We start from the raw sequence: 144179 nt of genomic DNA, 5'->3' as shown, positions 1-144179 counted from the left end.
ATCAGACATTATATACAGAGGGGGAGGACATCATCAGACACTATATACAGAGGGGGAGGACATCATCAGACATTATATACAGAGGGGGAGGACATCATCAGACACTATATACAGAGGGGGAGAATATCATCAGACATTATATACAGAGGGAGAGGATATCATCAGACACTATATACAGAGGGGGAAGACATCATCAGACACTATATACAGAGGGGAGGACATCATCAGGCACTATATACCGAGGGGCAGGACATCATCAGACACTATATACAGAGGGGAGGACATCATCAGACACTATAAACAGAGGGGAGGACATCATCAGACACTATATACAGAGGTGGAGGACATAATCAGAAACTATATACAGAGGAAGAGGACATCATCAGACACTATATACAGAGGGAGAGGACATCAACAGACACTATATATAGAGGGGAGGACATCATCAGACACTATATACAGAGGGGAGGACATCATCAGACACTATATACAGAGGGAGAGGACACCTTCCGACACTATATACAGAGGGGGAGCAGATCATCAGACACTATATACAGAGGGGAGGACATCATCAGACACTATATACAGAGGGAGAGGACATCATCAGACACTATATATAGAGGGGATAGGACATCATCAGACACTATATACAGAGGGGAGGACATCATCATACACTATATACAGAGAGAGAGGACACCTTCAGACACTATATACAGAGGGGAGGACATCATCAAACACTATATACAGAGGGGAGGACATCATCAGACACTATATACAGAGGTGGAGGACATCATCAGACACTATATAAAGAGTGAGAGGACATCAACAGACACTATATATAGAGGGCAGGACATCATCAGACACTATATACAGAGGGGAGGACATCATCAGACACTATATACAGAGGGAGAGGACACCTTCCGACACTATATACAGAGGGGGAGCAGATCATCAGAAACTATATACAGAGGGGAGGACATCATCAGACACTATATACAGAGGGAGAGGACATCATCAGACACTATATATAGAGGGGAGAGGACATCATCAGACACTATATACAGAGGGGAGGACATCATCATACACTATATACAGAGGGAGAGGACACCTTCAGACACTATATACAGAGGGGGAGGAGATCATCAGACACTATATACAGAGGGGAGGACATCATCAGACACTATATACAGAGGAGGAGAACATCATCAGACACTATATACAGAGGGGGAGGACATCATCAGACACCATATACAGAGGGGGAGGACATCATCAGACACTACATAAAGAGGGAGAGGACATCATCAGACATTATATACAGAGGGGGAGGATATCATCAGACATTATATACAGAGGGGGAGGATATCATCAGACACTATATACAGAAGGGGAGGACATCATCAGACACTATATACAGAGGGGGACGACATCATCAGACACTATATACAGAGGAGGACATCATCAGACACTATTTACAGAGGGGGAGGACTTTATCAGACACTATATACAGAGAGGAGGACATAATCAGACACTATATACAGAGGGGGAGGACATCATCAGACATTATATACAGAGTGAGAGGACATCATCAGACATTATATACAGAGGGGGAGGACATCATCAGACACCATATACAGAGGGGGAGGACATCATCAGACACTACATACAGAGGGAGAGGACATCATCAGACATTATATACAGAGGGGGAGGATATCATCAGACATTATATACAGAGGGGGAGGATATAATCAGACACTATATACAGAAGGGGAGGACATCATCAGACACTATATACAGAGGGGGAGGACATCATCAGACACTATATACAGAGGGGGAGGACATCATCAGACACTATATACAGAGGGGGAGGACATCATCAGACACCATATACAGAGGGGGAGGACATCATCAGACACTACATACAGAGGGAGAGGACATCATCAGACACTATATACAGAGGGGGAGGACATCATCAGACACCATATACAGAGGGAAAGGACATCATCAGACACTATATACAGCGGGAGAGGACATCATCAGACATTATATACAGAGGGGGAGGATATCATCAGACATTATATACAGAGGGGGAGGATATCATCAGACACTATATACAGAAGGGGAGGACATCATCCGATACTATATACAGAGGGAGAGGACATCATCAGACATTATATACAGAGGGGGAGGATATCATCAGACACTATATACAGAGGGGAAGACATCATCAGACACTATATACAGAGGGGGACGACATCATCAGACACTATATACAGAGGAGGACATCATCAGACACTATATACAGAGGGGGAGGACTTTATCAGACACTATATACAGAGGGGAGGACATCATCAGACACTATATACAGAGAGGGGGGGACATCAGAAGACATTATATACAGAGTGAGAGGACATCATCAGACACTACATACAGAGGGGGAGGACATCATCAGACATTATATACAGAGGGGGAGGATATCATCAGACACTATATACAGAGGGGGAGGACATCATCAGTCAATATATACAGAGGAGGAGGACATCATCAGACACTATATACAGGGGGGAGGACATCATCAGACACTATATACAGAGAGATGACATAATCAGACACTATATACAGAGGGGAGGACATCATCAGGCACTATATACCGAGGGGCAGGACATCATCAGACACTATATACAGAGGGGGAGGACTGCATCAGACACTATATACAGAAGGGGAGGATATAAACAGACACTATATACAGAGGGGGAGGACATCATCAGACACCATATACAGAGGGGGAGGACATCATCAGACACTACATACAGAGGGAGAGGACATCATCAGACATTATATACAGAGGGGGAGGATATCATCAGACATTATATACAGAGGGGGAGGATATCATCATACACTATATACAGAAAGGGAAGGACATCATCAGACACTATATACAGAGGGGAGGACATCATCAGACACTATATACAGAGGGGGACGACATCATCAGACACTATATACAGAGGGGGAGGACATCATCATACACTATATACAGAGGGGGAGGACATCATCAGACACTATATACAGAGGGGAGGACATCATCAGACTCTATATACAGAGGGGGAGGACATCATCAGACATTATATACAGAGGGGGAGGATATCATCAGAAATTATATACAGAGGGGGAGGATATCATCAGACACTATATACAGAGGGGGAAGACATCATCAGACACTATATACCGAGGGGGAGGACATCATCAGACAATATATACTGAGGGGAGAGGACATCATCAGACACTATATACAGAGAGATGACATCATCAGACACTATATACAGAGGGGAGGAAATCATCAGGCACTATATACCGAGGGTCAGGACATCATCAGACATTATATACAGAGGGGGAGGATATCATCAGAAATTATATACAGAGGGGGAGGATATCATCAGACATTATATACAGAGGGGGAGGATATCATCAGAAATTATATACAGAGGGGGAGGATATCATCAGACACTATATACAGAGGGGGAAGACATCATCAGACACTATATACCGAGGGGGAGGACATCATCAGACACTATATACAGAGGGGGAAGACATCATCAGACACTATATACCGAGGGGGAGGACATCATCAGACAATATATACTGAGGGGAGAGGACATCATCAGACACTATATACAGAGAGATGACATCATCAGACACTATATACAGAGGGGAGGAAATCATCAGGCACTATATACCGAGGGTCAGGACATCATCAGACACTATATACAGAGGGGAGGACATCATCAGACACTATATACAGAGGGGAGGACATCATCAGACACTATATACAGAGGTGGAGGATATCATCAGAAATTATATACAGAGGGGGAGGACATCATCAGACATTATATACAGAGGGGGAGGATATCATCAGACATTATATACAGAGGGGGAGGATATCATCAGAAATTATATACAGAGGGGGAGGACATCATCAGACATTATATACAGAGGGGGAGGATATCATCAGAAATTATATACAGAGGGGGAGGATATCATCAGACACTATATACAGAGGGGGAAGACATCATCAGACACTATATACCGAGGGGGAGGACATCATCAGACACTATATACAGAGGGGGAAGACATCATCAGACACTATATACCGAGGGGGAGGACATCATCAGACAATATATACTGAGGGGAGAGGACATCATCAGACACTATATACAGAGAGATGACATCATCAGACACTATATACAGAGGGGAGGAAATCATCAGGCACTATATACCGAGGGTCAGGACATCATCAGACACTATATACAGAGGGGAGGACATCATCAGACACTATATACAGAGGGGAGGACATCATCAGACACTATATACAGAGGTGGAGGACATCATCAGAAACTATATACAGAGGGAGAGGACATCATCAGACACTATATACAGAGGTGGAGGACATCATCAGACACTATATACAGAGGAGAGGACATCATCAGACACTCTATACAGAGGGGAGGACATCATCAAACACTATATACAGAGGGGAGGACATCATCAGACACTATATGCAGAGGTGGAGGACATCATCAGACACTATATACAGAGGGAGAGGACATCAACAGAAACTATATACAGAGGGAGAGGACACCTTCCGACACTATATACAGAGGGGGAGCAGATCATCAGACACTATATACATAGGGGAGTACATTATCAGACACTATATACAGAGGGAGAGGACATCATCAGACGCTATATGTAGAGGGGAGAGGACATCATCAGACACTATATACAGAGGGGAGGACATCATCATACACTATATACAGAGGGAGAGGACACCTTCAGACACTATATACAGAGGGGGAGGAGATCATCATACACTATATACAGAGGGGGAGGAGATCATCAGACACTATTTACAGAGGGGGAGGACATCATCAAACACTATATACAGAGGGGGAGGACATCATCAAACACTATATACAGAGGGGAGGACATCATCAGACACTATATACAGAGGGGGACGACATCATCAGACACTATATACAGAGGGGGACGACATCATCAGACACTATATACAGAGGGGGAGGACATCATCAGACACTATATAAAGAAGGGGAGGATATAATCAGACACTATATACAGAGGGGGAGGATATAATCAGACACTATATACAGAGGGGAAGTACATCATCAGACACTATATACAGAGGGCGAGGACATCATCAGACACTATATACAGAGGGCAAGGACATCAACAGACACTATATACAGAGGGGAGGACATCATCAGACTCTATATACAGAGGGGGAGGACATCATCAGACACTATATACAGAGGGGGAGGATATCATCAGACATTATATAAAGAGGGGGAGGATATCATCAGACACTATATACAGAGGGGGAAGACATCATCAGACACTATATACCGAGGGGGAGGACATCATCAGACAATATATACTGAGGGGGAGGACATCATCAGACACTATATACAGAGAGATGACATCATCAGACACTATATACAGAGGGGAGTAAATCATCAGGCACTATATACCGAGAGGCAGGACATCATCAGACACTATATACAGAGGGGGAGGACATCATCAGACACTATATACAGAGGGGGAGGACATCATCAGACACTATATACAGAGGGGAGGACATCATCAGACACTATATACAGAGGTGAAGGACATCATCAGACACTATATACAGAGGGGAGGACATCATCATACACTATATACAGAGGGAGAGGACACCTTCAGACACTATATACAGAGGGGGAGGAGATCATCAGACACTATATACAGAGGGGAGGACATCATCAGACACTATATACAGAGGAGGAGAACATCATCAGAAACTTTATACTGGGGGGAAGACATCATCAGACACTTTATACTGGGGGGAAGACATAATCAGACACTATTTACAGAGGGGGAGGACATCATCAAACACTATATACAGAGGGGGAGGACATCATCAAACACTATATACAGAGGGGAGGACATCATCAGACACTATATACAGAGGGGGAGGACTGCATCAGACACTATATACAGAAGGGGAGGATATAATCAGACACTATATACAGAGGGGGAGGACATCATCAGACACCATATACAGAGGGGGAGGACATCATCAGACACTATATATAGAGGGGGAGGATATCATCAGACATTATATACAGAGGGGGAGGATATCATCAGACATATACAGAGGGGGAGGATATCATCAGACATTATATACAGAGGGGGAGGATATCATCAGACACTATATACAGAAGGGGAGGACATCATCAGACACTATATACAGAGGGGGACGACATCATCAGACACTATATACAGAGGAGGACATCATCAGACACTATATACAGAGGGGGAGGACTTTATCAGACACTATATACAGAGGGGAGGACATCATCAGACACTATATACAGAGGGGGAGGACATCATCAGACATTATATACAGAGTGAGAGGACATCATCAGACACTATATACAGAGGGGGAGGACATCATCAGACATTATATGCAGAGGGGGAGGACATCATCAGACACTATATACAGAGGGGGAGGACATCGTCAGACACTATATACAGAGGGAGAGGACATCATCAGACACTATATACAGAGGAGTAGGATATCATCAGACACTATAAACAGAGGAGGAGGATATCATCAGACACTATATACAGAGGGAGAGGACATCATCAGACACTATATACAGAGGGAGAGGACATCATCAGACACTATATACAGAGGGAGAGGACATCATCAGACACTATATACAGAGGGAGAGGTCATCATCAGATATTATATACAGAGGGAGACAACATCATCAGACACTATATACAGAGGGAGAGAACATCATCAGCCACTATATACAGAGGGAGAGAACATCATCAGACACTATATACATAGGGAGAGGACATCATCAGATACTATATACAGAGGGAGACGACATCATCAGACACTATATACAGAGGGAGAGGACATCATCAGATACTGTATACAGAGGGAGACGACATCATCAGACACTATATACAGAGGGGGAGGACATCATCAGACACTATATACAGAGGGGGTGGACATCATCAGACACTATATACAGAGGGTGAGGACATCATCAGACACTATATACAGAGGGAGAGGACATCATTTACCTCTATATACAGAGGGGAAGAACATCATCAGACACTATATACAGAGGGAGAGGACATCATCAGACACTATATACAGAGGGTGAGGACATCATCAGACACTAAATACAGAGGGAGAGGACATCATCAGATACTATATATAGAGGTAGACGACATCATCAGACACTATATACAGAGGGAGAGGACATCATCAGATACTGTATACAGAGGGAGACGACATCATCAGACACTATATACAGAGGGAGTTGACATCATCAGACACTATATACCGAGGGCAGGACATCATCAGACACTATATACAGAGGGGGAGGACTGCATCAGACACTATATACAGAAGGGGAGGATATAATCAGACACTATATACAGAGGGGGAGGACATCATCAGACACCATATACAGAGGGGGAGGACATCATCAGACACTACATACAGAGGGAGAGGACATCATCAGACAATATATACAGAGGGGGAGGATATCATCAGACATTATATACAGAGGGGGAGGATATCATCAGACACTATATACAGAAGGGGAGGACATCATCAGACACTATATACAGAGGGGGAGGACATCATCAGAAAATTTATACAGAGGGGGAGGACATCATCAGACACTATATACATAGGGGAAGGACTTTATCAGACACTATATATAGAGGGGAGGACATCATCAGACATTATATACAGAGTTAGAGGACATCATCAGACACTATATACAGAGGGGGAGGACATCATCAGACACTATATACAGAGGGGGAGGACATCATCAGACACTATATACAGAGGGAGAGGACATAATCAGACACTATATACAGAGGGGGAGGATATCATCAGACACTATATACAGAGGGGGAGAACATCATCAGTCAATATATACAGAGGAGGAGGACATCATCAGACACTATATACAGGGGGGAGGACATCATCAGACACTATATACAGAGAGATGACATAATCAGACACTATATACAGAGGGGAGGACATCATCAGGCACTATATACCGAGGGGCAGGACATCATCAGACACTATGTACAGAGGGGAGGACATCATCAGACACTATATACAGAGGAGGAGAACATCATCAGACACTATATACAGAGGAGGAGGACATCATCAGACACTATATACAGAGGGGGAGGACATCATCAGACACTATATACAGAGAGATGACATAATCAGACACTATATACAGAGGGGAGGACATCATCAGGCACTATATACAGAGAGATGACATAATCAGACACTATATACAGAGGGGAGGACATCATCAGGCACTATATACCGAGGGGCAGGACATCATCAGACACTATATACAGAGGGGAGGACATCATCAGACACTATATACAGAGGAGGAGAACATCATCAGACACTATATACAGAGGGGAGGACATAATCAGACACTATATACAAAGGTGGAGGACATCATCAGACACTATATACAGAGGGGCAGGACATCATCAGACACTATAAACAGAGGGAGAGGACATCATCAGACCCTATATATAGAGGGGAGAGGAAATCATCAGACACTATATACAGAGGGGAGGACATCATCAGACACTATATACAGAGGGAGAGGATACCTTCAGACACTATATACAGAGGGGGAGGAGATCATCAGACACGATATACAGAGGAGGAGAACATCATCAGACACTATATACAGAGGGGAGGACATAATCAGACACTATATACAAAGGTGGAGGACATCATCAGACACTATATACAGAGGGGGAGGACATCATCAGACACTATATACAGAGGGGGAGGACATCATCAGACACTATATACAGAGGGTGAGGACATCATCAGACACTATATACAGAGGGAGAGGACATCATTTACCTCTATATACAGAGGGGAAGAACATCATCAGACACTATATACAGAGGGAGAGGACATCATCAGACACTATATACAGAGGGTGAGGACATCATCAGACACTATATACAGAGGGAGAGGACATCATCAGATACTATATACAGAGGGAGAGGACATCATCAGACACTATATACAGAGGGAGAGGACATCATCAGATACTGTATACAGAGGGAGACGACATCATCAGACACTATATACAGAAGGAGACGATATCATCAGACACTTTATACAGAGGGGGAGGACATCTTCAGTCACTATATACAGAGGGGGAGGACATCATCAGACACTATATACAGAGGGAGAGGACATCCTCAGACCCTATTTACAGAGGGAGAGGACATCATCAGACACTATATACAGAGGGAGAGGACATCATCAGACACTATATACAGAGGGGTGGACATCATCAGACACTATAAACAGAGGGAGAGGACATCATCAGACACTATATACAGAGGGAGAGGACATCATCAGATACTATATACAGAGTGAGAGGACATCATCAGATACTATATAAAGAGGGGGAGAACATCATCAGACACTATATACAGAGGGGGAGGACATCATCAGACACTATATACAGAGGGGAAGGACATCGTCAGACACTATATACAGAGGGAGAGGACATCATCAGACACTATATACAGAGGAGTAGGATATCATCAGACACTATATACAGAGGAGGAGGATATCATCAGACACTATATACAGAGGGAGAGGACATCATCAGACACTATATATAGAGGGAGAGGACATCATCAGACACTATATACAGAGGGAGAGGACATCATCAGACACTATATACAGAGGGAGAGGACATCATCAGATACTATATACAGAGGGAGACGACATCATCAGACACTATATACAGAGGGAGAGAACATCATCAGACACTATATACAGAGGGAGAGAACATCATCAGACACTATATACAGAGGGAGAGGACATCATCAGATACTATATACAGAGGGAGACGACATCATCAGACACTATATACAGAGGGAGAGGACATCATCAGATACTGTATACAGAGGGAGACGACATCATCAGACACTATATACAGAGGGGAGGACATCATCAGACACTATATAAAGAGGGGGAGGACATCATCAGACACTATATACAGAGGGGGTGGACATCATGAGACACTATATACAGAGGGTGAGGACATCATCAGACACTATATACAGAGGGAGAGGACATCATTTACCTCTATATACAGAGGGGAAGAACATCATCAGACACTATATACAGAGGGAGAGGACATCATCAGCCACTATATACAGAGGGTGAGGACATCATCAGACACTATATACAGAGGGAGAGGACATCATCAGATACTATATACAGAGGGAGACGACATCATCAGACACTATATACAGAGGGAGAGGACATCATCAGATACTGTATACAGAGGGAGACGACATCATCAGACACTATATACAGAAGGAGACGACATCATCAGACACTTTATACAGCGGGGGTGGACATCTTTAGACACTATATACAGAGGGGGAGGACATCATCAGACACTATATACAGAGGGGGAGGACATCATCAGACACTATATACAGAGGGAGAGGACATCCTCAGACCCTATTTACAGAGGCAGAGGACATCATCAGACACTATATACAGAGGGAGAGGACATCATCAGACACTATATACAGAGGGGTGGACATCATCAGACACTATAAACAGAGGGAGAGGACATCATCAGGCACTATATACAGAGGGAGAGGACATCATCAGATACTATATACAGAGGGAGAGGACATCATCAGATACTATATACAGAGGGGGAGGACATCATCAGACACTATATACAGAGGGGGAGGACATCATCAGACACTATATACAGAGGGGGAGGACATCGTCAGACACTATATACAGAGGGAGAGGACATCATCAGACACTATATACAGAGGAGTAGGATATCATCAGACACTATAAACAGAGGAGGAGGATATCATCAGACACTATATACAGAGGGAGAGGACATCATCAGACACTATATACAGAGGGAGAGGACATCATCAGACACTATATACAGAGGGAGAGGACATCATCAGACACTATATACAGAGGGAGACAACATCATCAGACACTATATACAGAGGGAGAGAACATCATCAGCAACTATATACAGAGGGAGAGAACATCATCAGACACTATATACAGAGGGAGAGGACATCATCAGATACTATATACAGAGGGAGACGACATCATCAGACACTATATACAGAGGGAGAGGACATCATCAGATACTGTATACAGAGGGAGACGACATCATCAGACACTATATACAGAGGGGGAGGACATCATCAGACACTATATACAGAGGGGGTGGACATCATCAGACACTATATACAGAGGGTGAGGACATCATCAGACACTATATACAGAGGGAGAGGACATCATTTACCTCTATATACAGAGGGGAAGAACATCATCAGACACTATATACAGAGGGAGAGGACATCATCAGACACTATATACAGAGGGTGAGGACATCATCAGACACTATATACAGAGGGAGAGGACATCATCAGATACTATATATAGAGGGAGACGACATCATCAGACACTATATACAGAGGGAGAGGACATCATCAGACACTATATACAGAGGGAGACGACATCATCAGACACTATATACAGAGGGAGACGACATCATCAGACACTATATACAGAGGGGGAGGACATCTTCAGACACTATATACAGAGGGGGAGGACATCATCAGACACTATATACAGAGGGGGAGGACATCATCAGACACTATATACAGAGGGAGAGGACATCCTCAGACCCTATTTACAGAGGGAGAGGACATCATCAGACACTATATACAGAGGGAGAGGACATCATCAGACACTATATACAGAGGGGTGGACATCATCAGACACTATAAACAGAGGGAGAGGACATCATCAGACACTATATACAGAGGGAGAGGATATCATCAGATACTATATACAGAGGGAGAGGACATCATCAGATACTATATACAGAGGGGGAGGACATCATCAGACACTATATACAGAGGGGGAGGACATCATCAGACACTATATACAGAGGGGGAGGACATTGTCAGACACTATATACAGAGGGAGAGGACATCATCAGACACTATATACAGAGGGAGAGGACATCATCAGACACTATATACAGAGGAGGAGGACATCATCAGACACTATATACAGAGGAGGAGGATATCATCAGACACTATATACAGAGGAGGAGGATATCATCAGACACTATATACAGAGGGAGAGGACATCATCAGACACTATATACAGAGGGAGAGGACATCATCAGACACTATATACAGAGGGAGAGGACATCATCAGACACTATATACAGAGGGAGAGGACATCATCAGATACTATATACAGAGGGAGACGACATCATCAGACACTATATACAGAGGGAGAGAACATCATCAGCCACTATATACAGAGGGAGAGAACATCATCAGACACTATATACAGAGGGAGAGGACATCATCAGATACTATATACAGAGGGAGACGACATCATCAGACACTATATACAGAGGGAGAGGACATCATCAGATACTATATACAGAGGGGGAGGACATCATCAGACACTATATACAGAGGGGGAGGACATCATCAGACACTATATACAGAGGGGGAGGACATCGTCAGACACTATATACAGAGGGAGAGGACATCATCAGACACTATATACAGAGGAGGAGGATATCATCAGACACTATATACAGAGGAGGAGGATATCATCAGACACTATATACAGAGGGAGAGGACATCATCAGACACTATATACAGAGGGAGAGGACATCATCAGACACTATATACAGAGGGAGAGGACATCATCAGACACTATATACAGAGGGAGAGGACATCATCAGATACTATATACAGAGGGAGACGACAGCATCAGACACTATATACAGAGGGAGAGAACATCATCAGCCACTATATACAGAGGGAGAGAACATCATCAGACACTATATACAGAGGGAGAGGACATCATCAGATACTATATACAGAGGGAGACGACATCATCAGACACTATATACATAGGGAGAGGACATCATCAGATACTGTATACAGAGGGAGACGACATCATCAGACACTATATACAGAGGGAGACGACATCATCAGACACTATATACAGAGGGAGACGACATCATCAGACACTATATAATGTTCAGGTTTATATATTTTAATTTCTCTTTTTTGGATTAGAAGAGGGTGATACACATCATGTAAAATGGTTAAAAATAGCCTAAAAATAACATTTGTTTTGCCCAGAGGTTTCCATTACACTATATCCGGCCCTGAATCCTGTCATGTGTGATACTGTGTGTTATGCTGTGTATCTCATCCAATCATGTGTGATACTTTGTGTTATGGTGTGTATCTAATCCAATTATGTGTGATACTGTGTGTTATGCTGTGTATCTCATCCAATCATATGTGATACCCTCTGTTATGCTTTGTATCTCATCCAATCATATGTGATAATCTGTGTTATGCTTTGTATCTAATCCAATCATGTGTGATACTTTGTGTTATGCTGTGTATCTAATCCAATCATGTGTGATACTTTGTGTTATGGTGTGTATCTAATCCAATTATGTGTGATACTGTGTGTTATGCTGTGTATCTCATCCAATCATATGTGATACCCTCTGTTATGCTTTGTATCTCATCCAATCATATGTGATAATCTGTGTTATGCTTTGTATCTAATCCAATCATGTGTGATACTGTGTGTTATGCTGTGTATCTCATCCAATCATATGTGATACTGTGTGTTATGCTGTGTATCTCATCCAATCATATGTGATACTTTGTGTTATGCTGTGTATCTAATCCAATCATGTGTGATACTTTGTGTTATGCTGTGTATCTCATCCAATCATATGTGATACTCTGTGTTATGCTTTGTATCTCATCCAATCATATGTGATACTCTGTGTTATGCTTTGTATCTCATCCAATCATATGTGATACTCTGTGTTATGCTTTGTATCTAATCCAATCATATGTGATACTCTTTGTTATGCTTTGTATCTCATCCAATCATATGTGATACTGTGTGTTATGCTGTGTATCTCATCCAATCATGTGTGATACTGTGTTTTATGCTGTGTATCTCCTCCAATCATGTGTGATACTCTGTGTTATGCTGTGTATCTCATCCAATCATGTCTGATTCTGTTTCCAGCTGTGTAACATATAATACTATGCGCCCGGCTGTGTATCTCATCAGATATTTTATAGTCTGAAGAATTGAAGCTCCTTTGCTCATGTAGTCTGGATTTTTGGGGGTTGCAGTTTTTGGACTAATCATAATCTCGGTATAAACAAGCAATATAAGATCCCATGTAACAAGGATGGCACCATAGCAGGGGGCAGCCTGTACCACTGCTTTGGCTATTTTCCCCCTTTCTCCCCTTTCTTCCCCTGTCCCTTCTTGGCTGCACTCGCTGGGATCAAATCCAGCAGGGATAACACAGAGACGGCACATCGGGGAGCGAGAGGCACATGTCTGAACCCAGCCTACACCATCACTGCTGTACGGACCCCAAGCCTGCACCGCCGCCCAGCCTGGCACCAAAGCCTGCACCGCCGCCCAACCTGGCACCAAAGCCTGCACCGCCGCCCAGCCTGGCACCAAAGCCTGCACCGCCGCCCAGCCTGGCACCAAAGCCTGCACCGCCGCCCAGCCTGGCACCAAAGCATGCACCGCCGCCCAACCTGGCACCAAAGCCTGCATCGCCGCCCAGCCTGGCACCAAAGCCTGCACCGCCGCCCAACCTGGCACCAAAGCCTGCACCGCCGCCCAACCTGGCACCAAAGCCTGCACTGCCGCCCAACCTGGCACCAAAGCCTGCACCGCGGCCCAACCTGACACCAAAGCCTGCACCGCCGCCCAGCCTGGCACCAAAGCCTGCACCACCGCCCAACCTGGCACCAAAGTCTGCACTGCCGCCCAGCCTGGCACCACAGCCTGCACTGCCGCCCAGCCTCGCACCAAAGCCTGCACCGCCGCCCAACCTGGCGCCAAAGTCTGCACTGCCTCCCAGCCTGGCACCAAAGCCTGCACTGCTGCCCAACCTGGCACCAGTTAGTCATCAGTCTAGTATAAACACTACCACCAGTCAGTCCTCAGTCTAGTATAATCACTACCACCAGTCAGTCTTCAGTCTAGTATAAACACTACCACCAGTCAGTCCTCAGTCTAGTATAATCACTGTCACCAGTCAGTCCTCAGTCTAGTATAATCACTGCCACCTATCAGTCCTCAGTCTAGTATAATCACTGCCACCAGTCAGTCCTCAGTCTAGTATAATCACTACCACCAGTCAGTGCTCAGTCTAGTATAATCACTGCCACCAGTCAGTCCTCAGTCTAGTATAATCACTGCCACCAGTCAGTCCTCAGTCTAGTATAATCACTGCCACCTGTCAGTCCTCAGTCTAGTATAATCACTGCCACCAGTCAGTCCTCAGTCTAGTATAATCACTACCACCAGTCAGTCCTCATTCTAGCACAATCAATGACACCAGTCAGTCCGCACCTCCTGACACCAAGCACCTCCTGACTCCACGCACCTCCTGACACCAAGCACCTCCTGACACCACTCACCTCCTGACAACAAGCACCTCCTGACACCACGCACCTCCTGACACCACTCACCTCCTGACACCAAGCACCTCCTGACACCATGCACCTCCTGACACCACGCACCTCCTGATACCACGCACCTCCTGACACCAAGCACATCCTGACACCAAGCACCTCCTGACACCACGCACGTCCTGACACCAAGCACCTCCTGACACCAAGCACCTCCTGAAACCATGTACCTCGTGACACTACACACCTCCTGACACCAAGCACCACCTGACACCACACACCTCCTGACACCAAGCAGCTCCTGACACCAAGCACCTCCTGACACCACGCACCTCCTGACACCAAGCACCTCCTGACACCACGCACCTCCTGATACCACGCACCTCCTGACACCAAGCACATCCTGACACCAAGCACCTCCTAACACCAAGCACCTCCTGAAACAAAGAACCTCCTGAAACCATGCACCTCCTGACACCAAGCACCTCCTGAAACCATGTACCTCGTGACACTACACACCTCCTGACACCACGCACCTCCTGACACCAAGCACCTCCTGACACCACGCACCTCCTGATACCACGCACCTCCTGACACCAAGCACATCCTGACACCAAGCACCTCCTAACACCAAGCACCTCCTGAAACCAAGAACCTCCTGAAACCATGCACCTCCTGACACCAAGCACCTCCTGAAACCATGTACCTCGTGACACCACTACATCTCCTGACACCACGCACCACCTGACACCACGCACCTCCTGACACCAAGCAGCTCCTGACACCAAGCACCTCCTGACACCACGCAGGTCCTGACACCAAGCACCTCCTGACACCAAGCACCTCCTGACACCACGCACCTCCTGACACCACGCACCTCCTGACACCAAGCACCTCCTGACACCACGCACCTCCTGACACCACGCACGTCCTGACACCAAGCACCTCCTGACACCAAGCACCTCCTGACACCACGCACCTCCTGACACCACGCACCTCCTGACACCAAGCACCTCCTGACACCACGCAGGTCCTGACACCAAGCACCTCCTGACACCACGCACCTCCTGACACCACGCACGTCCTGACACCAAGCACCTCCTGACACCAAGCACCTCCTGACACCACGCACCTCCTGACACCACGCACCTCCTGATACCACGCACCTCCTGACACCAAGCACATCCTGACACCAAGCACCTCCTAACACCAAGCACCTCCTGAAACCAAGAACCTCCTGAAACCATGCACCTCCTGACACCAAGCACCTCCTGAAACCATGTACCTCGTGACACTACACACCTCCTGACACCACGCACCACCTGACACCAAGCAGCTCCTGACACCAAGCACCTCCTGACACCAAGCACCTCCTGACACCACGCAGGTCCTGACACCAAGCACCTCCTGACACCACGCACCTCCTGACACCAAGCACCTCCAGACACCACGCACCTCCTGACACCACGCACGTCCTGACACCAAGCACCTCCTGACACCAAGCGCCTCCTGACACCACGCACCTCCTGACACCACGCACCTCCTGACACCAAGCACCTCCTGACACCACGCAGGTCCTGACTCCAAGCACCTCCTGACACCACGCACCTCCTGACACCAAGCACCTCCTGACACCACGCACCTCCTGACACCACGCACCTCCTGACACCAAGCACCTCCTGACACCAAGCACCTCCTGACACCACGCACCTCCTGACACCACGCACGTCCTGACACCAAGCACCTCCTGACACCAAGCACCTCCTGACACCACGCACCTCCTGACACCAAGCAGCTCCTGACACCAAGCACCTCCTGACACCACGCAGGTCCTGACACCAAGCACCTCCTGACACCAAGCACCTCCTGACACCAAGCACCTCCTGACACCACGCACCTCCTGACACCACGCACGTCCTGACACCAAGCACCTCCTGACACCAAGCACCTCCTGACACCACGCAGGTCCTGACACCACGCACCTCCTGACACCAAGCACCTCCTGACACCAAGCACCTCCTGACACCAAGCACCTCCTGACACCACGCACCTCCTGACACCACGCACCTCCTGACACCACGCACCTCCTGACACCACGCACCTCCTGACACCAAGCACCTCCTGACACCAAGCGCCTCCTGACACCACGCACCTCCTGACACCACGCACCTCCTGACACCAAGCACCTCCTGACACCACGCAGGTCCTTACTCCAAGCACCTCCTGACACCACGCACCTCCTGACACCAAGCACCTCCTGACACCACGCACCTCCTGACACCACGCACCTCCTGACACCAAGCACCTCCTGACACCAAGCACCTCCTGACACCACGCACCTCCTGACACCACGCACGTCCTGACACCAAGCACCTCCTGACACCAAGCACCTCCTGACACCACGCACCTCCTGACACCAAGCAGCTCCTGACACCAAGCACCTCCTGACACCACGCAGGTCCTGACACCAAGCACCTCCTGACACCAAGCACCTCCTGACACCAAGCACCTCCTGACACCACGCACCTCCTGACACCACGCACGTCCTGACACCAAGCACCTCCTGACACCAAGCACCTCCTGACACCACGCAGGTCCTGACACCACGCACCTCCTGACACCAAGCACCTCCTGACACCAAGCACCTCCTGACACCACGCACCTCCTGACACCACGCACCTCCTGACACCACGCACCTCCTGACACCACGCACCTCCTGACACCACGCACCTCCTGACACCAAGCACCTCCTGACACCAAGCACCTCGTGACACCAAGCACCTCCTGACACCACGCACCTCCTGACACCAAGCACCTCCTGACACCAAGCACCTCCTGACACCAAGCACCTCCTGACACCACGCACCTCCTGACACCAAGCACGTCCTGACACCAAGCACCTCCTGACACCAAGCACCTCCTGACACCACGCACCTCCTGACACCACGCACCTCCTGACACCAAGCACGTCCTGACACCAAGCACCTCCTGACACCAAGCACCTCCTGACACCACGCACCTCCTGACACCACGCACCTCCTGACACCAAGCACGTCCTGACACCAAGCACCTCCTGACACCAAGCACCTCCTGACACCACGCACCTCCTGACACCACGCACCTCCTGACACCAAGCACCTCCTGACACCAAGCACCTCCTGACACCACGCACCTCCTGACACCACGCACCTCCTGACACCACGCACCTCCTGACACCACGCACCTCCTGACACCAACTGTCAATATTTAAATCCTCCTCACTCCACCTGACATCTTATTATCAGCTGTCATCATTGTACTTAGAGTTTTTGGTGACAGCGGAGACTCTCTGATCCCAGCTCTACAGGCACAGCAGTGATAAGGCCAAAGGTGAGTTCTCAATTTTTCTATTCCATCAGTAGTCCTGAAAGGCTGTCTTATTTACAGGGACTGTTTACATATCTAGGGTTTTGCTGTAGCATTTTCTGGCACTGTTTAACCACTTCCACCGAGTCAGACCTCAATCTACTTTATACTCCATCACCAGTCAGTCCTCAGTCTAGTATAATCACTATTACCAGTCAGTCCTCAGTCTAGTATAATCACTGCCACCAGTCAGTCCTCAGTCTACTGTAATCACTGCCACCAGTCAGACCTCAGTCTACTGTAATCACTGCCACCAGTCAGTCATCAGTCTAGTATTATCACTACCACCGGTCACTCCTCAGTCTAGTATAATCACTAACACCAGTCAGTCCTCAGTCTAGTATAATCACTACCACCAGTCAGTCCTCAGTCTAGTATAATCACTGCCACCAGTCAGTCCTCAGTCTACTGTAATCACTGCCACCAGTTATTCATCAGTCTAGTATAATCACTACCACCAGTCAGTCCTAAGTCTAGTATAATCACTGCCACCAATCAGTCCTCAGTCCAGTATAATCACTGCCACCAGTCAGTCCTCAGTCTAGTATGTCAGTCCTCAGTCTAGTATAATCACTGCCACCAGTCAGTCCTCAGTCTAGTATAATCACTACCTCCAGTCAGTCCTCAGTCTAGTATAATCACTGCCACCAGTCAGTCCTCAGTCTAGTATAATCACTACCACCAGTCAGTCCTCATTCTAGCATAATCACTGCCACCAGTCAGTCCTCAGTCTAGTATAATCACTACCTCCAGTCAGTCCTCAGTCTAGTATAATCACTGCCACCAGTCAGTCCTCAGTCTAGTATAATCACTGCCACCAGTCAGTCCTCAGTCTAGTATAATCACTGCCACCAGTCAGTCCTCATTCTAGCATAATCACTGACACCAGTCAGTCCGCACCTCCTGACACCAAGCACCTCCTGACTCCACGCACCTCCTGACACCAAGCACCTCCTGACACCACTCACCTCCTGACAACAAGCACCTCCTGACACCACGCACCTCCTGACTCCACTCAGCTCCTGACACCAAGCACCTCCTGACACCATGCACCTCCTGACACCACGCACCTCCTGATACCACGCACCTCCTGACACCAAGCACATCCTGACACCAAGCACCTCCTGAAACCAAGAACCTCCTGAAACCATGCACCTTCTGACACCAAGCACCTCCTGAAACCATGTACCTCGTGACACTACACACCTCCTGACACCACGCACCACCTGACACCACGCACCTCCTGACACCAAGCAGCTCCTGACACCAAGCACCTCCTGACACCACGCACCTCCTGACACCAAGCACCTCCTGACACCACGCACCTCCTGATACCACGCACCTCCTGACACCAAGCACATCCTGACACCAAGCACCTCCTGACACCAAGCACCTCCTGACACCAAGCACCTCCTGACACCAAGCACCTCCTGACACCACGCACCTCCTGACACCAAGCACCTCCTGACACCAAGCACCTCCTGACACCACGCACCTCCTGACACCACGCACGTCCTGACACCAAGCACCTCCTGACACCAAGCACCTCCTGACACCACGCACCTCCTGACACCACGCACCTCCTGACACCAAGCACCTCCTGACACCACGCAGGTCCTGACACCAAGCACCTCCTGACACCACGCACCTCCTGACACCAAGCACCTCCTGACACCAAGCACCTCCTGACACCACGCACCTCCTGACACCAAGCACCTCCTGACACCAAGCACCTCCTGACACCAAGCACCTCCTGACACCACGCACCTCCTGACACCACGCACGTCCTGACACCAAGCACCTCCTGACACCAAGCACCTCCTGACACCACGCACCTCCTGACACCAAGCAGCTCCTGACACCAAGCACCTCCTGACACCACGCAGGTCCTGACACCAAGCACCTCCTGACACCAAGCACCTCCTGACACCAAGCACCTCCTGACACCACGCACCTCCTGACACCACGCACGTCCTGACACCAAGCACCTCCTGACACCAAGCACCTCCTGACACCAAGCACCTCCTGACACCACGCACCTCCTGACACCAAGCACCTCCTGACACCAAGCACCTCCTGACACCAAGCACCTCCTGACACCACGCACCTCCTGACACCACGCACCTCCTGACACCACGCACCTCCTGACACCAAGCACCTCCTGACACCACGCACCTCCTGACACCAAGCACCTCCTAACACCAAGCACCTCCTGAAACCAAGAACCTCCTGAAACCATGCACCTCCTGACAACAAGCACCTCCTGAAACCATGTACCTCGTGACACTACGCACCTCCTGCAACCACGCACCACCTGACACCACGCACCTCCTGACACCACGCAGGTCCTGACACCAAGCACCTCCTGACACCACGCACCTCCTGACACCAAGCACCTCCTAACACCAAGCACCTCCTGAAACCAAGAACCTCCTGAAACCATGCACCTCCTGACAACAAGCACCTCCTGAAACCATGTACCTCGTGACACTACGCACCTCCTGCAACCACGCACCACCTGACACCACGCACCTCCTGACACCAAGCAGCTCCTGACACCAAGCACCTCCTGACACCAAGCACCTCCTGACACCAAGCACCTCCTGACACCATGCAGGTCCTGACACCACGCAGGTCCTGACACCAAGCACCTCCTGACACCACGCACCTCCTGACACCAAGCACCTCCTGACACCAAGCACCTCCTGACACCAAGCACCTCCTGACACCACGCACCTCCTGACACCACGCACGTCCTGACACCAAGCACCTCCTGACACCAAGCACCTCCTGACACCACGCACCTCCTGACACCACGCACCTCCTGACACCAAGCACCTCCTGACACCACGCAGGTCCTGACACCAAGCACCTCCTGACACCAAGCACCTCCTGACACCAAGCACCTCCTGACACCAAGCACGTCCTGACACCAAGCACCTCCTGACACCAAGCACCTCCTGACACCACGCACCTACTGACACCACGCACCTCCTGATACCACGCACCTCCTGACACCAAGCACATCCTGACACCAAGTACCTCCTAACACCAAGCACCTCCTGAAACCAAGAACCTCCTGAAACCATGTACCTCCTGACACCAAGCACCTCCTGAAACCATGTACCTCGTGACACTACACACCTCCTGACACCACGCACCACCTGACACCACGCACCTCCTGACACCAAGCAGCTCCTGACACCAAGCACCTCCTGACACCAAGCACCTCCTGACACCAAGCACCTCCTGACACCAAGCACCTCCTGACACCACGCACCTCATGACACCAAGCACCTCCTGACACCAAGCACCTCCTGACACCACGCACCTCCTGACACCACGCACGTCCTGACACCAAGCACCTCCTGACTCCAAGCACCTCCTGACACCACGCACCTCCTGACACCACGCACCTCCTGACACCAAGCACCTCCTGACACCACGCAGGTCCTGACACCAAGCACCTCCTTACACCACGCACCTCCTGACACCAAGCACCTCCTGACACCAAGCACCTCCTGACACCAAGCACCTCCTGACACCACGCACCTCCTGACACCACGCACGTCCTGACACCAAGCACCTCCTGACACCAAGCACCTCCTGACACCACGCACCTCCTGACACCAAGCAGCTCCTGACACCAAGCACCTCCTGACACCACGCAGGTCCTGACACCAAGCACCTCCTGACACCAAGCACCTCCTGACACCAAGCACCTCCTGACACCACGCACCTCCTGACACCACGCACGTCCTGACACCAAGCACCTCCTGACACCAAGCACCTCCTGACACCACGCACCTCCTGACACCACGCACCTCCTGACAGCAAGCACCTCCTGACACCAAGCACCTCCTGACACCAAGCACCTCCTGACACCACGCACCTCCTGACACCACGCACGTCCTGACACCAAGCACCTCCTGACACCAAGCACCTCCTGACACCACGCAGGTCCTGACACCACGCACCTCCTGACACCAAGCTTCTCCTGACACCAAGCACCTCCTGACACCACGCACCTCCTGACACCACGCACCTCCTGACACCACGCACCTCCTGACACCAACTGTCAGTATTTAAATCCTCCTCACTCCACCTGACATCTTATTATCAGCTGTCATCATTGTACTTAGAGTTTTTGGTGACAGCGGAGACTCTCTGATCCCAGCTCTACAGGCACAGCAGTGATAAGGCCAAAGGTGAGTTCTCAATTTTTCTATTCCATCAGTAGTCCTGAAAGGCTGTCTTATTTACAGGGACTGTTTACATATCTAGGGTTTTGCTGTAGCATTTTCTGGCACTGTTTAACCACTTCCACTGAGTCAGACCTCAATCTACTTTATCCTCCATCACCAGTCAGTCCTCAGTCTGGTATAATCACTATTACCAGTCAGTCCTCAGTCTAGTATAATCACTGCCACCAGTCAGTCCTCAGTCTACTGTAATCACTGCCACCAGTCAGACCTCAGTCTACTGTAATCACTGCCACCAGTCAGTCATCAGTCTAGTATTATCACTACCACCGGTCACTCCTCAGTCTAGTATAATCACTACCTCCAGTCAGTCCTCAGTCTAGTATAATCATTATCACCAGTTATTCATCAGTCTAGTATAATCACTACCACCAGTCAGTCCTAAGTCTAGTATAATCACTGCCACCAATCAGTCCTCAGTCCAGTATAATCACTGCCACCAGTCAGTCCTCAGTCTAGTATGTCAGTCCTCAGTCTAGTATAATCACTGCCACCAGTCAGTCCTCAGTCTAGTATAATCACTACCTCCAGTCAGTCCTCAGTCTAGTATAATAACTGCCACCAGTCAGTCCTCAGTCTAGTATAATCACTACCACCAGTCAGTCCTCATTCTAGCATAATCACTGACACCAGTCAGTCCGCACCTCCTGACACCAAGCACCTCCTGACACCACTCACCTCCTGACAACAAGCACCTCCTGACACCACGCACCTCCTGACACCACTCACCTCCTGACACCAAGCACCTCCTGACACCATGCACCTCCTGACACCACGCACCTCCTGATACCACGCACCTCCTGACACCAAGCACATCCTGACACCAAGCACCTCCTGAAACCAAGAACCTCCTGAAACCATGCACCTTCTGACACCAAGCACCTCCTGAAACCATGTACCTCGTGACACTACACACCTCCTGACACCACGCACCACCTGACACCACGCACCTCCTGACACCAAGCAGCTCCTGACACCAAGCACCTCCTGACACCACGCACCTCCTGACACCAAGCACCTCCTGACACCACGCACCTCCTGATACCACGCACCTCCTGACACCAAGCACATCCTGACACCAAGCACCTCCTAACACCAAGCACCTCCTGAAACCAAGAACCTCCTGAAACCATGCACCTCCTGACACCAAGCACCTCCTGAAACCATGTACCTCGTGACACTACACACCTCCTGACACCACGCACCACCTGACACCACGCACCTCCTGACACCAAGCAGCTCCTGACACCAAGCACCTCCTGACACCAAGCACCTCCTGACACCAAGCACCTCCTGACACCACGCACCTCCTGACACCAAGCACCTCCTGACACCAAGCACCTCCTGACACCACGCACCTCCTGACACCAAGCACCTCCTGACACCACGCACCTCCTGACACCAAGCACCTCCTGACACCAAGCACCTCCTGACACCAAGCACCTCCTGACACCACGCACCTCCTGACACCACGCACGTCCTGACACCACGCACCTCCTGACACCAAGCACCTCCTGACACCACGCACCTCCTGACACCAAGCAGCTCCTGACACCAAGCACCTCCTGACACCACGCAGGTCCTGACACCAAGCACCTCCTGACACCAAGCACCTCCTGACACCAAGCACCTCCTGACACCACGCACCTCCTGACACCACGCACCTCCTGACACCAAGCACCTCCTGACACCAAGCACTTCCTGACACCAAGCACCTCCTGACACCACGCACCTCCTGACACCAAGCACCTCCTGACACCAAGCACCTCCTGACACCAAGCACCTCCTGACACCACGCACCTCCTGACACCACGCACCTCCTGACACCACGCACCTCCTGACACCAAGCACCTCCTGACACCATGCAGGTCCTGACACCAAGCACCTCCTGACACCAAGCACCTCCTGACACCACGCACCTCCTGACACCACGCACCTCCTGACACCAAGCACCTCCTGACACCAAGCACCTCCTAACACCAAGCACCTCCTGAAACCAAGAACCTCCTGAAACCATGCACCTCCTGACAACAAGCACCTCCTGAAACCATGTACCTCGTTACACTACGCACCTCCTGCAACCACGCACCACCTGACACCACGCACCTCCTGACACCAAGCAGCTCCTGACACCAAGCACCTCCTGACACCAAGCACCTCCTGACACCAAGCACCTCCTGACACCACGCAGGTCCTGACACCACGCAGGTCCTGACACCAAGCACCTCCTGACACCACGCACCTCCTGACACCAAGCACCTCCTGACACCAAGCACCTCCTGACACCACGCACCTCCTGACACCACGCACGTCCTGACACCAAGCACCTCCTGACACCAAGCACCTCCTGACACCACGCACCTCCTGACACCACGCACCTCCTGACACCAAGCACCTCCTGACACCACGCAGGTCCTGACACCAAGCACCTCCTGACACAAAGCACCTCCTGACACCAAGCACCTCCTGACACCAAGCACGTCCTGACACCAAGCACCTCCTGACACCAAGCACCTCCTGACACCACGCACCTACTGACACCACGCACCTCCTGATACCACGCACCTCCTGACACCAAGCACATCCTGACACCAAGTACCTCCTAACACCAAGCACCTCCTGAAACCAAGAACCTCCTGAAACCATGCACCTCCTGACACCAAGCACCTCCTGAAACCATGTACCTCGTGACACTACACACCTCCTGACACCACGCACCACCTGACACCACGCACCTCCTGACACCAAGCAGCTCCTGACACCAAGCACCTCCTGACACCAAGCACCTCCTGACACCAAGCACCTCCTGACACCACGCACCTCCTGACACCAAGCACCTCCTGACACCAAGCACCTCCTGACACCACGCACCTCCTGACACCACGCACGTCCTGACACCAAGCACCTCCTGACACCAAGCACCTCCTGACACCACGCACCTCCTGACACCACGCACCTCCTGACACCAAGCACCTCCTGACACCACGCAGGTCCTGACACCAAGCACCTCCTGACACCACGCACCTCCTGACACCAAGCACCTCCTGACACCAAGCACCTCCTGACACCAAGCACCTCCTGACACCACGCACCTCCTGACACCACGCACCTCCTGACACCACGCACGTCCTGACACCAAGCACCTCCTGACACCAAGCACCTCCTGACACCAAGCACCTCCTGACACCAAGCACCTCCTGACACCACGCACGTCCTGACACCAAGCACCTCCTGACACCAAGCACCTCCTGACACCACGCACCTCCTGACACCACGCACCTCCTGACACCACGCACCTCCTGACACCAAGCACCTCCTGACACCACGCAGGTCCTGACACCAAGCACCTCCTGACACCACGCACCTCCTGACACCAAGCACCTCCTGACACCAAGCACCTCCTGACACCACGCACCTCCTGACACCAAGCACCTCCTGACACCAAGCACCTCCTGACACCAAGCACCTCCTGACACCACGCACCTCCTGACACCACGCACGTCCTGACACCAAGCACCTCCTGACACCAAGCACCTCCTGACACCAAGCACCTCCTGACACCACGCACCTCCTGACACCAAGCAGCTCCTGACACCAAGCACCTCCTGACACCACGCAGGTCCTGACACCAAGCACCTCCTGACACCAAGCACCTCCTGACACCAAGCACCTCCTGACACCACGCACCTCCTGACACCACGCACGTCCTGACACCAAGCACCTCCTGACACCAAGCACCTCCTGACACCAAGCACCTCCTGACACCACGCACCTCCTGACACCAAGCACCTCCTGACACCAAGCACCTCCTGACACCAAGCACCTCCTGACACCACGCACCTCCTGACACCACGCACCTCCTGACACCAAGCACCTCCTGACACCACGCAGGTCCTGACAACAAGCACCTCCTGACACCACGCACCTCCTGACACCAAGCACCTCCTGACACCACGCACCTCCTGACACCACGCACCTCCTGACACCAAGCACCTCCTGACACCAAGCACCTCCTGACACCAAGCACCTCCTGACACCACGCACCTCCTGACACCACGCACCTCCTGACACCAAGCACCTCCTGACACCAAGCACCTCCTGACACCACGCACCTCCTGACACCAAGCAGCTCCTGACACCAAGCACCTCCTGACACCACGCAGGTCCTGACACCAAGCACCTCCTGACACCAAGCACCTCCTGACACCAAGCACCTCCTGACACCACGCACCTCCTGACACCACGCACGTCCTGACACCAAGCACCTCCTGACACCAAGCACCTCCTGACACCAAGCACCTCCTGACACCACGCACCTCCTGACACCAAGCACCTCCTGACACCAAGCACCTCCTGACACCAAGCACCTCCTGACACCACGCACCTCCTGACACCACGCACGTCCTGACACCAAGCACCTCCTGACACCAAGCACCTCCTGACACCACGCACCTCCTGACACCAAGCAGCTCCTGACACCAAGCACCTCCTGACACCACGCAGGTCCTGACACCAAGCACCTCCTGACACCAAGCACCTCCTGACACCAAGCACCTCCTGACACCACGCACCTCCTGACACCACGCACGTCCTGACACCAAGCACCTCCTGACACCAAGCACCTCCTGACACCAAGCACCTCCTGACACCACGCACCTCCTGACACCAAGCACCTCCTGACACCAAGCACCTCCTGACACCACGCACCTCCTGACACCACGCACCTCCTGACACCAAGCACCTCCTGACACCACGCAGGTCCTGACAACAAGCACCTCCTGACACCACGCACCTCCTGACACCAAGCACCTCCTGACACCAAGCACCTCCTGACACCACGCACCTCCTGACACCAAGCACCTCCTGACACCAAGCACCTCCTAACACCAAGCACCTCCTGAAACCAAGAACCTCCTGAAACCATGCACCTCCTGACAACAAGCACCTCCTGAAACCATGTACCTCGTGACACTACGCACCTCCTGCAACCACGCACCACCTGACACCACGCACCTCCTGACACCAAGCAGCTCCTGACACCAAGCACCTCCTGACACCAAGCACCTCCTGACACCAAGCACCTCCTGACACCACGCAGGTCCTGACACCACGCAGGTCCTGACACCAAGCACCTCCTGACACAACGCACCTCCTGACACCAAGCACCTCCTGACACCAAGCACCTCCTGACACCAAGCACCTCCTGACACCACGCACCTCCTGACACCACGCACGTCCTGACACCAAGCACCTCCTGACACCAAGCACCTCCTGACACCAAGCACGTCCTGACACCAAGCACCTCCTGACACCAAGCACCTCCTGACACCACGCACCTACTGACACCAAGCACCTCCTGACACCAAGCACGTCCTGACACCAAGCACCTCCTGACACCAAGCAGCTCCTGACACCACGCACCTACTGACACCACGCACCTCCTGATACCACGCACCTCCTGACACCAAGCACATCCTGACACCAAGTACCTCCTAACACCAAGCACCTCCTGAAACCAAGAACCTCCTGAAACCATGCACCTCCTGACACCAAGCACCTCCTGAAACCATGTACCTCGTGACACTACACACCTCCTGACACCACGCACCACCTGACACCACGCACCTCCTGACACCAAGCACCTCCTGACACCAAGCACCTCCTGACACCAAGCACCTCCTGACACCAAGCACCTCCTGACACCAAGCACCTCCTGACACCACGCACCTCCTGACACCAAGCAGCTCCTGACACCAAGCACCTCCTGACACCACGCAGGTCCTGACACCAAGCACCTCCTGACACCAAGCACCTCCTGACACCAAGCACCTCCTGACACCACGCACCTCCTGACACCACGCACGTCCTGACACCAAGCACCTCCTGACACCAAGCACCTCCTGACACCACGCAGGTCCTGACACCACGCACCTCCTGACACCAAGCACCTCCTGACACCAAGCACCTCCTGACACCAAGCACCTCCTGACACCACGCACCTCCTGACACCACGCACCTCCTGACACCACGCACCTCCTGACACCACGCACCTCCTGACACCAAGCACCTCCTGACACCAAGCGCCTCCTGACACCACGCACCTCCTGACACCACGCACCTCCTGACACCAAGCACCTCCTGACACCACGCAGGTCCTTACTCCAAGCACCTCCTGACACCACGCACCTCCTGACACCAAGCACCTCCTGACACCACGCACCTCCTGACACCACGCACCTCCTGACACCAAGCACCTCCTGACACCAAGCACCTCCTGACACCACGCACCTCCTGACACCACGCACGTCCTGACACCAAGCACCTCCTGACACCAAGCACCTCCTGACACCACGCACCTCCTGACACCAAGCAGCTCCTGACACCAAGCACCTCCTGACACCACGCAGGTCCTGACACCAAGCACCTCCTGACACCAAGCACCTCCTGACACCAAGCACCTCCTGACACCACGCACCTCCTGACACCACGCACGTCCTGACACCAAGCACCTCCTGACACCAAGCACCTCCTGACACCACGCAGGTCCTGACACCACGCACCTCCTGACACCAAGCACCTCCTGACACCAAGCACCTCCTGACACCACGCACCTCCTGACACCACGCACCTCCTGACACCACGCACCTCCTGACACCACGCACCTCCTGACACCACGCACCTCCTGACACCAAGCACCTCCTGACACCAAGCACCTCGTGACACCAAGCACCTCCTGACACCACGCACCTCCTGACACCAAGCACCTCCTGACACCAAGCACCTCCTGACACCAAGCACCTCCTGACACCACGCACCTCCTGACACCAAGCACGTCCTGACACCAAGCACCTCCTGACACCAAGCACCTCCTGACACCACGCACCTCCTGACACCACGCACCTCCTGACACCAAGCACGTCCTGACACCAAGCACCTCCTGACACCAAGCACCTCCTGACACCACGCACCTCCTGACACCACGCACCTCCTGACACCAAGCACGTCCTGACACCAAGCACCTCCTGACACCAAGCACCTCCTGACACCACGCACCTCCTGACACCACGCACCTCCTGACACCAAGCACCTCCTGACACCAAGCACCTCCTGACACCACGCACCTCCTGACACCACGCACCTCCTGACACCACGCACCTCCTGACACCACGCACCTCCTGACACCAACTGTCAATATTTAAATCCTCCTCACTCCACCTGACATCTTATTATCAGCTGTCATCATTGTACTTAGAGTTTTTGGTGACAGCGGAGACTCTCTGATCCCAGCTCTACAGGCACAGCAGTGATAAGGCCAAAGGTGAGTTCTCAATTTTTCTATTCCATCAGTAGTCCTGAAAGGCTGTCTTATTTACAGGGACTGTTTACATATCTAGGGTTTTGCTGTAGCATTTTCTGGCACTGTTTAACCACTTCCACCGAGTCAGACCTCAATCTACTTTATACTCCATCACCAGTCAGTCCTCAGTCTAGTATAATCACTATTACCAGTCAGTCCTCAGTCTAGTATAATCACTGCCACCAGTCAGTCCTCAGTCTACTGTAATCACTGCCACCAGTCAGACCTCAGTCTACTGTAATCACTGCCACCAGTCAGTCATCAGTCTAGTATTATCACTACCACCGGTCACTCCTCAGTCTAGTATAATCACTAACACCAGTCAGTCCTCAGTCTAGTATAATCACTACCACCAGTCAGTCCTCAGTCTAGTATAATCACTGCCACCAGTCAGTCCTCAGTCTACTGTAATCACTGCCACCAGTTATTCATCAGTCTAGTATAATCACTACCACCAGTCAGTCCTAAGTCTAGTATAATCACTGCCACCAATCAGTCCTCAGTCCAGTATAATCACTGCCACCAGTCAGTCCTCAGTCTAGTATGTCAGTCCTCAGTCTAGTATAATCACTGCCACCAGTCAGTCCTCAGTCTAGTATAATCACTACCTCCAGTCAGTCCTCAGTCTAGTATAATCACTGCCACCAGTCAGTCCTCAGTCTAGTATAATCACTACCACCAGTCAGTCCTCATTCTAGCATAATCACTGCCACCAGTCAGTCCTCAGTCTAGTATAATCACTACCTCCAGTCAGTCCTCAGTCTAGTATAATCACTGCCACCAGTCAGTCCTCAGTCTAGTATAATCACTGCCACCAGTCAGTCCTCAGTCTAGTATAATCACTGCCACCAGTCAGTCCTCATTCTAGCATAATCACTGACACCAGTCAGTCCGCACCTCCTGACACCAAGCACCTCCTGACTCCACGCACCTCCTGACACCAAGCACCTCCTGACACCACTCACCTCCTGACAACAAGCACCTCCTGACACCACGCACCTCCTGACTCCACTCAGCTCCTGACACCAAGCACCTCCTGACACCATGCACCTCCTGACACCACGCACCTCCTGATACCACGCACCTCCTGACACCAAGCACATCCTGACACCAAGAACCTCCTGAAACCATGCACCTTCTGACACCAAGCACCTCCTGAAACCATGTACCTCGTGACACTACACACCTCCTGACACCACGCACCACCTGACACCACGCACCTCCTGACACCAAGCAGCTCCTGACACCAAGCACCTCCTGACACCACGCACCTCCTGACACCAAGCACCTCCTGACACCACGCACCTCCTGATACCACGCACCTCCTGACACCAAGCACATCCTGACACCAAGCACCTCCTGACACCAAGCACCTCCTGACACCAAGCACCTCCTGACACCAAGCACCTCCTGACACCACGCACCTCCTGACACCAAGCACCTCCTGACACCAAGCACCTCCTGACACCACGCACCTCCTGACACCACGCACGTCCTGACACCAAGCACCTCCTGACACCAAGCACCTCCTGACACCACGCACCTCCTGACACCAAGCACCTCCTGACACCACGCAGGTCCTGACACCAAGCACCTCCTGACACCACGCACCTCCTGACACCAAGCACCTCCTGACACCAAGCACCTCCTGACACCACGCACCTCCTGACACCAAGCACCTCCTGACACCAAGCACCTCCTGACACCAAGCACCTCCTGACACCACGCACCTCCTGACACCACGCACGTCCTGACACCAAGCACCTCCTGACACCAAGCACCTCCTGACACCACGCACCTCCTGACACCAAGCAGCTCCTGACACCAAGCACCTCCTGACACCACGCAGGTCCTGACACCAAGCACCTCCTGACACCAAGCACCTCCTGACACCAAGCACCTCCTGACACCACGCACCTCCTGACACCACGCACGTCCTGACACCAAGCACCTCCTGACACCAAGCACCTCCTGACACCAAGCACCTCCTGACACCACGCACCTCCTGACACCAAGCACCTCCTGACACCAAGCACCTCCTGACACCAAGCACCTCCTGACACCACGCACCTCCTGACACCACGCACCTCCTGACACCACGCACCTCCTGACACCAAGCACCTCCTGACACCACGCACCTCCTGACACCAAGCACCTCCTAACACCAAGCACCTCCTGAAACCAAGAACCTCCTGAAACCATGCACCTCCTGACAACAAGCACCTCCTGAAACCATGTACCTCGTGACACTACGCACCTCCTGCAACCACGCACCACCTGACACCACGCACCTCCTGACACCACGCAGGTCCTGACACCAAGCACCTCCTGACACCACGCACCTCCTGACACCAAGCACCTCCTAACACCAAGCACCTCCTGAAACCAAGAACCTCCTGAAACCATGCACCTCCTGACAACAAGCACCTCCTGAAACCATGTACCTCGTGACACTACGCACCTCCTGCAACCACGCACCACCTGACACCACGCACCTCCTGACACCAAGCAGCTCCTGACACCAAGCACCTCCTGACACCAAGCACCTCCTGACACCAAGCACCTCCTGACACCATGCAGGTCCTGACACCACGCAGGTCCTGACACCAAGCACCTCCTGACACCACGCACCTCCTGACACCAAGCACCTCCTGACACCAAGCACCTCCTGACACCAAGCACCTCCTGACACCACGCACCTCCTGACACCACGCACGTCCTGACACCAAGCACCTCCTGACACCAAGCACCTCCTGACACCACGCACCTCCTGACACCACGCACCTCCTGACACCAAGCACCTCCTGACACCACGCAGGTCCTGACACCAAGCACCTCCTGACACCAAGCACCTCCTGACACCAAGCACCTCCTGACACCAAGCACGTCCTGACACCAAGCACCTCCTGACACCAAGCACCTCCTGACACCACGCACCTACTGACACCACGCACCTCCTGATACCACGCACCTCCTGACACCAAGCACATCCTGACACCAAGTACCTCCTAACACCAAGCACCTCCTGAAACCAAGAACCTCCTGAAACCATGTACCTCCTGACACCAAGCACCTCCTGAAACCATGTACCTCGTGACACTACACACCTCCTGACACCACGCACCACCTGACACCACGCACCTCCTGACACCAAGCAGCTCCTGACACCAAGCACCTCCTGACACCAAGCACCTCCTGACACCAAGCACCTCCTGACACCAAGCACCTCCTGACACCACGCACCTCATGACACCAAGCACCTCCTGACACCAAGCACCTCCTGACACCACGCACCTCCTGACACCACGCACGTCCTGACACCAAGCACCTCCTGACTCCAAGCACCTCCTGACACCACGCACCTCCTGACACCACGCACCTCCTGACACCAAGCACCTCCTGACACCACGCAGGTCCTGACACCAAGCACCTCCTTACACCACGCACCTCCTGACACCAAGCACCTCCTGACACCAAGCACCTCCTGACACCAAGCACCTCCTGACACCACGCACCTCCTGACACCACGCACGTCCTGACACCAAGCACCTCCTGACACCAAGCACCTCCTGACACCACGCACCTCCTGACACCAAGCAGCTCCTGACACCAAGCACCTCCTGACACCACGCAGGTCCTGACACCAAGCACCTCCTGACACCAAGCACCTCCTGACACCAAGCACCTCCTGACACCACGCACCTCCTGACACCACGCACGTCCTGACACCAAGCACCTCCTGACACCAAGCACCTCCTGACACCACGCACCTCCTGACACCACGCACCTCCTGACAGCAAGCACCTCCTGACACCAAGCACCTCCTGACACCAAGCACCTCCTGACACCACGCACCTCCTGACACCACGCACGTCCTGACACCAAGCACCTCCTGACACCAAGCACCTCCTGACACCACGCAGGTCCTGACACCACGCACCTCCTGACACCAAGCACCTCCTGACACCAAGCACCTCCTGACACCACGCACCTCCTGACACCACGCACCTCCTGACACCACGCACCTCCTGACACCAACTGTCAGTATTTAAATCCTCCTCACTCCACCTGACATCTTATTATCAGCTGTCATCATTGTACTTAGAGTTTTTGGTGACAGCGGAGACTCTCTGATCCCAGCTCTACAGGCACAGCAGTGATAAGGCCAAAGGTGAGTTCTCAATTTTTCTATTCCATCAGTAGTCCTGAAAGGCTGTCTTATTTACAGGGACTGTTTACATATCTAGGGTTTTGCTGTAGCATTTTCTGGCACTGTTTAACCACTTCCACTGAGTCAGACCTCAATCTACTTTATCCTCCATCACCAGTCAGTCCTCAGTCTGGTATAATCACTATTACCAGTCAGTCCTCAGTCTAGTATAATCACTGCCACCAGTCAGTCCTCAGTCTACTGTAATCACTGCCACCAGTCAGACCTCAGTCTACTGTAATCACTGCCACCAGTCAGTCATCAGTCTAGTATTATCACTACCACCGGTCACTCCTCAGTCTAGTATAATCACTACCTCCAGTCAGTCCTCAGTCTAGTATAATCATTATCACCAGTTATTCATCAGTCTAGTATAATCACTACCACCAGTCAGTCCTAAGTCTAGTATAATCACTGCCACCAATCAGTCCTCAGTCCAGTATAATCACTGCCACCAGTCAGTCCTCAGTCTAGTATGTCAGTCCTCAGTCTAGTATAATCACTGCCACCAGTCAGTCCTCAGTCTAGTATAATCACTACCTCCAGTCAGTCCTCAGTCTAGTATAATAACTGCCACCAGTCAGTCCTCAGTCTAGTATAATCACTACCACCAGTCAGTCCTCATTCTAGCATAATCACTGACACCAGTCAGTCCGCACCTCCTGACACCAAGCACCTCCTGACACCACTCACCTCCTGACAACAAGCACCTCCTGACACCACGCACCTCCTGACACCACTCACCTCCTGACACCAAGCACCTCCTGACACCATGCACCTCCTGACACCACGCACCTCCTGATACCACGCACCTCCTGACACCAAGCACATCCTGACACCAAGCACCTCCTGAAACCAAGAACCTCCTGAAACCATGCACCTTCTGACACCAAGCACCTCCTGAAACCATGTACCTCGTGACACTACACACCTCCTGACACCACGCACCACCTGACACCACGCACCTCCTGACACCAAGCAGCTCCTGACACCAAGCACCTCCTGACACCACGCACCTCCTGACACCAAGCACCTCCTGACACCACGCACCTCCTGATACCACGCACCTCCTGACACCAAGCACATCCTGACACCAAGCACCTCCTAACACCAAGCACCTCCTGAAACCAAGAACCTCCTGAAACCATGCACCTCCTGACACCAAGCACCTCCTGAAACCATGTACCTCGTGACACTACACACCTCCTGACACCACGCACCACCTGACACCACGCACCTCCTGACACCAAGCAGCTCCTGACACCAAGCACCTCCTGACACCAAGCACCTCCTGACACCAAGCACCTCCTGACACCACGCACCTCCTGACACCAAGCACCTCCTGACACCAAGCACCTCCTGACACCACGCACCTCCTGACACCAAGCACCTCCTGACACCACGCACCTCCTGACACCAAGCACCTCCTGACACCAAGCACCTCCTGACACCAAGCACCTCCTGACACCACGCACCTCCTGACACCACGCACGTCCTGACACCACGCACCTCCTGACACCAAGCACCTCCTGACACCACGCACCTCCTGACACCAAGCAGCTCCTGACACCAAGCACCTCCTGACACCACGCAGGTCCTGACACCAAGCACCTCCTGACACCAAGCACCTCCTGACACCAAGCACCTCCTGACACCACGCACCTCCTGACACCACGCACCTCCTGACACCAAGCACCTCCTGACACCAAGCACTTCCTGACACCAAGCACCTCCTGACACCACGCACCTCCTGACACCAAGCACCTCCTGACACCAAGCACCTCCTGACACCAAGCACCTCCTGACACCACGCACCTCCTGACACCACGCACCTCCTGACACCACGCACCTCCTGACACCAAGCACCTCCTGACACCATGCAGGTCCTGACACCAAGCACCTCCTGACACCAAGCACCTCCTGACACCACGCACCTCCTGACACCACGCACCTCCTGACACCAAGCACCTCCTGACACCAAGCACCTCCTAACACCAAGCACCTCCTGAAACCAAGAACCTCCTGAAACCATGCACCTCCTGACAACAAGCACCTCCTGAAACCATGTACCTCGTTACACTACGCACCTCCTGCAACCACGCACCACCTGACACCACGCACCTCCTGACACCAAGCAGCTCCTGACACCAAGCACCTCCTGACACCAAGCACCTCCTGACACCAAGCACCTCCTGACACCACGCAGGTCCTGACACCACGCAGGTCCTGACACCAAGCACCTCCTGACACCACGCACCTCCTGACACCAAGCACCTCCTGACACCAAGCACCTCCTGACACCACGCACCTCCTGACACCACGCACGTCCTGACACCAAGCACCTCCTGACACCAAGCACCTCCTGACACCACGCACCTCCTGACACCACGCACCTCCTGACACCAAGCACCTCCTGACACCACGCAGGTCCTGACACCAAGCACCTCCTGACACAAAGCACCTCCTGACACCAAGCACCTCCTGACACCAAGCACGTCCTGACACCAAGCACCTCCTGACACCAAGCACCTCCTGACACCACGCACCTACTGACACCACGCACCTCCTGATACCACGCACCTCCTGACACCAAGCACATCCTGACACCAAGTACCTCCTAACACCAAGCACCTCCTGAAACCAAGAACCTCCTGAAACCATGCACCTCCTGACACCAAGCACCTCCTGAAACCATGTACCTCGTGACACTACACACCTCCTGACACCACGCACCACCTGACACCACGCACCTCCTGACACCAAGCAGCTCCTGACACCAAGCACCTCCTGACACCAAGCACCTCCTGACACCAAGCACCTCCTGACACCACGCACCTCCTGACACCAAGCACCTCCTGACACCAAGCACCTCCTGACACCACGCACCTCCTGACACCACGCACGTCCTGACACCAAGCACCTCCTGACACCAAGCACCTCCTGACACCACGCACCTCCTGACACCACGCACCTCCTGACACCAAGCACCTCCTGACACCACGCAGGTCCTGACACCAAGCACCTCCTGACACCACGCACCTCCTGACACCAAGCACCTCCTGACACCAAGCACCTCCTGACACCAAGCACCTCCTGACACCACGCACCTCCTGACACCACGCACCTCCTGACACCACGCACGTCCTGACACCAAGCACCTCCTGACACCAAGCACCTCCTGACACCAAGCACCTCCTGACACCAAGCACCTCCTGACACCACGCACCTCCTGACACCACGCACGTCCTGACACCAAGCACCTCCTGACACCAAGCACCTCCTGACACCACGCACCTCCTGACACCACGCACCTCCTGACACCACGCACCTCCTGACACCAAGCACCTCCTGACACCACGCAGGTCCTGACACCAAGCACCTCCTGACACCACGCACCTCCGGACACCAAGCACCTCCTGACACCAAGCACCTCCTGACACCACGCACCTCCTGACACCAAGCACCTCCTGACACCAAGCACCTCCTGACACCAAGCACCTCCTGACACCACGCACCTCCTGACACCACGCACGTCCTGACACCAAGCACCTCCTGACACCAAGCACCTCCTGACACCAAGCACCTCCTGACACCACGCACCTCCTGACACCAAGCAGCTCCTGACACCAAGCACCTCCTGACACCACGCAGGTCCTGACACCAAGCACCTCCTGACACCAAGCACCTCCTGACACCAAGCACCTCCTGACACCACGCACCTCCTGACACCACGCACGTCCTGACACCAAGCACCTCCTGACACCAAGCACCTCCTGACACCAAGCACCTCCTGACACCACGCACCTCCTGACACCAAGCACCTCCTGACACCAAGCACCTCCTGACACCAAGCACCTCCTGACACCACGCACCTCCTGACACCACGCACCTCCTGACACCAAGCACCTCCTGACACCACGCAGGTCCTGACAACAAGCACCTCCTGACACCACGCACCTCCTGACACCAAGCACCTCCTGACACCACGCACCTCCTGACACCACGCACCTCCTGACACCAAGCACCTCCTGACACCAAGCACCTCCTGACACCAAGCACCTCCTGACACCACGCACCTCCTGACACCACGCACCTCCTGACACCAAGCACCTCCTGACACCAAGCACCTCCTGACACCACGCACCTCCTGACACCAAGCAGCTCCTGACACCAAGCACCTCCTGACACCACGCAGGTCCTGACACCAAGCACCTCCTGACACCAAGCACCTCCTGACACCAAGCACCTCCTGACACCACGCACCTCCTGACACCACGCACGTCCTGACACCAAGCACCTCCTGACACCAAGCACCTCCTGACACCAAGCACCTCCTGACACCACGCACCTCCTGACACCAAGCACCTCCTGACACCAAGCACCTCCTGACACCAAGCACCTCCTGACACCACGCACCTCCTGACACCACGCACGTCCTGACACCAAGCACCTCCTGACACCAAGCACCTCCTGACACCACGCACCTCCTGACACCAAGCAGCTCCTGACACCAAGCACCTCCTGACACCACGCAGGTCCTGACACCAAGCACCTCCTGACACCAAGCACCTCCTGACACCAAGCACCTCCTGACACCACGCACCTCCTGACACCACGCACGTCCTGACACCAAGCACCTCCTGACACCAAGCACCTCCTGACACCAAGCACCTCCTGACACCACGCACCTCCTGACACCAAGCACCTCCTGACACCAAGCACCTCCTGACACCACGCACCTCCTGACACCACGCACCTCCTGACACCAAGCACCTCCTGACACCACGCAGGTCCTGACAACAAGCACCTCCTGACACCACGCACCTCCTGACACCAAGCACCTCCTGACACCAAGCACCTCCTGACACCACGCACCTCCTGACACCAAGCACCTCCTGACACCAAGCACCTCCTAACACCAAGCACCTCCTGAAACCAAGAACCTCCTGAAACCATGCACCTCCTGACAACAAGCACCTCCTGAAACCATGTACCTCGTGACACTACGCACCTCCTGCAACCACGCACCACCTGACACCACGCACCTCCTGACACCAAGCAGCTCCTGACACCAAGCACCTCCTGACACCAAGCACCTCCTGACACCAAGCACCTCCTGACACCACGCAGGTCCTGACACCACGCAGGTCCTGACACCAAGCACCTCCTGACACAACGCACCTCCTGACACCAAGCACCTCCTGACACCAAGCACCTCCTGACACCAAGCACCTCCTGACACCACGCACCTCCTGACACCACGCACGTCCTGACACCAAGCACCTCCTGACACCAAGCACCTCCTGACACCAAGCACGTCCTGACACCAAGCACCTCCTGACACCAAGCACCTCCTGACACCACGCACCTACTGACACCAAGCACCTCCTGACACCAAGCACGTCCTGACACCAAGCACCTCCTGACACCAAGCAGCTCCTGACACCACGCACCTACTGACACCACGCACCTCCTGATACCACGCACCTCCTGACACCAAGCACATCCTGACACCAAGTACCTCCTAACACCAAGCACCTCCTGAAACCAAGAACCTCCTGAAACCATGCACCTCCTGACACCAAGCACCTCCTGAAACCATGTACCTCGTGACACTACACACCTCCTGACACCACGCACCACCTGACACCACGCACCTCCTGACACCAAGCACCTCCTGACACCAAGCACCTCCTGACACCAAGCACCTCCTGACACCAAGCACCTCCTGACACCAAGCACCTCCTGACACCACGCACCTCCTGACACCAAGCAGCTCCTGACACCAAGCACCTCCTGACACCACGCAGGTCCTGACACCAAGCACCTCCTGACACCAAGCACCTCCTGACACCAAGCACCTCCTGACACCACGCACCTCCTGACACCACGCACGTCCTGACACCAAGCACCTCCTGACACCAAGCACCTCCTGACACCAAGCACCTCCTGACACCACGCACCTCCTGACACCAAGCACCTCCTGACACCAAGCACCTCCTGACACCAAGCACCTCCTGACACCACGCACCTCCTGACACCACGCACGTCCTGACACCAAGCACCTCCTGACACCAAGCACCTCCTGACACCACGCACCTCCTGACACCAAGCAGCTCCTGACACCAAGCACCTCCTGACACCACGCAGGTCCTGACACCAAGCACCTCCTGACACCAAGCACCTCCTGACACCAAGCACCTCCTGACACCACGCACCTCCTGACACCACGCACGTCCTGACACCAAGCACCTCCTGACACCAAGCACCTCCTGACACCAAGCACCTCCTGACACCACGCACCTCCTGACACCAAGCACCTCCTGACACCAAGCACCTCCTGACACCAAGCACCTCCTGACACCACGCACCTCCTGACACCACGCACCTCCTGACACCAAGCACCTCCTGACACCACGCAGGTCCTGACAACAAGCACCTCCTGACACCACGCACCTCCTGACACCAAGCACCTCCTGACACCAAGCACCTCCTGACACCACGCACCTCCTGACACCAAGCACCTCCTGACACCAAGCACCTCCTAACACCAAGCACCTCCTGAAACCAAGAACCTCCTGAAACCATGCACCTCCTGACAACAAGCACCTCCTGAAACCATGTACCTCGTGACACTACGCACCTCCTGCAACCACGCACCACCTGACACCACGCACCTCCTGACACCAAGCAGCTCCTGACACCAAGCACCTCCTGACACCAAGCACCTCCTGACACCAAGCACCTCCTGACACCACGCAGGTCCTGACACCACGCAGGTCCTGACACCAAGCACCTCCTGACACAACGCACCTCCTGACACCAAGCACCTCCTGACACCAAGCACCTCCTGACACCAAGCACCTCCTGACACCACGCACCTCCTGACACCACGCACGTCCTGACACCAAGCACCTCCTGACACCAAGCACCTCCTGACACCACGCACCTCCTGACACCACGCACCTCCTGACACCAAGCACCTCCTGACACCACGCAGGTCCTGACACCAAGCACCTCCTGACACCAAGCACCTCCTGACACCAAGCACCTCCTGACACCAAGCACGTCCTGACACCAAGCACCTCCTGACACCAAGCACCTCCTGACACCACGCACCTACTGACACCAAGCACCTCCTGACACCAAGCACGTCCTGACACCAAGCACCTCCTGACACCAAGCACCTCCTGACACCACGCACCTACTGACACCACGCACCTCCTGATACCACGCACCTCCTGACACCAAGCACATCCTGACACCAAGTACCTCCTAACACCAAGCACCTCCTGAAACCAAGAACCTCCTGAAACCATGCACCTCCTGACACCAAGCACCTCCTGAAACCATGTACCTCGTGACACTACACACCTCCTGACACCACGCACCACCTGACACCACGCACCTCCTGACACCAAGCACCTCCTGACACCAAGCACCTCCTGACACCAAGCACCTTCTGACACCAAGCACCTCCTGACACCACGCACCTCATGACACCAAGCACCTCCTGACACCAAGCACCTCCTGACACCACGCACCTCCTGACACCACGCACGTCCTGACACCAAGCACCTCCTGACTCCAAGCACCTCCTGACACCACGCACCTCCTGACACCACGCACCTCCTGACACCAAGCACCTCCTGACACCAAGCACCTCCTGACACCACGCACCTCCTGACACCAAGCACCTCCTGACACCACGCACCTCCTGACACCAAGCACCTCCTGACACCAAGCACCTCCTGACACCAAGCACCTCCTGACACCACGCACCTCCTGACACCACGCACGTCCTGACACCAAGCACCTCCTGACACCAAGCACCTCCTGACACCACGCACCTCCTGACACCAAGCAGCTCCTGACACCAAGCACCTCCTGACACCACGCAGGTCCTGACACCAAGCACCTCCTGACACCAAGCACCTCCTGACACCAAGCACCTCCTGACACCACGCACCTCCTGACACCACGCACGTCCTGACACCAAGCACCTCCTGACACCAAGCACCTCCTGACACCACGCACCTCCTGACACCACGCACCTCCTGACAGCAAGCACCTCCTGACACCAAGCACCTCCTGACACCAAGCACCTCCTGACACCACGCACCTCCTGACACCACGCACCTCCTGACACCACGCACCTCCTGACACCAAGCACCTCCTGACACCACGCAGGTCCTGACACCAAGCACCTCCTGACACCACGCACCTCCTGACACCAAGCACCTCCTGACACCACGCACCTCCTGACACCACGCACCTCCTGACACCAAGCACCTCCTGACACCAAGCACCTCCTGACACCAAGCACCTCCTGACACCACGCACGTCCTGACACCAAGCACCTCCTGACACCAAGCACCTCCTGACACCACGCACCTCCTGACACCAAGCACCTCCTGACACCAAGCACCTCCTGACACCACGCAGGTCCTGACACCAAGCACCTCCTGACACCAAGCACCTCCTGACACCAAGCACCTCCTGACACCAAGCACCTCCTGACACCACGCACCTCCTGACACCACGCACGTCCTGACACCAAGCACCTCCTGACACCAAGCACCTCCTGACACCACGCACCTCCTGACACCACGCACCTCCTGACACCAAGCACCTCCTGACACCAAGCACCTCCTGACACCAAGCACCTTCTGACACCACGCACCTCCTGACACCACGCACCTCCTGACACCACGCACGTCCTGACACCAAACACCTCCTGACACCAAGCACCTCCTGACACCACGCACCTCCTGACACCACGCACCTCCTGACACCAAGCACCTCCTGACACCACGCAGGTCCTGACAACAAGCACCTCCTGACACCAAGCACCTCCTGACACCACGCACCTCCTGACACCACGCACCTCCTGACACCACGCACCTCCTGACACCACGCACGTCCTGACACCAAGCACCTCCTGACACCAAGCACCTCCTGACACCACGCACCTCCTGACACCACGCACCTCCTGACACCAAGCACCTCCTGACACCACGCACGTCCTGACACCAAGCACCTCCTGACACCAAGCACCTCCTGACACCACGCACCTCCTGACACCACGCACCTCCTGACACCAAGCACCTCCTGACACCAAGCACCTCCTGACACCAAGCACCTTCTGACACCAAGCACCTCCTGACACCACGCACCTCCTGACACCACGCACGTCCTGACACCAAGCACCTCCTGACACCAAGCACCTCCTGACACCACGCACCTCCTGACACCACGCACCTCCTGACACCAAGCACCTCCTGACACCACGCAGGTCCTGACAACAAGCACCTCCTGACACCACGCACCTCCTGACACCAAGCACCTCCTGACACCAAGCACCTCCTGACACCACGCACCTCCTGACACCAAGCACCTCCTGACACCAAGCACCTCCTAACACCAAGCACCTCCTGAAACCAAGAACCTCCTGAAACCATGCACCTCCTGACAACAAGCACCTCCTGAAACCATGTACCTCGTGACACTACGCACCTCCTGCAACCACGCACCACCTGACACCACGCACCTCCTGACACCAAGCAGCTCCTGACACCAAGCACCTCCTGACACCAAGCACCTCCTGACACCAAGCACCTCCTGACACCACGCAGGTCCTGACACCACGCAGGTCCTGACACCAAGCACCTCCTGACACAACGCACCTCCTGACACCAAGCACCTCCTGACACCAAGCACCTCCTGACACCAAGCACCTCCTGACACCACGCACCTCCTGACACCACGCACGTCCTGACACCAAGCACCTCCTGACACCAAGCACCTCCTGACACCACGCACCTCCTGACACCACGCACCTCCTGACACCAAGCACCTCCTGACACCACGCAGGTCCTGACACCAAGCACCTCCTGACACCAAGCACCTCCTGACACCAAGCACCTCCTGACACCAAGCACGTCCTGACACCAAGCACCTCCTGACACCAAGCACCTCCTGACACCACGCACCTACTGACACCAAGCACCTCCTGACACCAAGCACGTCCTGACACCAAGCACCTCCTGACACCAAGCACCTCCTGACACCACGCACCTACTGACACCACGCACCTCCTGATACCACGCACCTCCTGACACCAAGCACATCCTGACACCAAGTACCTCCTAACACCAAGCACCTCCTGAAACCAAGAACCTCCTGAAACCATGCACCTCCTGACACCAAGCACCTCCTGAAACCATGTACCTCGTGACACTACACACCTCCTGACACCACGCACCACCTGACACCACGCACCTCCTGACACCAAGCACCTCCTGACACCAAGCACCTCCTGACACCAAGCACCTCCTGACACCAAGCACCTCCTGACACCACGCACCTCATGACACCAAGCACCTCCTGACACCAAGCACCTCCTGACACCACGCACCTCCTGACACCACGCACGTCCTGACACCAAGCACCTCCTGACTCCAAGCACCTCCTGACACCACGCACCTCCTGACACCACGCACCTCCTGACACCAAGCACCTCCTGACACCAAGCACCTCCTGACACCACGCACCTCCTGACACCAAGCACCTCCTGACACCACGCACCTCCTGACACCAAGCACCTCCTGACACCAAGCACCTCCTGACACCAAGCACCTCCTGACACCACGCACCTCCTGACACCACGCACGTCCTGACACCAAGCACCTCCTGACACCAAGCACCTCCTGACACCACGCACCTCCTGACACCAAGCAGCTCCTGACACCAAGCACCTCCTGACACCACGCAGGTCCTGACACCAAGCACCTCCTGACACCAAGCACCTCCTGACACCAAGCACCTCCTGACACCACGCACCTCCTGACACCACGCACGTCCTGACACCAAGCACCTCCTGACACCAAGCACCTCCTGACACCACGCACCTCCTGACACCACGCACCTCCTGACAGCAAGCACCTCCTGACACCAAGCACCTCCTGACACCAAGCACCTCCTGACACCACGCACCTCCTGACACCACGCACCTCCTGACACCACGCACCTCCTGACACCAAGCACCTCCTGACACCACGCAGGTCCTGACACCAAGCACCTCCTGACACCACGCACCTCCTGACACCAAGCACCTCCTGACACCACGCACCTCCTGACACCACGCACCTCCTGACACCAAGCACCTCCTGACACCAAGCACCTCCTGACACCAAGCACCTCCTGACACCACGCACGTCCTGACACCAAGCACCTCCTGACACCAAGCACCTCCTGACACCACGCACCTCCTGACACCAAGCACCTCCTGACACCAAGCACCTCCTGACACCACGCAGGTCCTGACACCAAGCACCTCCTGACACCAAGCACCTCCTGACACCAAGCACCTCCTGACACCAAGCACCTCCTGACACCACGCACCTCCTGACACCACGCACGTCCTGACACCAAGCACCTCCTGACACCAAGCACCTCCTGACACCACGCACCTCCTGACACCACGCACCTCCTGACACCAAGCACCTCCTGACACCAAGCACCTCCTGACACCAAGCACCTTCTGACACCACGCACCTCCTGACACCACGCACCTCCTGACACCAAGCACCTCCTGACACCACGCACCTCCTGACACCAAGCACGTCCTGACACCAAGCACCTCCTGACACCACGCACCTCCTGACACCAAGCACCTCCTGACACCAAGCACCTCCTGACACCACGCACCTCCTGACACCACGCACCTCCTGACACCAAGCACCTCCTGACACCAACTGTCAATATTTAAATCCTCCTCACTCCACCTGACATCTTATTATCAGCTGTCATCATTGTACTTAGAGTTTTTGGTGACAGCGGAGACTCTCTGATCCCAGCTCTACAGGCACAGCAGTGATAAGGCCAAAGGTGAGTTCTCAATTTTTCTATTCCATCAGTAGTCCTGAAAGGCTGTCTTATTTACAGGGACTGTTTACATATCTAGGGTTTTGCTGTAGCATTTTCTGGCACTGTTTAACCACTTCCACCGAGTCAGACCTCAATCTACTTTATACTCCATCACCAGTCAGTCCTCAGTCTAGTATAATCACTATTACCAGTCAGTCCTCAGTCTAGTATAATCACTGCCACCAGTCAGTCCTCAGTCTACTGTAATCACTGCCACCAGTCAGACCTCAGTCTACTGTAATCACTGCCACCAGTCAGTCATCAGTCTAGTATTATCACTACCACCGGTCACTCCTCAGTCTAGTATAATCACTAACACCAGTCAGTCCTCAGTCTAGTATAATCACTACCACCAGTCAGTCCTCAGTCTAGTATAATCACTACCTCCAGTCAGTCCTCAGTCTAGTATAATCATTATCACCAGTTATTCATCAGTCTAGTATAATCACTACCACCAGTCAGTCCTAAGTCTAGTATAATCACTGCCACCAGTCAGTCCTCAGTCCAGTATAATCACTGCCACCAGTCAGTCCTCAGTCTAGTATGTCAGTCCTCAGTCTAGTATAATCACTGCCACCAGTCAGTCCTCAGTCTAGTATAATCACTACCTCCAGTCAGTCCTCAGTCTAATATAATCACTGCCACCAGTCAGTCCTCAGTCTAGTATAATCACTATCACCAGTCAGTCCTCAGTCTAGTATAATCACTGCCACCAGTCAGTCCTCAGTCTAGTATAATCACTATCACCAGTTAGTCATCAGTCTAGTATAAGCACTACCACCAGTCAGTCCTAAGTCTAGTATAATCACTGCCACCAGTCAGTCCTCAGTCCAGTATAATCACTGCCACCAGTCAGTCCTCAGTCTAGTATAATCACTGCCACCAGTCAGTCCTCAGTCTAGTATAATCACTATCACCAGTTAGTCATCAGTCTAGTATAAGCACTACCACCAGTCAGTCCTAAGTCTAGTATAATCACTGCCACCAGTCAGTCCTCAGTCCAGTATAATCACTGCCACCAGTCAGTCCTCAGTCTAGTATAATCACTGCCACCAGTCAGTAATCAATCTAGTATAATCACTGCCACCTGTCAATCTTCAGTCTATTATAATCACTGACACCAGTCAGTCCTCAGTCTAGTATAATCACTGCCACCAGTCAGTCCTCAGTCTAGTATAATCACTGCCACCAGTCAGTCCTCAGTCTAGTATAATCACTGCCACCAGTCAGTACACAGTCTAGTATAATCACTGCCACCAGTCAGTCCTCAGTTTAGTATAATCACTACCAACAGTCAGTCCTCAGTCTAGTATAATCACTACCACCAGTCAGTCCTCAGTCTAGTATAAACACTACCACCAGTCAGTCCTCAGTCTTGTATATTTACTGCCAGTCAGTCTTCAGTTGGGTAGACTCACTGTCGTCTGCCATTCCTCAGTCTATTATAATTACTTTCTGACTGATTTAGTCAGACGTAATTCTTTTTCACCTTTGTGTTACCCTGTTTACAGTTTTCCTTCTTTTCTTATGTGGACATATTGTACTTCCTATTGTTACCATTTAATATACTATGCAAGGTCTTTCGAAATTGGAGAAAAAATCCAAATTCAGTATAACTTAAGAAATCATAAACAATTAAAAGATGCATACAGGGGCATGACTGTTCTCTCTATGGATTGTGAACGGTCCAAGTGTCAATGGCCTTTTTCATAGGAGAATTGGCAGCTTCTCCATGTCCTGTCCCCCTAAATGTCAGCGTGTCCTTGTCCTGTCCCCCAAAATGTCAGAGTGTCCCTGTCCTATCCCACCAAGTGTCAGCGTGTACCTGTCCTGTCCCCCAAAGTGTCAGCGTGTCCCTGTCCTGTCCCCCCCAAGTGTCAGCGTGTCCCTGTCCTGTCCCCCCCAAGTGTCAGCGTGTCCCTGTCCTGTACCCCCCAAGTGTCAGCGTGTCCCTGTCCTGTCCCCCCAAGTGTCAGCGTGTCCCTGTCCTGTCCCCCCAAGTATCAGCGTGTCCCTGTCCTGTCCCCCCAAGTGTCAGCGTGTCCCTGTCCTGTCCCCCAAGTGTCAGCGTGTCCCTGTCCTGTCCCCCAAGTGTCAGCGTGTCCCTGTCCTATCCCCCAAGTGTCAGGGTGTCCCTGTCCTGTCCCCCAAAGTGTCAGCGTGTCCCTGTCCTGTCCCCCAAGTGTCAGCGTGTCCCTGTCCTGTTCTTCCAAGTGTCAGTGTGTCCCTGTCCTGTCCCCCCCAAGTGTCAGCGTGTCCCTGCCCCCCCCAAGTGTCAGCGTGTCCCTGCCCCCCCCAAGTGTCAGCGTTTCCCTGCCCTGTCCCCCCAAGTGTCAGCGTGTCCCTTTCCTGTCCCCCAAGTGTCAGCGTGTCCCTGTCCTGTCCCCCAAGTGTCAGCATGTCCCTGTCCTGTCCCCCCAAGTGTCAGCGTGTCCCTGTCCTGTCCGCCCAAGTGTCAGCGTGTCCCTGTTCCCCAAGTGTCAGCGTGTCCCTGTCCTGTCCCCCAAGTGTCAGCGTGTCCCTGTCCTATCCCCCCAAGTGTCAGCGTGTCCCTGTCCTATCCCCCCAAGTGTCAGCGTGTCCCTGTCCTGTCCCCCAAGTGTCAGCGTGTCCCTGTCCTGTCCCCCAAGTGTCAGCGTGTCCCTGTCCTGTCCCCCCAAGTGTCAGCGTGTCCTTGTCCTATCCCCCCAAGTGTCAGCGTGTCCCTGTCCTATCCCCCCAAGTGTCAGCGTGTCCCTGTCCTGTCCCCCCAAGTGTCAGAGTGTCCCTGTCCTGTCCCCCCAAGTGTCAGCGTGTCCCTGCCCTGTCCCCCAAGTGTCAGCGTGTCCCTGTCCTGTCCCCCCAAGTGTCAACGTGTCCTGTCCCCCAAGTGTCAGCGTGTCCCTGTCCGTCCCCCTAAGTGTCAGCGTGTCCCTGTCCCCCAAGTGTCAGCGTGTCCCTGTCCTGTCCCCCAAGTGTCAGCGTGTCCCTGTCCTGTCCCCCCAAGTGTCAGCGTGTCCCTGTCCTGTCCCCCAAGTGTCCGTGTCCCTGTCCTGTCCCCCCAAGTGTCAGCGTGTCCCTGTCCTGTCCCCCCCAAGTGTCAGCGTTTCCCTGTCCTGTCCCCCAAGTGTCAGCGTGTCCCTGTCCTGCCCCCCAAGTGTCAGCGTGTCCCTGTCCTGTCCCCCAAGTGTCAGCGTGTCCCTGTCCTTTCCCCCAAGTGTCAGCGTGTCCCTGTCCCGCCCCAAGTGTCAGCGTGTCCCTGTCCTGTCCCCCAAGTGTCAGCGTGTCCCTGTCCTGTCCTGCCAAGTGTCACCGAGTCCCTGTCCTGTCCCCCCAAGTGTCGGTGTGTCCCTGTCCTGTCCCCCCAAGTGTCAGCGTGTCCCTGGCCTGTCCCCCAAGTGTCAGTGTGTCCCTTTCCCGCCCCAAGTGTCAGCGTGTCCATGTCCTGTCCCCCCAAGTGTCAGCGTGTCCCTGTCCTGTCCCCCCAAGTGTCAGCGTGTCCCTGTCCTGTCCCCCAAGTGTCAGCGTGTCCCTGTCCTGTCCCCCCAAGTGTCAGCGTGTCTCTGTCCTGTACCCCCAAGTGTTAGCGTGTCCCTCTCCTGTCCCCCCAAGTGTCATCGTGTCCCTCTCCTGTCCCCCCAAGTGTCATCGTGTCCCTCTCCTGTCCCCCTAAGTGTCAGCGTGTCCCTGTCCTGTCGCCCAAGTGTCCGTGTCCCTGTCCTGTCCCCCCAAGTGTCAGCGTGTCCCTGTCCTGTCCCCTCAAGTGTCAGTGTGTCCCTGTCCTGTCCCCCAAGTGTCAGCGTGTCCCTGTCCCCCAAAGTGTCAGCGTGTCCCTGTCCTGTCCCCCAAGTGTCAGCGCGTCCCTGTCCTGTCCCCCAAGTGTCAGCGTGTCCCTGTCCCGCCCCAAGTGTCAGCGTGTCCCTGTCCTGTCCCCCAAGTGTCAGCGTGTCCCTGTCCTGTCCCCCCAAGTGTCAGCGTGTCCCTGTCCTGTCCCCCCAAGTGTCGGTGTGTCCCTGTCCTGTCCCCCCAAGTGTCAGCATGTCCCTGGCCTGTCCCCCAAGTGTCAGTGTGTCCCTGTCCCGCCCCAAGTGTCAGCGTGTCCCTGTCCTGTCCCCCCAAGTGTCAGCGTGTCCCTGTCCTGTTCCCCCAAGTGTCAGCGTGTCCCTGTCCTGTCCCCCAAGTGTCAGCGTGTCCCTTTCCTGTCCCCCAAGTGTCAGTGTGTCCCTGTCCCTCCCCAAGTGTCAGCGTGTCCATGTCCTGTCCCCCCAAGTGTCGGTGTGTCCCTGTCCTGTCCCCCCAAGTGTCAGCGTGTCCCTGTCCTGTCCCCCAAGTGTCAGCGTGTCCCTGTCCTGTCCCCCCAAGTGTCGGTGTGTCCCTGTCCTGTCCCCCCAAGTGTCGGTGTGTCCCTGTCCTGTCCCCCCAAGTGTCAGCGTGTCCCTGTCCTGTCCCCCCAAGTGTTAGCGTGTCCCTGTCCTGTCCCCCAAGTGTCAGCGTGTCCCTGTCCTGTGCCCCAAGTGTCAGCGTGTCCCTGTCCTGTCCCCCAAGTGTCAGTGTGTCCCTGTCCCGCCTCAAGTGTCAGCATGTCCCTGTCCTGCCCCCCCAAGTGTCAGCGTGTCCCTGTCCTGTCCCCCCAAGTGTCAGCGTGTCCCTGTCCTGTCCCCCAAGTGTCCGTGTCCTTGTCCTGTCCCCCCCAAGTGTCAGCGTGTCCCTGTCCTGTCCTCCCAAGTGTCAGCGTGTCCCAGTCCTGTCCCCCAAGTGTCAGCGTGTCCCTGTCCCGCCCCAAGTGTCAGCGTGTCCCTGTCCTGTCCCCCAAGTGTCAGCGTGTCCCTGTCCTGTCCCCCAAGTGTCAGCGTATCCCTGTCCTGTCCCCCCAAGTGTCAGCGTGTCCCTGTCCTGTCCCCCAAGTGTCAGCGTGTCCCTGTCCCGCCCCAAGTGTCAGCGTGTCCCTGTCCTGTCCCCCAAGTGTCATCGTGTCCCTGTCCTGTCCCCCCAAGTGTCAGCGTGTCCCTGTTCTGTCCCCCCAAGTGTCGGTGTGTCCCTGTCCTGTCCCCCCAAGTGTCAGCGTGTCCCTGGCCTGTCCCCCAAGTGTCAGTGTGTCCCTGTCCCGCCCCAAGTGTCAGCGTGTCCCTGTCCTGTCCCCCCAAGTGTCAGCGTGTCCCTGTCCTGTCCCCCCAAGTGTCAGCGTGTCCCTGTCCTGTCCCTCAAGTGTCAGCGTGTCCCTGTCCTGTCCCCCAAGTGTCAGCGTGTCCCTGTCCTGTCCCCCAAGTGTCAGCGTGTCCCTGTCCTGTCCCCCAAGTGTCAGCGTGTCCCTGTCCTGTTCTTCCAAGTGTCAGTGTGTCCCTGTCCTGTCCCCCCCAAGTGTCAGCGTGTCCCTGCCCCCCCCAAGTGTCAGCGTGTCCCTGCCTCCCCAAGTGTCAGCGTTTCCCTGCCCTGTCCCCCCAAGTGTCAGCGTGTCCCTTTCCTGTCCCCCAAGTGTCAGCGTGTCCCTGTCCTGTCCCCCAAGTGTCAGCGTGTCCCTGTCCTGTCCCCCCAAGTGTCAGCGTGTCCCTGTCCTGTCCGCCCAAGTGTCAGCGTGTCCCTGTCCTGTACCCCCAAGTGTCAGCGTGTCCCTGTCCTGTACCCCCCAAGTGTCAGCGTGTCCCTGCCCTGTCCCCCAAGTGTCAGCGTGTCCCTGTCCTATCCCCCCAAGTGTCAGCGTGTCCCTGTCCTATCCCCCCAAGTGTCAGCGTGTCCCTGTCCTGTCCCCCAAGTGTCAGCGTGTCCCTGTCCTATCCCCCCAAGTGTCAGCGTGTCCCTGTCCTGTCCCCCAAGTGTGAGTGTGTCCTGTCCTGTCCCCCAAGTGTGAGTGTGTCCTGTCCTGTCCACCAAGTGTCAGCGTGTCCCTGTCCTGTCCCCCAAGTGTCAGCGTGTCCCTGTCCTGTCCCCCCAAGTGTCAGCGTGTCCTTGTCCTATCCCCCCAAGTGTCAGCGTGTCCCTGTCCTATCCCCCCAAGTGTCAGCGTGTCCCTGTCCTGTCCCCCCAAGTGTCAGCGTGTCCCTGTTCCTGTCCCCCCAAGTGTCAGCGTGTCCCTGCCCTGTCCCCCAAGTGTCAACGTGTCCTGTCCCCCAAGTGTCAGCGTGTCCCTGTCCGTCCCCCTAAGTGTCAGCGTGTCCCTGTCCCCCAAGTGTCAGCGTGTCCCTGTCCTGTCCCCCAAGTGTCAGCGTGTCCCTGTCCTGTCCCCCCAAGTGTCAGCGTGTCCCTGTCCTGTCCCCCAAGTGTCCGTGTCCCTGTCCTGTCCCCCCAAGTGTCAGCGTGTCCCTGTCCTGTCCCCCCCAAGTGTCAGCGTGTCCCTGTCCTGTCCCCCAAGTGTCAGCGTGTCCCTGTCCTGTCCCCCAAGTGTCAGCGTGTCCCTGTCCTATCCCCCAGGTGTCAGCATGTCCCTGTCCTGTCCCCCCAAGTGTCAGCGTGTCCCTGTCCTGTCCCCCCAAGTGTCAGCGTGTCCCTGTCCTGTCCCCCAAGTGTCAGCGTGTCCCTGTCCTGTCCCCCCAAGTGTCAGCGTGTCCCTGTCCTGTCCCCCAAGTGTCAGCGTGTCCCTGTCCTGTCCCCCAAGTGTCAGCGTGTCCCTGACCCGCCCCAAGTGTCAGCGTGTCCCTGTTCTGTCCCCCAAGTGTCAGCGTGTCCCTGTCCTGTCCTGCCAAGTGTCAGCGAGTCCCTGTCCTGTCCCCCCAAGTGTCAGCGTGTCCCTGGCCTGTCCCCCAAGTGTCAGTGTGTCCCTGTCCCGCCCCAAGTGTCAGCGTGTCCCTGTCCTGTCCCCCCAAGTGTCAGCGTGTCCCTGTCCTGTCCCCCCAAGTGTCAGCGTGTCCCTGTCCTGTCCCCCAAGTGTCAGCGTGTCCCTGTCCTGTCCCCCAAGTGTCAGCGTGTCCCAGTCCTGTCCCCCCAAGTGTCAGCGTGTCCCTGTCCTGTACCCCCAAGTGTTAGCGTGTCCCTCTCCTGTCCCCCCAAGTGTACTCGCGTCCCTCTCCTGTCCCCCCAAGTGTCATCGTGTCCCTCTCCTGTCCCCCCAAGTGTCAGCGTGTCCCTGTCCTTTCCCCCAAGTGTCCGTGTCCCTGTCCTGTCCCACCAAGTGTCAGCGTGTCCCTGTCCTGTCCCCTCAAGTGTCAGCGTGTCCCTGTCCTGTCCCCCAAGTGTCAGCGTGTCCCTGTCCTGTCCCCCAAAGTGTCAGCGTGTCCCTGTCCTGTCCCCCAAGTGTCAGCGCGTCCCTGTCCTGTCCCCCAAGTGTCAGCGTGTCCCTGTCCCGCCCCAAGTGTCAGCGTGTCCCTGTCCTGTCCCCCAAGTGTCAGCGTGTCCCTGTCCTGTCCCCCCAAGTGTCAGCGTGTCCCTGTCCTGTCCCCCCAAGTGTCGGTGTGTCCCTGTCCTGTCCCCCCAAGTGTCAGCATGTCCCTGGCCTGTCCCCCAAGTGTCAGTGTGTCCCTGTCCCGCCCCAAGTGTCAGCGTGTCCCTGTCCTGTTCCCCCAAGTGTCAGCGTGTCCCTGTCCTGTCCCCCAAGTGTCAGCGTGTCCCTTTCCTGTCCCCCAAGTTTCAGTGTGTCCCTGTCCCGCCCCAAGTGTCAGCGTGTCCATGTCCTGTCCCCCCAAGTGTCAGCGTGTCCCTGTCCTGTCCCCCCAAGTGTCAGCGTGTCCCTGTCCTGTCCCCCAAGTGTCAGCGTGTCCCTGTCCTGTCCCCCAAGTGTCAGCGTGTCCCTGTCCTGTCCCCCCATGTGTCGGTGTGTCCCTGTCCTGTCCCCCCAAGTGTCGGTGTGTCCCTGTCCTGTCCCCCCAAGTGTCAGCGTGTCCCTGTCCTGTCCCCCCAAATGTCAGCGTGTCCCTGGCCTGTCCCCCAAGTTTCAGTGTGTCCCTGTCCCGCCCCAAGTGTCAGCATGTCCCTGTCCTGCCCCCCCAAGTGTCAGCGTGTCCCTGGCCTGTCCCCCAAGTGTCAGTGTGTCCCTGTCCCGCCCCAAGTGTCAGCATGTCCCTGTCCTGCCCCCCCAAGTGTCAGCGTGTCCCTGTCCTGCCCCCCCAAGTGTCAGTGTGTCCCGGTCCTGTCCCCCAAGTGTCCGTGTCCTTGTCCTGTCCCCCCCAAGTGTCAGCCTGTCCCTGTCCTGTCCTCCCAAGTGTCAGCGTGTCCCTGTCCTGTCCCCCAAGTGTCAGCGTGTCCCTGTCCTGTCCCCCAAGTGTCAGCGTGTCCCTGTCCCGCCCCAAGTGTCAGCGTGTCCCTGTCCTGTCCCCCAAGTGTCATCGTGTCCCTGTCCTGTCCCCCCAAGTGTCAGCGTGTCCCTGTTCTGTCCCCCCAAGTGTCGGTGTGTCCCTGTCCTGTCCCCCCAAGTGTCAGTGTGTCCCTGGCCTGTCCCCCAAGTGTCAGTGTGTCCCTGTCCCGCCCCAAGTGTCAGCGTGTCCATGTCCTGTCCCCCCAAGTGTCAGCGTGTCCCTGTCCTGTCCCCCCAAGTGTCAGCGTGTCCCTGTCCTGTCCCCCAAGTGTCAGCGTGTCCCTGTCCTGTCCCCCAAGTGTCAGCGTGTCCCTGTCCTGTCCCCCAAGTGTCAGCGTGTCCCTGTCCTGTCCCCCAAGTGTCAGGGTGTCCCTGTCCTGTCAGCGTGTCCCTGTTCTGTCCCCCCAAGTGTCGGTGTGTCCCTGTCCTGTCCCCCCAAGTGTCAGCGTGTCCCTGTCCTGTCAGCGTGTCCCTGTTCTGTCCCCCCAAGTGTCGGTGTGTCCCTGTCCTGTCCCCCCAAGTGTCAGCGTGTCCCTGGCCTGTCCCCCAAGTGTCAGTGTGTCCCTGTCCCGCCCCAAGTGTCAGCGTGTCCCTGTCCTGTCCCCCCAAGTGTCAGCGTGTCCCTGTCCTGTCCCCCCAAGTGTCAGCGTGTCCCTGTCCTGTCCCCCAAGTGTCAGCGTGTCCCTGTCCTGTCCCCCAAGTGTCAGCGTGTCCTGTCCCCCAAGTGTCAGCGTGTCCCTGTCCTGTCCCCCCAAGTGTCGGTGTGTCCCTGTCCTGTCCCCCAAAGTGTCGGTGTGTCCCTGTCCTGTCCCCCCAAGTGTCAGCGTGTCCCTGTCCTGTCCCCCCAAGTTTCAGCGTGTCCCTGGCCTGTCCCCCAAGTGTCAGTGTGTCCCTGTCCCGCCCCAAGTGTCAGCGTGTCCCTGTCCTGTCCCCCCAAGTGTCAGCGTGTCCCTGTCCTGTCCCCCCAAGTGTCAGCGTGTCCCTGTCCTGTCCCCCAAGTGTCAGCGTGTCCCTGTCCTGTCCCCCAAGTGTCAGCGTGTCCCTGTCCTGTCCCCCAAGTATCAGCGTGTCCCTGTCCTGTCCCCCCAAGTGTCGGTGTGTCCCTGTCCTGTCCCCCAAATTGTCGGTGTGTCCCTGTCCTGTCCCCCCAAGTGTCAGCGTGTCCCTGTCCTGTCCCCCCAAGTGTCAGCGTGTCCCTGGCCTGTCCCCCAAGTGTCAGTGTGTCCTTGTCCCGCCCCAAGTGTCAGCGTGTCCCTGTCCTGTCCCCCCAAGTGTCAGCGTGTCCCTGTCCTGTCCCCCCAAGTGTCAGCGTGTCCCTGTCCTGTCCCCCAAGTGTCAGCGTGTCCCTGTCCTGTCCCCCAAGTGTCAGCGTGTCCCTGTCCTGTCCCCCCAAGTGTCAGCATGTCCCTGTCCTGTCCCCCAAGTGTCAGCATGTCCCTGTCCTGTCCCCCAAGTGTCAGCGCGTCCCTGTCCTGTCCCCCCCCCAAGTGTCAGCGTGTCCCTGTCCTGTCCCCCAAGTGTCAGCGTGTCCCTGTCCTGTCCCCCCAAGTATTAGTTATAAAATTGCCAGTGATCTATACATTGTTTGGTACTTGTCCTCTCACAGGCCCCTCCTCCGCTGACACATTACACATTTGGGAGGTGACAGAGGCGGCAGTGTACCCCGGACCATCAGGATGAAGCTTTATCTGTGTCTCCTGCCGCCCCTCCTGCTCTTACTGACTGTGACCCCCGTCCTGAGTGAAGACCCCGTCCCCAATATGGTAAGATCCAGAGATGACTGTGGGGGGATCTATAGGGTCTTTCGGATGTATTAGTGCACATCGGACAAGACAGGGTGCTTAAGGATTAGGGATCCAACTCCAAAATAATGTGCAGATATGTAATGTAAGCACACCAGCAGTTTAGGGATTTTATGTGGATACACGGCTAATTTTCATCTAAACGTTTTCGGCTGATGTATCCGCCTTTATCTCACACGCAGGGCGACAGAGGATGGGTGCGATAGTAGCGCCCGGGTATGACGCGTCATTATCCTTGTAGTAATATCTTACCATACCTGGGTGCCGCTGCAACCATCCTCTAAAGCATCAGCACCTCCTATGGATCAGATTGGGATCCACTATCACATTATTGTAGGATTTTCCATTCATTCCTCAACTACCACCAATTGTCAGACTGGGATTTTTAGGACCCTCTGCATTAAAAAAGTTTTTTAGTGGCCCAACCTCCATCAGCCCCAAAGACAGACCCTCGTAGCCTCCATATTGTTCTGTCCTCATCATGTGTCACACAGATGCAGGGGCTAAGGACAAGCTGTCTGGCAGCGGGGGCTATGTAATAAATGCTTCCATTCCCTGACAGCAAGCAGCGCACATTACACAGACTGACCTGATGTTATTTCTCGGTATACAGAGATCTGAGAGAACAGCGGGGAATGAGACTGTGAATAATAATGCTCCAAGTTACCAGCCCCATAGGAGAACAAAGCCACGTAAGTGCCACGCCATCATCTCCCATCCCCAATACACACGTTATGTTTCATAACTTCTAAGATCTCCGTTTGCTCCCAGTGAATGAAGAAATCCATGTTTACCTGCAAAAGCTAAAATCCAGAAGTGCAGCTGTGGTTTACTATAGGGTCTATTGGTTCTGCAGCTGAGCTTTTGCTACAATGTATCAGTGTAGACTATTCTTATCACAGCAGTAACAATTTCTTCCGCTCTGGACGTCAGGCTGATATCTTCTATCTACTCTGATACAATGTAGATCTTTTTATTAAAATATAGAACATAATAATGACTACAATAAAAGTAACAGTAATATATAAACACCATAACTTACCTTTCTCCCCTATGAGAAACTCACTCACTGCCGGTGTCATACACAACCACTCTGTTCTCCCCAGATAAATAGGAACACAGTATGCCGCCGCCCACGACACAAGCCACACCCACTTATACACAATATAACAATCTCCAGCTATAAAAGCTGTAACAGCAACAGAACAATGCAGAGAACACAGAGCACAGCAGTGTTACACAGTTACGTAGTTTATACTGTCGAAAAAAGACACCTGTCCATCAAGTTCAACCAAGGAAGGGGAGGGATTGGATGAGGAAGGGATTTAGGGGAAACAATTCTATATAACATAACCATCAATGTTATTTAGGTGTAAAAAGGCATCTAGACCCTTCTTGAAGCTCTCTGCTGTCCCTGCTGTGACCAGCGCCTGAGGCAGGCTATTCCACAGATTGACCGTTCTCATAGTAAAAAAGCCCTGTCGCCTCCGGTGATTAAACCTTGTTTCCTCCAGGTGCAGACAGTGCCCCCTCGTCTTCTGATTTGATTTAATCTGGAACAACTTACCACCATATTGTTGTATGGACCATTCATATATTTATTTAAATTGGTCATTTCCCCTCGTAGTCGTCTCTTTTCCAGACTAAATAAATCTAGTTGTTTTAATCTTTCCTCATAACTGAGACCCTCCATACCCCTTATCATTTTTGTGGCTGTTCTTTTTATGGACCGGTGCCCAGAACTGGACAGCATATTCCAGGTGTGGCCGAACCAGTGTCTTGTATAGTGGTAATATTACATCTCTATCCCCAGAGTAGAGACCACTGATACCTGACAAGATCTTGCTGGCTTTAGAGGCAGCTGATTGACATTGCCTGGGAGGATACTGTTTCTTGAGCACTTAAAGGGAACCTGTTATCAGGGACCTCATTTTCACTAAAGACAGGTTGCAGAAGGTTATTACACCTGCATTGTAAATCTGCCCTTCTGCCTTCTCTAAGCATTTGCATTACAATATAATTGTGTGTTATAACTTACCTTGCTCCCTGACAAAATCCTGGGGTAGTCACAGGGGTTGGGCTTTGGTTTGGATGCATTTCAAAAAACAACATGTGACTTGTCTATTACTCACTCCTCAGAGCTTGGCCCCCACCTATGTGCTCCTGTACAGCTCCTCCTCCGGCTCCTTCTCAGAGGTCACAGTCTGGTCAGCCTGACATCAGTGGGGGAGGGACAAGCTGTATAGGAGCACAAAGATGGAGGCAGCCTGCAGCACAGACAAGGCACATGTTGATTTTTGAAGTGCATCCAAACCAAAGCCCAACCCCTGTGACTACCCCAGGATTTTGTCAGGGTGCAAGGTAAGTTATAACACACAATTATATTGTAATGCAAATGCTTAGAGAAGGCAGAAAGGCAGATGTGCACTGCAGGTGTCATGGGCTTTTACTACCTGTCTTTAGTGAAAATGAGGTCCCTGGTCTTTAAAGATGTTACAATCCTAATTCTGCAGCTGAGCTTTTGCTACAATATATCAGACTATCCTAATAAAAATAAGCAGTAATGGGTTTTACTTCCATTCTGAATGTCAGACTCATATCTTCCATCTACTCTGATACAATGGGGCAGATTTACTTACCCGGTCCATTCGCGATCCAGCGGCGCATTCTGTGCGGTGGATTCAGGTCCGGCCGGGATTTATTAAGGTAGTTCCTCCGCCGTCCACCAGGTGGCGCTGCTGCGCTGAAGTTCCCCGAGGCCCGCCGGAATGCCCTGAAATTCACCAGCCTATTCCTGGTGAAGGTAATTGCAATTTTTGCAACACATTTTGTTTTAAATGCGGCGGTTTTTCCGAATCCGTTGGGTTTTCGTTCGGCCACGCCCCCCGATTTCTGTCGCGTGCATGCCAGCGCCGATGCGCCAAAATCCGATCGTGTGCGCCAAAATCCCGGGGCAATTCAGGGAAAATCGGCGCAAATCGGAAATATTCGGGTAACACGTCGGGAAGACGTGAATCGGGCCCTTAGTAAATGACCCCCAATGTAACAATCCCCACATCTGCTCCATTCTGTGTAATATATGTAGCCCGCTTTACAGAAGTAATTCAGATATAAGGAGCTGTGAGGAATGCTAATACAGAGAACACAGAGCAGAGCAGTGTGAGGATTATGCTTCCAGTGCAATCCTGGAATATAAATAATAATAAATAATGAATACATTTGTCACAGTTCTGCTGCTACAAACACCATACACAAAGGTATCAGCTGCAAACTGATATTGACTGGGAGGTAGTAAACTTGAACACAAAATTTCCCAATAAGGCACTTTAAAGCAGACCCGTAATAATAAACAGAGTTATAAACTCTAGCAAACATCCCCACCAGAATAAAAGGCAATGAGGCTTCCTGTTGAGTGTAAAAAAGGTCACAGCTATTTATTTTAACAATTTAACAAAACTCCAAAACTTAAACGGCACTGTTATGATGTTCATTCTGGTGCCGCTGCCCGAAGCGGTTTGCTCGGCCGGACTCCCAGCCAACACTGCGTCTTCTGGGCAAATCTCGTTCCATATCTCAAATCTCCACCAATCTCCTCCTTTTTACCGCCAGCTGTGACTTTGGAGTATGGAATACAAAAGAGAGATATCCAAAACATCAAACAGTAACTGTAGGGAGGGAGGGAGGAACAGCTTCACCGGTGGCGCGGGCAAGAGGAAGCAGCACGCCCAGGCGCCCGGCTTATAAACCCAAGGGGAGGGGAAAAAACAGGGAGGGGGAGGAGAACCCAACAACTGAGCACTAACGCCCCTTAAAGTGCAAACACCACACTAAACTCTTAAGTGCAACTCCTGGACACCCCCAGTCAGAGGGCACCCTCCATATTCAGTCGGGGGTACCCTGCAATCTACACAGAGCTTAGAGCACAGCAGGGTGAGGACTTGCTCTCAGTGCACACAGAGAAGCTACAATCCTCCTTCATCATCTACAGCACAGAAAATAAGTATTCGATTCTCGGGTGAATTTGTAATTTTCCCACCTACAAATAATGAAGAGGTCTGTGATCTCCAGCGTCCATATTCCTGATCCGGTCCTCTCTCTCCCAGCGTTGTGCTACTATCCCGTAACCCCCGGATTCTGCGTACTCCGCTTTATTCGATGGGCATATCTTGTTACGGAAGAAAAGTGCTTCAGCTTCACGTATAGCGGCTGCGCGGGGAATAGAAACAACTTCTTCTCGGAGAGGGACTGCATGGACATGTGCGGATGGTGAGTGCCAACCCGGAGGGGCCAGAAGATGCCAACCTGAGACGTCACCCATAACTGACTATACTCACTATTATTACATTACAGATCAGTGAGATGGGAGCGGAGTGATAGACTATGAGTGACCTGCAGAGATGGATCTGTAATGGGAAGACTCATCCTCCATCATGAAATAAAGTCATACACGTCATTACATTGTCTGTGTCATAACTGGGGAAGGGGACGGAGGAATCGGATCATGTGTATAAAATACATGGGAACTACTTTGCTTAATTGCTGGTGGAGATATCCTCTAAGTCTTACATGTAAATTTAAAAACATTACATAAAGCCTCCGTCCCAAAGAGTGGTGTAGTACCACAATATGGCCACCAGGTCTAAGGAGAGGACATAAGACTGACACTGCCCCATCACCTGCAGCTGACTCTGAATTGCCCCAAATAACTCATTTTACAGTGTAACATATGACTTAATATCTCCTTTTATATTAGTAAAATTTGTAAATATATACAGAAGGGTTGACATCATCAGAGACCAAAAACAGAGGGAGAGGACATCATCAGACACTATACACAGAGGGGAGGACATCATCATACACTAAACACAGAGGGGGAGGACATCATCAGACACTATATACAGAGGGGGAGGACATCATCAGACACTATAGACAGAGGGGAGGACATCATCAGACACTATATACAGAGGGGGAGGACATCATCATACACTATATACAGAGGGAGAGGACATCATCAGACACTATACACAGAGGGGGAGGACATCATCATACACTATATACAGAGGGAGAGGACATCATCAGACACTATATACAGAGGGGAAGAACATCATCAGACACTATATACAGAGGAGGAGGACATCATCAGACACTATATACAGAGGAAGAGGAAATCATCAGACACTATATACAGAGGGGGAGGACATCATCAGACATTATATACAGAGGGGGAGGACATCATCAGACGCTATATACAGAGGGGGAGGACATCATCATACACTATATACAGAGGGAGAGGACATCATCAGACACTATATACAGAGGGAGAGGACATCATCAGACACTATATACAGAGGGGGAGGACATCATCAGACATTATATACGGAGGGGGAGGACATCATCAGACACTATATACAGAGGGGAAGAACATCATCAGACACTATATACAGAGGAGGAGGACATCATCAGACACTATATACAGAGGGAGAGGACATCATCAGACACTATATACAGAGGGGGAGGACATCATCAGACATTATATACAGAGGGGGAGGACATCATCAGATGCTATATACAGAGGGGGAGGACATCATCATACACTATATACAGAGGGAGAGGACATCATCAGACACTATATACAGAGGGAGAGGACATCATCAGACACTATATACAGAGGGGGAGGACATCATCAGACATTATATACAGAGGGGGAGGACATCATCAGACGCTATATACAGAGGGGGAGGACATCATCATACACTATATACAGAGGGAGAGGACATCATCAGACACTATATACAGAGGGAGAGGACATCATCAGACACTATATACAGAGGGGGGTACATCATCACACACTATACACAGAGGGGGAGGACATCATCTAACACTATACACAGATGGGGAGGACATCATCAGACACTATACACAGATGGGGAGGACATCATCAGACACTATACACAGAGGGGGAGGACATCATCAGACACTATACACAGAGGGGGAGGACATCATCAGACACTATACACAGAGGGGGAGGACATCATCAGAAACTATACACAGAGGGGGAGGACATCATCAGACACCATATACAGAGGGGGAGGACATCATCTAACACTATACACAGAGGGGAAGGACATCATCAGACACTATATAAAGATGGAGAGGATATCATCAGACACTATATACAGAGGGGGAGGACATCATCACACACTATACACAGAGGGGGAGGACATCATCTAACACTATATACAGAGGGGGAGGACATCATCAGACACTATACACAGAGGGGGAGGACATCATCATACACTATATACAGAGGGAGAGGACATCATCAGACACTATACACAGAGGGGGAGGACATCATCATACACTATATACAGAGGGAGAGGACATCATCAGACACTATATACAGAGGGGAAGAACATCATCAGACACTATGTACAGAGGAGGAGGACATCATCAGACACTATATACAGAGGAAGAGGACATCATCAGACACTATATACAGAGGGGGAGGACATCATCAGACATTATATACAGAGGGGGAGGACATCATCAGACGCTATATACAGAGGGGGAGGACATCATCATACACTATATACAGAGGGAGAGGACATCATCAGACACTATATACAGAGGGAGAGGACATCATCAGACACTATATACAGAGGGGGAGGACATCATCAGACATTATATACGGAGGGGGAGGACATCATCAGACACTATATACAGAGGGGAAGAACATCATTAGACACTATATACAGAGGAGGAGGACATCATCAGACACTATATACAGAGGGAGAGGACATCATCAGACACTATATACAGAGGGGGAGGACATCATCAGACATTATATACAGAGGGGGAGGACATCATCAGACGATATATACAGAGGGGGAGGACATCATCATACACTATATACAGAGGGAGAGGACATCATCAGACACTATATACAGAGGGAGAGGACATCATCAGACACTATATACAGAGGGGGGTACATCATCACACACTATATACAGAGAGGGAGGACATCATCTAACACTATACACAGATGGGGAGGACATCATCAGACACTATACACAGATGGGGAGGACATCATCAGATACTATACACAGAGGGGGAGGACATCATCAGACACTATACACAGAGGGGGAGGACATCATCAGACACTATACACAGAGGGGGAGGACATCATCAGACACTATACACAGAGGGGGAGGACATCATCAGACACCATATACAGAGGGGGAGGACATCATCTAACACTATACACAGAGGGGAAGGACATCATCAGACACTATATAAAGAGGGAGAGGATATCATCAGACACTATATACAGAGGGGGAGGACATCATCACACACTATACACAGAGGGGGAGGACATCATCTAACACTATACACAGATGGGGAGGACATGATCAGACACTATACACAGAGGGGAAGGACATCATCAGACACTATACACAGAGGGGGAGGACATCATCAGACACAATATACATAGGGGGAGGACATCATCAGACACTATATACAGAGGGAGAGGACATCATCAGACACTATATACAGAGGGGGAGGACATCATCAGACACTATATACAGAGGGAGAGGACATCATCAGACACTATACACAGAGGGGGAGGACATCATCAGACACTATATACAGAGGGAGAGGACATCATTAGACACTATACACAGAGGGGGAGGACATCATCAGACACTATATACAGAGGGAGAGGACATCATCAGAAACTATACACAGAGGGGGAGGACATCATCATACACTATATACAGAGGGAGAGGACATCATCAGACACTATACACAGAGGGGGAGGACATCATCAGACACTATATACAGAGGGGAAGAACATCATCAGACACTATATACAGAGGAGGAGGACATCATCAGACACTATATACAGAGGGAGAGGACATCATCAGACACTATATACAGAGGGGGAGGACATCATCAGACATTATATACAGAGGGGGAGGACATCATCAGACGCTATATACAGAGGGGGAGGACATCATCAGACATTATATACAGAGGGGGAGGACATCATCATACACTATATACAGAGGGAGAGGACATCATCAGACACTATATACAGAGGGAGAGGACATCATCAGACACTATATACAGAGGGGGGTACATCATCACACACTATACACAGAGAGGGAGGACATCATCTAACACTATACACAGATGGGGAGGACATCATCAGACACTATACACAGATGGGGAGGACATCATCAGACACTATACACAGAGGGGGAGGACATCATCAGACACTATACACAGAGGGGGAGGACATCATCAGACACTATACACAGAGGGGGAGGACATCATCAGACACTATACACAGAGGGGGAGGACATCATCAGACACCATATACAGAGGGGGAGGACATCATCTAACACTATACACAGAGGGGAAGGACATCATCAGACACTATATAAAGAGGGAGAGGATATCATCAGACACTATATACAGAGGGGGAGGACATCATCACACACTATACACAGAGGGGGAGGACATCATCTAACACTATACACAGATGGGGAGGACATGATCAGACACTATACACAGAGGGGAAGGACATCATCAGACACTATACACAGAGGGGGAGGACATCATCAGACACAATATACATAGGGGGAGGACATCATCAGACACTATATACAGAGGGAGAGGACATCATCAGACACTATATACAGAGGGGGAGGACATCATCAGACACTATATACAGAGGGAGAGGACATCATCAGACACTATACACAGAGGGGGAGGACATCATCAGACACTATATACAGAGGGAGAGGACATCATTAGACACTATACACAGAGGGGGAGGACATCATCAGACACTATATACAGAGGGAGAGGACATCATCAGACACTATACACAGAGGGGGAGGACATCATCATACACTATATACAGAGGGAGAGGACATCATCAGACACTATACACAGAGGGGGAGGACATCATCAGACACTATATACAGAGGGGAAGAACATCATCAGACACTATATACAGAGGAGGAGGACATCATCAGACACTATATACAGAGGGAGAGGACATCATCAGACACTATATACAGAGGGGAAGAACATCATCAGACACTATATACAGAGGAGGAGGACATCATCAGACACTATATACAGAGGGAGAGGACATCATCAGACACTATATACAGAGGGGGAGGACATCATCAGACATTATATACAGAGGGGGAGGACATCATCAGACGCTATATACAGAGGGGGAGGACATCATCATACACTATATACAGAGGGAGAGGACATCATCAGACACTATATACAGAGGGAGAGGACATCATCAGACACTATATACAGAGGGGGAGGACATCATCAGACATTATATACGGAGGGGGAGGACATCATCAGACACTATATACAGAGGGGAAGAACATCATCAGACACTATATACAGAGGAGGAGGACATCATCAGACACTATATACAGAGGGAGAGGACATCATCAGACACTATATACAGAGGGGGAGGACATCATCAGACATTATATACAGAGGGGGAGGACATCATCAGACGCTATATACAGAGGGGGAGGACATCATCATACACTATATACAGAGGGAGAGGACATCATCAGACACTATATACAGAGGGAGAGGACATCATCAGACACTATATACAGAGGGGGGTACATCATCACACACTATACACAGAGGGGGAGGACATCATCTAACACTATACACAGATGGGGAGGACATCATCAGACACTATACACAGATGGGGAGGACATCATCAGACACTATATACAGAGGGAGAGGACATCATCAGACACTATATACAGAGGGGGAGGACATCATCAGACATTATATACAGAGGGGGAGGACATCATCAGACGCTATATACAGAGGGGGAGGACATCATCATACACTATATACAGAGGGAGAGGACATCATCAGACACTATATACAGAGGGAGAGGACATCGTCAGACACTATATACAGAGGGTGGTACATCATCACACACTATACACAGAGGGGGAGGACATCATCTAACACTATACACAGATGGGGAGGACATCATCAGACACTATACACAGAGGGGAAGGACATCATCAGACACTAGACACAGAGGGGGAGGACATCATCAGACACTATACACAGAGGGGGAGGACATCATCAGACACTATACACAGAGGGGGAGGACATCATCAGACACCATATACAGAGGGGGAGGACATCATCTAACACTATACACAGAGGGGAAGGACATCATCAGACACTATATAAAGAGAGAGAGGACATCATCAGACACTATATACAGAGGGGGAGGACATCATCACACACTATACACAGAGGGGGAGGACATCATCTAACACTATACACAGATGGGGAGGACATCATCAGACACTATACACAGAGGGGAAGGACATCATCAGACACTATACACAGAGGGGGAGGACATCATCAGACACTATACACAGAGGGGGGGGACTTCATCAGACACTATACACAGAGGGGCAGGACATCATCAGACACCATATACAGAGGGGGAGGACATCATCAGACACTATACACAGAGGGGGAGGACATCATCATACACTATATACAGAGGGAGAGGACATCATCAGACACTATATACAGAGGGGAAGAACATCATCAGACACTATGTACAGAGGAGGAGGACATTATCAGACACTATATACAGAGGAAGAGGACATCATCAGACACTATATACAGAGGGGGAGGACATCATCAGACATTATATACAGAGGGGGAGGACATCATCAGACGCTATATACAGAGGGGGAGGACATCATCATACACTATATACAGAGGGGGAGGACATCATCAGACACTATATACAGAGGGAGAGGACATCATCAGACACTATATACAGAGGGGGAGGACATCATCAGACATTATATACGGAGGGGGAGGACATCATCAGACACTATATACAGAGGAGGAGGACATCATCAGACACTATATACAGAGGGAGAGGACATCATCAGACACTATATACAGAGGGGGAGGACATCATCAGACATTATATACAGAGGGGGAGGACATCATCAGACACTATATACAGAGGGAGAGGACATCATCAGACACTATATACAGAGGGGGAGGACATCATTAGACATTATATACGGAGGGGAAGAACATCATCAGACACTATATACAGAGGAGGAGGACATCATCAGACACTATATACAGAGGGAGAGGACATCATCAGACACTATATACAGAGGGGGAGGACATCATCAGACATTATATACAGAGGGGGAGGACATCATCAGACGCTATATACAGAGGGGGAGGACATCATCATACACTATATACAGAGGGAGAGGACATCATCAGACACTATATACAGAGGGAGAGGACATCATCAGACACTATATACAGAGGGGGGTACATCATCACACACTATACACAGAGGGGGAGGACATCATCTAACACTATACACAGATGGGGAGGACATCATCAGACACTATACACAGATGGGGAGGACATCATCAGACACTATACACAGAGGGGGAGGACATCATCAGACACTATACACAGAGGGGGAGGACATCATCAGACACTATACACAGAGGGGGAGGACATCATCAGACACCATATACAGAGGGGGAGGACATCATCTAACACTATACACAGAGGGGAAGGACATCATCAGACACTATATAAAGAGGGAGAGGATATCATCAGACACTATATACAGAGGGGGAGGACATCATCACACACTATACACAGAGGGGGAGGACATCATCTAACACTATACACAGATGGGGAGGACATGATCAGACACTATACACAGAGGGGAAGGACATCATCAGACACTATACACAGAGGGGGAGGACATCATCAGACACTATACACAGAGGGGGAGGACATCATCAGACACTATACACAGAGGGGGAGGACATCATCAGACACCATATACAGAGGGGGAGGACATCATCAGACATTATATACGGAGGGGGAGGACATCATCAGACACTATATACAGAGGGGAAGAACATCATCAGACACTATATACAGAGGAGGAGGACATCATCAGACACTATATACAGAGGGAGAGGACATCATCAGACACTATATACAGAGGGGGAGGACATCATCAGACATTATATACAGAGGGGGAGGACATCATCAGACGCTATATACAGAGGGGGAGGACATCATCATACACTATATACAGAGGGAGAGGACATCATCAGACACTATATACAGAGGGGGGTACATCATCACACACTATACACAGAGGGGGAGGACATCATCTAACACTATACACAGATGGGGAGGACATCATCAGACACTATACACAGATGGGGAGGACATCATCAGACACTATACACAGAGGGGGAGGACATCATCAGACACTATACACAGAGGGGGAGGACATCATCAGACACTATACACAGAGGGGGAGGACATCATCAGACACTATACACAGAGGGGGAGGACATAATCAGACACCATATACAGAGGGGGAGGACATCATCTAACACTATACACAGAGGGGAAGGACATCATCAGACACTATATAAAGAGGGAGAGGATATCATCAGACACTATATACAGAGGGGGAGGACATCATCACACACTATACACAGAGGGGGAGGACATCATCTAACACTATACACAGATGGGGAGGACATGATCAGACACTATACACAGAGGGGAAGGACATCATCAGACACTATACACAGAGGGGGAGGACATCATCAGACACTATACACAGAGGGGGAGGACATCATCAGACACTATACACAGAGGGGGAGGACATCATCAGACACCATATACAGAGGGGGAGGACATCATCAGACACTATATACAGAGGGGGAGGACATCATCAGACACTATATACAGAGGGAGAGGACATCATCAGACACAATATACATAGGGGGAGGACATCATCAGACACTATATACAGAGGGAGAGGACATCATCTGACACTATATACAGAGGGGGAGGACATCATCAGACACTATATACAGAGGGAGAGGACATCATCAGACACTATACACAGAGGGGGAGGACATCATCAGACACTATATACAGAGGGAGAGGACATCATTAGACACTATACACAGAGGGGGAGGACATCATCAGACACTATATACAGAGGGAGAGGACATCATCAGACACTATACACAGAGGGGGAGGACATCATCATACACTATATACAGAGGGAGAGGACATCATCAGACACTATACACAGAGGGGGAGGACATCATCATGCACTATATACAGAGGGAGAGGACATCATCAGACACTATATACAGAGGGGAAGAACATCATCAGACACTATATACAGAGGAGGAGGACATCATCAGACACTATATACAGAGGGAGAGGACATCATCAGACACTATATACAGAGGGGGAGGACATCATCAGACATTATATACAGAGGGGGGGGACATCATCAGACGCTATATACAGAGGGGGAAGACATCATCATACACTATATACAGAGGGAGAGGACATCATCAGACACTATATAAAGAGGGAGAGGATATCATCAGACACTATATACAGAGGATGAGGACATCATCACACACTATACACAGAGGGGGAGGACATCATCAGACACTATACACAGAGGGGAAGGACATCATCAGACACTATACACAGAGGGGGAGGACATCATCAGACACTATACACAGAGGGGGAGGACATCATCAGACACTATACACAGAGGGGGAGGACATCATCAGACACTATACACAGAGGGGAAGGACATCATCAGACACTATACACAGAGGGGGAGGACATCATCAGACACTATACACAGAGGGGGAGGACATCATCAGACAATATAAAGAGAGGGGGAGGACATCATCAGACACTATATACAGAGGGGGAGTACATCATCAGACACTATATACAAAGGGGGAGGACATCATCAGACACTATATACAGAGAGGGAGGACAAAATCAGAGACCAAAAACAGAGGGAGAGGACATCATCAGACACTATATACAGAGGGGGGGGACATCATCAGACACTATATACAGAGGGAGAGGACATCATCAGACACTATATACAGAGGGGGAGGATATCATCAGACACTATATACAGAGGGGGAGCAAATCATCAGACACCATATACAGAGAGGGAGCACATCATCAGACACCATATACAGAGGGGGAGCACATCATCAGACACCATATACAGAGAGGGAGGACATCATCAGACACCATATACAGAGAGAGAGGACATCATCAGACACTATATACAGAGGGAGAGGACATCATCAGACACTATATACAGAGGGGGAGGACATCATCAGACACCATATACAGAGGGGGAGCACATCATCAGACACCATATACAGAGAGGGAGGACATCATCAGGCACCATATACAGAGGGGGGGACATCATCAGACACTATATACAGAGGAGGAGGACATCATCAGACACTATATACAGAAAGGGAGGACATCATCAGACACTATATATAGAGGGGGAGGACATCATCAGACACTATATACAGAGGGAGAGGACATCATCAGACACTATATACAGAGGGGGAGGACATCATCAGACACTATATACAGAGGGGGTGGACATCATCAGACACTATATACAGAGGGAGAGGACATCATCAGACACTATATACAGAGGAGGAGGACATCATCAAACACTATATACAGAGGGGGAGGACATCATCAGACACTATATACAGAGGAGGAGGACATCATCAGACACTATATACAGAGGGAGAGGACATCATCCGACACCAGATACAGAGGGGGGGACATCATCAGACACTATATACAGAGGGGGAGGACATCATCAGACACTATATACAGAGGGGAAGAACATCATCAGACACTATATACAGAGGGAGAGGACATCATTAGACACTATATACAGAGGGAGAGGACATCATCAGACACTATATAAAGAAGGAGAGGACATCATCAGGCACTATATACAGAGGGAGAGGACATCATCAGACACTATATACAGAGGGGGAGGACATCATCAGACACTGTATACAGACAGGGAGGACATCATCAGACACGATATACAAAGGGAGAGGACATCATCAGACACTATATACAGAGGGGCAGGACATCATGAGACACTATATACAGAGGGAGAACATCATCAGACACCATATACAGAGGGGGAGGACATCATCAGACACTATATACAGAGGGGAGGACATCATCAGACACTATATACAGAGGGGGAGGACATCATCAGACACTATATACAGAGGGGAGGACATCATCAGACACTATATACAGAGGAGGAGGACATCATCAGACACTATATACAGAAAGGGAGGACATCATCAGACACTATATATAGAGGGGGAGGACATCATCAGACACTATATACAGAGGGAGAGGACATCATCAGACACTATATACAGAGGGGAAGAACATCATCAGACACTATATACAGAGGAGGAGGACATCATCAGACACTATACACAGAGGGGGAGGACATCATCAGACACTATATACAGAGGGAGAGGACATCATCAGACACTATACACAGAGGGGGAGGACATCATCATACACTATATACAGAGGGAGAGGACATCATCAGACACTATATACAGAGGGGAAGAACATCATCAGACACTATATACAGAGGAGGAGGACATCATCAGACACTATATACAGAGGGAGAGGACATCATCAGACACTATATACAGAGGGGGAGGACATCATCAGACATTATATACAGAGGGGGAGGACATCATCAGACGCTATATACAGAGGGGGAGGACATCATCATACACTATATACAGAGGGAGAGGACATCATCAGACACTATATACAGAGGGAGAGGACATCATCAGACACTATATACAGAGGGGGAGGACATCATCAGACATTATATACGGAGGGGGAGGACATCATCCGACACTATATACAGAGGGGAAGAACATCATCAGACACTATATACAGAGGAGGAGGACATCATCAGACACTATATACAGAGGGAGAGGACATCATCAGACACTATATACAGAGGGGGAGGACATCATCAGACATTATATACAGAGGGGGAGGACATCATCAGACGCTATATACAGAGGGGGAGGACATCATCATACACTATATACAGAGGGAGAGGACATCATCAGACACTATATACAGAGGGAGAGGACATCATCAGACACTATATACAGAGGGGGGTACATCATCACACACTATACACAGAGGGGGAGGACATCATCTAACACTATACACAGATGGGGAGGACATCATCAGACACTATACACAGAGGGGAAGGACATCATCAGACACTAGACACAGAGGGGGAGGACATCATCAGACACTATACACAGAGGGGGAGGACATCATCAGACACTATACACAGAGGGGGAGGACATCATCAGACACCATATACAGAGGGGGAGGACATCATCTAACACTATACACAGAGGGGAAGGACATCATCAGACACTATATAAAGAGGGAGAGGACATCATCAGACACTATATACAGAGGGGGAGGACATCATCACACACTATACACAGAGGGGGAGGACATCATCTAACACTATACACAGATGGGGAGGACATCATCAGACACTATACACAGAGGGGAAGGACATCATCAGGCACTATACACAGAGGGGGAGGACATCATCAGACACTATACACAGAGGGGGGGGACTTAATCAGACACTATACACAGAGGGGCAGGACATCATCAGACACCATATACAGAGGGGGAGGACATCATCAGACACTATACACAGAGGGGAAGGACATCATCAGACACTATATAAAGAGGGAGAGGACATCATCAGACACTATATACAGAGGGGGAGGACATCATCACACACTATACACAGAGGGGGAGGACATCATCTAACACTATACACAGATGGGGAGGACATCATCAGACACTATACACAGAGGGGAAGGACATCATCAGACACTATACACAGAGGGGGAGGACATCATCAGACACTATACACAGAGGGGGGGGACTTCATCAGACACTATACACAGAGGGGCAGGACATCATCAGACACCATATACAGAGGGGGAGGACATCATCCGACACTATACACAGAGGGGGAGGACATCATCATACACTATATACAGAGGGAGAGGACATCATCAGACACTATACACAGAGGGGGAGGACATCATCATACACTATATACAGAGGGAGAGGACATCATCAGACACTATATACAGAGGGGAAGAACATCATCAGACACTATGTACAGAGGAGGAGGACATTATCAGACACTATATACAGAGGAAGAGGACATCATCAGACACTATATACAGAGGGGGAGGACATCATCAGACATTATATACAGAGGGGGAGGACATCATCAGACGCTATATACAGAGGGGGAGGACATCATCATACACTATATACAGAGGGGGAGGACATCATCAGACACTATATACAGAGGGAGAGGACATCATCAGACACTATATACAGAGGGGGAGGACATCATCAGACATTATATACGGAGGGGGAGGACATCATCAGACACTATATACAGAGGAGGAGGACATCATCAGACACTATATACAGAGGGAGAGGACATCATCAGACACTATATACAGAGGGGGAGGACATCATCAGACATTATATACAGAGGGGGAGGACATCATCAGACACTATATACAGAGGGAAAGGACATCATCAGACACTATATACAGAGGGGGAGGACATCATTAGACATTATATACGGAGGGGAAGAACATCATCAGACACTATATACAGAGGAGGAGGACATCATCAGACACTATATACAGAGGGAGAGGACATCATCAGACACTATATACAGAGGGGGAGGACATCATCAGACATTATATACAGAGGGGGAGGACATCATCAGACGCTATATACAGAGGGGGAGGACATCATCATACACTATATACAGAGGGAGAGGACATCATCAGACACTATATACAGAGGGAGAGGACATCATCAGACACTATATACAGAGGGAGAGGACATCATCAGACACTATATACAGAGGGGGAGGACATCATCATACACTATATACAGAGGGAGAGGACATCATCAGACACTATATACAGAGGGAGAGGACATCATCATACACTATACACAGAGGGGGAGGACATCATCTAACACTATACACAGATGGGGAGGACATCATCAGACACTATACACAGATGGGGAGGACATCATCAGACACTATACACAGAGGGGGAGGACATTATCAGACACTATACACAGAGGGGGAGGACATCATCAGACACTATACACAGAGGGGGAGGACATCATCAGACACTATACACAGAGGGGGAGGACATCATCAGACACCATATACAGAGGGGGAGGACATCATCTAACACTATACACAGAGGGGAAGGACATCATCAGACACTATATAAAGAGGGAGAGGATATCATCAGACACTATATACAGAGGGGGAGGACATCATCACACACTATACACAGAGGGGGAGGACATCATCTAACACTATACACAGATGGGGAGGACATGATCAGACACTATACACAGAGGGGAAGGACATCATCAGACACTATACACAGAGGGGGAGGACATCATCAGACACTATACACAGAGGGGGAGGACATCATCAGACACTATACACAGAGGGGGAGGACATCATCAGACACCATATACAGAGGGGGAGGACATCATCAGACATTATATACGGAGGGGGAGGACATCATCAGACACTATATACAGAGGGGAAGAACATCATCAGACACTATATACAGAGGAGGAGGACATCATCAGACACTATATACAGAGGGAGAGGACATCATCAGACACTATATACAGAGGGGGAGGACATCATCAGACATTATATACAGAGGGGGAGGACATCATCAGACGCTATATACAGAGGGGGAGGACATCATCATACACTATATACAGAGGGAGAGGACATCATCAGACACTATATACAGAGGGGGGTACATCATCACACACTATACACAGAGGGGGAGGACATCATCTAACACTATACACAGATGGGGAGGACATCATCAGACACTATACACAGATGGGGAGGACATCATCAGACACTATACACAGAGGGGGAGGACATCATCAGACACTATACACAGAGGGGGAGGACATCATCAGACACTATACACAGAGGGGGAGGACATCATCAGACACTATACACAGAGGGGGAGGACATCATCAGACACCATATACAGAGGGGGAGGACATCATCTAACACTATACACAGAGGGGAAGGACATCATCAGACACTATATAAAGAGGGAGAGGATATCATCAGACACTATATACAGAGGGGGAGGACATCATCACACACTATACACAGAGGGGGAGGACATCATCTAACACTATACACAGATGGGGAGGACATGATCAGACACTATACACAGAGGGGAAGGACATCATCAGACACTATACACAGAGGGGGAGGACATCATCAGACACTATACACAGAGGGGGAGGACATCATCAGACACTATACACAGAGGGGGAGGACATCATCAGACACCATATACAGAGGGGGAGGACATCATCAGACACTATATACAGAGGGGGAGGACATCATCAGACACTATATACAGAGGGAGAGGACATCATCAGACACAATATACATAGGGGGAGGACATCATCAGACACTATATACAGAGGGAGAGGACATCATCAGACACTATATACAGAGGGGGAGGACATCATCAGACACTATATACAGAGGGAGAGGACATCATCAGACACTATACACAGAGGGGGAGGACATCATCAGACACTATATACAGAGGGAGAGGACATCATTAGACACTATACACAGAGGTGGAGGACATCATCAGACACTATATACAGAGGGAGAGGACATCATCAGACACTATACACAGAGGGGGAGGACATCATCATACACTATATACAGAGGGAGAGGATATCATCAGACACTATACACAGAGGGGGAGGACATCATCATGCACTATATACAGAGGGAGAGGACATCATCAGACACTATATACAGAGGGGAAGAACATCATCAGACACTATATACAGAGGAGGAGGACATCATCAGACACTATATACAGAGGGAGAGGACATCATCAGACACTATATACAGAGGGGGAGGACATCATCAGACATTATATACAGAGGGGGGGGACATCATCAGACGCTATATACAGAGGGGGAGGACATCATCATACACTATATACAGAGGGAGAGGACATCATCAGACACTATATAAAGAGGGAGAGGATATCATCAGACACTATATACAGAGGATGAGGACATCATCACACACTATACACAGAGGGGGAGGACATCATCAGACACTATACACAGAGGGGAAGGACATCATCAGACACTATACACAGAGGGGGAGGACATCATCAGACACTATACACAGAGGGGGAGGACATCATCAGACACTATACACAGAGGGGGAGGACATCATCAGACACTATACACAGAGGGGAAGGACATCATCAGACACTATACACAGAGGGGGAGGACATCATCAGACACTATACACAGAGGGGGAGGACATCATCAGACAATATAAAGAGAGGGGGAGGACATCATCAGACACTATATACAGAGGGGGAGTACATCATCAGACACTATATACAAAGGGGGAGGACATCATCAGACACTATATACAGAGAGGGAGGACAAAATCAGAGACCAAAAACAGAGGGAGAGGACATCATCAGACACTATATACAGAGGGGGAGGACATCATCAGACACTATATACAGAGGGAGAGGACATCATCAGACACTATATACAGAGGGTGAGGACATCATCAGACACTATATACAGAGGGCGAGGACATCATCAGACACTATATACAGAGGGGGAGGATATCATCAGACACTATATACAGAGGGGGAGCACATCATCAGACACCATATACAGAGAGGGAGCACATCATCAGACACCATATACAGAGGGGGAGCACATCATCAGACACCATATACAGAGAGGGAGGACATCATCAGACACCATATACAGAGAGGGAGGACATCATCAGACACCATATACAGAGGGGGAGCACATCATCAGACACCATATACAGAGAGGGAGGACATCATCAGGCACCATATACAGAGGGGGGGACATCATCAGACACTATATACAGAGGAGGAGGACATCATCAGACACTATATACAGAAAGGGAGGACATCATCAGACACTATATATAGAGGGGGAGGACATTATCAGACACTATATACAGAGGGAGAGTACACCATCAGAAACTATATACAGATGGGAGGACATCATCAGACACTATATACAGAGGGGGTGGACATCATCAGACACTATATACAGAGGGAGAGGACATCATCAGACACTATATACAGAGGAGGAGGACATCATCAAACACTATATACAGAGGGGGAGGACATCATCAGACACTATATACAGAGGAGGAGGACATCATCAGACACTATATACAGAGGGAGAGGACATCATCCGACACCATATACAGAGGGGGGGGGACATCATCAAACACTATATACAGAGGGGGAGGACATCATCAGACACTATATACAGAGGGGAAGAACATCATCAGACACTATATACAGAGGGAGAGGACATCATCAGACACTATATACAGAGGGAGAGGACATCATCAGACACTATATAAAGAAGGAGAGGACATCATCAGGCACTATATACAGAGGGAGAGGACATCATCAGACACTATATACAGAGGGGGAGGACATCATCAGACACTGTATACAGAAAGGGAGGACATCATCAGACACGATATACAAAGGGAGAGGACATCATCAGACACTATATACAGAGGGGCAGGACATCATGAGACACTATATACAGAGGGAGAACATCATCAGACACCATATACAGAGGGGGAGGACATCATCAGACACTATATACAGAGGGGAGGACATCATCAGACACTATATACAGAGGGGGAGGACATCATCAGACACTATATACAGAGGGGAGGACATCATCAGACACTATATACAGAGGAGGAGGACATCATCAGACACTATATACAGAAAGCGAGGACATCATCAGACACTATATATAGAGGGGGAGGACATCATCAGACACTATATACAGAGGGAGAGGACATCATCAGACACTATATACAGAGGGGAAGAACATAATCAGACACTATATACAGAGGAGGAGGACATCATCAGACACTATACACAGAGGGGGAGGACATCGTCATACACTATATACAGAGGGAGAGGACATCATCAGACACTATACACAGAGGGGGAGGACATCATCATACACTATATACAGAGGGAGAGGACATCATCAGACACTATATACAGAGGGGAAGAACATCATCAGACACTATATACAGAGGAGGAGGACATCATCAGACACTATATACAGAGGGAGAGGACATCATCAGACACTATATACAGAGGGGGAGGACATCATCAGACATTATATACAGAGGGGGAGGACATCATCAGACGCTATATACAGAGGGGGAGGACATCATCATACACTATATACAGAGGGAGAGGACATCATCAGACACTATGTACAGAGGGAGAGGACATCATCAGACACTATATACAGAGGGGGAGGACATCATCAGACATTATATACGGAGGGGGAGGACATCATCAGACACTATATACAGAGGGGAAGAACATCATCAGACACTATATACAGAGGAGGAGGACATCATCAGACACTATATACAGAGGGAGAGGACATCATCAGACACTATATACAGAGGGGGAGGACATCATCAGACATTATATACAGAGGGGGAGGACATCATCAGACGCTATATACAGAGGGGGAGGACATCATCATACACTATATACAGAGGGAGAGGACATCATCAGACACTATATACAGAGGGAGAGGACATCATCAGACACTATATACAGAGGGGGGTACATCATCACACACTATACACAGAGGGGGAGGACATCATCTAACACTATACACAGATGGGGAGGACATCATCAGACACTATACACAGATGGGGAGGACATCATCAGACACTATATACAGAGGAAGAGGACATCATCAGACACTATATACAGAGGGGGAGGACATCATCAGACATTATATACAGAGGGGGAGGACATCATCAGACGCTATATACAGAGGGGGAGGACATCATCATACACTATATACAGAGGGAGAGGACATCATCAGACACTATATACAGAGGGAGAGGACATCATCAGACACTATATACAGAGGGTGGTACATCATCACACACTATACACAGAGGGGGAGGACATCATCTAACACTATACACAGATGGGGAGGACATCATCAGACACTATACACAGAGGGGAAGGACATCATCAGACACTAGACACAGAGGAGGAGGACATCATCAGACACTATACACAGAGGGGGAGGACATCATCAGACACTATACACAGAGGGGGAGGACATCATCAGACACCATATACAGAGGGGGAGGACATCATCTAACACTATACACAGAGGGGAAGGACATCATCAGACACTATATAAAGAGGGAGAGGACATCATCAGACACTATATACAGAGGGGGAGGACATCATCACACACTATACACAGAGGGGGAGGACATCATCTAACACTATACACAGATGGGGAGGACATCATCAGACACTATACACAGAGGGGAAGGACATCATCAGACACTATACACAGAGGGGGAGGACATCATCAGACACTATACACAGAGGGGGGGGACTTCATCAGACACTATACACAGAGGGGCAGGACATCATCAGACACCATATACAGAGGGGGAGGACATCATCAGACACTATACACAGAGGGGGAGGACATCATCATACACTATATACAGAGGGAGAGGACATCATCAGACACTATACACAGAGGGGGAGGACATCATCATACACTATATACAGAGGGAGAGGACATCATCAGACACTATATACAGAGGGGAAGAACATCATCAGACACTATGTACAGAGGAGGAGGACATTATCAGACACTATATACAGAGGAAGAGGACATCATCAGACACTATATACAGAGGGGGAGGACATCATCAGACATTATATACAGAGGGGGAGGACATCATCAGACGCTATATACAGAGGGGGAGGACATCATCATACACTATATACAGAGGGGGAGGACATCATCAGACACTATATACAGAGGGAGAGGACATCATCAGACACTATATACAGAGGGGGAGGACATCATCAGACACTATATACAGAGGGAGAGGACATCATCAGACACTATATACAGAGGGGGAGGACATCATCAGACATTATATACAGAGGGGGAGGACATCATCAGACGCTATATACAGAGGGGGAGGACATCATCAGACACTATATACAGAGGAGGAGGACATCATCAGACACTATATACAGAGGGAGAGGACATCATCAGACACTATATACAGAGGGGGAGGACATCATCAGACATTATATACAGAGGGGGAGGACATCATCAGACACTATATACAGAGGGAGAGGACATCATCAGACACTATATACAGAGGGGGAGGACATCATTAGACATTATATACGGAGGGGAAGAACATCATCAGACACTATATACAGAGGAGGAGGACATCATCAGACACTATATACAGAGGGAGAGGACATCATCAGACACTATATACAGAGGGGGAGGACATCATCAGACATTATATACAGAGGGGGAGGACATCATCAGACGCTATATACAGAGGGGGAGGACATCATCATACACTATATACAGAGGGAGAGGACATCATCAGACACTATATACAGAGGGAGAGGACATCATCAGACACTATATACAGAGGGGGGTACATCATCACACACTATACACAGAGGGGGAGGACATCATCTAACACTATACACAGATGGGGAGGACATCATCAGACACTATACACAGATGGGGAGGACATCATCAGACACTATACACAGAGGGGGAGGACATCATCAGACACTATACACAGAGGGGGAGGACATCATCAGACACTATACACAGAGGGGGAGGACATCATCAGACACTATACACAGAGGGGGAGGACATCATCAGACACCATATACAGAGGGGGAGGACATCATCTAACACTATACACAGAGGGGAAGGACATCATCAGACACTATATAAAGAGGGAGAGGATATCATCAGACACTATATACAGAGGGGGAGGACATCATCACACACTATACACAGAGGGGGAGGACATCATCTAACACTATACACAGATGGGGAGGACATGATCAGACACTATACACAGAGGGGAAGGACATCATCAGACACTATACACAGAGGGGGAGGACATCATCAGACACTATACACAGAGGGGGAGGACATCATCAGACACTATACACAGAGGGGGAGGACATCATCAGACACCATATACAGAGGGGGAGGACATCATCAGACATTATATACGGAGGGGGAGGACATCATCAGACACTATATACAGAGGGGAAGAACATCATCAGACACTATATACAGAGGAGGAGGACATCATCAGACACTATATACAGAGGGAGAGGACATCATCAGACACTATATACAGAGGGGGAGGACATCATCAGACATTATATACAGAGGGGGAGGACATCATCAGACGCTATATACAGAGGGGGAGGACATCATCATACACTATATACAGAGGGAGAGGACATCATCAGACACTATATACAGAGGGGGGTACATCATCACACACTATACACAGAGGGGGAGGACATCATCTAACACTATACACAGATGGGGAGGACATCATCAGACACTATACACAGATGGGGAGGACATCATCAGACACTATACACAGAGGGGGAGGACATCATCAGACACTATACACAGAGGGGGAGGACATCATCAGACACTATACACAGAGGGGGAGGACATCATCAGACACTATACACAGAGGGGGAGGACATCATCAGACACCATATACAGAGGGAGAGGACATCATCAGACACTATATACAGAGGGGGGTACATCATCACACACTATACACAGAGGGGGAGGACATCATCTAACACTATACACAGATGGGGAGGACATCATCAGACACTATACACAGATGGGGAGGACATCATCAGACACTATATACAGAGGGAGAGGACATCATCAGACACTATATACAGAGGGGGAGGACATCATCAGACATTATATACAGAGGGGGAGGACATCATCAGACGCTATATACAGAGGGGGAGGACATCATCATACACTATATACAGAGGGAGAGGACATCATCAGACACTATATACAGAGGGAGAGGACATCATCAGACACTATATACAGAGGGTGGTACATCATCACACACTATACACAGAGGGGGAGGACATCATCTAACACTATACACAGATGGGGAGGACATCATCAGACACTATACACAGAGGGGAAGGACATCATCAGACACTAGACACAGAGGGGGAGGACATCATCAGACACTATACACAGAGGGGGAGGACATCATCAGACACTATACACAGAGGGGGAGGACATCATCAGACACCATATACAGAGGGGGAGGACATCATCTAACACTATACACAGAGGGGAAGGACATCATCAGACACTATATAAAGAGGGAGAGGACATCATCAGACACTATATACAGAGGGGGAGGACATCATCACACACTATACACAGAGGGGGAGGACATCATCTAACACTATACACAGATGGGGAGGACATCATCAGACACTATACACAGAGGGGAAGGACATCATCAGACACTATACACAGAGGGGGAGGACATCATCAGACACTATACACAGAGGGGGGGGACTTCATCAGACACTATACACAGAGGGGCAGGACATCATCAGACACCATATACAGAGGGGGAGGACATCATCAGACACTATACACAGAGGGGGAGGACATCATCATACACTATATACAGAGGGAGAGGACATCATCAGACACTATACACAGAGGGGGAGGACATCATCATACACTATATACAGAGGGAGAGGACATCATCAGACACTATATACAGAGGGGAAGAACATCATCAGACACTATGTACAGAGGAGGAGGACATTATCAGACACTATATACAGAGGAAGAGGACATCATCAGACACTATATACAGAGGGGGAGGACATCATCAGACATTATATACAGAGGGGGAGGACATCATCAGACGCTATATACAGAGGGGGAGGACATCATCATACACTATATACAGAGGGGGAGGACATCATCAGACACTATATACAGAGGGAGAGGACATCACCAGACACTATATACAGAGGGGGAGGACATCATCAGACACTATATACAGAGGGAGAGGACATCATCAGACACTATATACAGAGGGGGAGGACATCATCAGACATTATATACAGAGGGGGAGGACATCATCAGACGCTATATACAGAGGGGGAGGACATCATCAGACACTATATACAGAGGAGGAGGACATCATCAGACACTATATACAGAGGGAGAGGACATCATCAGACACTATATACAGAGGGGGAGGACATCATCAGACATTATATACAGAGGGGGAGGACATCATCAGACACTATATACAGAGGGAGAGGACATCATCAGACACTATATACAGAGGGGGAGGACATCATTAGACATTATATACGGAGGGGAAGAACATCATCAGACACTATATACAGAGGAGGAGGACATCATCAGACACTATATACAGAGGGAGAGGACATCATCAGACACTATATACAGAGGGGGAGGACATCATCAGACATTATATACAGAGGGGGAGGACATCATCAGACGCTATATACAGAGGGGGAGGACATCATCATACACTATATACAGAGGGAGAGGACATCATCAGACACTATATACAGAGGGAGAGGACATCATCAGACACTATATACAGAGGGGGGTACATCATCACACACTATACACAGAGGGGGAGGACATCATCTAACACTATACACAGATGGGGAGGACATCATCAGACACTATACACAGATGGGGAGGACATCATCAGACACTATACACAGAGGGGGAGGACATCATCAGACACTATACACAGAGGGGGAGGACATCATCAGACACTATACACAGAGGGGGAGGACATCATCAGACACTATACACAGAGGGGGAGGACATCATCAGACACCATATACAGAGGGGGAGGACATCATCTAACACTATACACAGAGGGGAAGGACATCATCAGACACTATATAAAGAGGGAGAGGATATCATCAGACACTATATACAGAGGGGGAGGACATCATCACACACTATACACAGAGGGGGAGGACATCATCTAACACTATACACAGATGGGGAGGACATGATCAGACACTATACACAGAGGGGAAGGACATCATCAGACACTATACACAGAGGGGGAGGACATCATCAGACACTATACACAGAGGGGGAGGACATCATCAGACACTATACACAGAGGGGGAGGACATCATCAGACACCATATACAGAGGGGGAGGACATCATCAGACATTATATACGGAGGGGGAGGACATCATCAGACACTATATACAGAGGGGAAGAACATCATCAGACACTATATACAGAGGAGGAGGACATCATCAGACACTATATACAGAGGGAGAGGACATCATCAGACACTATATACAGAGGGGGAGGACATCATCAGACATTATATACAGAGGGGGAGGACATCATCAGACGCTATATACAGAGGGGGAGGACATCATCATACACTATATACAGAGGGAGAGGACATCATCAGACACTATATACAGAGGGGGGTACATCATCACACACTATACACAGAGGGGGAGGACATCATCTAACACTATACACAGATGGGGAGGACATCATCAGACACTATACACAGATGGGGAGGACATCATCAGACACTATACACAGAGGGGGAGGACATCATCAGACACTATACACAGAGGGGGAGGACATCATCAGACACTATACACAGAGGGGGAGGACATCATCAGACACTATACACAGAGGGGGAGGACATCATCAGACACCATATACAGAGGGAGAGGACATCATCAGACACTATATACAGAGGGGGGTACATCATCACACACTATACACAGAGGGGGAGGACATCATCTAACACTATACACAGATGGGGAGGACATCATCAGACACTATACACAGATGGGGAGGACATCATCAGACACTATATACAGAGGGAGAGGACATCATCAGACACTATATACAGAGGGGGAGGACATCATCAGACATTATATACAGAGGGGGAGGACATCATCAGACGCTATATACAGAGGGGGAGGACATCATCATACACTATATACAGAGGGAGAGGACATCATCAGACACTATATACAGAGGGAGAGGACATCATCAGACACTATATACAGAGGGTGGTACATCATCACACACTATACACAGAGGGGGAGGACATCATCTAACACTATACACAGATGGGGAGGACATCATCAGACACTATACACAGAGGGGAAGGACATCATCAGACACTAGACACAGAGGGGGAGGACATCATCAGACACTATACACAGAGGGGGAGGACATCATCAGACACTATACACAGAGGGGGAGGACATCATCAGACACCATATACAGAGGGGGAGGACATCATCTAACACTATACACAGAGGGGAAGGACATCATCAGACACTATATAAAGAGGGAGAGGACATCATCAGACACTATATACAGAGGGGGAGGACATCATCACACACTATACACAGAGGGGGAGGACATCATCTAACACTATACACAGATGGGGAGGACATCATCAGACACTATACACAGAGGGGAAGGACATCATCAGACACTATACACAGAGGGGGAGGACATCATCAGACACTATACACAGAGGGGGGGGACTTCATCAGACACTATACACAGAGGGGCAGGACATCATCAGACACCATATACAGAGGGGGAGGACATCATCAGACACTATACACAGAGGGGGAGGACATCATCATACACTATATACAGAGGGAGAGGACATCATCAGACACTATACACAGAGGGGGAGGACATCATCATACACTATATACAGAGGGAGAGGACATCATCAGACACTATATACAGAGGGGAAGAACATCATCAGACACTATGTACAGAGGAGGAGGACATTATCAGACACTATATACAGAGGAAGAGGACATCATCAGACACTATATACAGAGGGGGAGGACATCATCAGACATTATATACAGAGGGGGAGGACATCATCAGACGCTATATACAGAGGGGGAGGACATCATCATACACTATATACAGAGGGGGAGGACATCATCAGACACTATATACAGAGGGAGAGGACATCATCAGACACTATATACAGAGGGGGAGGACATCATCAGACACTATATACAGAGGGAGAGGACATCATCAGACACTATATACAGAGGGGGAGGACATCATCAGACATTATATACAGAGGGGGAGGACATCATCAGACGCTATATACAGAGGGGGAGGACATCATCAGACACTATATACAGAGGAGGAGGACATCATCAGACACTATATACAGAGGGAGAGGACATCATCAGACACTATATACAGAGGGGGAGGACATCATCAGACATTATATACAGAGGGGGAGGACATCATCAGACACTATATACAGAGGGAGAGGACATCATCAGACACTATATACAGAGGGGGAGGACATCATTAGACATTATATACGGAGGCGAAGAACATCATCAGACACTATATACAGAGGAGGAGGACATCATCAGACACTATATACAGAGGGAGAGGACATCATCAGACACTATATACAGAGGGAGAGGACATCATCAGACACTATATACAGAGGGGGAGGACATCATCAGACATTATATACAGAGGGGGAGGACATCATCAGACGCTATATACAGAGGGGGAGGACATCATCATACACTATATACAGAGGGAGAGGACATCATCAGACACTATATACAGAGGGGGGTACATCATCACACACTATACACAGAGGGGGAGGACATCATCTAACACTATACACAGATGGGGAGGACATCATCAGACACTATACACAGATGGGGAGGACATCATCAGACACTATACACAGAGGGGGAGGACATCATCAGACACTATACACAGAGGGGGAGGACATCATCAGACACTATACACAGAGGGGGAGGACATCATCAGACACTATACACAGAGGGGGAGGACATCATCAGACACCATATACAGAGGGAGAGGACATCATCAGACACTATATACAGAGGGGGGTACATCATCACACACTATACACAGAGGGGGAGGACATCATCTAACACTATACACAGATGGGGAGGACATCATCAGACACTATACACAGATGGGGAGGACATCATCAGACACTATATACAGAGGGAGAGGACATCATCAGACACTATATACAGAGGGGGAGGACATCATCAGACATTATATACAGAGGGGGAGGACATCATCAGACGCTATATACAGAGGGGGAGGACATCATCATACACTATATACAGAGGGAGAGGACATCATCAGACACTATATACAGAGGGAGAGGACATCATCAGACACTATATACAGAGGGTGGTACATCATCACACACTATACACAGAGGGGGAGGACATCATCTAACACTATACACAGATGGGGAGGACATCATCAGACACTATACACAGAGGGGAAGGACATCATCAGACACTAGACACAGAGGGGGAGGACATCATCAGACACTATACACAGAGGGGGAGGACATCATCAGACACTATACACAGAGGGGGAGGACATCATCAGACACCATATACAGAGGGGGAGGACATCATCTAACACTATACACAGAGGGGAAGGACATCATCAGACACTATATAAAGAGGGAGAGGACATCATCAGACACTATATACAGAGGGGGAGGACATCATCACACACTATACACAGAGGGGGAGGACATCATCTAACACTATACACAGATGGGGAGGACATCATCAGACACTATACACAGAGGGGAAGGACATCATCAGACACTATACACAGAGGGGGAGGACATCATCAGACACTATACACAGAGGGGGGGGACTTCATCAGACACTATACACAGAGGGGCAGGACATCATCAGACACCATATACAGAGGGGGAGGACATCATCAGACACTATACACAGAGGGGGAGGACATCATCATACACTATATACAGAGGGAGAGGACATCATCAGACACTATACACAGAGGGGGAGGACATCATCATACACTATATACAGAGGGAGAGGACATCATCAGACACTATATACAGAGGGGAAGAACATCATCAGACACTATGTACAGAGGAGGAGGACATTATCAGACACTATATACAGAGGAAGAGGACATCATCAGACACTATATACAGAGGGGGAGGACATCATCAGACATTATATACAGAGGGGGAGGACATCATCAGACGCTATATACAGAGGGGGAGGACATCATCATACACTATATACAGAGGGGGAGGACATCATCAGACACTATATACAGAGGGAGAGGACATCATCAGACACTATATACAGAGGGGGAGGACATCATCAGACACTATATACAGAGGGAGAGGACATCATCAGACACTATATACAGAGGGGGAGGACATCATCAGACATTATATACAGAGGGGGAGGACATCATCAGACGCTATATACAGAGGGGGAGGACATCATCAGACACTATATACAGAGGAGGAGGACATCATCAGACACTATATACAGAGGGAGAGGACATCATCAGACACTATATACAGAGGGGGAGGACATCATCAGACATTATATACAGAGGGGGAGGACATCATCAGACACTATATACAGAGGGAGAGGACATCATCAGACACTATATACAGAGGGGGAGGACATCATTAGACATTATATACGGAGGCGAAGAACATCATCAGACACTATATACAGAGGAGGAGGACATCATCAGACACTATATACAGAGGGAGAGGACATCATCAGACACTATATACAGAGGGGGAGGACATCATCAGACATTATATACAGAGGGGGAGGACATCATTAGACGCTATATACAGAGGGGGAGGACATCATCATACACTATATACAGAGGGAGAGGACATCATCAGACACTATATACAGAGGGAGAGGACATCATCAGACACTATATACAGAGGGGGGTACATCATCACACACTATACACAGAGGGGGAGGACATCATCTAACACTATACACAGATGGGGAGGACATCATCAGACACTATACACAGATGGGGAGGACATCATCAGACACTATACACAGAGGGGGAGGACATCATCAGACACTATACACAGAGGGGGAGGACATCATCAGACACTATACACAGAGGGGGAGGACATCATCAGACACTATACACAGAGGGGGAGGACATCATCAGACACCATATACAGAGGGGGAGGACATCATCTAACACTATACACAGAGGGGAAGGACATCATCAGACACTATATAAAGAGGGAGAGGATATCATCAGACACTATATACAGAGGGGGAGGACATCATCACACACTATACACAGAGGGGGAGGACATCATCTAACACTATACACAGATGGGGAGGACATGATCAGACACTATACACAGAGGGAAAGGACATCATCAGACACTATACACAGAGGGGGAGGACATCATCAGACACTATACACAGAGGGGGAGGACATCATCAGACACTATACACAGAGGGGGAGGACATCATCAGACACCATATACAGAGGGGGAGGACATCATCAGACATTATATACGGAGGGGGAGGACATCATCAGACACTATATACAGAGGGGAAGAACATCATCAGACACTATATACAGAGGAGGAGGACATCATCAGACACTATATACAGAGGGAGAGGACATCATCAGACACTATATACAGAGGGGGAGGACATCATCAGACATTATATACAGAGGGGGAGGACATCATCAGACGCTATATACAGAGGGGGAGGACATCATCATACACTATATACAGAGGGAGAGGACATCATCAGACACTATATACAGAGGGGGGTACATCATCACACACTATACACAGAGGGGAAGGACATCATCTAACACTATACACAGATGGGGAGGACATCATCAGACACTATACACAGATGGGGAGGACATCATCAGACACTATACACAGAGGGGGAGGACATCATCAGACACTATACACAGAGGGGGAGGACATCATCAGACACTATACACAGAGGGGGAGGACATCATCAGACACTATACACAGAGGGGGAGGACATCATCAGACACCATATACAGAGGGGGAGGACATCATCTAACACTATACACAGAGGGGAAGGACATCATCAGACACTATATAAAGAGGGAGAGGATATCATCAGACACTATATACAGAGGGGGAGGACATCATCACACACTATACACAGAGGGGGAGGACATCATCTAACACTATACACAGATGGGGAGGACATGATCAGACACTATACACAGAGGGGAAGGACATCATCAGACACTATACACAGAGGGGGAGGACATCATCAGACACTATACACAGAGGGGGAGGACATCATCAGACACTATACACAGAGGGGGAGGACATCATCAGACACCATATACAGAGGGGGAGGACATCATCAGACACTATATACAGAGGGGGAGGACATCATCAGACACTATATACAGAGGGAGAGGACATCATCAGACACAATATACATAGGGGGAGGACATCATCAGACACTATATACAGAGGGAGAGGACATCATCAGACACTATATACAGAGGGGGAGGACATCATCAGACACTATATACAGAGGGAGAGGACATCATCAGACACTATACACAGAGGGGGAGGACATCATCAGACACTATATACAGAGGGAGAGGACATCATTAGACACTATACACAGAGGGGGAGGACATCATCAGACACTATATACAGAGGGGGAGGACATCATCAGACACTATACACAGAGGGGGAGGACATCATCATACACTATATACAGAGGGAGAGGACATCATCAGACACTATACACAGAGGGGGAGGACATCATCATGCACTATATACAGAGGGAGAGGACATCATCAGACACTATATACAGAGGGGAAGAACATCATCAGACACTATATACAGAGGAGGAGGACATCATCAGACACTATATACAGAGGGAGAGGACATCATCAGACACTATATACAGAGGGGGAGGACATCATCAGACATTATATACAGAGGGGGGGGACATCATCAGACGCTATATACAGAGGGGGAGGACATCATCATACACTATATACAGAGGGAGAGGACATCATCAGACACTATATAAAGAGGGAGAGGATATCATCAGACACTATATACAGAGGATGAGGACATCATCACACACTATACACAGAGGGGGAGGACATCATCAGACACTATACACAGAGGGGAAGGACATCATCAGACACTATACACAGAGGGGGAGGACATCATCAGACACTATACACAGAGGGGGAGGACATCATCAGACACTATACACAGAGGGGGAGGACATCATCAGACACTATACACAGAGGGGAAGGACATCATCAGACACTATACACAGAGGGGGAGGACATCATCAGACACTATACACAGAGGGGGAGGACATCATCAGACAATATAAAGAGAGGGGGAGGACATCATCAGACACTATATACAGAGGGGGAGGACATCATCAGACACTATATACAAAGGGGGAGGACATCATCAGACACTATATACAGAGAGGGAGGACAAAATCAGAGACCAAAAACAGAGGGAGAGGACATCATCAGACACTATATACAGAGGGGGAGGACATCATCAGACACTATATACAGAGGGAGAGGACATCATCAGACACTATATACAGAGGGGGAGGACATCATCAGACACTATATACAGAGGGCGAGGACATCATCAGACACTATATACAGAGGGGGAGGATATCATCAGACACTATATACAGAGGGGGAGCACATCATCAGACACCATATACAGAGAGGGAGCACATCATCAGACACCATATACAGAGGGGGAGCACATCATCAGACACCATATACAGAGAGGGAGGACATCATCAGACACCATATACAGAGAGGGAGGACATCATCAGACACCATATACAGAGGGGGAGCACATCATCAGACACCATATACAGAGAGGGAGGACATCATCAGGCACCATATACAGAGGGGGGGACATCATCAGACACTATATACAGAGGAGGAGGACATCATCAGACACTATATACAGAAAGGGAGGACATCATCAGACACTATATATAGAGGGGGAGGACATCATCAGACACTATATACAGAGGGAGAGTACACCATCAGAAACTATATACAGATGGGAGGACATCATCAGACACTATATACAGAGGGGGTGGACATCATCAGACACTATATACAGAGGGGAGGACATCATCAGACACTATATACAGAGGGGGAGGACATCATCAGACACTATATACAGAGGGGGAGGACATCATCAGACACTATATACAGAGGGGGAGGACATCATCAGACACTATATACAGAGGGGGAGGACATCATCAGACACTGTATACAGAAAGGGAGGACATCATCAGACACTATATACAGAGGGGGAGGACATCATCAGACACGATATACAGAGGGAGAGGACATCATCAGACACTATATACACAGGAGGAGGACATCATCAGACACTATATACACAGGGGGAGGACATCATCAGACACTATATACAGAGGGGCAGGACATCATGAGACACTATATACAGAGGGAGAACATCATCAGACACCATATACAGAGGGGGAGGACATCATCAGACGCTATATATACACAGGGGGAGGACATCATCAGACACTATATACAGAGGGGCAGGACATCATCAGACACTATATACAGAGGGGGAGGACATCATCAGACACTATATACAGAGGGGGAGGACATCATCAGACACTGTATACAGAAAGGGAGGACATCATCAGACACTATATACAGAGGGGGAGGACATCATCAGACACGATATACAGAGGGAGAGGACATCATCAGACACTATATACACAGGAGGAGGACATCATCAGACACTATATACACAGGGGGAGGACATCATCAGACACTATATACAGAGGGGCAGGACATCATGAGACACTATATACAGAGGGAGAACATCATCAGACACCATATACAGAGGGGGAGGACATCATCAGACGCTATATATACACAGGGGGAGGACATCATCAGACACTATATACAGAGGGGCAGGACATCATGAGACACTATATACAGAGGGAGAACATCATCAGACACCATATACAGAGGGGGAGGACATCATCAGACACTATATACAGAGGGGAGGACATCATCAGACACTATATACAGAGGGGGAGGACATCATCAGACACTATATACAGAGGGGGAGGACATCATCAGACACTATATACAGAGGGGGAGGACATCATCAGACACTATATACACAGGGGGAGGACATCATCAGAGACTATATACAGCGGGAGAGGACATCATCAGACACTATATACAGAGGGGGAGGACATCATCAGACACTATATACAGAGGGGGAGGACATCATCAGACACCAGGGGCGTTGCTAGGGTTGTAAAAGATCCGGGGCACGGGCCCCAATACATATGTAGTGCTCTTTTAGTAATGCCCCCTCCTGTACATAACCCCTCACATAACAACTTTACTGACAGTGTATACAGCTACAGAAACACCAGAGAAATCCCTACTTTTTCCCTCCAGTGACTGCAGGTGACGTCTCCTCCATCTTCTCCATTAGGAATCACCACATCTTATGTTCCTCATTGTCCCTACATCTTGGTTCCCTGGCAGTGTTATCCTGCTGCCGCCCCTAACAATCTCCCCAAATACTGAAAGGCTGCGCTCACACTTTGTCTTGCATTTAAACAAAACCAGGTGCGTGTTACCCATCACGCCCCCCCAGTAAGTAATGTACCCCACACAACCCCCCAGTAAGTAATGCGCCTCACACATTATGAAGAGGTGAGCAGATGCCTGGATGGAGGAGCAGCTGTGGATATTGTGTTCTTGGACTTTGCAAAGGCATTTGACACTGTCCCTCATAGACGCCTGATGGGTAAAATTAGGGCTATTGGTTTGGCAGAAATAATTTGCAATTGGATTGAAAACTGGCTGAAGGATCGTATCCAGAGAGTTGTGGTCAATGATTCATACTCGGAATGGTCACCAGTTATGAGTGGTGTACCTCAGGGTTCTGTGCTTGGCCCACTACTTTTTAATATATTTATTAATGATATAGAGGTAGGAATTAATAGCACTGTGTCTATTTTTGCAGATGACACCAAACTGTGTAGTGTAATACAGTCTATGGAGGATGCTCATAGGCTGCAGGGTGACTTGGACAGACTGAATGTTTGGTCATCCACTTGGCAAATGAGGTTTAATGTGGATAAATGTAAGGTTATGCACCTGGGGGCCAATAATCCAAAGGCAAAATATGTCCTTGGGGGAGTAAATCTGGGAGAGTCCCTTGTTGAGAGGGACCTGGGGGTACTAGTAGATCATAAATTGAATAACAGCATGCAATGTCAATCAGCTGCCTCTAAAGCTAGTAGGATCTTGTCATGTATCAAAAGTGGAATGGACTCTCGTGATAGGGATGTAATATTACCACTATACAAAGCATTGGTTCGGCCACACCTGGAATATGCTGTTCAGTTCTGGGCACCGGTCCATAAAAAGGATGCCCTGGAGCTGGAGAGGGTTCAACGTAGAGCCACAAAAATGATAAGGGGTATGGAGGGTCTTAGTTATGAGGAAAGATTAAAACAACTAGATTTATTTAGTCTGGAAAAGAGACGACTACGAGGGGACATGATTAATTTATTTAAATATATGAATGGTCCATACAAAAAATATGGTGGTAAGGGGGCACTGTCTCCGTTTGGAGAAAACAAGGTTTAATCACCAGAAGCGACAGGGCTTTTTTACTATGAGAACTGTCAATCTGTGGAATAGCCTGCCTCAGGCGCTGGTCACAGTAGGGACAGCAGAGAGCTTTAAGAAGGGTCTAGATGCCTTTTTACACCTAAATAACATTGATGGTTATGTTATATAGGATTGTTTCCCCTAAATCCCTTCCTCATCCAATCCCTTCCCTTCCTTGGTTGAACTTGATGGACAAGTGTCTTTTTTCAACCGTATAAACTATGAAGTAATGTGCCTCACACAGCCCCCCACTAAGTAATGTGCCTCACACAGCCCCCACTAAGTAATGTACCTCACACAACCCCCCAGTAAGTAATGTGCCTCACACAGTCCCCCAGTAAGTAATGTGCCTCACACAGCCCCCCACTAAGTAATGTGATCACACACAGTCCCCCAGTAAGTAATGTGATCACACAGCCCCCCAGTAAATAATGTGCCTCACACAGCCCCCCACTAAGTAATGTGCCTCACACAGTCCCCCACTAAGTAATGTGCCTCACACAGCCCCCCAGTAAGTAATCTGCCTCACACAGCCCCCCACTAAGTAATGTGCCTCACACAGCCCCCACTAAGTAATGTGCCTCACACAGCCCCCCAGTAAGTAATGTGCCTCACACAGCCCCCCACTAAGTAATGTGCCTCACACAGCCCTCCACTAAGTAATGTGCCTCACAAAGCCCCCCAGTAAGTAATGTGCCTCACAAAGCCCCCCAGTAAGTAATGTGCCTCACACACAGCCCCCCACTAAGTAATGTGATCACACAGTCCCCCACTAAGTAATGTGCCTCACACAGCCCCCAGTAAGTAATGTGCCTCACACAGCCCCCCAGTAAGTAATGTGCCTCACACAGCCCCCCACTAAGTAATGTGATCACACAGCCCCCCACTAAGTAATGTGCCTCACACAGTCCCCCAGTAAGTAATGTGATCACACAGCCCCCCAGTAAATAATGTGCCTCACACAGCCCCCCACTAAGTAATGTGCCTCACACAGTCCCCCACTAAGTAATGTGCCTCACACAGCCCCCCAGTAAGTAATCTGCCTCACACAGCCCCCCACTAAGTAATGTGCCTCACACAGCCCCCACTAAGTAATGTGCCTCACACAGCCCCCCAGTAAGTAATGTGCCTCACACAGCCCCCCACTAAGTAATGTGCCTCACACAGCCCTCCACTAAGTAATGTGCCTCACAAAGCCCCCCAGTAAGTAATGTGCCTCACAAAGCCCCCCAGTAAGTAATGTGCCTCACACACAGCCCCCCACTAAGTAATGTGATCACACAGTCCCCCACTAAGTAATGTGCCTCACACAGCCCCCAGTAAGTAATGTGCCTCACACAGCCCCCCAGTAAGTAATGTGCCTCACACAGCCCCCCACTAAGTAATGTGATCACACAGCCCCCCACTAAGTAATGTGCCTCACACAGCCCCCCAGTAAGTAATGTGCCTCACACAGCCCCCCAGTAAGTAATGTGCCTCACACAGCCCCCCACTAAGTAATGTGATCACACAGCCCCCCACTAAGTAATGTGCCTCACACAGCCCCCCACTAAGTAATGTGCCTCACACAGCCCCCCACTAAGTAATGTGCCTCACACAGCCCCCCAGTAAGTAATGTGCCTCACACAGCCCTCCACTAAGTAATGTGCCTCACACAGTCCCTCCACTAAGTAATGTGCCTCACACAGTCCCCCCACTAAGTAATGTGCCTCACACAGCCCCCCCAGTAAGTAATGTGCCTCACACAGCCCCCCAGTAAGAAAAGTGCCCCACACAGCCCCCCAGTAAGTAATGTGCCTCACACAGCCCCCCAGTAAATAATGTGCCTCACACACAGCCCCCAGTAAGTAATGTGCCTCACACAGCCTCCCAGTAAGTAATGTGCCTCACACACAGCCCCCCAGTAAGAAAAGTGCCCCACACAGTCCCCCAGTAAGTAATGTGCCTCACAAAGCCCCCCAGTAAGTAATGTGCCTCACACACAGCCCCCCACTAAGTAATGTGATCACACAGTCCCCCACTAAGTAATGTGCCTCACACAGTCCCTCCACTAAGTAATGTGCCCGACACAGTCCCCCAGTAAGTAATGTGATCACACAGCCCCCCAGTATGTAATGTGCCTCACACAGCCCCCCACTAAGTAATGTGCCTCACACAGCCCCCCAGTAAGTAATGTGCCTCACACAGCCCCCCCAGCTAGTAATGTGCCCCGAACAGCCCCACAGTAAGTAATGTGCCTCACACACAGCCCCCCAGTAAATAATTTGCCTCACAAAGCCCCCCACTAAGTAATGTGCCTCACATAGCCCCCCAGTAAGTAATGTGCCTCACACAGCCCCCCAGTAAATAATGTGCCTCACACAGCCCCCCACTAAGTAATGTGCCTCACACAGCCCCCCAGTAAGTAATGTGCCTCACACAGCCCCCCACTAAGTAATGTGATCACACAGCCCCCACTAAGTAATGTGCCTCACACAGCCCCCCAGTAAGTAATGTGCCTCACACAGCCCCCCAGTAAGTAATGTGCCTCACACAGCCCCCCAGTAAGTAATGTGCCTCACACAGCCCCCAGTAAGTAATGTGCCTCACACAGCCCCCCAGTAAGTAATGTGCCTCACACAGCCCTCCACTAAGTAATGTGCCTCACACAGTCCCTCCACTAAGTAATGTGCCTCACACAGTCCCCCCACTAAGTAATGTGCCTCACACAGCCCCCCCAGTAAGTAATGTGCCTCACACAGCCCCCCAGTAAGTAATGTGCCTCACACAGCCCCCCAGTAAGTAATGTGCCTCACACAGCCCCCCAGTAAGTAATGTGCCTCACACAGCCCCCAGTAAGTAATGTGCCTCACACAGCCCCCCAGTAGGTAATGTGCCTCACACAGCCCCCCAGTAAGTAATGTGCCTCACACAGCCCCCCAGTAAATAATGTGCCTCACACAGCCCCCCACTAAGTAATGTGCCTCACACAGTCCCCCCAGTAAGTAATGTGCCTCACACAGTCCCCCACTAAGTAATGTGCCTCACACAGCCCCCCAGTAAGTAATGTGCCTCACACACAGCCCCCCACTAAGTAATGTGCCTCACACAGCCCCCCAGTAAGTAATGTGCCCACACACAGCCCCCCAGTAAGTAATGTGCCTCACACACAGCCCCCCAGTAAGTAATGTGCCTCACACACAGCCCCCAGTAAGTAATGTGCCTCACACAGTCCCCCACTAAGTAATGTGCCTCACACAGCCCCCACTAAGTAATGTGCCTCACACACAGCCCCCCAGTAAGTAATGTGCCTCACACACAGCCCCCAGTAAGTAATGTGCCTCACACAGCCCCCCAGTAAGTAATGTGCCTCACACAGCCCCCCAGTAAGTAATGTGCCTCACACAGCCCCCCACTAAGTAATGTGCCTCACACAGCCCCCCAGTAAGTAATGTGCCCACACACAGCCCCCCAGTAAGTAATGTGCCTCACACACAGCCCCCCAGTAAGTAATGTGCCTCACACACAGCCCCCAGTAAGTAATGTGCCTCACACAGTCCCCCACTAAGTAATGTGCCTCACACAGCCCCCACTAAGTAATGTGCCTCACACACAGCCCCCCAGTAAGTAATGTGCCTCACACACAGCCCCCAGTAAGTAATGTGCCTCACACAGCCCCCCAGTAAGAAAAGTGCCCCACACAGCCCCCAGTAAGTAATGTGCCTCACACAGCCCCCAGTAAGTAATGTGCCTCACACAGCCCCCCAGTAAGTAATGTGCCTCACACAGCCCCCAGTAAGTAATGTGCCTCACACAGCCCTCCACTAAGTAATGTGCCTCACACAGTCCCTCCACTAAGTAATGTGCCTCACACAGTCCCTCCACTAAGTAATGTGCCTCACACAGTCCCTCCACTAAGTAATGTGCCTCACACAGCCCCCCCAGTAAGTAATGTGATCACACAGCCCCCCAGTATGTAATGTGCCTCACACAGCCCCCCACTAAGTAATGTGCCTCACACAGCCCCCCAGTAAGTAATGTGCCTCACACAGCCCCCCAGTAAGTAATGTGCCTCACACAGCCCCCAGTAAGTAATGTGCCTCACACAGCCCCCCAGTAGGTAATGTGCCTCACACAGCCCCCCAGTAAGTAATGTGCCTCACACAGCCCCCCAGTAAATAATGTGCCTCACACAGCCCCCCACTAAGTAATGTGCCTCACACAGTCCCCCACTAAGTAATGTGCCTCACACAGCCCCCCAGTAAGTAATGTGCCTCACACACAGCCCCCCACTAAGTAATGTGCCTCACACAGCCCCCCAGTAAGTAATGTGCCCACACACAGCCCCCCAGTAAGTAATGTGCCTCACACACAGCCCCCCAGTAAGTAATGTGCCTCACACACAGCCCCCAGTAAGTAATGTACCTCACACACAGCCCCCCAGTAAGTAATGTGCCTCACACACAGCCCCCAGTAAGTAATGTGCCTCACACAGTCCCCCACTAAGTAATGTGCCTCACACAGCCCCCACTAAGTAATGTGCCTCACACACAGCCCCCCAGTAAGTAATGTGCCTCACACACAGCCCCCAGTAAGTAATGTGCCTCACACAGCCCCCCAGTAAGTAATGTGCCTCACACAGCCCCCCAGTAAGAAAAGTGCCCCACACAGCCCCCAGTAAGTAATGTGCCTCACACAGCCCCCAGTAAGTAATGTGCCTCACACAGTCCCCCACTAAGTAATGTGCCTCACACAGCCCCCCAGTAAGTAATGTGCCTCACACACAGCCCCCCACTAAGTAATGTGATCACACAGTCCCCCACTAAGTAATGTGCCTCACACAGCCCCCAGTAAGTAATGTGCCTCACACAGCCCCCAGTAAGTAATGTGCCTCACACAGCCCTCCACTAAGTAATGTGATCACACAGCCCCCCAGGAAGTAATGTGACTCACACAGCACCCCACTAAGTAATGTGATCACACAGCCCCCCAGTAAGTAATGTGCCTCACACAGCCCCCCAGTAAGTAATGTGCCTCACACAGCCCCCAGTAAGTAATGTGCCTCACACACAGCCCCCCAGTAAATAATTTGCCTCACACAGCCCCCCACTAAGTAATGTGCCTCACACAGCCCCCCACTAAGTAATGTGATCACACAGCCCCCCAGTAAATAATGTGCCTCACACAGCCCCCCAGTAAGTAATGTGCCTCACACAGTCCCCCCACTAAGTAATGTGCCTCACACAGTCCCCCCACTAAGTAATGTGCCTCACAAAGCCCCCCCAGTAAGTAATGTGCCTCACACAGCCCCCCAGTAAGTAATGTGCCTCACACAGCCCCCCACTAAGTAATGTGCCTCACACAGTCCCCCCACTAAGTAATGTGCCTCACACAGTCCCCCACTAAGTAATGTGCCTCACACAGTCCCCCCACTAAGTAATGTGCCTCACAAAGCCCCCCCAGTAAGTAATGTGCCTCACACAGCCCCCCAGTAAGTAATGTGCCTCACACAGTCCCCCACTAAGTAATGTGCCTCACACAGTCCCCCACTAAGTAATGTGCCTCTCTGATCTAGCATCAGCAGGCAGAATCTCTAACTTGGTAAGTGGTTTTGATATTCATGGACCCCCCTCCATCAACGTTGGCTATGGGCAGCAGCCCAAAATGACCTAATGACTTTAACGTGACACCTGTTAGTCAACCGATTAAAACTCAACAAAATGTGAGTTCACAATGTGCACAAGACTGAGGACTGACTGGTGGCAGTGATTGTACTAGACTGAGGACTGACTGGTGGCAGTGATTATACTAGACTATGGACTGACTGGTGGCAGTGATTATACTAGACTGAGGACTGACTGGTGGCAGTGATTATACTAGACTGAGGACTGACTGGTGGCAGTGATTATACTAGACTGAGGACTGACTGGTGGCAGTGAATATACTAGACTGAGGACTGACTGGTGGCAGTGAATATACTAGACTGAGGACTGACTGGTGGTAGTGATAATACTAGACTGAGGACTGACTGGTGGCAGTGATTATACTAGACTGAGGACTGACTGGTGGTAGTGATTATACTAGACTGAGGACTGACTGGTGGCAGTGATTATACTAGACTGAGGACTGACTGGTGGCAGTGATTATACTAGACTGAGGACTGACTGGTGGCAGTGATTATACTAGACTGAGGACTGACTGGTGGTAGTGATTATACTAGACTGAGGACTGACTGGTGGCAGTGAATATACTAGACTGAGGACTGACTGGTGGCAGTGATTATACTAGACTGAGGACAAACTGGTGGTAGTGATAATACTAGACTGAGGACTGACTGGTGGCAGTGATTATACTAGACTGAGGACTGACTGGTGGCAGTGATTATACTAGACTGAGGACTGACTGGTGGTAGTGATTATACTAGACTGAGGACTGACTGGTGGCAGTGATTATACTAGACTGAGGACTGACTGGTGGCAGTGATTATACTAGATTGATGACTGACTGGTGGTAGTGATTATACTAGACTGAGGACTGACTGGTGGTAGTGATAATACTAGACTGAGGACTGACTGGTGGTAGTGATTATACTAGACTGAGGACTGGCTGGTGGCAGTGATTATACTAGACTGAGGACTGACTGGTGGCAGTGATTATACTAGACTAAGGACTGACTGGGGGAAGTGAATATACTAGACTGAGGACTGACTGGTGGCAGTGATTATACTAAACTGAGGACTGACTGGTGGCAGTGATTATACTAGACTGAGGACTGACTGGTGGCAGTGATTATACTAGACTAAGGACTGACTGGTGGCAGTGAATATACTAGACTGAGGACTGACTGGTGGCAGTGATTATACTAGATTGAGGACTGACTGGTGGCAGTGATTATACTAGACTGAGGATTGACTGTTGGCAGGGATTAAACTAGACTGAGGACTGACTGGTGGCAGTGATTATACTAGACTGAGGACTGACTGGTGGCAGTGCTTATACTAGACTGAGGATTGACTGTTGGCAGGGATTATACTAGACTGAGGACTGACTGGTGGCAGTGCTTATACTAGACTGAGGAATGACTGGTGGCAGTTATTATGCTGGACTGAGGAATGTCTGGTGGCAGTGATTATACTAGACTGAGGACTGACTGGTGGCAGTGATTATACTAGACTTAGGACTGACTGGTGGTAGTGATTATACTAGACTGAGGAATGACTGGTGGTAGTGATTATACTCGACTGAGGACTGATTGGTGGCAGTGATTATACTAGACTGAGGACTGACTGGTGGCAGTGATTACACCAGACTGAGGACTGACTGGTGGCAGTGATTATACTAGACTGAGGACTGATTGGTGGCAGTGATTATACTAGACTGAGGACTGACTGGTGGCAGTGAATATACTAGACTGAGGACTGACTGGTGGCAGTGATTATAGTAGACTGAGGACTGACTGGTGGTAGTGATTATACTAGACTGAGGACTGACTGGTGGTAGTGATTATACTAGACTGAGGACTGACTGGTGGTAGTGATTATACTAGACTGAGGACTGACTGGTGGTAGCGATTATACTAGACTGAGGACTGACTGGTGGCAGTGATTATACTAGTCTGAGCAATGACTGGTGGTAGTGATTATACTAGACTGAGGACTGACTGGTGGTAGCGATTATACTAGACTGAGGACTGACTGGTGGTAGTGATTATACTAGACTGAGGACTGACTGGTGGTAGTGATTATACTAGACTGAGGACTGACTGGTGGTAGTGATTATACTAGACTGAGGACTGACTGGTGGTAGTGATTATACTAGACTGAGGAATGACTGGTGGCAGTGATTATACTAGACTGAGGACTGACTGGTGGCAGTGATTAATACTAGACTAAGGACTGACTGGTGGCAGTGAATATACTAGACTGAGGACTGACTGGTGGCAGTGATTATACTAGACTGAGGACTGACTGGTGGCAGTGATTATACTAGACTGAGGACTGACTGGTGGCAGTGATTATACTAGACTGAGGACTGACTGGTGGCAGTGATTATACTAGACTGAGGATTGACTGTTGGCAGGGATTATACTAGACTGAGGACTGACTGGTGGTAGTGATTATACTAGACTGAGGACTGACTGGTGGTAGCGATTATACTAGACTGAGGACTGACTGGTGGCAGTGATTATACTAGTCTGAGCAATGACTGGTGGTAGTGATTATACTAGACTGAGGACTGACTGGTGGTAGCGATTATACTAGACTGAGGACTGACTGGTGGTAGTGATTATACTAGACTGAGGACTGACTGGTGGTAGTGATTATACTAGACTGAGGACTGACTGGTGGTAGTGATTATACTAGACTGAGGACTGACTGGTGGTAGTGATTATACTAGACTGAGGAATGACTGGTGGCAGTGATTATACTAGACTGAGGACTGACTGGTGGCAGTGATTATACTAGACTAAGGACTGACTGGTGGCAGTGAATATACTAGACTGAGGACTGACTGGTGGCAGTGATTATACTAGACTGAGGACTGACTGGTGGCAGTGATTATACTAGACTGAGGACTGACTGGTGGCAGTGATTATACTAGACTGAGGACTGACTGGTGGCAGTGATTATACTAGACTGAGGATTGACTGTTGGCAGGGATTATACTAGACTGAGGACTGACTGGTGGCAGTGATTTTACTAGACTGAGGACTGACTGGTGGCAGTGCTTATACTAGACTGAGGAATGTCTGGTGGCAGTGATTATCCTAGACTGAGGACTGACTGGTGGCAGTTATTATGCTGGACTGAGGACTGACTGGTGGCAGTGAATATACTAGACTGAGGACTGACTGGTGGTAGTGATTATACTAGACTGAGGACTGACTGGTGGTGGTGATTATACTTGACTGAGGACTGACTGGTGGCAGTGATTATACTAGACTGAGGACTGACTGGTGGCAGTGATTATACTAGACTGAGGACTGACTGGTTGCAGTGATTATACTAGACTGAGGATTGACTGTTGGCAGGGATTATACTAGACTGAGGACTGACTGGTGGCAGTGATTATACTAGACTGAGGACTGACTGGTGGCAGTGCTTATACTAGACTGAGGAATGACTGGTGTTAGTGATTATACTAGACTGAGGACTGACTGGTGGAAGTGATTATACTAGACTGAGGAGTGACTGGTGGCAGTGATTATACTAGACTGAGGACTGACTGGTGGTAGTGATTATACTAGACTGAGGACTGACTGGTGGCAGTGATTATACTAGACTGAGGACTGACTGGTGGCAGTGATTATACTAGACTGAGGACTGACTGGTGGTAGTGATTATACTAGACTGAGGAATGACTGGTGGCAGTTATTATGCTGGACTGAGGAATGTCTGGTGGCAGTGATTATACTAGACTGAGGACTGACTGGTGGCAGTTATTATGCTGGACTGAGGACTGACTGGTGGCAGTGAATATAGTAGACTGAGGACTGACTGGTGGTAGTGATTATACTAGACTGAGGACTGACTGGTGGCAGTTATTATACTAGACTGAGGACTGACTGGTGGTAGTGATTATACTAGACTGAGGAATGACTGGTGGCAGTGATTATACTAGACTGAGGACTGACTGGTGGCAGTGAATATACTAGACTACCACCAGTCAGCCCTAAGTCTAGCATAGTCACAACCACTAGTCATTCTTCAGTCAAGTGTAATCACTACAAATACTTTAAACTTTAATGAGTAAAACAAACCAAAGTGCATTACATTACAATGTGTCAGTGTCTCCTGCGCTTAGAATATAGCTTATGCTGGCTGCCAATTTTATGCCAATTTAATGCTTTTTCACTTCAGACACCTCCTGCCACCACATGACTGCACCTAACACCTCCTGACACCACATGACCCCACCTGACACCTCCTGCCTCCACCTGACTGCACCTGACACCTCCTGCCACCACCTGACTGCACCTGACACCTCCTGACACCACATGACCCACCTGACATCTTATTAGTTAAAAAAGAAGACGTTAACCTCTTATATAAACTCTGTGGAGCAGCTGAAATCTGTCACCCCAGCCCACCAGGATTCAGACAGAGGTGAGTGTCAGTCCCCCCAGCAGAGCAGGAGGTCCCTCATCTTCTCAGCCACATGGAAGTCCCTGGGAAGGGTTCTGTTTAGTGGGAAATATTGTAAAGTTCTTGTTATGGCGTCTTTCACTGTGATCTTCAAATACGGAGCATGAGATAAAATATTTGTCGAGGTTTTATTACGTTTATTTGTGGGAGGAGCTGACGCTTTCATTGATATCATATCGATCCGATTCACAGCAATCATTGTATGTGATGTCAAAAGTCAAACATATTTACAAATATGTTGATCACTTTAAGTTTCCATTCTAGGGAAATGGTTACGTTTTAAATGTTTTTTATTTGTATCGCTACTTTATTAGTCACGTTGTAAATAGACCGGGTTATACTGGACCGAGGACCATCAGGATGAAGCTTTATCTGTGTCTCCTGCCTCCCCTCCTGCTCTTACTGACTGTGACCCCCGTCCTGAGTGAAGACCCCGTCCCCAATAGGGTAAGATCCCAGAGATGACTGCGGGAGATCTATAGGGTGTCATAAAGGGTTAATATACTGAGATTCTTCCCTTTATACTAGAGTGTTGATCATATATCCCCTCCCCCCAGTATCCCCCTATTACAGAGCGGCTCCTATCTCCTTATATAATGAAGGGTCCGGACTGGGGGTAAATCCTCTCCTCTGTAGATTTAGTAGAATTTTATAACATTCCAGTTTTTTGATATTTCACATTTTCCAACATCTCTGCTTACTGTCAGTGACTGGAAACAGATCAGTGATACAATGAAACATCACATATCATGGGGGAGGGGAGGGATGAGGCATCAGCGCCCTCCTATGGATCAGATTGGGATCCACTTTTACATTTCATAGGATTTTCCATTCATTCCATAGATGTTGAAAACATCGTTCCAGCACCAGAAGTGTCAGATTAGGATTTCATGGATAGTCTGAGGTGCTCCACCTTCATGAACCCAAGAAAAGACCCTCGTAGCCTCCATATTGCTCAGCTTATCACGTGTCACATAGATGCAGGGGCTTAGGACAAGCTGTGTGACAGTGGGGGATATGTAATAAATGCTTCCATTCATTGACGGCAAGCAGAGCACATTACACAGACTGACCTGGTGTTATTTCTCCTTTGTTAGAGATCTCAGAGAGCAGCGGGGAATGATGTAGAGAATGAATCAACAAATGACATCTCCTATAAAAACATCGGCTCAGGTAAGTGTCACTCCATCATCTCACATCCAATGCAAAAGATTTTGGAGCACATTCACTAAGACCAGTACAGTGTCCTTTGTAGTGTGCAGGGGGCGCCAGATTCAGGATTTCTGGCGCCTGTTCTTCATGAATCTGACGCCCCCTGCACTGCACCGACAGACTGCACCAACTCTTAATCTGGCGCCCGGGCCAACTGAGCACCAAACCGTGTGGGGAATATCGCAGCCGCGACACAAAGGGTCTCCGGCAAATAATATACCATAAAAGAAGGTGCAAAGTCCGACAGAAAACTAGCGCAGGGGCTTTAGTAAAGCTGGGCCATAGTGTTTCAATTAGTCATAACTTTTAAGATCTCTGCTTGCTGCCAGTGAATGAAGTTAACAAAAGGGTGATCTGAAGCTGAGCTTTTGCTACAATGGGGCACATTTACTTACCCGTCCCGTCACGATCCCCGCTGTGCGTTGTCTGACAAGGATTCGGGTCTGCCACGATTCACTAAGATCGTGCGTCCCCCGCTGAGGTCCGCCGGAGTTCACCTTCTTCTTCCCGGTGCATTTAAGCGCCGATCTTGCGACACAATTTGCGATGTTAAATCCCGTGCGTTGTCCAAATCTGTTGGATCGCCCAACGGCCCACCCCGATTTGTGTTGTGTGAAAGCCGGCGCAGCTGCGCCAAAAACACATGTTAAATGCGCTCTGTGGACCCTTAGTAAATGAGCCCCATTGTATCAGTGTGGACCATTCTAATCACAGCAGTAACAAATATTTGTGTATGTCAAACTAATACCTTCCATCTACTTTGAAAGTGGTGCACGCGATCGGATTTTGTCGCAATCGCGTCGGCTTTCATGCAGCACAATTTGGGGGGGGGGGGTCTGTCTGACAATCTGAAGGATTCGGACAAACCACAGGATTTAATTTAAAAATTGTGTACATGCACCGGGAGGAAGAAGGTGAACTCCGGGGACCTGAGCCGGGTAGCGACACATGCAGGATATCGGGCGCAAGATCTTCATGAATCACGGCAGAGTGCATCCTCGTCGGACAGTCCGGATCGGGGATCACGCAGGGACCGGGTAAGTAAATGTGCCCCATTATATTCTGTTTGCAGAAAAGCAGCACCAAAGTATGATGGGGGTTAGGTATTAATCATGGCGCAGGGTGGTGCTAGGAATGTGCTATATTTTTCAGTGGGATGTAAGTTTGTGGCACAAGGGATTAAATATTTAGCGCACATAAAAAATATGGTTTAGCACTGTCTTCACTTTCATGAAGGTGAAATAGACCTCCCTAGACCAGTTTTTATTTGTACAAGTCTGAACAATAGAAGCACCAGAAAATTGCTGAAGCGGCACCACAATTTTGCACCCAAAAAAAGACATGAATGGGGAAAAAAACTCCAAAATTGTGGTGGCAATACTTCATAGATAAAGCGTAAGAGGTGCAACTAGGGGAAAAAGAATTTCTACCGGTTTTCATTTGAAGGGGGATAGTAAATGCCCCCGATGTGTCCACCCCCAGGCTGGGGCGATGTTCTTTGGGTTGTCCTAATCCATCTTGTTCCTACAGGAACTTAAATGGAGCGGATACAAAAAAAGGTTACACTGAGCACATGACCTTCTCTCTTGTCTCTTCTGGGTCATCCAGATTATTATTGGCGAACTTAAAAATGAGTTTCAATGTATGGAGAATCACAGCAGCTTATTCTACAGCTCCTCCTCCATGACCTGGGGGGTTCAGATATGGCAACTAGAAACATGAACAACTTTACTAAGCAGCAAGAGCATAGGAGCATAGGAACAGCACCACCACTATGAAACAGGAGGCTCTGTCCAACATGTTCATTGTAAAGCTTCTAGGACATGGAGGCCCCACATGTACAAGCAGATCCCTACCCACTGCATCCCACCCATACCCATAATCCACACTATAGAATGATAACACCCTATAGTCTATACTCTTGATCATCTCTCTTGCAGCTGCCTGTCACTTACCTATAGTCCGAGGGTCCTGCAAGGCGCTCGTACCGCGATGGGCATATGACGCTGCTCAGGGAAGGTGCATCAACTTTGAATATAGCGGCTGCCAAGGAAATGGGAACAACTTCTACTCAGAGAAGGAATGTAAAGCGCATTGTAAATGGTGAGTGCCAACGCTGAGATGCCGACAGATGCCAACATCAGATACCCAGAATTTACTATCCTTACAATTGTTACATTACAGATCAGTGAGATGGGAGCGGAGAGATGTATAGACTATGAGTAACCTGCAGAGATGGATCTGTAGAGGGAAGACTCATCCTCCATCATGAAATAAACGGATACATGTCATTACATTGTCTGTGTTCTTATACCTGGGGAAGGGGACGGAGGAATCGGATCATGTTATTAACTACACGGAAACTTTGCTTCATTTTGAGTGCGGATATCCTCTGAATCTGACATGTAATTCTGAAAACATTGCATCTTGTTCTTCCCACCCTGACAGTGTTGTAGTACCACAAAATGGCCACAAGGTGGAAACATAAAACAAAAGCCTGACCCTACCCCCATCAACTGGAGCTCTGCCCGATATAACATCCCTACAAGATTCCCAAAAACATTGGCATCTAGAAAATGTCATATAATTTCCCTAGAAACATGTGGTAAATTCTTGGTTGATTGCATCGTATCTGTTCAAAGAAGCCAGAAATCAAATTACCAAACAATAAATACAGATGAAGATGAAAGAATAGAAATAATAATAATTATATTCATAAAGCGAACACAGATTACACAGCACTGCACAGAGCTTGTCACATCAGTCCCTGTCACACTATATATAGAGGGGAGGACATCATCACACACTATATACAGAGGGGGAGGACATCATCACACACTATATACAGAGGGGAGATGACATCATCACACACTATATACAGAGGGGAGATGACATCATCAGACACTATATACAGAGGGGGAGGATATCATCAGACACTATATACAGAGGGGGAGGACATCAAAAGACACTATATACAGAGGGGAGGACATCATCAGACACTATATACAGAGGGGGAGGATAACATTATACACTATATACTGAGGGGGAGGACATCAAAAGACACTATATACAGAGGGGGAGGATATCATCAGACACTATATACAGAGGGGAGGACATCATCAGACACTATATACAGAGGGGAGGACATCATCAGACACTATACACTGAGGGGAGGACATCATCAGACACTATATACAGAGGGGAGGACATCATCAGACACTATATACAGAGGGTGAGGATATCATCACACACTATATACAGAGGGGAGGACATCATCACACTATATACAGAGGGAGAGGACATCATCAGACACTATATACAGAGGGGGAGGACAACATTATACACTATATACAGAGGGGGAGGACATCATCATACACTATATACAGAGGGGAGGACATCATCAGACGCTATATACAGAGGGAGAGGACATCATCAGACACTATATACAGAGGGGGAGGACATCATCAGACACTATATACAGAGGGGAGGACATCATCAGACACTATACAGAGGGTGAGGATATCATCACACACTATATACAGAGGGGAGGACATCATCACACTATATACAGAGGGAGAGGACATCATCAGACACTATATACAGAGGGGGAGGACAACATTATACACTATATACAGAGGGGGAGGACATCATCATACACTATATACAGAGGGGAGGACATCATCAGACGCTATATACAGAGGGGGAGGACAACATTATACACTATGTACTGAGGGGGAGGACATCAAAAGACACTATATACAGAGGGGAGGACATCATCAGACACTATATACAGAGGGGGAGGACATCATCAGACACTATATACAGAGGGGGAGGACATCATCAGACACTATATACAGAGGGGGAGGAAAACATTATACACTATATACTGAGGGGGAGGACATCAAAAGACAGTACATACAGAGGGGGAGGACATCATCATACACTATATACAGAGGGGAGGACATCATCAGACACTATATACAGAGGGGAGGACATCATCAGACACTATATACAGAGGGGGAGGACATCATCAGACACTATATACAGAGGGGGAGGACATCATCAGACACTATATACAGAGGGGAGGACATCATCAGACACTATATACAGAGGGGGATGACATCATCAGACACTATATACAGAGGGTGAGGATATCATCACACACTATATACAGAGGGGAGGACATCATCACACTATATACAGAGGGAGAGGACATCATCAGACACTATATACAGAGGGAGAGGACATCATCAGACAATATATACAGAGGGGGAGGACAACATTATACACTATATACAGAGGGGGAGGACATCATCATACACTATATAAAGAGGGGAGGACATCATCAGACACTATATACAGAGGGGAGGACATCATCACACTATATACAGAGGGGGAGGACAACATTATACACTATATACTGAGGGGGAGGACATCAAAAGACACTATATACAGAGGGGAGGACATCATCAGACACTATATACAGAGGGGGAGGACATCATCAGACACTATATACAGAGGGGGAGGACAACATTATACACTATATACTGAGGGGGAGGACATCAAAAGACAGTATATACAGAGGGGGAGGACATCATCATACACTATATACAGAGGGGAGGACATCATCAGACACTATATACAGAGGGGAGGACATCATCAGACACTATATACAGAGGGGGAGGACATCATCAGACACTATATACAGAGGGGGAGGACAACATTATACACTATATACTGAGAGGGAGGACATCAAAAGACAGTACATACAGAGGGGGAGGACATCATCAGACAGTATATACAGAGGGGGAGGACATCATCAGACAGTATATACAGAGGGGGAGGACATAATCATACACTATATACAGAGGGGAGGACATCATCAGACACTATATACAGAGGGGGAGGACATCATCAGACACTATATACAGAGGGGGAGGACAACATTATACACTATATACTGAGAGGGAGGACATCAAAAGACAGTACATACAGAGGGGGAGGACATCGTCATACACTATATACAGAGGGGGAGGACATCATCAGACACTATATACAGAGGGGGAGGACATCATCAGACACTATATACAGAGGGGGAGGACATCATCAGACACTATATACAGAGGGGGAGGACATCATCAGACACTATATACAGAGGGGAGGACATCATCAGACACTATATACAGAGGGGGAGGACATCATCAGACACTATATACAGAGGGGGAGGACATCATCAGACACTATATACAGAGGGAGAGGACATCATCAGACACTATATACAGAGGGGTGGACATCATCAGACACTATATACAGAGGGAGAGGACATCATCAGACACTATATACAGAGGGAGAGGACATCATCAGACACTATATACAGAGGGGGAGGACATCATCAGACACTATATACAGAGGGGGAGGACATCATCAGACACTATATACAGAGGGGGAGGACATCATCAGACACTATATACAGAGGGAGGGGACATCATCAGACACTATATACAGAGCGAGAGGACATCATCAGACACTATATACAGAGGGGAGGACATCATCAGACACTATATATATATAGAGAGAGGACATCATCAGACACTATATACAGAGGGAGAGGACATCATCAGACACTATATACAGAGCGAGAGGACATCATCAGACACTATATACAGAGGGGAGGACATCATCAGACACTATATACAGAGCGAGAGGACATCATCAGACACTATATACAGAGGGGGTGACATCATCAGACACTATATACATAGGGGAGGACATCATCAGACACTATATACAGAGGGGGAGGACATCATTAGACACTATATACAGAGGGAGAGGACATCATCAGACACTATATACAGAGCGAGAGGACATCATCAGACACTATATACAGAGGGGAGGACATCATCAGACACTATATATATATAGAGAGAGGACATCATCAGACACTATATACAGAGGGAGAGGACATCATCAGACACTATATACAGAGCGAGAGGACATCATCAGACACTATATACAGAGGGGAGGACATCATCAGACACTATATATAGAGGGAGAGGACATCATCAGACACTATATACAGAGCGAGAGGACATCATCAGACACTATATACAGAGGGGGAGGACATCATCAGACACTATATACAGAGGGGGAGGACATCATCATACATTATATACAGAGGGGGAGGACATCATCATACATTATATACAGAGGGGGAGGACATCATCAGACACTATATACAGAGGGGGAGGACATCATCATACATTATATACAGAGGGGGAGGACATCATCAGACACTATATACAGAGGGGGAGGACATCATCATACATTATATACAGAGGGAGAGGACATCATCAGACACTATATACAGAGGGGGAGGACATCATCATACATTATATACAGAGGGGGAGGACATCATCAGACACTATATACAGAGGGGGAGGACATCATCAGACACTATATACAGAGGGAGAGGACATCATCAGCCACTATATACAGAGGGAGAGCACATCATCAGACACTATATACAGAGGGAGAGGACATCATCAGACACTATACACAGAGGGGGAGGACATCATCAGACACTTTATACTGAGGGGGAGGACATCATCAGACACTATATACAGAGGGAGAGGACATCATCAGCCACTATATACAGAGGGAGAGCACATCATCAGACACTATATACAGAGGGAGAGGACATCATCAGACACTATACACAGAGGGGGAGGACATCATCAGACACTATATACAGAGGGGGAGGACATCATCAGACACTATATACTGAGGGGGAGGACATCATCAGACACTATATACAGAAGGGAAGGACAGGTCCTCTCCTCTGGGGCTGTGGTGCAGAGGTGAAGCTTCCCCAGCAGGTCCTCTCCTCTAGGGGTTGTGGTGCAGAGGTGAAGCTTCTCCAGCAGGTCTTCTCCTCTAGGGGTTGTGGTGCAGAGGTGAAGCTTCTCCAGCAGGTCCTCTCCTCTAGGGGTTGTGGTGCAGAGGTGAAGCTTCTCCAGCAGGTCTTCTTCTCTAGGGGTTGTGGTGCAGAGGTGAAGCTTCTCCAGCAGGTCTTCTCCTCTAGGGGTTGTGGTGCAGAGGTGAAGCTTCTCCAGCAGGTCCTCTCCTCTAGGGGTTGTGGTGCAGAGGTGAAGCTTCTCCAGCAGGTCTTCTCCTCTAGGGGTTGTGGTGCAGAGGTGAAGCTTCTCCAGCAGGTCCTCTCCTCTGGGGCTGTGGTGCAAAGGCGAAGCTTCCCCAGCAGGTCCTCTCCTCTAGGGGTTGTGGTGCAGAGGTGAAGCTTCCCCAGCAGGTCCTCTCCTCTGGGGCTGGGGTGTAGAGGTGAAGCTTCCCCAGCAGGTCTTCTCCTCTAGGGGTTGTGGTGCAGAGGTGAAGCTTCCCCAGCAGGTCCTCTCCTCTGGGGCTGTGATGCAGAGGTGAAGCTTCCCCAGCAGGTCCTCTCCTCTAGGGGTTGTGGTGCAGAGGTGAAGCTTCTCCAGCAGGTCCTCTCCTCTAGGGGTTGTGGTACAGAGGTGAAGCTTCCCCAGCAGGTCCTCTCCTCTGGGGCTGTGGTGCAGAGGTGAAGCTTCCCCAGCAGGTGTTCTCCTTTAGGGGTTGTGGTGCAGAGGTGAAGCTTCTCCAGCAGGTCTTCTCCTCTAGGGGTTGTGGTGCAGAGGTGAAGCTTCCCCAGCAGGTCTTTTCCTCTATGGGTTGTGGTACAGAGGTGAAGCTTCCCCAGCAGGTCCTCTCCTCTGGGGCTGTGGTGCAGAGGTGAAGCTTCCCCAGCAGGTCCTCTCCTCTGGGGCTGTGGTGCAGAGGTGAAGCTTCTACAGCAGGTCCTCTCCTCTAGGGGTTGTGGTGCAGAGGTGAAGCTTCTCCAGCAGGTCTTCTCCTCTAGGGGTTGTGGTGCAGAGGTGAAGCTTCTCCAGCAGGTCTTCTCCTCTAGGGGTTGTGGTGCAGAGGTGAAGCTTCCCCAGCAGGTTCTCTTCTCATTTAGGGGTTGTGGTGCAGAGGTGAAGCTTCTCCAGCAGGTCTTCTCATCTAGGGGTTGTGGTGCAGAGGTGAAGCTTCTCCAGCAGGTCTTCTCATCTAGGGGTTGTGGTGCAGAGGTGAAGCTTCTCCAGCAGGTCTTCTCCTCTAGGGGTTGTGGTGCAGAGGTGAAGCTTCTCCAGCAGGTTCTGTTCTTCTCTAGGGGTTGTGGTGCAGAGGTGAAGCTTCCCCAGCAGGCTCTCTTCTCATTTAGGGGTTGTGGTGCAGAGGTGAAGCTTCTCCAGCAGGTCTTCTCCTCTAGGGGTTGTGGTGCAGAGGTGAAGTTTCCCCAGCAGGTCCTCTCCTCTAGGGGTTGTGGTGCAGAGGTGAAGCTTCTTCAGCAGGTCCTCTCCTCTAGGGGTTGTGGTGCAGAGGTGAAGCTTCTCCAGCAGGTCCTCTCCTCTAGGGGTTGTGGTGCAGAGGTGAAGCTTCCCCAGCAGGTCTTCTCCTCTAGGGGCTGTGGAGCAGAGGTGAAGCTTCCCCAGCAGGTCTTCTCCTCTAGGGGTTGTGGTGCAGAGGTGAAGCTTCCCCAGCAGGTCTTCTCCTCTAGGGGTTGTGGTGCAGAGGTGAAGCTTCCCCAGCAGGTCCTCTCCTCTGGGGCTGTGATGCAGAGGTGAAGCTTCCCCAGCAGGTCCTCTCCTCTAGGGGTTGTGGTGCAGAGGTGAAGCTTCTCCAGCAGGTCCTCTCCTCTAGGGGTTGTGGTACAGAGGTGAAGCTTCCCCAGCAGGTCCTCTCCTCTGGGGCTGTGGTGCAGAGGTGAAGCTTCCCCAGCAGGTGTTCTCCTTTAGGGGTTGTGGTGCAGAGGTGAAGCTTCTCCAGCAGGTCTTCTCCTCTAGGGGTTGTGGTGCAGAGGTGAAGCTTCCCCAGCAGCTCTTTTCCTCTATGGGTTGTGGTACAGAGGTGAAGCTTCCCCAGCAGGTCCTCTCCTCTGGGGCTGTGGTGCAGAGGTGAAGCTTCCCCAGCAGGTCCTCTCCCCTGGGGCTGTGGTGCAGAGGTGAAGCTTTTCTAGCAGGTCCTCTCCTCTAGGGGTTGTGGTGCAGAGGTGAAGCTTCTCCAGCAGGTCTTCTCCTCTAGGGGTTGTGGTGCAGAGGTGAAGCTTCTCCAGCAGGTCTTCTCCTCTAGGGGTTGTGGTGCAGAGGTGAAGCTTCCCCAGCAGGTCTTCTCCTCTAGGGGTTGTGGTGCAGAGGTGAAGCTTCCCCAGCAGGTCCTCTCCTCTAGGGGTTGTGGTGCAGAGGTGAAGCTTCCCCAGCAGGTCCTCTCCTCTAGGGGTTGTGGTGCAGAGGTGAAGCTTCCCCAGCAGGTCTTCTCCTCTAGGCGTTGTGGTGCAGAGGTGAAGCTTCTCCAGCAGGTTCTCTTCTCCTCTAGGGGGTGTGGTGCAGAGGTGAAGCTTCCCCAGCAGGTTCTCTTCTCATCTAGGGGTTGTGGTGCAGAGGTGAAGCTTCTCCAGCAGGTCTTCTCATCTAGGGGTTGTGGTGCAGAGGTGAAGCTTCTCCAGCAGGTCTTCTCCTCTAGGGGTTGTGGTGCAGAGGTGAAGCTTCTCCAGCAGGTTCTGTTCTTCTCTAGGGGTTGTGGTGCAGAGGTGAAGCTTCCCCAGCAGGCTCTCTTCTCCTCTAGGGGTTGTGGTGCAGAGGTGAAGTTTCCCCAGCAGGTCCTCTCCTCTAGGGGTTGTGGTGCAGAGGTGAAGCTTCTCCAGCAGGTCCTCTCCTCTAGGGGTTGTGGTGCAGAGGTGAAGCTTCTCCAGCAGGTCTTCTCCTCTAGGGGTTGTGGTGCAGAGGTGAAGCTTCTCCAGCAGGTCCTCTCCTCTAGGGGTTGTGGTGCAGAGGTGAAGCTTCTCCAGCAGGTTCTCTTCTCCTCTGGAACTGAGCTGCTGGGCTGTCTCTAGTCCTCTGCTGTGTCACTCTCAGTGCAGGACTCTCTACTGCACATGAGGTCTCTCTCCCTGTTCACATGTTGTGCTCTTAGCAGGGGTTACATATGTATTAGTGTGAGCTATTCTCAATGACCACAATTTTCTTACTAAGAATAAAGGAATAAAATTCTCTGAAAACAAGAATTTTCTCAACTAGGTATAATAGCGCAATATATTCTGACAAAAGGACTATCTTCATCCTTCTGGGGTAGTGGAGCCCCTGGACCACCGTGGAAGATGACATAAGCAGACACCTAGGGGCGGAGTGTAAGTGGCTACAAGTTTTCACCAGAGCCGCCGCAAAGCAGGTTGGAATTACTGCTGCGTCCTACAACCAGGTCGCTCCACAGGAGTTTGTCATTGGTGGCGGCCAAGGTGAGGTACAGAGTCGTCAGGCAGAGCCGTGGTCGGGGACAGGCAGGAGGTCGAGACAGGCAGCAGCGGATCAACGTCAAAGGCAAAACAGAAGGTCAGGGCAGGAAGCAAAGGAGCGTATTCAGGGACGGAACCGGGGTCATAATGGGAATTCATAAAATGAGCGCTAGGCATAAGGGACAAGCTTTTTCTGAGGCACGAGGTACAAAAATCCAGCAGGGGACACAGGAAAGGGCTGGGATTTTAACAGGAAGGGCAGGAGGCCAGCGACCTAGGAAACTGCTTGATTGGCTGCTTCAGCTGTCAATCAAGCAGTTTTGCATATTTTCCAAAACACAGACCCAGATCCTGAATAATTATTTGGGTTTGGGCTCCGGGTCTGTGGGTGCTGAAGCCGTGACCTGGACCTGAACTATTTAACAAGCCCCAAAGCAACTAGCGAAGGGGCTGAGGACTGTAGGGGGTGGTTTCAAGCCTTCTGGTAGGCTGGTGGGGCTTGCCCCTTTACCCCTCCCGTGTGAGGTCACAGGAGGTGGTGTTTGGGGGCGGGTAAGGACCCGCCCGGTGGTTTTATAAAGTCCGAGAGCACGTGGGGGGGCCTCTTTCCTTCTGCCCCCTGGACCGAAGAGGTGAGAAGTCACCCTCCCACCCTGCCCTCAGAATTATTTCTTTTCAGCTCTTCTTTCCTTGGTTCTGGCTGTTTCCTTCTGTTTTCCTACAGTTGTCACAGCGAAGGCGGAAGTTACACAGGCCCTAAGGCGCTGGAAGATGCCCACATGCCGGCTGCAGGGACGCAGCCGCCATTTCGGGCGAAGTTGGTTCTCAAGATTTTGAAGATGCCAAGCGGGCCTAGCAAGTTGGGAAATGTTTTAATTTATAACGTTATTTAATTATTTATCTTAGTTGTTAATAAACGCTGTGGCCTTCCCACATTACCCAAACATTTAGTTTCCCGGTCTGTTTATGGGTGGTTAGTCTAGGTACAGGGTCAAGTACCAGACGGTTGGGTGGTTAGTCTAGGTACACGGTCAAGTACCAGACGGTTGGGTGGTTAGTCTAGGTACACGGTCAAGTACCAGACGGTTGGGTGGTTAATGTAGGTACACGGTCAAGTACCAGACGGTTGGGTGGTTAGTCTAGGTACACGGTCAAGTACCAGACGGTTGGGTGGTTAGTCTAGGTACACGGTCAAGTACCAGACGGTTGGGTGGTTAGTCTAGGTACACGGTCAAGTACCAGACGGATGGAAGGTTTATCAAAGTACAAGGTCAAGTACCAGACGGTTGGATGGTTTATCAAGGTACAAGGTCAAGTACCAAACGGTTGGATGGTTGATCAAGGTACAAGGTCAAGTACCAGATGGTTGGATGGTTGATCAAGGTACAAGGTCAAGTACCAAACGGTTGGATGGTTGATCAAGGTACAGGGGCAAGTACCAAATTTAAGGTTTGGGTTTGTTAATCCCTGCAGTCCAGTTGGGGTAATGTTCATCACTAGTTAAGTGTTACCAAACAATTAGAGCTCTTTACCTGGGTCTATGAAAAGTTTTATTTACCTCCTCTCCTGCCAATTTCATTATTCTAAATCATCTGACACCTCCTGACACCTCCTGAACCCTCCTGACACCACCAGACACCACCTGGCACCTCCTGACACACCCTGACACACCCTGACACCTCCTGACACCCCCTGACACCACCTGGAACCTCCTGACACCCCCTGACACCCCCTGACACCCCCTGACACCACCTGACACCACCTGGCACCTCCTGACACCTCCTGACACCACCAGACACCACCAGACACCACCTGACACCTCCTGACACCACCGGACACCTCCTGACACCACCGGACACCTCCTGACACCACTTGACACCACCAGACACCACTTGACACCACCAGACACCCCCTGACACCTCCTGGCACCTCCTGACACCACCAGACACCCCCTGACACCTAAATCTTAAATTGTTTGCTTTTATGATTCACAAAATGTTATGGGTTTTCTAAAGTAGGTGGAGTTATCACCGAGATGGCTGCCACTGAAAACTACAAGTCCCATGATCCCGCAGTTCTCAGTAACAGCTCGTCCCTCTCATGCTCTGCTCCCAGAGAAGATGTAACAGACTGACCAACCCACTACAGCCAAACATAGTGGTGATCACATGACCTCCCCAGGCAGCTGCAGGACATGTGATGTGGACATGTGACCAGAAGCATCTTCTGTACTGTGTCTGCCCCACAGGGATAAAGTCACAGGACTGATTAAAGGGCCAGGAGCATGTTAATCCTTCATTATAGTGTATGTCACTGCACATTGTAATGATGAGGAGGAAAATCCCCATATACTGCCATACAGTAGTAGGTTAGCACTATAGCCTTGCAGCGCTGGGGTCCTGGGTTCGAAGCCCACCCAAGGTCAACATCTGCAAAGAGTTTGTATGTTCTCTCCGTGTTTATGTAGGTTTCCTCCTGGTCCTCTGGTTTCCTCCAACACTCCAAAACATACTTGTAGGTTGTTTAGATTGTGAGCCCCATTGGGGACAGGGACCGATTTGACATGTTTTGTGCAGCGCTGCGTAATCTGTGTGCGCTATATAAATAAAGAATTATTATTATTATTGGGCAATAGAGAATTTTTTACCTAAATCCTTTACAACTTTTTACAGAATAAAAAGAAATTGCACTCATTTAGAGGATTTGAAAGCGATTTTTAGAACAAAATTCTGATCCACGGTTGGTTAAACGGGAGAAGGATCAAACATTACAAGAATGGGTTAAAGAGAAGGAAAGGTTTGTGGAAGAAAGAACACTAGAAGGAACACATGATGGCACAAAGGACGAGGGTGGGGTTAGAGAAGACAATGGTGAACAGCCAATAGAAATCCCTTTCATTACAATATACACAGGATCCATATAAGTTCCATAACTCAGCACAAGAACATTGGCGTCTGCTTCAGTAGGATCCTGTATTGGGTCAGGCTGTAACCCAAACCCAGAATTATACAACGTAACAGAGAAGTATTAAGGACGGAACTGTTGATACTATAACAGTGCAAGTAAAGATAACAAAAAAGTTTCATCTTAGATATAAACCGCGTGTAAGGAACATTAAGCACTTAAACATTTTCGGATGGGAAAATCCAAAACTGAGATTGCATGAGATCCAAACTTTTGTTTCCTGTGATACAAAGGGTACAATTTATTTCATTCAATGTCCATGTGGTCTAAAATATATTGGAAGAACTTGCAAAAAATGTTAAATAGTTGAATAAAGTTTGTTTCTGGAGGTCCGGCTGCCCCTCAGGATTGTGGTGGACATGGACGGGGACTAGAAGAAGCAAAATTCATTCAATAACTTGATGGGGGTCATTTACTAAGGGCCTGATTCGCGTTTTCCCGACGTGTTACCAGAATATTTCCGATCTGCGCCGATTTTCCCTGTATTGCCCCGGGATTTTGGCGCACACAGTCGGATTGTGGCGCATCGGCGCTGGCATGCACAAGACGGAAATAGGGGGGTGTGACCGAACGAAAACCCGACGGATTCGGAAAAACCGCTGCATTTTTTTTAAAAAAGTGTCGCGGAACTTGCACTTACCTTCACCAGGAATAGGCCGGCGAACTTCAGCGCAGCAGCGCCAATTGGTGGACGTCGGAGGAACTATGTTAGTGAATCCCAGCCGGACCCGAATCCACCGCAGAGAACGCGCCGCTGGATCGCGAATGGACCGGGTAAGTAAATCTGACCCGATGTTTCCTCTTTCTATCAAAATTATTGAAATTAGGAATTTTGTATAAAGATGAGGAAGAGAAAGTCGTGGAGAAACATTGGGGCACATTTACTTACCCGGTCCTGTCACGATCCCCGATGTGCGTTCTCCAACGAATATGAAGTCAGGCTCGGTTCACTAAGATCGTGCGCCCGATATCCTGCATGTGTCACTTCCCCGCTCAGGTCCGCCGGTGTTCACCTTCTTCTTCCCAGTGTATGTGAGTGCATGTCTTGCGACATAATTTGAGATGTCCGACGCCCCCCCCCCATTTGTGTCGCGTGAAAGCCTGCGCCGATTCGCCAAAATCCAATCGCATGCGCCAAAAACCCCAGTTAAATGCAGCGCAAAATGGAAGAATTTGGGAAACCCGTCTGAAATGCTTTCCGCTGACCCTTAGTAAATGTGCCCCAGTTTCCCATTGGAATAGAAACTCCAAGGATCCGCGAAAGGAGGAGAAAATCTGGAACCTCAATATTGAGAACTTACTATTGACCATTTAATAGGAAACCCTTCTAAATTGTGTTAAGAGATCTGCGGTGGAAAGTGATAAAGTTGTGTCAACAACAAAGAGGCCGATTTGATGCTGTCTGGCCCCTGCCGGAATTCCGGTGGCATTCTGTATACATTAGACAATGTTGCAGTACCAGATTATGGTCACTAGGTGGGACACAAGATGAAAGACTGACGCTGTCCAATCACCTGCTGAACTGTCATAACATTTACACATGATTGGTTAAAGGGCACCTACCACCACGATTCTACCTATAAAGGTAGATCGGGTGATAGGTGGATGTAAGGGACGTGAGGATAGCTCTTTTTAGAGCTAATCCTCACGCCCCCGCTAACTTTTAGCAAACTTTATTGAACTAATATGTAAATTTAGTTATGCGGCTACTGGGGCGTGGAGTAGCCGGGCACGAGGCTACACAGCGCGGCTACTCCACGCCCCGGTAGCCACATTACTCCTCCTACCCTGTTGTGTGCGGCGCATGTCGTCCGTCATGATGGCGTTTTCTGAGGCCGGAACTACTGCGCATGCGCAGTAGCTGGCTTGTCGTAGCTGTGCGCCGAACACAACAGGGTAGGAGGAGTAATGTGGCTACTGAGGAGTGGAGTAGGCTGTGCAGCCTCATGCCGGCTACTCCACGCCCCAGTAGCCGCATAACGAAATTTACATATTAGTTCAATAAAGTTTGCCAAAAGGGCTATCCTCCCGTCCCTTACATCCACCTACCACCCGATCTACCTTTATAGGTAGAATCGTGGTGGTAGGTTCCCTTTAAGGTCATTCTTCCTCCACTCTTTAAATTCCGAGTGATGCTAGAAAACACAGAACCAGAACCCATCAGCCTCATTAACATATATTTAAAAGTTGATTTTAGAAGGAAGGAAGCCATGGGTAAGAAATATACAAAGATTCTCAAAGTCCCGATGCCTGGATCTATGAGTAATGTCTCTGGTTTATCCTGGTGGATTTTGATTGTAGGTTCTTTTAATGTTAAATGGACGGCTAATACAGGCAAACGGAAGAAGCCAAATATCCCACAGTACAGGATGTTACCTGGGTCTGGAATACAGTTTATTCTGGCAGCCAACTTGTTTACCTCTTCTGCTGCAAATTTAAAAGTTGTGCAACTCCTGACACCTCCTGACACCACCTGACACCACCTGACACCACCTGACACCACCTGACACCTCCTGACACCTCCTGACACCTCCTGACACCACCTGACACCACCTGACACCACCTGACAACTTAATGTCAACTTTCAACAACTTATTTAAACTTTCTGTATCAAAAAGAAATTATCTTATCCCAACTCCTAAGACACTGCAGAGACTAAGAAAGAGGTGAGTTCATAGAGTAAGTTTTATGCTCCCCAAGGAGCATATCCCCCCAGACTAGACTGAGGAATAACTGCTGGTAGTGGTTATACTAGACTGAGGACTGACTGGTGGCAGTGATTATGCTAGACTGAGGACTGACTGGTGGCAGTGATTATACTAGACTGAGGACTGACTGGTGTTAGTGATTATACTAGACTGAGGACTGACTGGTGGTAGTGATTATACTAGACTGAGGACTGACTGGTGGTAGTGATTATACTAGACTAAGGACTGACTGGTGGCAGTGATTATACTAGACTGAGGAATAACTGGTGGTAGTGATTATACTAGACTGAGGAATAACTGGTGGTAGTGATTATACTAGACTGAGGACTGACTGGTCGTAGTGATTATACTAGACTGAGGACTGACTGGTGGCAGTGATTATACTAGACTGAGGACTGACTGGTGGTAGCGATTATACTAGACAGAGGACTGACTGGTGGTAGTGATTATACTAGACAGAGGACTGACTGGTGGTAGTGATTATACTAGACTGAGGACTGACTGGTGGCAGTGATTATACTAGACTGAGGACTGACTGGTGGTAGTGATTATAATAGACTGAGGACTGACTGGTGGTAGTGATTATACTAGACTGAGGACTGACTGGTGGCAGTGATTATAATAGACTGAGGACTGACTGGTGGTAGTGATTACACTAGACTGAGGACTGACTGGTGTTAGTGATTATACTAGACTGAGGACTGACTGGTGGTAGTGATTATACTAGACTGAGGACTGACTGGTGATAGTGATTATACTAGACCAGTGGTGGCGAACCTATGGCACGGGTGCCAGAGGTGGCACTCAGAGCCCTGTCTGTGGGCACCCAGACCATCACCAGAGAGGACTCCAGGTATCTTCCTACAGTGCAAAACAGCCCAGGACTTGCTGTGCACAGAGCTATTTTAAAGTGGCAGGACTACCTGGGACTACTGGATGAGTGGGAAGGTGTTGACAGATCTGGCAATTCTTCCTGTTTATGGGACTCTGAAGGGAAGCTACAATGATCATCCAAATTTCTCCTATTTTCTGCTTTATTGGTGTCCTTAGGGTGCTGATATGAATCAAAGCTGTGAGAGAGCAGGGAGTATAAATCATAAATTAAATTTCTGTCCTGTCCCCCTAGTGTCAGCGTGTCCCTGTCCTGTCCCCCCAAGTGTCAGCGTGTCCCTGTCCTGCCCCCCAAGAGTCAGCGTGTCCCTGTCCTGTCCCCCCAAGAGTCAGCGTGTCCCTGTCCTGTCCCCCAAGTGTCAGCGTGTCCCTGTCCTGTCCCCCAAGTGTCAGCGTGTCCCTGTCCTGTCCCCCCAAGAGTCAGCGTGTCCCTGTCCTGTCCCCCAAGTGTCAGCGTGTCCCTGTCCTGTCCCCCAAGTGTCAGCGTGTCCCTGTCCTGTACCCCCAAGTGTTAGCGTGTCCCTGTCCTGTCCCCCCAAGTGTCAGCGTGTCCCTGTCCTGTCCCCCCAAGTGTCAGTGTGTCCCTGTCCTGTCCCCCCAAGTGTCAGCGTGTCCCTGTCCTGTCCCCCCAAGTGTCAGTGTGTCCCTGTCCGGTCCCCCAAGTGTCAGCGTGTCCCTGTCCTGTCCCCCTAGTGTCAGCGTGTCCCTGTCCTGTCCCCCCAAGTGTCAGCGTGTCCCTGTCCTGCCCCCCAAGAGTCAGCGTGTCCCTGTCCTGTCCCCCCAAGAGTCAGCGTGTCCCTGTCCTGTCCCCCAAGTGTCAGCGTGTCCCTGTCCTGTCCCCCAAGTGTCAGCGTGTCCCTGTCCTGTCCCCCCCAGTGTCAGCATGTCCCTGTCCTGTACCCCCAAGTGTTAGCGTGTCCCTGTCCTGTCCCCCCAAGTGTCAGCGTGTCCCTGTCCTGTCCCCCCAAGTGTCAGTGTGTCCCTGTCCTGTCCCCCCAAGTGTCAGCGTGTCCCTGTCCTGTCCCCCCAAGTGTCAGTGTGTCCCTGTCCGGTCCCCCAAGTGTCAGCGTGTCCCTGTCCTGTCCCCCTAGTGTCAGCGTGTCCCTGTCCTGTCCCCCCAAGTGTCAGCGTGTCCCTGTCCTGCCCCCCAAGAGTCAGCGTGTCCCTGTCCTGTCCCCCCAAGAGTCAGCGTGTCCCTGTCCTGTCCCCCAAGTGTCAGCGTGTCCCTGTCCTGTCCCCCAAGTGTCAGCGTGTCCCTGTCCTGTCCCCCCCAGTGTCAGCATGTCCCTGTCCTGTACCCCCAAGTGTTAGCGTGTCCCTGTCCTGTCCCCCCAAGTGTCAGCGTGTCCCTGTCCTGTCCCCCCAAGTGTCAGTGTGTCCCTGTCCTGTCCCCCCAAGTGTCAGCGTGTCCCTGTCCTGTCCCCCCAAGTGTCAGTGTGTCCCTGTCCGGTCCCCCAAGTGTCAGCGTGTCCCTGTCCTGTCCCCCCAAGTGTCAGCGTGTCCCTATCCTGTCCCCCCAGTGTCAGCGTGTCCCTGTCCCCCAAGTGTCAGCGTGTCCCTGTCCCCCAAGTGTCAGCGTGTCCCTGTCCTGTCCCCCAAGTGTCAGCGTGTCCCTATCCTGTGCCCCCAGTGTCAGCGTGTCCCTGTCCCCCAAGTGTCAGCGTGTCCCTATCCTGTCCCCCCAGTGTCAGCGTGTCCCTGTCCCCCAAGTGTCAGCGTGTCCCTGTCTTCTACACTAAGTGTTAAAAATTCTCCATACGGCAGTGTATCCCGGAGCTGAACATCAGGATGAAGCTCTATCTGTGTCTCCTGCCGACCCTTATGGTCTTACTGACTGTGACCCCCATCCAGAGTGAAGACCCCGTCTCCAATATGGTAAGATCCCAAAGGGTGTCATAAAGGGTTAATATACTGAGATTCTTCGCTTTATACTAGAGCAGTGGTGGCGAACCTATGGCACTGGTGCCAGAGGTGGCACTTGAAGCCATTTCTGTGGGCACTCAGGCCATTGCCCCAGGACAGAGTTCACCATATAGGACCAAATCTTCCTGCAGTTCCAGGGAACTTAAGCCACACTTCATTGGCTACAACGAGAGTCTGATTTTGTCCTTCTTTCAACTGTATTGGTGGCCTCAGGGGGTCGATACGATTGAAAGATGTGAAAGAACAGGTAGCGATAAGTTACGCTTAAAATGCCACGTTGGCACTTTATTGTAAATATGTGGATTTTGGTTGTAGTTTGGGCACTCGGTCTCTAAAAGGTTCGCCATCCCTGTACTAGAGTATTGATCATATAGCAGCCCCCCCCCCCAGTATCCCCCTATTACAGAGCGGCTCCTGTCTCCTTATATAATGTAGGGTCAGGATGGGGGTAATTCCTCTCCTCTGTCTCCAGGTTTAGTAGATTTTGTTCTATGATTATTAGAATTTCCTTTAACTTCTGACTCTTCACATTTTCTTAGGATTCTGCTCTTTGTCAGTGACTGGAAACTCTTATGTATCTACGATCCCTGTGATACAACGTAACAGCCGTGTATACAGCACATGTTAGGGGGGGGGGGGGATGCGCCTCCTATGGATCAGATTGGGATCCACTGTTACATTATGGTAGGATTTTACATTACAAGCAGTATCCGATCCGGAATCTCACTGAAATAAAAAAATTCTAGGGGCCCGACCCCCCATCAGCCCCTAGGACAGACCCTCATAGCCTTCATATTGTTCTGTCCTCAGCTCATCATGTGTCACACAGATGCAGGGGCTTAGGACAAGATGTCTGGCAGCGGGGGCTATGTAATAAATGCTTCCATTCACTGACAGCAAGCGCATGATACAGACACTGACCTGATGTTATTTCTCCTGATTCAGAGATCTGAGAGAGAAGCCGCTAATGAGGTTGAAGATTCCAAACGAGAGACCGAAAATGATCATTCCTTAACAAAAAGGAGGGCAGGTAAGTGACTCCATCAACCTGAATAGAGAATAGGAGTTCTGTTTGCCGTGGGCTTTGTATGTCAGTCATACATGATCAGATCTCTGCTTGCTCCTGGAGCAGGGACAGGCCCTATTACAGCAGATCGGAGGAGGGGATTACAGTCTGTTCTGCTGGATGGATGAACACTGTAATAATTATGCATAGCTCCCAACCGTCCAGGATTCAGCGGGACAGGGGGACACAATGGGGGTCATTTACTAAGGGCACGATTCACGTTTTCCCGACGTGTTACCCGAATATTTCCGATTTGCACAGATTTCCCCTGAATTGCCCCGTGATTTTGGCGCACACGATCGGATTGTGGCGCATCGGCACTGGCATGCACGCAACAGAAATTGGGCGGCGTAGCTGAACGAAAACCCGACGGATTCGGAAAAACTGCCGCATTTTAAAATAAAATCTGTCGCGGAGCTTGCACTTACCTTCACTCAGCCCGGCTCGGTGAACTCCAGTGCATTCCGATGCTTTTCAGCGCAGCAGCGCCACCTGGTGTTCGGCGGAGGAACTAGCTTAATAAATCCTGGCCGGACCCGAATCCAGCGCGGAGAACGCGTCGTTGGATCGCGAATGGACCGGGTAAGTAAATCTGCCCCATTGGCATTCTCCTGCCGCAGAGGCCCCAAAAAATACCCCAGAACAGCTTTGAGACTTTTACCCTTCGGACACCCAGTGATGTCTCCGCACATCTTCCCTCTCAGGGCGCGTTCACAAGTAGCATTTACATGGTGTTTACATGCAATTCACAGTCAGTAGGGAGGAGCTTGGTCTGATTGCATTATGTTTACATTGTGTTAACAATGTGTTACTTTAAACGCTATGTTAACGCATTGAAGTGCAATGTGATCCCAGCTTTGGACTACATCTGAATAAGCTGCTTGTGACTGTATTGTTACTACAGTCCTTTCACGTAAGGGGCCCCTTCTCCAATCTTACCTAGGGTCACACTGGGGCACATTTACTTACCCGTCCTGTCGCCTTCCAAGAAAGTGTATTGTCCCATTGTAATGCACTCTGCCGCGATTCTCTAAGATTGCGCCCGATATCCTGCATGTGTCGCTTCCCCGCTCAGGTCCCTGGAGTTCACCTTCTTCTTCCTGGTGCATGTAAGTGCATTGTCCGTGTATAATGTGCTGTGCGGAGAGTCACTAAGATCGTGCGCCCGATATCTTGCATGTGTCGCTTCCCCGCTCAGGTCCCCGGAGTTCACCTTCTTCTTCCCAGTGCATAAAAGTGCATTGTCCGTGTATAATGCGCTGTGCGGGGAGTCACTAACATCGTGCGCCCGATATCCTGCATGTGTCACTTCCCCGCTCAGGTCCCCGGAGTTCACCTTCTTCTTCCTGGTGCATGTAAGTGCATTGTCCGTGTATAATGCGCTGTGCGGGGAGTCACTAAGATCCTGCACCCGATATCCTGCATGTATCGCTTCCCTGCTCAGGTCCCCGGAGTTCACCTTCTTCTTCCTGGTGCATGTAAGTGCATTGACCGTGTATAATGCGCTGTGCGGAGAGTCACTAAGATCCTGCACCCGATATCCTGCATGTGTCGCTTCCCCGCTCAAGTCCCCGGAGTTCACCTTCCTCTTCCTGGTGCATGTAAGTGCATTGTCCTGCGACACAATTTGAAAGTCAAATCCCGCGCTCAGTCCGAATCAGTCGGATCGTCTAAAGGCCCTGATTCTGTAGCATGAAAGCTGGTGCAGCTGCGCTACAATCCGATCCGGCGAAAGTGCGATCTGTGGACCCTTAGTAAATAAGCCCATTTTTGTCGGGTTTCCCAAATATTTCTGATGCACACTGAATTGCACAGGGGTTTGTGGCGCACGCAATCAGATTTCGGAGCATCAGCGCTGGCTTTCATGCAATTCAAAACAGGGGGTGTGGCCATCGGACAACCCGACGGATTCGGACAAACCGTGGAATTTAACATTTAAATTGTGCCGCAAAATCAGCTCTCACATACACCACGAAGAAGAAGGTGAACTCCGGCGGATCTGAGTGGGGAAGCGACACATGCAGGATATCGGACGCAGGATCTTAGTGAATCGCGGCAGCTCCGAATCCTCGTTGGACAATGCATCACAGGGATCATGACGGGATGGGTAAGTAAATGAGCCTCATTGTGTCTAAAGTAGACTCCGGCCACAACAACCCATCACTATTCTATACTAAGGGTCCATATTCCTGACCCGCTCCGTTCTCTTTCAGCTGAATGCAACTTACCCATAGTGGAAGGCGTCTGCAAGGGGCTCATGCGTCAATGGGCATTCGATAACAGTCAAGAAAGGTGCGTCCCCTTCAACTATGGCGGCTGCGGAGGAAATCGTAACAGATTCCAAACAGAGAGGGAATGCAGGGAGACCTGCAGATGGTGAGTGCCAGCGCTGAGGTGCCATGAGATGCCCACGAGACATGGCCCAGTACTGACCATCATTACTATTGTTACATTACAGATCAGTGAGATGGGAGCGGAGAGATGTATAGACTATGAGTAACCTGCAGAGATGGATCTGTAGAGGGAAGACTCGTCCTCCATCATGTAATAAAGTCATACATGTCATTACATTGTCTGTGTCCTTATACCTGGGGAAGGGGACGGAGGAATCGGATCATGTCTCATCTGTTATTAACCAAATGGAAAATATTTTGCTTAATTTTAAAATATCTTTTAAATGTTGCATGTAAATTGTAAAGATTTACATCAGACACTATATACAGTGGGGGAGGACATCATCAGACACTATATACAGTGGGGGAGGACATCATCAGACACTATATACAAAGGGGAGGACATCATCAGACACTATATACAGAGGGGAGGACATCATCAGACACTATATACAGAGGGGGAGGACATCATCAGACACTATATACAGAGGGGGAGGACATCATCAGACAATATATACAGAGGGGGAGGACATCATCAGAGACTATATACAGAGGGAGAGGACATCATCAGACACTATATACAGAGGAGGAGGGCATCATCAGACACTATATACAGAGGGGGGGGGGACTTCATCACACAATATATACAGAGGGGGAGGATATCATCAGACGCTATATACAGAGGGGAGGACATCATCAGACACTATATACAGAGGGAGAGGACATCATCAGACACTATATACAGAGGGGGAGGACATCATCAGACACTATATACAGAGGGGAAGGACATCATCAGACACTATATACAGAGGGGGAGGACATCATCAGACACTATATACAGAGGGGGAGGACATCATCAGACACTATATACAGAGGGAGGGGACATCATCAGACACTATATACAGAGGGGGAGGACATCATCATACACTATATACAGAGGGGGAGGACATCATCAGACACCATATACAGAGGAGGAGGACATCATCAGACACTATATACAGAGAGGGAGAACATCATCAGACACTATATACAGAGAGGGAGAACATCATCAGACACTATATACAGAGAGGGAGGACATCATCAGACACTATATACAGAGAGGGAGAACATCATCAGACACTATATACAGAGAGGGAGGACATCATCAGACACTATATACAGAGGGGGAGGACATCATCAGACACTTTATACAGAGGGAGAAGACATCATTTACCTCTATATACAGAGGGGGAGGATATCATCAGACACTATATACAGAGGGGGAGGACATCATCAGACACTATATACAGAGGGGGAGGACATCATCAGACACTATATACAGAGAGGGAGAACATCATCAGACACTATATACAGAGGGAGAGGACATCATCAGACACTATATACAGTGGGGGAGGACATCATCAGACACCATATACAGAGGAGGAGGACATCATCAGACACTATATACAGTGGGGGAGGACATCATCAGACACTATATACAGAGGGGGACGATATCATCAGACACTATATACAGAGGAGGACATCATCAGACACTATATACAGAGGGGGAGGACATCATCAGACACTATATAAAGAGGGGGAGGACATCATCAGACACTATATACAGAGAGGAGGACATCATCAGACACTATATACAGTGGGGGAGGACATCATCAGACACTATATACAGAGGGGGAGGACATCATCAGACACTATATACAGAGGGGGAGGACATCATCAGACACTATATACAGAGGGAGGGGACATCATCAGACACTATATAGAGTGGGGGAGGACATCCACAGACACCATATACAGAGGAGGAGGACATCATCAGACATTATATACAGAGGAGGAGGACATCATCAGACACTATATACAGTGGGGGAGGACATCATCAGACACTATATACAGAGAGGGAGGACATCATCAGACATTATATACAGAGGGGGAGGATATCATCAGACACTATATACAGAGGGGGAGGACATCATCAGACACTATATACAGAGGGGGAGGACATCATCAGACACTATATACAGAGAGGGAGAACATCATCAGACACTATATACAGAGGGAGAGGACATCATCAGACACTATATACAGTGGGGGAGGACATCATCAGACACTATATACAGTGGGGGAGGACATCATCAGACACCATATACAGAGGAGGAGGACATCATCAGACACTATATACAGTGGGGGAGGACATCATCAGACACTATATACAGAGGGGGAGGACATCATCAGACACTATATACTGAGGGGGAGGACATCATCAGACACTATATACAGAGGGGAGGACATCATCAGACACTATATACAGTGGGGGAGGACATCATCAGACACTATATACAGAGGGGGAGGACATCATCAGACACTATATACAGAGGGGGAGGACATCATCAGACACTATATACAGAGGGAAGGACATCATCACACACTATATACAGAGGGGGAGGACATCATCAGACACTATATACAGAGGGGAGAACATCATCAGACACTATATACAGAGAGAAAGAACATCATCAGACACTATATACAGAGGGAAGGACATCATCACACACTATATACAGAGGGGGAGGACATCATCAGACACTATATACAGAGGGGAGAACATCATCAGACACTATATACAGAGAGGGAGAACATCATCAATCACTATATACAGAGGGAGATGACATCATCAGACACTATATACAGAGGGGGAGGACTTCATCAGACACTATATACAGAGGAAGAGGACATCATCAGACACTATATACAGAGGGGGAGGACATCATCAGACACTATATACAGAGGGGGAGAACATCATCAGGCACTATATACAGTAGGGGAGGACATCATCAGACACTATATACAGAGGGGGAGGACATCATCAGACACTATATACAGAGGGAGAGGACATCATCAGACACTATATACAGAGGGAGAGGACATCATCAGACAATATATACAGAGGGGGAGGACATCGTCAGACACTATATACAGAGGGGGAGAACATCATCAGACACTATATACAGAGGGGGAGAACATCATCAGTCACTATATACAGTGGGGGAGGACATCATCAGACACTATATACAGAGGGGGAGGACATCATCAGACACTATATACAGAGGGAGAGGACATCATCAGACACTATATACAGAGGGGTAGGACATCATCAGACACTATATACAGAGGGAGAGGACATCATCAGACACTATGTACAGAGGGAGAGGACATCATCAGACAATATATACAGAGGGGAAGGACATCATCAGACACTATATACAGTGGGGAAGGACATCATTAGACACTATATACAGAGGGGGAGGACATCATCAGACACTATATACAGAGGAAGAGGACATCATCAGACACTATATACAGAGGGGGAGGATATCATCAGACACTATATACAGAGGGGGAGGACATCATCAGACTCTATATACAGAGGGAAAGGACATCCTCAGACACTATATACAGAGGGGAGGACATCATCAGACTCTATATACAGAGGAGGAGGACATCATCAGACACTATATACAGAGGGGGAGGACATCAGACACTATATACATAAGGAGAGGACATCATTAGACACTATATACAGATGGGAGGACATCATCAGACACTAAATACAGATGGGAGGACATCAGACACTATATACAGAGGGGGAGGACATCATCAGACACTATATACAGAGGGGGGAGGACATCATCAGACACTATATACACAGGGGGAGGACATCATCAGACACTATATACAGAGGGGGAGGACATCATCAGACACTATATACAGAGGGGTAGGACATCATCAGACACTATATACAGAGGAGGAGGGCATCATCAGACACTATATACAGAAGGAGAGGACATCATAAGACACTTTATACAGAGGGAGAGGACATCATCAGACACTATATACAGAGGGGGAGGACATCATCAGACACTATATACAGAGGAGGAGGACATCACCAGACACTATATACAGAGGGAGAGGACATCATCAGATACTATATACAGAGTGAGAGGACATCATCAGACACTATATACATAGCGAGAACACATCATCAGACACTATATACAGAGGGGGAGGACATCATCAGACACTATATACAGAGGGGAAAGACATCATCAGACACTATATACAGAGGGAGAGGACATCATCAGACACTATATACAGAGCGAGAACACATCATCAGACACTATATACAGAGGGGGAGGACATCATCAGACACTATATACAGAGGGGGAGGACATCATCAGACTCTATATACAGAGGGAAAGGACATCATCAGACACTATATACAGAGGGGGAGGACATCATGCTCCGTGCTCCGTGCTCAGTCTAGTATAATCACTGCCACCAGTCAGTCCTCAGTCTAGTATAATCACTACCACCAGTCAGTCCTCAGTCTAGTATGATCACTGCCACCAGTCAGTCCTCAGTCTATTATAATCACTATCATCAGTCAGTCCTCAGTCTAGTATAATCACTACCACCAGTCAGTCCTCAGTCTAGTATGATCAATGCCACCAGTCAGTCCTCAGTCTATTATAATCACTTTCATCAGTCAGTCCTGAGTCTAGTATAATCACTACCACCAGTCAGTCCTCAGTTTAGTATAATCCCTACCAGCAGTCAGTCCTCAATCTAGTATAATCACTGCCACCAGTCAGTCCTCAGTCTAGTATAATCACTGCCACCAGTCAGTCCTTAGCCTATTATGACTATCATTAGTCAGTCCTCAGTCTAGTATAATCCCTACCAGCAGTCAGTCCTCAGTCTAGTATAATCCCTACCAGCAGTCAGTCCTCAGTCTAGTATAATCCCTACCAGCAGTCAGTCCTCAGTCTAGTATGATCAATGCCACCAGTCAGTCCTCAGTCTATTATAATCACTTTCATCAGTCAGTCCTGAGTCTAGTATAATCACTACCACCAGTCAGTCCTCAGTTTAGTATAATCCCTACCAGCAGTCAGTCCTCAATCTAGTATAATCACTGCCACCAGTCAGTCCTCAGTCTAGTATAATCACTGCCACCAGTCAGTCCTTAGCCTATTATGACTATCATTAGTCAGTCCTCAGTCTAGTATAATCCCTACCAGCAGTCAGTCCCTCAGTCTAGTATAATCACTGCCACCAGTCAGTCCTCAGTCTAGTATAATCGCTGCCACCAGTCAGTCCTCAGTCTAGTATAATTACTACCAGCAGTCAGTCCTCAGTCTAGTATAATCCCTACCAGCAGTCAGTCCTCAGTCTAGTATAATCACTGACACTAGTCAGTCCTCAGTCTAGTATAATCACTGACACTAGTCAGTCCTCAGTCTAGTATAATCACTGCCACCAGTCAGTCCTCAGTCTAGTATAATCACTGCCACCAGTCAGTCCTCAGTCTATTATAATCACTATCATCAGTCAGTCCTCAGTTTAGTATAATCACTGCCACCAGTCAGTCCTCAGTCTAGTATAATCACTGCCACCAGTCAGTCCTCAGTCTAGTATAATCGCTACCACCAGTCAGTCCTCAGTCTAGTATGATCACTGCCACCAGTCAGTCCTCAGTCTATTATAATCACTTTCATCAGTCAGTCCTGAGTCTAGTATAATCACTACCACCAGTCAGTCCTCAGTTTAGTATAATCACTGCCACCAGTCAGTCCTCAGTCTATTATGACTATCATTAGTCAGTCCTCAGTCTAGTATAATAACTACCACCAGTCAGTCCTCAGTCTAGTATAATCCCTACCAGCAGTCAGTCCCTCAGTCTAGTATAATCACTGCCACCAGTCAGTCCTTAGTTAGTATAATCACTGCCACCAGTCAGTCCTCAGTCTAGTATAATTACTGCCCCCAGTCAGTGCTCAGTCTTGTATAATCACTACCACCAGTAAGTCCTCAGTCTTATATAATCACTGTCACCATTCAATCCTCATTTTAGTATAATCACTACCACAGTCAGTCCTCAGTCTAGTATAATCACTACTACTAGTCAGTCCTCAGTCTTATATAATCACTAGCACCTGTCAGTCCTCAGTGCAGTATAATCACTGCCACTAGTCAGTCCTCAGTCTAGTATAATCACTGCCACCAGTCAGTCCTCAGTCTAGTATAATCACTGCCACCAGTCAGTCCTCAGTCTAGTATAATCACTGCCACCAGTCAATCCTCAGTCTAGTATAATCACTGCCACCAGTCAGTCCTCAGTCTAGTATAATCACTACCACTAGTCAGTCCTCAGTCTAGTATAATCACTAGCACCCGTCAGTCCTCAGTCTAGTATAATCACTACCACCAGTCAGTCCTCAGTCTAGTATAATCACTGCCAACAGTCAATCCTCAGTCTAGTATAATCACTGCCACCAGTCAGTCCTCTCTCTAGTGTAATCACTGCCACCAGTCATTCCTCAACCTATTATAATCACTACCACCAGTCAGTCCTCAGTCTAGTATAATCACTGCCACCAGTCAGTCCTCAGTCTAGTATAATCACTACCACTAGTCAGTCCTCAGTCTAGTATCATCACTAGCACTAGTCAGTCCTCAGTCTAGTATAATCACTACCACTAGTCCATCCTCAGTCTTGTATAAACACTACTACCAGTCAGTCCTCAGTCCAGTATAATCACTGCCAACAGTCAATCCTCAGTCTAGTATAATCACTACCAAAAGTCACTCCTTAGTCTAGTATAATCACTACCACCAGTCAGTCCTCAGTCTATTCTAATCACTGCCGCCAGTCACACATCAGTCTAATATAATCACTACTATCAGTCAGTCCTCAGTCTTGTACTATCACTACCACCAGTCAGTCCTCAGTCTAGTATAATCACTACCACCAGTCAGTCCTCAGTCTTGTATAATCACTACCACCAGTCAGTCCTCAGTCTAGTATAATCACTAGCACAAGTCACTCCTTAGTCTAGTATAATCACTGTCACCAGTCAGTCCTCAGTCTAGTGTAATCACTACCACCAGTCAGTCCTCAGTCTAGTGTAATCACTATCATCAGTCAGTCCTCAGTCTAGTGTAATCACTACCACCAGTCAGTCCTCAGTCTAGTATAATCACTACCACCAGTCAGTCCTCAGTCTAGTATAATCACTACCACCAGTCAGTCCTCAGTCTAGTATAATCACTACCACCAGTCAGTCCTCATTCTAGTATAATCACTACCACCAGTCAGTCCTCAGTCTAGTATAACCACTACCACCAGTCAGTCCTCAGTCTAGTATAATCACTACCACCAGTCAGTCCTCAGTCTAGTATAACCACTACCACCAGTCAGTCCTCAGTCTAGTATAATCACTGCCACCAGTGAGTCCTCAGTCTAGTATAATCACTACCACCAGTCAGTCCTCAGTCTAGTATAATCACTACCACTAGCAAGTCCACAGTCTTATATAATCACTGTCACCATTCAATCCTCATTCTAGTATAATCACTACCACAAATCAGTTGTCTGTCCAGTATCTTCACTACCACCAGTCTTCAGTCACGTATAATTGCTCCAACTAGTTTAATGGGTTGGTAATACAAACCAAAAGGAGTTCCCGCACAGTGTCAGCTGTTTCCATGGTCTATAATTTAGCTCATACTGTCTCCAAACTTGTTTATCTCTTTTATTGATAAATTCGTGCTTCTACATCACCTGACACCACCTGACGTCTCCTCAATGCACCTGACACCTGCTGACAACTTACTTAAACTTCGTGCAACCACCTGTAAGTCTCAGATCCTGGATAATTTGGCACAATAGTTATAAGGACAGAGGTAAGTTCACAAACTTTCTACCCCACAGCAGCTCAGCACTATTTATGGACTGTAACAATGTATTTGCTGCAACATTTCCAGTCACCATTTAACCTGAAGACACTGCAGTCCTAATCTGTTTTTATTTTTCCTTTTTCTTATTTCATATGCCAGAACTGCTTTAAATTTCAGATTACATAATATATTTGCTTATTTTATGGTGATAACTGGTGCCAGTTATTACTGTAAAGAGCTTGAGGATATATTCAAATAATGTTGCAATGATTACATTAGATGAAAATTAGACTACTGAATACTTATGCTACAAAAAGGAATGACTGGTGGTAGTGATTATACTAGACTGAGGACTGACTGGTGGTAGTGATTATACTGGACTGAGGACTGACTGGTGGTAGTGATTATACTAGACTGAGGACTGACTGGTGGTAGTGATTAAAATAGACTGAGGACTGACTGGTGGTAGTGATTATACTAGACTGAGGACTGACTGGTGGTAGTGATTATACTAGACTGAGGACTGACTGGTGGTAGTGATTATACTAGACTGAGGACTGACTGGTGGTAGTGATTATACTAGACTGAGGACTGACTGGTGGTAGTGATTAAAATAGACTGAGGACTGACTGGTGGTAGTGATTATACTAGACTGAGGACTGACTGGTGGTAGTGATTATACTAGACTGAGGACTGACTGGTGGTAGTGATTATACTAGACTGAGGACTGACTGGTGGTAGTGATTAAAATAGACTGAGGACTGACTGGTGGTAGTGATTATACTAGACTGAGGACTGACTGGTGCTAGTGATTATAATAAACTTTGGATTTTGTCACCTCACAGGTCCCCTCCTCCGCTGACACATTACACATTTGGGAGGTGACAGAGGCGGCAGTGTACCCCGGACCATCAGGATGAAGCTTTATCTGTGTCTCCTGCCGCCCCTCCTGCTCTTACTGACTGTGACCCCCATCCTGAGTGAAGACCCCGTCCCCAATAGGGTAAGATCCCAGAGATGACTGCGGGGGGATCTATAGGGTGTCAGAAAGGGTTAATATGCTCAGATTCTTCCCTTTACACTAGAGTATTGATCATATATCCCCCTATTACAGAGCGGCTCCTATGTCCTTATCATGTGGAGGGCTAAGGACCAGGCAGATGGACTATGAGCTGGTCTTTATAAGAAATACAAAAGCTATCATTCACTGACAGCAAGCAGACTGTACAATACACAGACTGACCTGGATGTTTTCTTTGCATTCAGAGATCTGAGAGAGAAGCCGCTAATGAGGTCGAAGAATCCAAAAGAGAGACCGGAAGTGAAAACTCCTTTAGAAATAAGAGGGCACGTAAGTGACTCCATCATCTCAGATAACAAATGTTAGTTTTCCTTGTAATGGACTCAGTGGGGGTCATTTACTAAGGGCCCGATTCGCGTTTTCCCAACGTGTTACCCGACTATTTCCGATTTGCGCTGATTTCCCCTGAATTGCCACGGGATTTTGGCGCACGCGATCCGATTGTGGCGCATCGGCGCTGGCATGCACGCGACGGAAATCGGGGGGCGTGGCCGAACGAAAACCCGACGGATTCGGAAAAACCGCCGCATTTAAAAAAAAAATGTGTCGCGGAGCTTGCACTTACCTTCACTCAGCCCGAGCCGGTGAACTCCAGCGCGTTCCGATGCTTTTCAGCGCAGCAGCGTCACCTGGTGGACGGCGGAGGAACTACCTTAATAAATCCCGGCCGGACCCGAATCCAGCGCAGAGAACGCTGGATCGCGAATGAACCGGGTAAGTAAATCTGCCCAGTGTGGGGTGATTATCATATGCCGGCGCTTGTACAATACAAATCAAAGGATGACTTCTCCAATCTCCTCCCTGGTAGAACACGGAATTCTCATCTCAGCATCTTCTTCCGGTTGCTCAGGTAGATGGACAGTCGTCTCCTCCAAGCTTTCTTCCCTAAATGCAAGACACTAGGAACTGTGATTGTTTCCCTTATCTACCTTCTACCAGAGGAAGAGTGGTTAAATTTCAGGACAAACAATGACAAAGCATTCTCCCATAAGCTTACATTGAGTCCCCATTATGTTATATAGCAGAAAGTTTCTAAAGTGGTAAACAACTTTCCAGATTAGGTTTTCTGATTTTGTAGTAAACAAAGCAAATTCTACCATAGCTGTAGAAAATGACTTGCTTCACTTTAATACAAAATACACAGGAATGTCTATCCGTGTTCATTAACCCTTTCTACAGGTCTATACAGATACATTACTAATAATCAGAATGTAAAATAACAAAACACTATAGATTAATGCACGGTAATCCTTCATGTAAAATAACATAATGGCCTGGGCTAGCTTTCCCTATATTTCTCAAACGGAGATATAAGTAGTGCTGACGTTGAATAGTGTTAGTAACTGGTGCTACAGGGTTCAGAAATACTAGGCTTAGGTAATGACATTTCTGGTAAGTGAACCAGTTTATTGAAAACCGGTCAGAAGAAGTCGTGCCAGGGGACTCTGACTTATCTTGGTTTTGGTTACTTATCTATGTAGTAAACTTGGTTCTGGTAGTTTACCCAGGGCCGCATCTGCCATGAGGCGGGATGAAAACTTCGCCTCAGGCGGCAGATGCGGAGCCCTGAGACAGGCGGCAAAATAGCTGTGGGTGATTTGGGCACTCGCCCGAATCACCCACTAGCACTACGGACCTGCCAACTGTAGCGCTGCTCTATGTCTCTGGAGGACGCAGGCAGTGTGACATCATCAAACGCTGCCTGCTTCCTCCAGAGCCATAGAGCAGCGCTGCCCGGCAGGAGGATGGAGGGGCAGACTGGCCCGATGTGCTGTTTGGGGAAGGCTGGATCCCAGTGTGCTGCTCCTTGTTGGCTGAAGGGTCCAGCGGGATGGCTGTGCTGAGGCTTCTCTGACCACAGCCTCGGACAGCCAATAACGATCCTCCGGTGAGTTGAGCTCTGCTCCTGCTGCAGAAGCTCAGATAAGCAAGCCCCGCCCACCAGCTCGGAGCTTCTGAAGATCAGCAGCAGCTGTATGTTTGCTGCTGTCTGCTGTGAATGTTGCTGTGGTAATCTACAGGTATGCTACATGTATATGCTGTATGTATGCTGCAGCCTGCTGTGTATGTTTTGTGTGTATACTGTGTATGTATGCTGCTGCCTTCTGTGTGTATGGTGCATGTAGATGCTGTGTGAATGCTGCATGTCTGTGCTGTGTATGATGCTGTGTGATGCTGCATGTCTGTGCTGTGTATGATGCTGTGTAATGCTGCAGGTATATGCTGTGTATGATTCTGTATGATGCTGAATGTCTGTGCTGTGTATGATGCTGTGTGAATGCTGCTGCCTGCTGTGTATGATGCTGCATGTATATGCTGTGTGAATGCTGCTGCCTGCTGTGTATGATGCTGTGTGATGCTGCATGTCTGTGCTGTGTATGATGCTGTGTAATGCTGCAGGTATATGCTGTGTATGATGCTGTATGATGCTGCATGTCTGTGCTGTGTATGATGCTGTGTGAATGCTGCTGCCTGCTGTGTATGATGCTGCATGTATATGCTGTGGATGATGCTGTGTGAATGCTGCTGCCTGCTGTGTATGATGCTGTGTGATGCTGCATGTATATGCTGTGTATGATGCTGTGTGATGCTGCATGTATATGCTGTGTATGATGCTGTTTGATGCTGCATGTCTGTGCTGTGTATGATGCTGTTTGATGCTGCATGTATATGCTGTTTATGATGCTGTGTGATGCTGCATGTATGTGCTGTGTATGATGCTGTGTGATGCTGCATGTCTGTGCTGTGTATGATGCTGTTTGATGCTGCATGTCTGTGCTGTGTATGATGCTGTGTGATGCTGCATGTCTGTGCTGTGTATGATGCAGTTTGATGCTGCATGTCTGTGCTGTGTATGATGCTGTGTGAATGCTCCCTCTTGTTGTGGATGATACTGTGTGTGATGCTGTGTATGATGATGGATGTGTGTATGTGATGCTGTGTATGTATAATTATGTGTGTATGATGCTGTGTATGCTGCTGCCTGCTGTGTGTAATGCTGTGTATGCTGCATGTATATTCAGTGTGTGTGCGATGCTGTATATGTATGGTGCTGCTCTGCCAGTGCTAGTTGCTTCTCTTCCAGAGCTACAGGCTCCCCTCCGTGCTGATCTGCGACGGTTGCTGTGTTGTCGGCAGTGACAGAAGGGGATGTGAGAGAAGCAGAGATGGCGCAGGAAGAAGAACATGGCTGTCCGGCCCCACTAATGGCTCTAATGACCCCTTCTCCACACTCCAGGTGCTCAGCTCTGAGGTTTTCACTCTCCCACAAACTGCTGACACATGGGCTTTCCTTCAGCCTCTCTCACCTCACACCTCCATAGCTGCTATTTTCCCTCCTCCTGCTTACTTATTTTGGTCCTTATTTGACCCCTTCAGTTACTCTTTTGCCCCCTCCATCTACCACCTGCTGATGTACCACAACTTTTGCAGCGGTAAGCAATCAGAACCCGGTGTCTTGTATTGTTTTATTGCAAGACACCGGGTTCTGGTTACCGATCACATGCGTTATGTATACACAATCTGGTCAAGGCCCGCCCCTGTACACTAGCGCTGCGTTTGTAAATACAGTGGGCTAAATATAGAAGGAGATCAGGGCTAGGATTTTTTTTGGGGGGGAGGGGGGCAGCATTTCAGTTTTCGCCTCAGGCAGCAAAAAAGCTAGAATCGGCCCTGAGTTTACCCATGTAATACTTTACGTATATTTTAGTTCCTATAGACTTGAGCATGTCAGGGGTGCTCCTGCAACCCACGCCCCAGGTCGCCTGGACCTTCGCTGTCTGTCTCATCTGTAAATATACTCCCCATGTCTGTTTAATAGAACTAAGGTCTTTCCATATTCCATCTCAAAGTTCTCCCAATGCCAAATCTATATCCAGCCCTGCCTAAAGCAGATCCCTGCCACAAAAACCCACTACAATCCGCCCTTTACCCAAAATCCGGGCTTTGTGTTCCCCACGAGTCTAATCCTGCCCCTGTCGTGTCTCTTCCAGCTCCCTGCGCTTTACCCTTATACCGAGGTCGCTGCAACAAAAGCTTAACTCGATGGGGATTCCACACCCGTCAGAGAAAGTGCGTCACATTCACCTATGGCGGCTGCGGACCAAATGGTAACAACTTCCGCACGGAGAAGGAATGCAAAAAGCAGTGCCAGCGCTGAGGTGCCACGAAATGCCCACATGAGATGTGGCACAGTACTGACCATCATTACTATTACATTACAGATCAGTAAGATGGGAGCGGAGCGATAGACTGAGTAACCTGCAGAATACTCATCCTCCATCATGAAATAAAGTCATACATGTCATTACATTGTCTGTGTCCTTATACCTGGGGAAGGGGACGGAGGAATCGGATATTGGGGGTCATTTACTAAGGGCCCGATTCGCGTTTTCCCGACGTGTTACCTGAATATTTCCGATTTGCGCCGATTTTCCATGAATTGCCCCGGGATTTTGGCGCACGCGATCGGATTGTGGCGCATCGGCGCTGGCATGCATGCGACGGAAATCGGGGGGGCGTGGCCGAACGAAAACCCGACGGATTCGGAAAAGCCGCCGCATTTAAAACAAAAAATTGGTCGCACGGGCCATACTCACATGCACCAGGAAGAGATCAGTGAACTCCGACGCAACTCGGCGGACCTCAGCGCAGCAGCGACACCTGGTGGACATCAGGCGCAGGACCTTCATGAATCGCCGGAAGACCCGAAGACTCGTCCGAGAAGCCACCGCTGGAACACGAAAGGACCGGGTAAGTAAATGTGCCCCAATAGCGATCCAGCGGCGCGTTCTCTGCGGTGGATTCAGGTCTGGCAGGGATTCATCAAGGTAGTTCCTCCGCTGTCCACCAGGTGGCGCTGCTGCGCTGAAAAGCATCTGAACGCACTCAAGTTCACCGAGCTGGACCAAGTGAAAGTAAGCGTGTCCCAAGCGACACTTTTATAGTTTTTTTTTTATAATGAAAGTTTTATTCTCCTTTGTAATCAGAATTCAGGTTTACAAATTGTCTCATAGCAAAAAAAAAAAAGTACAGTTTCACATAAATATAGTCAAAGAATCCTTTAAATACAAAAACTAGACAAATTGAAGTATAGTCTCAAGTTAGATTATATTCTTGGGGCGTCCGACCGCTTAAAATTTTTTTAGTTTTAATACTTTATAGTTTTAAATGCGCCAGTTTTTCCGAATCTGTCGGGTTTTCGCTCGTCCACGGCCCCCGATTTCCGGCGCGTGCATGCCGGTGCCGATGCGCCACAATCCGATCGCGTGCGCCAAAATCCCAGGGCAATACAGGGAAAATCGGCGCAAATCGGAAATATTCGGGTAACACGTCGGGAAAACGCGAATCGGGCCCTTAGTAAAAGACCCCCAATGTTCTAACATCTGAATTACTACGGTACATGGAATCTACTTTTCTTACTTGTGTAAGAAGACCGTTCATCAAGCCTCCCCTCTAGACAGTGTCGTAGTACCAAATTATGGCCACCAGGTGGTAGAACAAGACTAAAGACTGACACTGCCCCATCACCTGCAGTTCTGTCCTGTCCAACAGGGGGCGCCAGATTCAGGATTTCTGGCACCTGTTTTTTATGAGTCTTGCGCCCCCTGCACTGCTCCAACAGAGGGCACCATTTTTTTTTGCTGCACCTTTAACATGGGCCGTGTAACACCAGACTGTCGGACATTGCACGATGAATGTGGCGCCTTCTTCAGTGCAGAAAGAAGCTGCCGCAGACATTTCTTAAATAACTGTGCACTGAAAGGAACGGGCAAAGTCCGACCGAAAACTGGCACAAGCACCTTAGTAAATGTGTGCCCCTAGTGTCTGATAATGTCTTTACTTAAAAAAGAAACGGGACAACATATTCTGACTACAAAAAGATTTAATCAGAAGCCACATAGAGGGGAATGGCAGAATTAGACAATACATATAGAGAGGGAGGACATCATTTACCTCTATACACAGAGGGGAGGACATCATTTACCTCTATACACAGAGGGGAGGACATCATCATACACTATATACAGAGGGGGGGACATCATCAGACACTATATACAGAGGGTGAGGACATCATCAGACACTATATACAGAGGGGGGGACATCATCAGACACTATATACAGAGGGGGAGGACATCATCAGACACTATATACAGAGGGGGGGACATCATCAGACACTATATACAGAGGGGGAGGACA

General features: G+C 49.9%; 2 protein-coding genes across 4 annotated transcripts; both read left to right on the top strand.

The window, feature by feature from the left end:
* The first annotated feature begins 46679 nt into the window (after positions 1-46679).
* On the top strand, positions 46680-142198 carry LOC140077845 (kunitz-type serine protease inhibitor PILP-3-like). Of its 3 annotated transcripts, XM_072125389.1 has the most exons (5): positions 46680-46783; positions 56629-56785; positions 57438-57516; positions 60928-61090; positions 61175-61280. In XM_072125389.1, coding segments are annotated over exons 2-5 (330 nt in total). In that variant the 5' UTR covers positions 46680-46783; positions 56629-56698; the 3' UTR covers positions 61176-61280. The 3 variants fall into 3 exon arrangements, with proteins under 3 accessions (XP_071981490.1, XP_071981487.1, XP_071981489.1); XM_072125386.1 differs by lacking the exons at positions 56629-56785; positions 57438-57516; positions 60928-61090; positions 61175-61280 and adding exons at positions 137746-137903; positions 138167-138251; positions 141974-142198 and having other exon boundaries at positions 46702-46783; XM_072125388.1 differs by lacking the exons at positions 46680-46783; positions 56629-56785; positions 57438-57516; positions 60928-61090; positions 61175-61280 and adding exons at positions 136795-136906; positions 137746-137903; positions 138167-138251; positions 141974-142198.
* On the top strand, positions 105508-129338 carry LOC140076488 (actinia tenebrosa protease inhibitors-like). Its single transcript, XM_072123015.1, has 10 exons — positions 105508-105664; positions 106018-106150; positions 106801-106876; positions 108856-109018; positions 117197-117423; positions 122823-122848; positions 125546-125656; positions 126650-126734; positions 128984-129146; positions 129229-129338. Coding segments are annotated over exons 2-10 (939 nt in total). The 5' UTR covers positions 105508-105664; positions 106018-106063; the 3' UTR covers positions 129230-129338.
* Positions 142199-144179: the final 1981 nt, after the last annotated feature.

This window comes from Engystomops pustulosus, chromosome 9 (assembly GCF_040894005.1).
Source record: "Engystomops pustulosus chromosome 9, aEngPut4.maternal, whole genome shotgun sequence".
NCBI classification, from domain to species: domain Eukaryota; kingdom Metazoa; phylum Chordata; class Amphibia; order Anura; family Leptodactylidae; genus Engystomops; species Engystomops pustulosus.
This window is presented reverse-complemented; position numbering and strand designations above follow the sequence as displayed.

Coding starts and splice junctions, on each gene's coding strand:
- LOC140076488 (XM_072123015.1), top strand. CDS start 106,064: ATGAAGCTTTATCTGTGTCTCCTGCCTCCCCTCCTGCTCTTACTGACT. Junction 117,424..122,822: donor AGCTTTTTCTGAGGCACGAG/GTACAAAAATCC, acceptor ATCCCAACTCCT/AAGACACTGCAGAGACTAAG. Junction 125,657..126,649: donor AAGACCCCGTCTCCAATATG/GTAAGATCCCAA, acceptor CTCCTGATTCAG/AGATCTGAGAGAGAAGCCGC.
- LOC140077845 (XM_072125386.1), top strand. CDS start 137,817: ATGAAGCTTTATCTGTGTCTCCTGCCGCCCCTCCTGCTCTTACTGACT. Junction 137,904..138,166: donor AAGACCCCGTCCCCAATAGG/GTAAGATCCCAG, acceptor CTTTGCATTCAG/AGATCTGAGAGAGAAGCCGC. Junction 138,252..141,973: donor CTTTAGAAATAAGAGGGCAC/GTAAGTGACTCC, acceptor TGTCTCTTCCAG/CTCCCTGCGCTTTACCCTTA.